Raw genomic sequence first — 128,141 nt, forward strand, 5'->3', positions numbered from 1 at the left:
ATATATCATAAAATTTTCTTATGAAATTCAATATTACTACAACATAACATTATTTTATAATTGTATAGTATTCCACTGTGTGACCATATCATAATTTGTTTAAAGGAGGATTCTCTTTTTGGCTATTTGTTTCCAATTTCTCACAATGATAAATATTGTTGCAACAAATAACCTTCTACAAATTTCTTTTTCATTTTGCACATCTTGGATTATCTTTTTCCCTTCCTGAAGGCTGGAGTAAATGACTTGAGAGATAACTTTCAAATGCCAATTTTCTTCAAGCTCAGGCTCTCCCAGGAATGTTGACCTTCTGGTTCACAGTGGTATCAATTGCCAGAAGGCTTGATGTTAGTAGTAAGATGGTGCATCATTCTTAATGGACAGGCTCATGGTTAGTAAACTCTTCATTTCCATCTTGAAACCCTAGATTTGTTTTTGCCATTCTATTCAAACCAATTTAAAAAATCAAAAACAAGTCCTGAACTAACACACAGGCCAAATTTTTGAAGCAGCTGAAATTAATTTTCATGTGTTTAATATGAGGTTGGGAACTGTTCTCTGAGAATTGTTATTTTTAGAGTTTTTGTAACTGTTCCTATGCCTTCCCAATGCCAATTCATTGTTAAGTGTATCAGATCTGTAATGTACATTTTAATTAACTCTGTGGTTGAGCCAAATAGAATTCTGCAAAATGTGATTGAAATTTTGGAGACGCTTGATGGGCATCTTAACACATAGTTCAGTCCTATTTAACATGAGTCAGAAAAAAGGCATCTTTGGCTCACGAATCTGCCGCCCTTACACTAGCAGTCACTCAAATCCCAGCAGGCAGAAAATGAAGTCACTTTGGACCAAAGCCTAAGAACACAATGACTCAGAACACAAAATCTTCACTTAGGGAGGAGTTTGAACATAAACAGTTCCACTAATGTCCAGGGAGTTTAAATTCTACTTCTAGTTAGGAGGACTATTACAAATACCCAAAAAAGTAGGGGAGGGAGGAAGGGGGATAGAATTTTCTCCTATTTATCTGTTTCATTTGATTATTTCTCCTTTATTGGTGCTTTTTGATAGTATAATATCTAAATACATAATCATGAAATACTATAGTTCTCATAATTTCATCATCAGTAAAAAAGAGGAAGAAAATGTAAGTTTATTCAAGCTGACCTAATTACTATAAAGTAACCTTGATAGATTAAAATAAAATCTTTTTTTTCTGAATATAAATAATATTCTGAGTATCTTGGGTTTCCAAGGTGCAGCAGCTGAAAATTAAGTTTATGGCCTATGGCAAAAGCAACATATCTTAAGATATGTCAGATTTTCTGGCTGAAAACAAATAACTAGGGAAAGTGGGGATAATGAAAGCATAGAATTTCCAAGTTAATTCCTAATATTTTTAGCAGTCCTGACCCCAGAAGAATTATAATTGGTTTTTAATAAAGGCCAATTCAATAGCATCAGTGTAGAACGTGATGTTCATGGCACCTTCCATAATCAAGGCTTGTTTTCTTATAAACCTCTATCCTTCAAGTTGTAAAAATCGGGTAACGCTGCCTGGCTCATTAATAGTTTACATGAGTTCAGACTAAAAGGATGCCAGAGAAAGAAAGACAAGCCTTCAGAAGGGTTGGGAGAGGAACCCAGAGGAGAAACAGAGCCTATGCTGAGAGCCTGGGGGCATGTGGGGCATGATTTCAACCATACCCTCCACCCACACAACTGAGCCAGAGGAACATGTGGGGAGCACAGAGTGAGTGCAAGAATAAGAGCTCCTTCATGTTCCCTCTTTATAATCGAAATGAAGGAAACCATGTGATCTTCCATCATCCATTTGTAGCTCAAGGTGAATTAGAGTTGGGAAATTAACAAAAATGCCTAGGGTCAATGTGCTATGACTATGGAGAGAAAGAGCAGAATCAGGATGTAATAAGATGAGTCTGGGCTTATTGCCAAGCTGGCCAGGCTACAAGGATGGGATTGGACTTCTCCCTGAGGAATATGAGCATAGAAGTCACCAGATGACAGGGCCCCATTCCCTGACTCAGTACGTAGAAAATAGGAACCACTGGGGAAGGTTTCAAGGGGTGTTATATACCAATAAGAATAAACAACACCGGCACTCTAGAGTTTACAAAGCACTTTCAGCTTCTTTTTCTCATATCTATTCCATGGACTCCTCACATTTCCAACAATGGGTAAACTCTTAAGAGAAATGATACCTGAAATAGTGTGTAATTCCCATGTTACCAGGGAAAGATTCAGTAAAGCGTTCCAAATAAAATCATGAGAGAGCCAGGTTCTGAGGGAGTAGTTAGCACACAACAGAGTGTAGCACTCTGGACTTGCTGCACTCTTGGGCTCACTTAACAGGCTCGGTTTTGTTCTGCTCTCCCAGGGTGTTCAGAGAGATAGAATGTTCCACTACTTGTGGAGAAGAACCTGTACGGGCCAGTCCTACCCAGACTGTGGTAAAGAGATACCAGACGGGGCTGGGAAGACCTTGCTGCCTACAAGCCTTCACTCTCCTCCTAGGTGGCCACATGATATTTCCAGAGGAAATATATCAGATATTTCCATCTGACACTATTTCCACTATTCATCCACTTTCCAATCAAGTGAGGCTGGCATCCTCAAGTGGGTAAGTCAGTGACCAAGACTGAACTCTCTCCCATACTTCAGATTCCCAGTGCATGGTTTAGCCCTGGGAAAGAGGGTCCTGCATTGATACAATAACCCTCATGAAGTAGGGTTACAAGCAATATCTAATTTTGCCTTCAATATCATAGCTCTGTGTTTTACTAACACAAATCCACACCATCTATAGGGGGCATTAAATCCTGGAGAACCAACTGAGCCGAAGCCAACAGCTCTTAAGTGTTATATTCATGGCAAGGCTCTAGAATTTTACAGCCAGGTTTGGCCTTGCCCCATTGTGAAAGCCTATGACCCTAAAGGGCCCTGGACCAGGCGTGCAGCAGCACCAACTGTGGGTCCAGCAGTCTGAGCTCTTTCAAGCATTAACTCATTCATGGAGAGGAGTTCTTAGTTTCAGAGAATGAGGGAAGCATTCAGTGGAGGTATCTCGCATCTCTCCCTGCTCAAGCTTAAGTCCTCATTCAGCCCTAAAGCCCTGGAGGTAAGTGGTGAAGTCCCTGGGGCTGCTGGAGATGGCTCTGGAGTTCTCCAGGCCTTGGGGTTGGGCCTGCAAGTGAGTCAGTAGAATGTTAACCTGAGGTTTGGTGGTAAGGGAGCAACAACCCTTGGGGACCCTATGAAGCCAAATGGGTGGCAAGCAGGGCTCAGAAGGCTCCCTCTGAGGTCCTCCTAAGCAGCTGTGTTACAGGATGGAATTTCTCTGGGCCTTTCACTGTTCTAGCTGCCACCTCAGTCTTCCGTGAGCATTCGCAAAAAGAAGACCCAGTGAGGGTGTTTCAGCAAGAGAGAAGCAATGACAGAGAAGAAAAAAGGCAAAGAGAAAGTTGGAGAATGAGCAGTTTAAGGGAATGCAGGAAAGAATGGAGGGAGGACTGAGAAAGAGCGGTTACTGTAGCTGTACCCCCTCTGTGGCCCTCAGCATCTGATACTATTTACATCCCACATTTTGACCAAACCTCTTAACAAAGATTTTTGCATTAACAGGTAGGTGTCCTTATTTGTGTTTCATAGATGGAGACATGAAGGGTGAAGACTGGAGTGTCCTTCCTCAAGAACACACAGTGTCAGAGATTTTCCCAGCTCCTCGTTTGTCCTCTGGCCTCTGGAGACTAAAATACCTATTGATTACCCTTAACCACTTTATGTCCTGTGAAACCTCTCCCTTCAGTGGGTTCCAAGACATAATCTGCCATAGCTGTTCTGTGCACTTCTTAATTAGAGAGCATTGTAGCATTGTTTTTCCAGAATTGTACCAAAGCATCAGAATAATGAAAATAAATGACAGAATCTGAGAGATAGAAGCAGCTCTTGAGATCATTGAGTTCAGTCTCCTCACTTTCTAGATTAGGAGCCTGAGTGCAGTCCAGAGAGGTGAAGAGGTTCACCAGAATCACCTGGCTGCACACGGAAAGCTGGAACTGCAATTTAGATATCTTGATTTCTAGGAAGCTATCTACCCAAGAGTCTTACCAGACACAGATTTGTTTCTTTTTTTATACCCAATCCCAAGTATTTAGCATTCCCAGAACATTCCAAATAGGTGAACCATAGCAAAGAACTCAGTGTGATCCAGAGCACTGATTTCTGGTGTTTCTTCAAGGGTGTTTTTGGCTTTCAATCTGTTAACCATAAGGAATATTGAATTTAGCAAAATACATCGAAGTTTTCTACGCAACATGTTAAGAACAGCTGAAACCAATTAAATGCTAATCAATTTTACCCTGTCTGATGCAGAATGGAAAAAATGTTCCAGAGGTCTCTCCACCCTGAGATGTTCTTGGCAATGGGTCTCTGTGCTGTGGGCCCCCTCCCATCTCTCTTAGTCATGTACACTCAGAAGAGGAGACCTGGCCAACTCCCTTCATTACTGGGAGGAGAGTAGAACCCAGCACAGACTTTCCCTTGAAATGAAAGTTCATCTTGGGAAAAGAAGTCTGCAGACTCTGGGACAATGCACATCACAACTGTGAGAATAGAAGGGACTGAGGAAGGCAGTGAAGTCCAACCACATCTATCAATCCTCTGTGACCACCTCGTGGAGTTTACTGAGGTCTCTATTACCTTATCTCCTGATGCTGCTTTCCCCAGACCCCACCTTCCTCTATGAGAAATAGGCAGCAAAGCAGACGATGTCCAAATATGACAAACTGGGGTTTGAATTTTGGCTCTGCAATTAATAGATGTGATGTTAGGCAAGTTATTTAACCTCTCCTGGCCTCAGTTATTTACTTATTGGTTAAAATTGAGTAGTAATACCAACTTTTAAAAATTAAATGAGTAATGTTTATAGAGTATCTGATACATAGAGGATGAGCAACAGGTCTTCTAATTAATTATTCATAAACTCTCCTATATTCAATCCTTTCAGTCACTTTTCTATCAGCCTAGTTCAATGTCTCACAGTGTGTATGTGTATCTGTCTGCCTGTCTGTTGACTATCCTGCTCTATCTGTCCTGGGGACAGCTAGATGAGAATATGTGTATTAGGAAGCCACAAGCCAAAGGGTCCTGATCCACTGCTTGTGTGCAGAATTGGGAACATATCACCCTCGACTTTGCCGAGGGTTCTGTGTCCAGGGTAACTATCATCTTCTATCCCCAAGGTCTGAAATTCAGGGCCTCTAGAAGATACCCAACATTCTCCAATTCACAGCATCAGTCTAAACATATATATTTTTGAATCTGTTAACTTTCATGTTCCTATGTCTATAAAAATATCTACATGGGTAGATAAACATATGTATCAAATTATATCTTTATTTTATTTACTTAACTTTTTATTTAAATAAACTCACCTCTTGATTAATTAAATATATTTATATTATTAATTAATCTAAAATATTTTACTAACTTGGTGCTTTTACTCTTTTGTATTTGTGTAAAGGGTAGGAGTGAGAAGGGGGGAAATGATGTGCCTGAGTCAAATCACCAAGTGTTTATTAAGACTTCAAATAGACCCAGTGACTTCTGCTTGCAAGAAGATGGAGGAAATGTAATTTTCCCCATTGCTCCCACTAAGCACAACTGAAAACCCTGGACATAAAATATAAAACAAATATAAGAAACCTCAGAAAGGTGGAGAGAGGACAAGACTTCTGGACCCGAGGAATGGCATGGTGGCAGATTCCCTGGGTTTTCTCTTTGCCTCACACAGACTGTTATGATCCCACAGTCTGAGGTTCTGTTCTCTTTTTTTTTAAGTCTATTTTTTTCTCTATTGTTCAGATTGGGTAATTTTTATGGTTCTTTTATTTCACTTTTTCTTTCCTTTGAAAAAAAAACGAACAGAATCTCAGACTGTGGGATCATAACAAAAGATCTAACATTTGTGTCATCAACGTCACAGAAGAGGAGAAAGAGGATGGGGCTGAACAATTATTGAGAGAAATAATAACTGAAAACTTCCCAAATTTGACAAGAGACATATATTTCCAGGTTCAAGAAGCTGAGCAAACTCCAAACAGGATAAACCTAAGAAACCCATGCCAAAAACACATTATAATTAACCTTCTGAAAACTAAAGACAAGGAAAACTTGAAAGAAGGCAGAGAAAAATGACACCTTATCTATTGTAGAAGAATGACTTGTATGACAGCAGATTTCTCGTTAGAAATCATGAAGGCCAAGGGGAAGTGGCATAATATTTTTCAGGTGCTGAAAGAAAAGAACCTTCAACCCAGAATCCTATACCCAGTGAAAATATCCTTCAGGAATGAAGGGGAAATCAAGACATCGCAAGTGAAGGAAAACTAAGAGAATTTGTCACCAGACCCATGTTAAAAGAACGGCTAACTGAAGTTCCCTAAACAGAAAGGAAACAATAAAAGAAGGAAACTTGAAATATCAGCAAAGAAGAACATAATAAGCGAAATTATGGTAAATACAATAGAATTTTCTTCTCCTCTTGAGTTTTCAAAATTATCTTTGACAAAGCAAAAAAATTATAACACTGTCTGATTTGGTTCTAAATGTAAGATATTTAAGACAATTATATTATAAATGGGGGAGGGTAAAGTACACAAAGGGAGGTAACACTTCTCTAACATTACTCAAACTGGTAAAATGATGACACCAAAAGACCAGTAAGTTAGGTAGATATAATATTTAGAGCAACTATTTAAAAGCTATGCAAAGAGATACACTCAGAATCACCACAGATAAATCAAAATGGAATTCTAAGAAATGTTTAAGTAACCTACAGGAAGGCAAGAAACGAACAAACAAACCAGAGAAACAAAAACAGAGAGAAAACAAAAATAAAATGGAAATAATAAAAAGTGTTCAGGAGCTCAGTGGGTGCACAACTGTACAAACCAGCACACAAATGCCGGGCTTGCTAAGCCACCACTACTACCTGCCAGTAGGCCCAGCTTCACCACTGTCACACTCACAGGCCTGCCCCTGGCTGCAACCAAGTGCCATCCATCACTGATGGGGGGAGGGGAGGCATGTTTTCCAAACTAAACTTGACTGCACAGGCCCGTGGTCTCACTCAACAAGGTTGGAAACGTCCACTCACCTTTTACCTTCATGGTAATGTCCTTACAGTACTATCAGTGGCTGAGTGACTACAGGCCACCATCCCTAGGCTACACCCAGGGAACTGGGAGAAGCCAAGTACCTCAGAGCAAATATGCAGAGTGGCTGACCATCATAAAGGGTTGGGGAAAGTGATCAGACCCACCTACACTGAGGCATCATCCACCCTAGAGGACTGGTTAGGGAGTGCTTGGTTGAAACAGAACACAATGCCAGACCCTAGTCACCTTGTTAGTTTTGAAAGGTTTTCCTTTTTTTTTTACAAGATGGGAGGTTACAGTTGTCTCTTCTGTCCAGAAGAAACATGTTTTCAAAATAGTAACAGTTTGAATTTTTCTCCCCTTTTCCCTCTCATGGTTAATTAGGCTCTGAACCTATAGAAAAGATTTTGCAGTTAATTAGAATTTGCATTTTAAGTAGTTAGGAACTATTCGGGTTTTTTAAAAGCATCGATTAAAAAGACGCACATAAAAGTTGTTATCTACTCTTCTGGCAAACTATAGCTTGCCTCCAAGATACCAGTATCTCACTTTAATCTTCTCTGTTGAATTCATTTATGTAGCCCAAATTCTTCCTTGTTCCTTTTCATAAGCCAACACAACTCTAAGGATTTTGTTTTTAATGAATACTGACAGCTCACTTCATTTTTTTTTTTTTAATTTTTATTTATTATTTATTTATTATGTTTATTTTTGGCTGTGTTGGGTCTTCGTTTCTGTGTGAGGGCTTTCTCCATTTGCGGCGAGTGGGGGCCACTCTTCATCGCGGTGCGCGGGCCTGTCACCATCGCGGCCTCTCTTGTTGCGGAGCAGAGGCTCCAGACGCTCAGGCTCAGCAGTTGTGGCTCACGGGCCCAGTTGCTCCGCGGCATGTGGGATCTTCCCAGACCAGGGCTCGAACCTGTGTCCCCTGCACTGGCAGGCAGACTCCCAACCACTGCGCCACCAGGGAAGCCCCTCACTTTATTTTTTTAATTTTTATTTTACTGACAGATGTACAGTATAGATTCTACATAATAGAACTTCTTTTTTGCTTAAGCACTTGCATGGCTATTAGTGCTTTGAAGTCAGTTTAAAAAGTCACAATTTATAAATACAGAAAAAAGAGCAACCCAACAGCAATTTTTGTACCAAGACTGTCTGTAGATTTCAGTACTGTCTTTACTGTAAGCTGATCAAAACATCTGGAAAAAAAGACTAAAACTGCTTTCATCTTCATGTGTATTTATTATTTGACATAAAAAACTTATTTTCATTAACAAAAAATTGAAATAAATAAAATTAAATGGAAGATTGAGGCCCCTAACATATTAATAATTACTAAACACAAATGGTCTAAATACACCAATTAGAAGACAGAGATTGGCAGACCAGATTTAAAAACATGACCCAGCTTATATGCTGTCTATAAAAGACTCACTTCAATTATGATGATATTGACAGGTTGAAAGTAGAAGTATGGAAAAAGATATACTATGCAAACATTAATTAAAGGAAAGAAGGAATATTAGTAACAAATAAAGTAGACATCAAGCAAAGAAACTTACTAGAGACAGAGAGGGACATTGTATAATAATGAGTCAACCCATCAGGAAGATAGAGTAATCTTAAATATGTTTGCACCAAGCAACAGTGCTGCAAAAACCAATAGAACTGAAAGGAGAAATAGAGGAATTCTGAAGGAAGAGCAGATTTGAATCACTAGATATTTAGAAACCAGAAAACATGACAGGACTGGAAATCGGTAAAGATGGACTTTGTGCAGATGGGCCAGGCTGGGACCCGTGAGAGACAGAGTCAGCTACATATGATGGCGCCTGAGAATTCTGGCAGAGTGTGGTATGCAAGATGATTTCAGAAGGCATACCACTGAAGGTTTTTTTTTAACTTTATACCTAAGTATTTACTTTAATGTTATTAGGGAAAACAATACTTGGGCACAGAAGGTAGAAACATGTTTACACAGACCACCTAGATTAACATTTTGCCATGAATTTTTCAGACCCTCATGTACTAAACATTTCACCATGACTTTTTGGAAGTAGGGATAGTAAGAATAACTGCTCCTATCGTCTTTCCCATAGTGGTCTTGGTAGGTTATCATTCCCACATTGAGATTGCGTCCAAATTGGCATGGGCTGTCAAGGTGTCCCAACTGTGTCATACCACCAAGCAGGGGTCAGACCCTCATGTACTAAACATTTCACCATGACTTTTTGGAAGTAGGGATAGTAAGAATAACTGCTCCTATCGTCTTTCCCATAGTGGTCTTGGTAGGTTATCATTCCCACATTGAGATTGCATCCAAATTGGCATGGGCTGTCAAGGTGTCCCAACTGCGTCATACCACCAAGCAGGGGCACCACCCACTCTGAACCAAGGAAGCATCTAGGCTTAGTGGCAACATCAGTCACCAACTGGCCAGTCTTGAACCTAGATCTAGGAGTTTTTCACATGTTTAAAATAAACTCTTTTCTTGTATGCATTTGAAAACAAAATTATATTTACTACTTGATTGTCATTTTTTTTATTTTAATTTTTTAAAATATAACTTTTGTTTTTGCAGTGTGTGTGTCAGCAGTATATTGAACAAGTATGACTGAGACACAATCAAAATTCAACTTAATGTTTTGTTTCCCAGGTCTCCTTTAAACTTGATCCAGTGGGAAAGCTTTTTTTTTTTTAACTACCACTGGATAACATCCCAGCAGGCCCAGTGTCTTTTTTTCCACTAGCTCTTAGGTAAAAGACAGTCTTACAGTCTTTTATGTTCTAACTCAGTTTTAATTTGGTAATTTGAATGTCAAGTCCTAGATATTAGCCAGCTCTTCCACCTCCTCCCCATCCCCTGGGCAAGGCCTCTACTTGACAGCTGTCTGCCTTCCAGGAAGGCAGTGTGGTTGGCTTCTGCTCTTTCCACTCGCTTCCTCCTTCATTTGTTAGCTGCTATTTTACTTCTTCCCAGGTTAGAAAAGGGGAGGTCAGAGAGAAGAGAGGTAAAGGCGCTAGGACAGTATTTTCTGGCTGGTGGCTGAGGGCTCTCTTGGCCAAGTAGGTCACACCTGAGTTCTTCTTGCCTGGGCACTTTCACGTAGATTTCTCTCTCTCCCTGTGGCAGGGCACTTAAGTATTTCTAGTCCTTTCACAACCCCTAAAAAGACAGCATTCCCCTCTAGCTTCTTTTTGCTGGAGTTCCTCCAGGACCCTAGATGATCTGACGCAACTTCTCTTTATTCCAAGTGGCCCACATCTGGTCCATGGGAAACAGTAATACCTTCCTTGTCCCCAAAACACTGGGAATGCAGCCCATTCCTAACATAGCCACTCCTACCCTTTCTTAGGCAGGAGTTGGTTGCAATTACTCCATCTCCCCTAACTGTGGGGAACATATTCCATAGCTCTCTGTGTCGTCCCAAGGAAACTTGTCACTCGAAGTCTGAAGAAAAGGCAGTACCCCCTTTCTGCTATAGCACCAGACCCCACCTGAAAGGTCCTCCACAAATCCTCCTCTCCCTCCACACTTTGACTCATTTTAAATATCATTGATCTGGCTAAGGGGTACAAAAATCATGGAACCAGTTCTCCGCAATTTCCTATGTAAACTTGCATATGAGGAGTCCATCTTACACTAACTTTGGCAATATATGCTGTATATTACATTGGAGCCTCAGTCAAAAACCATGGTTGGAAACCACATTCTAACATCCTGCTATATTTATTTGCATGATTACTTTCTATTTAAGGAAAGTGATATCAGTTTTCATTTATGATAGAGTTTATTTTTTAAATTAATGTATTTAATTATAGCGTGAGTTGATATTTTTAAATATTAAGTGATAAAATACAGGAGGTAACATAGATAAAGCTAAAACACAGAGACAGTATATCAGTAATAGTCATCATAGATTATAAATCTAAGGTATTTTATAGGGATTAATTTAGTAGTAGTGAGAAGAATACATTGGAGGAAGGAGAAAATGTAGTTTTCCCATAAATCCCAAAAATACAAATACACAATCATGAAGAAGACAATAGATAGCACAGGGAGCATTTGGGAATAGAATGCCTTCTAAGAGTTAAGGTATAACACGGGCTGCAGTGTATGATTATGTCCTTTGTTTGCCATATTCTCTGACTTTTGAGGAAACTGCCCTATCCCTCCCAAATGCATATAAAATAAAAGCAGTACATTCAAAGGGACCTCAGTCCTTAGCCACAGTTGATTGTTCCAGGGCAGGAAATTGACTAGAGTTTGGCTAATTATACTCCTTCCTTAGGAATTTGGAATTAGGACCAACAGATTACAACTCAGTTTAACTATCCTGCAGGAATGGATTAACCATTAGTGTACTGGCAAATTGTATTTCTGAACTTGTGAAATGGACAGCCCTCATCTCAGAGCCTGATGATATGTGTTACCCAAACTCGTGAAAACTAATGAGTGAAAAAACCAGAACTCTAATTTTTACATTTATAATGAGAAATATAATGATCCAACAAACTAGGTACTTTGGCATACAGATCAGCATATCCTGTCACTGCTTAATCTACATAAGCAGCCAAATTATTGGAAAGTTCTTTGAAATCAGAACAAGGGATGCTAGCTCAGTGAGCATAGTGGCTGGTGTCTGGACCACAATAACATGATGCATCCATCCCATCTCCTCCAGGGGGATATGCAACCTTGGGGGTGGGTTACATCCTGTGTTCTTTGTATCTGGGGGCCTTTTATTCCACCCCTTGCGGAAAATACTTTGTCATTCCATTGCCAGCTAACACCATTTTAAATTGGCATTTTGTTTTTTAAATATGCCAAATGTGGTAGGCTATATAATGGCTCCCGAAAAGATATCCACATCCTAATCCCTCGAATCTGTGAATATTACCTTATATGGCAAAAGAGGTCTTTGCAGATGTGATTACATTAAATATCTGGATTATCTAGGTGGGCCTAAATGCAATCACAGTGTCCTTTTAACAGTAGGGAGATTTGATGCATAGACAGAAGATGGGGAGGCAACATGACCCAAGAGGCAGAGTTTGAAGTGACTGATGTGGGCACAAGTCAAGGAACTGTGACAGCCAGTAAAAGCTGGAAGAGGTAAGAAGCAGATTCTCTCCTAGAGTTTCTGGAAGGAGCACAGCCCTGGAGTGAGCATGGCCCTGCTGACACCTTGATTTTATCCCAGTGATACTGATTTTGGACTTCTGGCCTCTAGAACTGTAAGAAAATAAATTTCTGATTTATTTTATTTTATTTTATTTATTTATTTATTTATTTTTATGTCTGTGTTGGGTCTTCGTTGCTGTACGAGGGCTTTCTCCAGTTGTGGCAAGCGGGGGCCACTCACTATCGCGGCCTCTCTTGTTGCAGAACACAGGCTCCAGACGCGTAGACTCAGTAGTTGTGGCTTACGGGCCCAGTTGCTCCGCGGCATGTGGGATCTTCCCAGACCAGGGCTCGAACCCTTGTCCCCTGCATTAGCAGGCAGATTCTCAACCACTGCGCCACCAGGGAAGCCCTTCTGATTTTTTTAAGCCACCAAGTTTGTGGTAATTTTTTACAGTAGCCACAAGAATCTAATACACCAATACTTAACAGTTTCAGCTTGAGAGTCACCCTTTCTCATACAGATGACTTTACATGACTGAATTCTGATTCATTATGTGTGTGAAGTAAAAGAAACTGACCTTAGTGACCATAAGCAGAAAAGGCAATTTGTAATAAGGGTTTGCGGGAGTCTCATGAAGCCTGAAGGCAGGAGTGCAGCTGGACCTCAAGAACAGATAGAACTAGGCAGCCTGGGAATTCTCTTTCACAGCCTCTCATCTCTGCTCCTTTCTGAGCATCTCTCTGCTTCGCCATCTCTCTTGCACCAGTCAGGCTTTCTCTGTTGCTCAGCCTGCATAGCAGGTAATGGCTTCTTCCTCCAAAAGCTCTCAGCCGTAAATTTTGTTTTCTCAGCTGTTAAATGAAAAAGTCGGATAATATGCTCTGCAAGCTCCCTCTGGCTCTAAAATTTGATGGAATTCTATTGAGTCCTGTGTGGTAAGTGATGGAAGGAATGGAAAGTCAACTATGGTGGGTGTGAGGGAGCAGAAGTGCCACAGAGAAGGTAGCTACAGGGTGAGGCTCAGATACGGAGTTGGAATCTCTTAGGGCCCAGTGAGCTCACGGGCTTGGCCAACTGGAGAAGAGATTCTGACAGGCGGCTTGAGGGGCTTCACTCTGATACCGTAGTTTTAAGCAGGCACTATCCACTAATACCTAATGGCTGACAGAAACTCTAGCTAGGTCGTTGCTTACCTCTAATTAGCATTGACTATTTATGAATTCCTTCCCCTCATTTTATAGGAGGACACTTTCATTTTTTAATAGAAATGAGTCATACTGCCCCAGTCTATATGTGTGTTCCCTCAGAGCACTTCCTATGGCTTTGGAGGAAAGTTCAGTCTGGCCTTGGAACCACAGTGTGACAACTAGACACATCTTTGCCCATGCCCTTCACCTAGATACTCACACCTGCTCACGTGACACCTCCTCTGGGACCCTTTCACTGACTCTGTCTTATTAGGACCACCCCTTATGTATATCCAGAGCCCCCTTACTTGTTATTAAGCTTATCACCCTGGCTGGCAGTCAGCTATTTACTTCACAACACTATGGTTCCAAACTGTGCCTTTTCCACGTACATCTCCCATGCCTAGCACAGAGCATGGAACATGGTAGAGACCCCACAAACATTGAATGATGAGAAGGTCAAGTGTCCATTTACCCACCTTAATTATGTTGCTCTTCTGACAGAAATCACTGGCCCCTTCCACGTTTCCTGCTTTGAAATTGTGGCCCCTTTTATATTATAATGAACATTTCATCATGAGGTATAGTGGAAAATGAGATGCTTACTACCCTAAACAGGGAAGAGTCGATGTTTTCTTAGATTAGCCTGATTTTTTGTCCACAAATATCTAAATGAGGTTTTTTTTTAAACATGGCAAATGTTCTGGGAAACATAGGAAGGGATATAGGGAGGAAAACCAGCCCTTCCTGCTCTCAGCTTCGACCCTGAAGGGAAGCCTTCTAAGCATCCTCCCAGTATTGTTATAGGATGACATACACTGACCCACTCCGAGTTCCCCTTGTGGCTTTATTTCTCACGTTCCTATAGTTTGGAAAGCAGAGTGAATTCATTTTGAGAATTCAGCTTATGTGCAACATTCTAATGATTAAATCCATCTACAGAAACATCACTCATTGCCTGACTGAGGTTATTGTTGTGTGGTTAGCACATATTTTCTGAGCATGAAAGGAAAGGGTTGATGTGTGGAGCCTCAGAAGAAATATTTTACTTGGCACCTGCTCCAACTACTTCCTCAGGACCACTCCACCCCCAGGCAACCTACCTTCTCTCAGAGGTCTCAGTTCCTATCCAGAGCCTCAGGAGTTTAAAGGAGCCATGAAGCACCCCAGGGAGGGGCTCCCACTCAGGAAGGAGGCATTCTTCGCCCATGAAATTAGGCGAAGGAAAGAGACTCCGTTTTACACGACTGGGAGTATGACTTCCTTTTTTTTTTTAAAATACTAAGCAGCATAGACATAACTACTGCATCTGTCAAGGCTGCACTGCTACTTCCAATACCAAAGTGAGTGTCTGGGTTGGAGGAAGAGGATGGAAGTGTAGGCGAGGTCGTGAGGCAATGAGGAAGAACCCCTCGCTTGACTCTACAGAGCCAGGCCTTTGCCGATGTGCACACGTTGACGTGCTGACCTTCCAATGCTTCTTGTCACTCTAGACCAGTGGTTCTCAACTGGGAGCAACTTTGCTCTCCAGGCAACATCTGACAAAGTCTGTGGACATTTTTGTTTGTCACATCTTGGGAGGTGTTACTGGAGCCTAGTGAGTAGAGTTTAGGGATGCTGCTAAACATCCTATAGTGCACAGGACAGCCCCCTACAACAAAGAATTATCCAGCCCCAAATGTCGATAATGCCCTGCTCTAGACACTTCGACTTAGTCACCTTATTCCTGTCCACGGCAGCAACCATTTTTCCGAACTCCAGCCCAGAACAGCCTCTCGAGCTTCTGCCTTACACAACTGACTGCTTAGCGGGTGTCTTTACCTGGAGGTCTCAAAGGCTCCTCAAACGCAACAGGCCAAAAACTCATCTTTATTCTCATGCAACAAACATAAAGAAGCACTTGCTACATGACAGGCACTAAACTCAGGGTGGAAATATAGCAGTAAAGAAGATAGGCTCTCTGCCACCTTAAAAATTCTGGTTTGGTGGAATGTCTAAGCAGTCAAATAGGCAATTATAATACTGAGTGAAAAGTGATCATTAATTCAACAGAAGACTAGGCTTTAGGATTGGTGAGAACTAGCACTCAAATATATAGATTGTATGCAAATTCCACTCTACTGTTGTAGGTTTAAAGGATACAACTGTCAGCAAAAGGATAAGTGATATCAACTAGAGATGCTTGATAAGTACAAATTCTTGGATCTCCTCTGGACCCTCCTGACACACACTTTGTGTTGGTGACCAACAGTGGCCAATCTGGGATGGGTATTGGGAGATGGAGTCCTCTCAGGGAATAGAAAGCTATGAACTCAGGGCACGTTACCCTGAATGTGCTTAATAACCTGCATTGGTTATAATTTCTGTTTTATTTTTTCCTCTGCACATCAAGGTTCAAGATATAATTTCTTACTCTGCCACAAGTGCCATGTTTCTGCCTTATCCAGAGGCTATATAATAATAAATAGACTCTACACATGGGCCATGGCACTGTTTTTACATAAATCACATTTAGCTTGAGGACACGGAGGATCATTTAACTACTATAACATAGGCTTAGAAGGATTAAATGTGGCAGACTATTAAAATGGTGCTTTAAAAGGGAGAATCTAACTCACGCTTGGAGGTTAGGGAAGGACTCCTGGAAGAAGTATCTCTAAGATATGACCTAAAATACCAGGGAAAGTTATACAGATGAAGGTTATGGTGGTTTGTGCATTCCTGGAGACTTTCACTTTTCTCAGTGTAGGTAAGTGTGTGGATTCCCCCAATTTCTCTGGATGCCATGATTTAGATACCTACCCTCACTCTCGGCCCTGGCCCTCAATAGTCCCAGCCTTCTTCTCTTCCCCAACGCCCTGCCCTGCTGCTGAGGTCCCCACTGCCTTGCAGTTGGACCTGCCTACGTGCAACCTGGTTGAGACCACATTGTTTTTTTTGTTTTTAAGTGTATGGGTTTGTTTCTGGGCTCTATATTCTTTTTTTTTTTTTTTGCTGCATTGAGTCTTTGTTGCTGCGCGCAGGCTTTCTCTAGTTGCAGTGAGCAGGGGCTATCCTTCGTTGCAGTGCACAGGCTTCTCATTGCAGTGGCTTCTCTTGTTGCAGAGCACAGGCTCTAGGCGCGCAGGCTTCAGTAGTTGTGGCATGCAGGCTCAGTAGTTGTGGCTCATGGGCTCTAGAGCGCAGGCTCAGTAGTTGTGACACATGGGCTTAGTTGCTCCGTGGCATGTGGGATCTTCCCAGACCGGGGCTCAAACCCAGGTCCTCTGCATTGGCAGGTGGATTCTTAACCACTGAGCCACCAGGGAAGTCCCGAGACCACATCTTTACTCCCCAAATTACCAGCTGTGGGACATCAGGTAGTACCAGGCTTCTCACCTGCATCATTCCCCTCAAGAACGTAGCACCTCAAATTACCAAAGGACTGTTGTTCCAGAAACAAGTTGATTAGAGTTCATTGCATTTATTGGTCTGTCCCTCACCTGTTTCCCCTTCTAAAGTAGTTCTCAAGTGTGCCTTCATATTTGAATAACATGAAGTTTTAAAAACTACTAATGTCCCCAGAGATTCTTACTTAATGAGTATAGGATACAGCCTGAGGAGCAGGATTTTTAAAATCTTCCCAGGTGATTTTAATATGCAGCAAATTCTGAGGACCTCAAAGCCACATCCACGCCTGCTGGGCCCACAGCACAGAAGCAGTGATCTGATTTCTATGACGCCACACCTGCACTCTGCCCAAATCTGCCAGGTGTGCGCCTTGTCCATCTGTTTCCAGTAGTCCTGCCTGGGCTCACGCAGAATTGTCCATTCATAATGCTCGACTTGGAACAGTGTTATTGATTTCCCCCCCAAAACAGGGTCTCTTCAGTTTCCTCAGCAGCCTTCCCATTCACTCCATTCTACCCAAGTGCAACCTTACTTCTGCTTCTCCCACAGCAAAGGACTGTTTATCTGCTTATCGTGTTTCCCTGTGTATTAGTTTATGACTGCTGTAGCAATTTACCACAAACTTATTGGCTTAAAACAACACAAATTTATTCTCTTACAGTTCTGAAGTTCAGAATCTGAAATGGGTTTCACTGGGCTATCATCAAGGTGTAGGCAAGGGTGCATGCCTTCTGGAGGCTCCAGGGGAGAATTCATTCCCTGGCCTTTTCCAGCTTCAAGAAGCTACCCACATTCCTTGGCTTGTGGCCTCTTCCTTCATCTTCAAAGCCAACAGCATAGCGTCTTCTAATCTCTCTCTCTATCTGACATTGCTTTCATCATCACATCTCCTATTCCCTAGTGATTACATTGAGCCAACCTGGATAACCCAGAATAATCCTTTATCTCAAGGTCCTTAATTATAACTGCAAAGCCTCTTCTACCATGTAAAGTAACATATTCACAGGTTTCAAGAATGAGGACTTGAACATCTTTGCAAGGCCATTATTCTACCTACCATTCTATGTTTGAGGCAGTCATCATTTTGTAATCTGTCAGCTTTCATTATCTAGAGGTTCTGAGAGCCTAGAAGATGTGGACATTGTAACAGGACTTCAGTTTGCAATAAAATGAGAAGGTTGGATTACACCAACACGGTGGGCGGTGGTGGTAGCAGTGGTGGTTTTGCCCCTCAGGGGATACTTGACAGTGTCTGAAGACATTTTTAGTTGTCACAGGTGTGTGTGGGTGTGCTACTGGCATCTAGTAGGTAGAGGCCAAGAATGCTGCTAAACATCTTACAATGCCCAGGATAGTCTCCTAAAACAGAGAATTATCTTGGCCCAAAATGTCAGTAGTGCCAAAGTTGAGGAACACTGAATTAGACCATTCCTACTCAAAGTGTGTTCAGTGGACCAGCAGCCTTGATGTGACCTAGAAGCTCTTTAGAATGCAGAATCTCAGGCACCAGGCTGAGAATCTGCATTTTAACAAGATTCCCAGGTGATTCCTGTACCTATTTTGAGCAGCCCCGACCAGAGCAGTGATTCTCAACCCTAGCTGCACATCAGCATCACCTGGGATGTTTTGAAAAAAGACACTGATGCCTGAGTCCAAACACATACCAGTTAAATCAGAAACTTTGGGGCTTCCCTGGTGGCGCAGTGGTTAAGAATCCGCCTGCCAATGCAGGGGACACGGGTTCGAGCCCCGGTCCGGGAAGATCCCACATGCCTCAGCACAAGTAAGCCCACGTGTCACAACTACTGAGCCTGCGCTCTAGAGCCCATGAGCCACAACTACTGAGACTGCGTGCCACAACTACTGAAGCCTGTGCGCCTCGAGCCTGTGCTCCGCAACAAGAGAAGCCACCGCAATGAGAAGCCCACACACAGCAATGAAGAGCTGCAACTAGAGAAAGCCTGCGTGCAGCAACAAAGACCCAACTCAGCCAAAAATTAATTAATTAATTAATTAATTAATTTAAAAAACGGAACTCTGGGCGTGGGCGTGGGCGGGGGCGGGGGGCGAGGGGCGAGAGGCGGTGGTGAACCAGGAACTAGTGTTTGTTAGAAGCACTCCAAATAATTGTAATGTGCAACCAAGATTGAGAACCTCTGTTTTATGATCACTAAAGCTTTGCTATTCAAAGTGTGGTTGCTAGACAAACAGTATTAGCATCACCGATGAACTTCTCAGAACTGCAGAATCTTAGACCCCACCCCAGACCTCTCGAATCAGAATCTGCATTTAAACAAGATCCCAGGTGATTCGTATTCATATTAAAGTTTAAGATGCACTGCTAAAATTCCTTCCAGCCTGAATTTGTCAGTGTTCTCCAGAAAAACAGAACCAATCGGAAGTACAATATATAGAGAGAAAGAGATTTATTATAAGGAATTGGTTCACATGATTACGGAGACTGACAAGTCCCAAGATCTATGGGGTGAGTCCACAAGCTGGAGACCTGCAGAGCCGATGGTGTAGTTCCAGTCTGAAGGCCAGCAGGCCCAAGACCCAGGAAGAACCAGTGTTTTAGTTCTAGTCCAAAAGCAGGAAAAAGCTGATGTCCCAGTTCAAAGGCTGTCAGGCAGGAGGAATTCTCTCAGGAAGAAGTCAGCATTTTTGGTCTATTCAAGCCTTCAACTGATTTGGATGAGGCCAGCCCACGTTAGGGAAAGCGCGCTCTTCTTTACTCTATCTACAGATTCAAATGCTAATCGCATCCAAAAACAGCCTCACAGAAACACCCAGAATAATGCTTGACCAAGTGTTTGGGCACCCATGGCCCAGTCAAGTTGATAGACAAAATTAACTTTCATACCACTTTAAAAATTCCATTTGCTTTCAAAGTGTATAATTCAGGCTTCACTAAGTCCTCTCACTGTATCCCTACATGGAAGAAACTATTCAAAAATCCTGTTTAAACAATGCTCTTCTTTTTCAAAATACTGCATTTTTTGTGACTATATTTAGCTGTGCTGCTCGTAGGTAACCATTACATTTTAAGCAACTCACAGCTTGTTAGCTTCCAGGGACAAGGATTTCTAAACAAAGTAGTGTGTGGAAAAGCACTTTCCCCTGAGAGGCAGGGGTGTGGTTAGCTGCCAGAAACTTGGCGAAAACTTGTTTGGGAAAGTGGGGTCTCTAACAGAGACGCGCCCAGATGGTGCCAAAGGGAGCAGAGAAATGAGTTACAGAGCAAAGGAAGGCTGGGAGGCAGCCCTGGTGACACCACTTGAGTTAGAATGAAGGACTTCAGAGAGCTGTTGGTGGAGGTCTGAATTTCCAGTGGTCAGTATAGCCTGTCAATCAAGTCTCAAAGTCGGTTGTGAGCAGCAAAACTTCATCTTTTCGGACTTCCTTGGTGGCGCAGTGGTTAAGAATCTACCTGCCAATGCAGGGGACACAGGTTCGAGCCCTGGTCTGGGAAGATCCCACATGCCACAGAGCAACTAAGCCTGTGCACCACAACTACTGAGCCTGCTCTCTAGAGCCCACGAGCCACAACTACTGAGCCTGCATGCCACAACCACTGAAGCCCGCACAACAAAAGCCCGTGCTCCACAACAAGAGAAGCCACCGTAATGAGAAGCCCACGCACCACAACAAAGAGTAGCCCCCGCTCGTCACCAACTAGAGAAAGCCCGCACGCAGTATCGAAGACCCAATGCAGCCAAAAATTAATTAATTAATTAATTAATTTTTTTAAAAACTTCATCTTTCCATCTAAACAGGATGAGAATAATGGAGTGAGTGGGGGGAAAACACATTTATCTTCTACAAAATGTAAAAAAGAAAGGAGAATTGGGATATCTTTATATTATCTAATTTAATCTTTGAAGTAGGAATTACTATATCCATTTTATAGAAGACAAAAATTGAGGCTTTGAGAGATTAAGCTACTTGTGTAAGGATATAGAGCTAAAAGTGGGCTAAGCAAAACTTAAACACGCAGTTTTCTCTAATTGCTGTTCATTATGCTGAAGGCAACAGTTATGGGTTGAATTCTGTGGCCCTCCATATGTTGAAGTCCTAACCGCTGGTACCTCAGAATGTAACCTTATTTGGAGATAGGGTCTTTATAGAGGTAATCAAGTTAAAGTGAGGTCATTAGGATGAGTTCTAATCCAGTGTGACTGGTGTTCTTCTAAAAAGGGGAAATTTGGAAACAGATGCACATAGAGGGAAGATGGTGTGAAGAGATATAGGGAGAAGATGGCCATTTGAAGCAAGGATAGAGGCATGGAACAGATCCTTCCCTCATGACCCTCAGAAGGAACCAACCCTGCCAACACCTTGCTTGCAGACTTCCAGCCTCCAGATCTGCAAGATAATAAATGTCTGTTGCTGAAGCCACCCAGTTTTTGGTAGTTTATAACAGCAACCCTAGCAAACTAATATGGTGACTCTATGGTAAGGATTTAATCAAGAAAAGAAAATCCACATCAGTTATTTTTACAGAAAGAATTTAACTAAAGAAACTGATTAAGCAGGTATTGGAGACTGAAAAGTAAAAGAGAATTCAGGAAGCAGCTACCATCCTAGGGCAAGGGGAAAAGAGAAGAACAGGTCAGGGTTATCAGAATCTAGAAGCTTAGAAGAGTGGCCCTGCTGAGCTGGGGTTCAGACACGGGGGCTGACTGTTAGTGCTGGTGCCTCTGGAGCTCAGAGGAAGGACCCGCCAAGCTGGAACTCATCTCTGAGGAGATGGGGCCAGTGGCTGGGGCTGGTATATCCAGGGGGATGGTTCAAAAGTGTGAAAAAAATGGAAACCAGAACCCATTGTCATCGACATGGTGAACAATATTTCCTGGGGTGACACTGACAGGAACAGAAAGCAAAACAGTTCCAAGCATCTCCTCCAGCCTTCCAGTCTCCCTTTAGTATCCCCTATTGTCAGAGTGTCACAGGGAGCCAGCCAGTCAAGGAGAAATGTGGCTTGAAGACATCTGTCTTATTATAAAGGTCTAGGTGGTTTTCCTTCAAGAAGACCCTGCTCACCGTCCCTCCTTCAGTCCCATTACTAGTCAGCCTAGAACTTGGCAAAGCTTACCTGCACCATCTGGTATACCAGCACTTTATAAAATCCCTGAAACACATTTGTCATCACATTGCTCCTCTCCTCGAAAACTTTTAGTAACTCACTGTTGTCTCTATAACCCTATTTTCTCTCAACCTTGACCAGGCCCTCAACCCTGACCAGCAATGATTTCACTTGTCTCTACTAAATGCCCTTTCTCATTCTCCGTGTTGGCAACTCCACACACCTTCCACAGCTCTTTCTCCAGCCTATCCTCGTCAATCTCAGCAGTTGAGATCATTTGTCACAAAGAAAAAGGGCCATCAGATCGGAACCCCTCAATTTCTCTTTCCTCTTCTTCTAAACTCACCTATCATGGCCACAACTTTCCTCCTTCCTGCCTGGCCCAGAGGAAGAGATTTCAGTCCTCCTGTCTCAGGCTAACCTCCTCACCTCCCTGAGTCTCAACCCAATCCCTCCTGCCTCTCCCCAGGCCTTGCTCTTTTGTCTATATTTTTATAATCTCACCCTCTCCAAGAGCTACTTCCTATCCAAGTCTTCTCCCATCTGAAAAAAGGGTTCCCCACATCCAGCTAGCTTTTCACGCTCTCATCCACACATATCTTCACTTCATCACTTTTCAGTCACTCCTCCACCTATGCATACTGACATCTGTCACTATCACTCACCTAAACACCTTCCACTAAGGTCAGCAATGACCAAATAATCAAATTTATTTTGTACTCTCTTACCTGATCTCTTGGTAGGTTTTATGATGGTTTTTGTCTTGGTTTAAAATTAATATGCAGTCATTATAGACATTTGGGGGAATACAGAAAAGAATAAAATATAGTAAAAAAAAAAAAGTTCTGAGGGGGTTCTGAGAAGCCATGGGGCATTTATGAGACAACTGGGATTCTTGGAGTAAAAAATTAAAAAGGAGAATAGGAATTAACTGTTCAGAGGTCACAAAATATTTACACTGAAGTCTCAACTATTGACGTCTTTGGAGAATAGTTCTGGATAATCCAGCATTCTGAATACCTAACGCTCATCCCTTTAACCATCAAGACATTTGAATCTTATCACATAAGCCTAAAAATCTGTTTTAAAAATATCATACCCCCCCCTTCTTCAACAGAAAATAACATACATAGTTTAATCTTTTATTGACGACTTAAGGTTATCATATGGTGAGTAGAAATAATAATAGAACTATACTTGTTTTCTGCCTATTATGTGCCAGGCCTGTGCTAGGTGTTTTGCACATATAACCTGAATGTAATCTCATATAATTTGCACACCTCATCTGTGTTTTGTAAATGGGCAAACTGAGGCTCAGAGAAGTGAAGGAGATTGTAAACTGCAGCCCACCTTCTAAGTGGCAGGGCCCTGTATTTGAACCTAAAGCCTTAGGTTCTTTCTGCTACACCAAGCTGCTGCCTGGTGGGCAGGAGGTTGGGTTGGGGAGCACTGGGTTCAATTCTGTACCTTCCTGGAGACCTTGGAAAAACCCATGGTCTGCTCTGTGACTAAACCACAAAACCTTAGGTAGACTTTTTTCAGTAGAATGCAGATAACAGATAAGTCAGTTCTTGGCTTTTGTGTTTCAAAATAGTCTTCATATTATTTTGCTAGGGCTGCCATAGCAGAATACTACAGACTGGGTGACTTAAACCACAGAAAGTTATTTTCTCACAGTTTTGGAGCCTGGAAATCCAAGATCAAAGTGTTGGCAGGTTTGGTTTCATCTGAGGTCTCTCTCCTTTGCTTGCAGATGGCTGCCTTCTCTCCATGGCCTCATGTGGCCTTTTCTCCGTGTGTGTGCATCACTGGGTGTCTCTGTGTGTCCTCATCTCCTCTTCTTATAAGGACACCAGTCAGATTGGACTAGGGCGCACCCTAATAGCCTAATTTTAGCTTAATCACCTCTTTAAAGGCCCTTTCTCAGAAGACAGGTACATTCTAAGGTACTGGATGTTGAGGCTTCAACATATGAGTTTGGGGGAGACACAATTCAGCCCATAATAGCCTTTGCAAAAGAGAAAAAAAAAAACTTTTGAGATCTAAAATCTTGGCTTTTACTTATCAAATGCTAATGCGCCAAAAGATTTAGGGCATAAAATCATTTCACACTATTATTATTATGTCATATTATTAAATTATGAATCCCATATTTCATACTTGGATTAGATTCCTCTGACTTTCCACTGAGCTCTAAGACACTGATCAATTACAGTTCTGGTTACAGAAACAAAAGAGAAATTTAAGACATGCTCTCTTTACACTGATGTCCCTAGACAGCACTGATGTTTTAAATGTTTATATCTGATTTTTGTTGTATTTCTGACTCTTCTGTTGCTATCATGCTAACAGCACTTTTTCTTACTGTTTGCAATATACAGCTAGATCCTCCTGTCACTTACCAACCCCAATCTAGCCTAGAAACTTGATAACTTGGGTGTGTTTGAATATGTAACAAGAACAAATAAGCTTTATTGGAGACTTTAAAGGGTTTGCCTATGAACGAACTCTTTGGTGTATGTCTTCTATGAAATCTGTTTTCGTGACTCTGAGACTTTGTTTGCTACTTCCTATCCCTAGCTGTGTTTCGATTAAGTCCAATCCAAGTTTCAGGTAAAAGAGATGTCACCATATAGTAGAACCTTTGCAAGGGAAAATCTTCTCCTCTTTCCACAGAGGAAAACCTTGAGCTTGGCAAGGGGAACACAGGGGTCTATTTAAATCCCCCAATTCATGAATACTCCATTGGCGTATAGAGTGGATACTATGACCCAATGTCTTCTCCTCCTACCCACCTGCACACTTTCTGCTATCCTCTGTCCAATCTGCGTTTGACCTAGACCTGAAGTTGTCATTGTCTCAGGGTAGATTTGTTACAACAAAATGCAAATAACAAGTCAGTTCTTAGCTTTGGGGTTTCAAATAGGCTTTGCAAGAAACAAGGGTTTTGAGATCCAAAAGCTTGGCCTTTAGATATCAAAAGCTAATAACAAAAAAAATTCAGGGCGTAAAATCATGTCAAATTATATATTATTAGATTGTGAATCCCATGTTTCTAGAAGAGCAATATAGAAAGACTCTCTTTGTTAGTTCCGGTTATTTTGTAATTAAAGAAAACAACCAAATAGGCTATTTCTGTATAGGTACTCTAGTAAGAATAAAACACTATGTTTTAAAAGAAAATGTGCCATAAACAAGAGGCTGAGAAGACTTCCAGGGGAGGCTCTATGATCCAGTCCACCATCCCAGGGTTGCACAAGAGGAAAGAGAAAGAATGTCAGCTAGTAACTTGAGAGAGGCGCTTGTGCCCTTCCACAAGCTAAGCCAGGGAGGAAAATGAACAGACCACTCAGAATCCTGCTGGGGAAATCTGAGCCCAGGGAGGGGCAAGACTCTACCCCCGTGGGCAGTGGAGCAGTTGCAGGGTCTGGCCCTAGAGAAGGCGTGGGCTGAGAGGCCAGAAGCTACCTCAGAGAGTCCCTGTGCACTGAGGCAGCAGGTATGGACCCGAAGAGCAGGAGGGCCAGGAGGACCAGAGGGTGAGGGAGATCACTGGAGATGCCAGGCGTGCATCGGTGGTGATGACCCAGGGTTATAGCCCGTCCTCACCAACGCACTCCCCCAGGGGAAAAGAGGAAAAACACTGAACCCAGGGAGCAAACTCAGACTCTGCTACCAGGTAGGAGGAAGGCTGAAGATAGGACTTAAATTCAGCATCGAAAAGGCACAAATGTTACTCCCCTACGCCCTAGCCCACACCTGAGTTTGTGGCCTGAAGAATATGTTCCCACTGCACATGTGGTTTACCCTCCCAAAAGCTGTAAAGTACAATTGAAAATTATGCTTCCAGTTAATAAGACTTTTATTCCACCTCGACTCCATTGAGATGCAGAAGCTAGCAGTCTGCAAGGCACGTTCTCCAGTTAAGCCACTCTTCCCGATCTCAGCTCAGAGGAGGAGGATCATACACGCGCCACTGCACCGGTTACCACAAACTGGCCAAGGGGCTTGATTGGAGCCCATTTTTTCAAAAGGGCCAGAACAGCTCAAGATAGCTTAAGCAAAAAAAAAAAAAAAAAAAAAAATTAAGAATTTATTGGAAGGCTACCAGGGTATTCCATGAACCTCAGAGACAGAAAGAAGAGGTAGACCTTACACTAGAACCAGGCCTCTGGACCCAGAACCAAGAGATCAGGAATGCACCCCATGCTCCCCATTTCCCAGGGATCTCAGGCTCTCTCCCCTCTGCATGTTTCTGTACCTTTGCTTCTCTTGTCTCTCTCTGAAGTACAGCTTTCTCTTCTGTGTATGCTTGGCCCCTCCAGCCAAGATTAACCTGCAGAGCCTGGGAGAGACGCCTAGAGGCTCAGGAGCTCATTGTAACTCAAGGAGTTTTGTTTCGTTTTAATCTTTTTAAAGGGGCTTTTCATTTTCCATTAAAATCTTTTCCAGTGTTTAAAATTTTAAACCAAAGAAAAACTGAATTAATAGTACAATGAACATTTGTATACCCTTCATTTAGATTTATTAATTGCTATAACTCTGTGATATTTGCTTTCTCTCTCTGTATAATATATACACATATATACACGTTTTTCCTGAACCATTTGAAAATAAATTATGTCTATCATGAGATGTGATCCCCAATTTCTTCTTCATGTATCTCCAGAAAATAAGAACAATCCGGGAGAGAAAATTAGGTTGACTCAAACACCAGATCAGCTCTCCCTGGGTCAGGTGTCCCATCAGCTGTGGTGAGGGGTCACAAGCCAGCTCTGGGGGTCCATCTGTTTTGTTGGAGGGAAGTTCTCAGAGAAGAGCATGACTAGGTGGGTACTCAAAATGATTCTACTTCATCCTCACTACTTCTTATCCCTTTTAGAGTAAGGTGATATATATCATATATATACATATATATATATATATATGATATATATATATGTATATATAAAATATATACCACGTCATGAACCCTTGAGATTGTCTATGAATAGCTGAAACCACAAAACTGAAATCCACGAATGACAAAGGTCTACTTCATTTTAAAAATGGCTCAAATCTGTCCCTGCTAACTGTCTATAAAACATTCTGCTCTAGACCACTTCCAGCAATGGAATTCTGATATTGGAAGGTTCTGGAATAAAGTACTTGTATGCAGGTTCAGTACCTATGAAAAAATAAAATAGTTAAATAAATAGCTAAGTAGTAATTAAGAACTCACTCTGTGCTAGGCACTAAGTGTTTTACATACATTATCCAGTTCCATCCTCACAAAAACCCTGTGTGATATTATTATTCTTCACGTTTTACAGATGAAACTGAAGAGCAAAGAGCTTAGGTAACTGGCCCAATCAGCTAGTAAGCTGCAGGTCTCTCATACACTGGAATCTGTAGGCTTAACCACTTCTCTGTATTCAAAAGCATAACTGTGCCCTGAATGCCTAAGGAAACTATTAATTTTCCCCTCCCCCTGTAGAGAAAGAAAACTTGAACCCATTTTTAATAACAAAGGATGGAAATGGCCCCAATACTAAAACTGGATAGTCTCAGACAACCCTTATCATTTTTACTGCAGGAAGCTCACCAGGGAACAATCATCACAGAGTAAGTATTCTTGTGCCGTTTAGCACTATCTCTGAACAGCCCCAAATACTCCAAGTTCAACTAAAAGGTCACATGCCAGTTAAAGAGAGGTTATCCTTTTCTTAAGAACGCGATGGTGTTGGAATGAAACCATCCTTTCTAATCACAGTCCTGCCTCAGCCCACAACATGTCAATGGGAGTCTCTGAAGCACTTACTTAGCCAGGTGGCAGGCACTGTGTCTCCCGCACTAACTGTATGTTCTGAGGGCCTTTCACAAGAACATGCTGGGCTAGGCAGTGTGTCCACGGAGTATACTTCTAATTACCCTCATCCTTGCAGAGACCCAAAATGTTGACTCTTGATATATTTAGTCCACAGACAAATTGATAAATAAATACACTATATTCCTGCCTCTGAGCCTGATTTGGATGCAGGGGTTGAATGTTGCCTCCCACTGAGCCCATCACAATGCTTCAGCTCACTGTTCAGGTCTGGTTTAGGGCTTCTGGGGCTCATGTCCTCAGAGGCCATTCTCAACTTCACAGCCCCTGCTGGCAGCCTCATCAAGAGGAACCCTTGCTTCAGGCCATCCTGGGTTGGTCCTGCCCGGGACACCACAGTTATGCCATAGGAGATCATCACTCTCTTTCCCGACATCCATCTCATAGAAGAGGAAATAGTCCCAACATATTGAGCTTTTCCCGATAATTCCTTATGACTCAACCACACAGATAAGTTTTAAAGATTTTCTTAAGCCTACTTATGTTTTCTAATTTTAAGGGAGTGGAATGTGTTCTGAAACTTCCTTTTTACAGTGTAAGGTACTACTTCCTGTTATTGACCTAAACTGTACTCTTTCAAGTTTCCTTGGATGCTCTCTAGTACAACTCTTTTAATTTTAGTTGCCAAATCTCTTTGTAAAGGGAAAATTTACCCCTGTGTCTGCTAGGCTCTTTCAGGCTGCTTGGAAAAGACACACCCTCCTTAGTAAAGGAATTCATTGCAAGGATACATGAGAATGTGAGCCAGGAGGCATCCTCTCCATCTTGACCGTAGACTTCCAAAACTGGGGAGCACACCAGGCTTCACGAAGACCTGGAACAACAACTCAACATTGCTCTCACTCAGTCTGAGCTCTAGTCACCCACTTTCCCTTTCTCCATCTAGCATTTATTCTTCCAAAGACAACGGATGGGATCCGTTTGTCATGCCCCACCCTAGTGCTCCCCTTATTGGTCACATTCTGTGACTCTTGGTCTACATCCTGTCCAACTGCACTTCTCAGCTTTTGGCTCAAGGAGAAATCTCTTGTTTCATCGTTTATGGCCAGGATAGCAGGATAAACACATGATATATAAATCCAATTTGAAAGAAAGGTGGGAGCATGACAGACATTTGAGGCTTCATGGTGTATCTCCCAATATATGTTTAATAAGTTCTGTTTTATAACTTCAAGTTTTCCTTAAAGCAGGAAAAGCTACAGACACTGGCAAATTGTGGAGATTATAGAGTTAACATAGCAGGCCTGAGACTGCTATCCTTAGAAAGTCCTGATTGCAAGTTTGGTCCATGGCTGGCATCAGGAAACTTGGATTTCAGGAGGGTTCCCACCATTCCCAGAAATGATGAGAGTGGTTCATTGTGCCTAATCTGTGCAAACAGTATGGTTTGTGCTGAACACTTGCTTTCCTTTTAAAACTCTGGAATTCTAGTAGGACCAAGCAGAGTGTGCCTATATGACCAGCTCCCAATAAAAGCCCCGGTCACGAGTTTAATGAGCTTCCCTGATAGACAATATTTCACACTTGTCCCAATTTGGGGCTGGAAGAATTCCGTGCATTCTGAGTGACTCCAATGGCAATAGACTCTTGGAAGCCTGCACCTGGTTTCTTCTGGTTTTTGTCCCACATGCTTTTTCCCTTTGCTGATTTTGCTTTGTATCCTTTCACTATAATAAATCGTAGCTGTGAACACAACTATGTGCCCAGTCCTGTTAGTCCTAGCGAATCATGGAACTGGGAGTGATCTTGGGAATCCCCCAACACACAGTCAATCTGGTCCACAGATTTCCATTCATACTGAAGTAGCACCATTTCCTCACATTAAAAAATAAACTGTACGTCTATCTGCAAGGAAGAGATATTACATTCCCCTCCTTCCCCTCCCCCATACACCCATTACAGCTATTTAAGTCAGTAACTTGAAAGAGTCAGCTTTCTTTGGAAGAAGCCATAAGTGCCTAAAAATTTAATGAGGGCAAAGAAGAAACATCAAGGGGGCAGACCCAGCTGGAGGGGGCTTCCCGGCAGCATCTCTGGTAGGTTCACTCTGAGTCGTATTCAGCAGGTTAATGGCAGCATTTCTATTTACCATGAAAAGCCAGTAAAAATGAACATTTTCTGCCACGTTCACACATCCTAAATGAACCAAGTTCTTCTACTGCATGACCTTCATGTGCAGGTCAGTTCCTTTAACTAGCTGCATTTATTCACTTCCATTTTTAGGTTTTGCTGTTGCATTAAAAATAATACCTAAAGGTCTGAAAGAAGCCCTGCCATTGCTCAAAATACCTGATTTACTCCCAGGGAGTAGCCCAGACCCTGGAAGAATCTCAGTCTGTGAGGTTTTATGATAAATGTCAGTGATTGTGCTGATAATAGACTGTTCCACCAAAACTAGGCAGGGGAAGGCATTGCTTTTCAGTGGGGAAAAAAAATCATAAACTGCTTTCTACAAAGCCCATGGCTGGTGCGTTAGCATCCTGCTTCTTATCCCAAGGGGGGGAGTTAAGAGAGAAGAAGAGAGAAAAAAGAGAGAGGGAGGGTAGTAGAGGGAGGGAGATTAAAAGGGGGAAAAGAGAGAGAAATGAAATTGCCAGAGAATGAGGAAGGGCTCTCTTCAGCCTTGAGCTCTGGCCATGAAGAAGTCCTATCCCCAGGGGTCCTCTCAGGAGAGTCCTAACCTATCCATAACCTGCAACTGCCAATTAACTTCATGCACCACTGAGGCCACCCTCTCATCCAGCCCAGACCAGTCCCACTCTGACTGGAACATATAGGAGGGTAGGCCCATCATTTTGATCAAACACGCAGCTTTTCCAGTCTCCACATAAATTTCAAAGGCAGTTGTTTACTCCTTCATCTGTATTAGGGGAGGGAATATCCAATGTCCCATGTCCCAGAGACAAGTCTGTTGTTCCTCTGCCCATAACCCTACACGTCCTCATGGTGTCCCAAGCTGGGAAAGAGCCCAGGAATCTGGCCGACTGCCTTGTGGTGGATATTTGTTGTTTTAGTCTGCTCAGTGTCCTTTCTTGGGAAAAACCTCCTGCCCCATACCATGTGTTTTTGGGAAGCTGTTAATCAGAATGCGCTGCCTGCTATAGGGATGGTATCATGACCCAAATACAGCCTAGCACAGGACCACTCCCTTGACAATATGCTTTGTCCAAGCACATGGTAGCGGTGGGGGGAACATGACACAAACGGGACCAATCAGAATCCTTCCCTGGGTTGGATGTACACGACCTTGGGAAAATACACGCTCTCTTCTTGCTGTGGTACCAAAGCTGGGAGGATGCAATTTGGGGACTTGCACTAGCCATCTTGTCAGCCATATGGAGAAACTAAAACTGCAGAATAAGCTGAGAGTCTGATGAGAGAAAGAGAGAGAGCGAGCATATAGCATTGAATATTGTATTCATTTCCTGGGGCTACCATAAAAAATTACCACAACCTTGGTGGCTCACAACAACAGAAATTTCTTTTCTCCCAGTTCTGGAGACTGGAAGACTGAAATCAAGGTGTGGGCAGGGCAGTGCTCCCTCTGCAAGCTCTGTGGGGAGAATCTGTTCCTTGCCTCTTCCAGCTTCTGGTAGCTGCCAGCATTCCCTGGTGTTCCTTGGCCTGTGACTGTACCATCTCCCATCTTCACTTCCCATGGCCTTCTATGTGTGTCTCTTCTCCTTTGTCTGTGTTGAATATCCCTCTGCCTATCTCTTATAAGAATGCACACGGGGCTTCCCTGGTGGCGCAGTGGTTGGGAGTCTGCCTGCCAGTGCAGGGGACACGGGTTCGAGCCCTGGTCTGGGAGGATCCCACATGCCGCGGAGCAGCTGGGCCCGTGAGCCACAATTACTGAGCCTGCGCGTCTGGAGCCTGTGCTCCGCAACAAGAGAGGTCGCGATAGTGAGAGGCCCGCGCACCGCTATGAAGAGTGGCCCCCGCTTGCCACAACTAGAGAAAGCCCTCGCACAGAAACGAAGACCCAACACAGCCATAAATAAATACATAAATAAATTTAAAGAGAACATTAAAAAAAAAAAAATGCACACGATTGCATTTTGGGCCCACCTGGAAAATCAAGGATAAGATCCTCCTCTCAAGATCTTCAACTTAATCACATCTTTGCCATATAAGTAATATTCACTTTTTTGCCTAAAAGGTAACATTTGCAGGTTCCAGAGATTAGGAAGTAAATAAATCTTTGTGGGAGTCGGGGTGGGGGGGGGAGCATTTTTTTAGCCTACCACAAGTCCCATTCAAGTCTCTGAGATGTTATTTCTTGCCAATAAGTTCCTTCTTGTCTTAGGCTAGTATAAGTTGAGTTTAATCACTTGTGTTAAAGGTATCTTAAATAATACACATCCCCATGTCTGCAGCAAGCTGGGAAACGGAGGAAGCAGCCTAGTGCAGTGGACAGAACATCTGCTCTTCTGCAAGTGTTTGAGAAAACCATTTCCTTTTCCCAGCTTTGATACTTCACACCTCTTACAAAGATTAGGCTTAAAGGACTGTTGCATTTGCATATGCTAACTATTTTGTTGTTTTAAACACTCTGTAATTATATTTATGGCCTGATGATCAGTTGGGACTTTTTTCAATTATGATCAAAAAACTCAACCTAAGAGGCTTGAGCAAAACCAAGCAGACAACAAAGCTAAAAAATCTGGGGCTAATCAGGTACAGCTCAGTTTGAGGCTCTGATGATATTATTGGGCTCCATCTCTTGGCTCTGTCTCTTTACGATTGGCAGTATCTCAGGTCCCAGGAAGCGGCCCCTTGCAGCTTCAAACACATCATCTTGTCCCCTGGCCAGTGGAAGAGAAAGTAGCCTTCCCTGATGGGTAGAACAGAAATCTTGAAATTGGATCTCATTGGCCCTATTGGTCTGACTTCTGTCAGATGTCTACTGCTGAACTGTGTCCAAGGGAATGAAAGGCATTAGCTTACCCTAGAGATCATTGCTTTCGCTCTAGAGTGGACTAGAACACAAGGATGAAGAGTGGAATAGGAATGGTATTCTAGAGGGATGTGCAATATGGTTACCTGAAGTGGGGTGAAATCATGCTGGCTGCAAAAGGAATAGATGTGTACTTAATATCAGAGATTTCATGATATAAATTCCTTTAGTTTTTCAAATGAATAGGCCTGTCAAGCTCATGATAAATAGATTGATTATCATAAATCATAGTTTTGTGAACACAATAGGATAATTTATACTACCAATTCACAGAATTTTCAGAAACTAACTTGGAGAAGATTGTGTGAATCTAGCACCTTTAGACAGGGTAGAATAGGCATACATATAAATTATACATTGTTCTGTGTATGTAAATAAACACATAAATATGTAATAAATATTTCCCTAAGTTGCTGATGAAAGCATCTTGTCACAGGTGCTCTCAATGATTAAACAAAATGTCACAATGAATTTGATTAATGTCACAATGAACGTGATTAACAATAATAAATATTGCATTCAATTCTAGAAATGTTCTTTGGGCCTGAGTGTGAGATTTAGTTTTCTGTAGCAGTGGTCTTCAAACTTTATGGTGACATACCTCCAGCAATAACAATGGACTAAATATATACATTATAAAACATACACAAAATATAAAACAAGAAGATGAGTTAAAGACAAAATAATCAACATTTAAAAAACACATCATTTTACTTATTAATGGTTGAAAAACCTTTATGCTCTCACTGGAAAAATAATAATAATAAATTTAGTGAGAGTGGTGTTTTTATTTTATTTAGAAAATATTTGCTTAACGTTTTGTGACAGAGACAGTTGAAGGTCTGATCCTAAGTCCAGTTTATTTTGATATTTGTTTTGATGACTGTGAGAGGTGAAAAAGATAACTTTTTTTTTAAATTTATTTATTTATTTTTGGCTGTGTTGTGTCTTCGTTTCTGTGCAAGGGCTTTCTCTAGTTGCGGTGAGCAGGGGCCACTCTTCATCGTGGTGCGCGGTCCTCTCACTATCGCAGCCTCTCTTGTTGCGGAGCACAGGCTCCAGACGTGCAGGCTCAGTAGTTGTGGCTCACAGGCCCAGTTGCTCCGTGGTATGTGGGATCTTCCCAGACCAGGGCTCGAACCCGTGTCCCCCGCATTGGCAGGCAGCTTCTCAACCACTGCGCCACCAGAGAGCCCGATAACTCATTTTTATAGACAGAATTGTGTTTTCCCAAAACTTACATGTTGAACCCCAATGTGGCTGTATTTGGAAATAGAGCCTTTAAGGAAGTAATTAAGGTTAAAAGAGGTAAGAAGGGTGGAGTCCTAATCCAATAGGACTGGTGTCCCAATAAGATGTGTCATGTGAGGACACATCAAGGAGGTGACCATCTGTAAGCCAAGGAGAGAGACCTCACCAGAAACCAACCCTGCCAGCACCTTGATCTTGCACTTCCAGCCTCCAGAACTGTGAGAAAATAAATTTTTATTCGGTAAGCCACCCAGTTTGTGGTATTCTGTTACAGCAGCCCTAGCAGACTCATACACTCCAAATGTTCATAGATCAAATGGGAGATGTGCATCAGTGGCCCACTCGTAAAATTATGACAGTGTTATAAATCAATCATGCAAAAGTTTTGTCTAAATTTGGCTAGTAAATTTCCATCTGCTCCAGAAATCATTTGTTCTTCAAATTAATTGAAAGTTGTTACATATTTAAACTTTTCACAAGTGAGTAGATAAACTACTAAAACTCTTTGCTGGAAGATTTTTTAAACAGGTTAGAAAACTTTGTTAAAATTATTTATTTATTTATTTATTTTTAAACATCTTTATTGGAGTATAATTGCTTTACAATGTTGTGTTAGTTTCTGCTGTACAACAAAGTGAATCAGCTATATGTGTACATATATCCCCATATCCCCTCCCTCTTGTGTCTCCCTCCCACCCTCTCTAACCCAACCTTCTAGGTGGTCACAAAGCACTGAGCTGATCTCCCTGTGCTATGTAGCTGCTTCCCACTATCTATCTATTTTACATTTGGTAGTGTATATATGTCCATGCTTAAAGTTTTTTAAATGTGCATACATGAGAGTTTTTTGTGGTGCCACACCTTTTTTGTTTGGGACAACAAAATCACCTAACAATGAAACGTTTCCAAATATCCGATTTCAAAATATTTTCTCCATAGCACAAGTTTGTTTTTAAGAGCAATTACTTTCTCACTCATTATTAGCATCACAAATTTTCCACGAAATGGTAGATTGTGTGTGGATTCTTTTTTTAACATGATTAACATAATAGGTAGCCTTGTTATCACATAAAAAGACAACAAATTTGGAACAGCTGTCTTTATATCAGACAAAGGTTTGAGTTTTCAAGTTCGAGAACATTTATGGTCTCTGCCCCAAGGTGATCTGTGAGCCTCAATGTAGTATAAAATGTTTTCATAGTCACTTCTCATATCATTACTAAATATTAAAATATTCTGCTCTATGTTAATTTATAAAATAAACCATATCAGTGACTTTCTACAGCATGCTATGCAGTGCTGGCCTCAGTCTCTGCTGCAGTAGCTCATCTGTGAATCGTGCAGCACAGGATTCCACCTGTGAGGGTAGCTGCGGAACCTTACCCTGAATCCTTCTTCTACTCTGTTCAAAGCAGCCACTATTCTGTGGCTTCACATACACAGTTCTTCCAGAAGACGTTGCTTTCATTAAAGAAGTCATTTATTATTAAGAATGTATCTTTTCCAGCACTATAGCTTTCTGTAGTTGCTCACACACAAAAAGCAGTTCTTTGTTGATTTCATTATTGAAACAGAATCTAGCCAATCTTTATAAATTTATTTATTTATTTATTTATGGCTGTGTTGGGTCTTCGTTTCTGTGCGAGGGCTTTCTCTAGTTGCGGCAAGCAGGGGCCACTCTTCATCGCGGTGCACGGGCCTCTCACTATCGCGGCCTCTCTTGTTGCGGAGCACAGGCTCCAGACGCGCAGGCTCAGTAGTTGTGGCTCACGGGCCCAGTTGCTCCGCGGCATGTGGGATCTTCCCAGACCAGGGCTCGAACCCGTGTCCCCTGCATTGGCAGGCAGAGTCTTAACCACTGCGCCACCAGGGAAGCCCTAGCCAATCTTTAATAAGCAATGAAACATTTGAGGCATCCATATTTTCATCACTATATAGCAACTATGGATGGTGTAATTTGCTCTAATACTTGTTTTTCCTGCTAATCCTCAGGGGTGTGTGTGTGTGTGGCTTTTTGAATTTTTTTTGCCAATTCCAGTGGTGTGTGCTGACCAAAAAATGCATTTTAGCTTGTCATTATATTGTTTTCCATGTACTATTTCTACTATTCCTTATTAGATCAGGAAGATAATTGTTCCCCCTCAAGGTATGTCTTTTGCTGTTATGTAAGAAATCTAAAAGAGTGTCTCTAAATATTTAATATCAAATTGAGTGAAATTTTCTAAAGTACTGAATTGAGTACTGCATATCTTCGAACATCACCCCACCCCCCCAGAAAAATGATAGGTACCTGTCTCAATGTCTTTATGTTCCAGATACCTGGTTTCTAAAGTTCTTGGTAATCCTAAGTACAATATTCCTAACAAATAACTCAAAGCATACTAGGGATGAGGATATCACTAATAATAATGAATGTGAATCCATATTTCACATAGTCTTATTGTTACTTTTGTGTTTGACTCATTGTCAGATCTAATTAAGTCATTTGTTTTTATCTTGTTAATGTGTCAGTCAGCGAGCTCTTTTCAGAAGTAGGAAACATGTCAGCTCTGCCCTTTTCTTATTAATAGGAAGAAGGTTTATCCTCAATTTATGGTTCTGTTCCTAAAATGTTTTTAATCTAGTTTAGTTAAAACTAGATCATATAATATGTAAATCCATTTAAGTGGGCACATTGCAGTATAACACAATATGTTAAAGGAAACGATGCCGTCAGTCCCTTTGTGGAGAGAAGGCCCACTCTCTCCTCACGGTGTTTGGCAACAGGACATAACTCATGACTGTCTGACATAGGGACTAAATATGGGCAACAGAGTCTATCTACATATTTGCAAAGTTAATTTCTATTTTTAGATTGGAAATAAGTAAAAATAGACATTGTAATATTTTTTTCTCATGCACTCTGGGGACCCTGCACCCCAACTTTGGAGAGTGCTGGTTTCACAGTGTAGGTTGGTGATTCGTTGTTGCAGCGGACATTCTTGGCTTGGTCCCAGCATTCATTCCTGCTTTTCCTGTCAACATTACCCTTATTTTCTCTGGGGTGGGTCCTCATTGGCTTAACTTAGCCCAGCCCAGCCTCCAATCAAAGTGACTGGTATGGAGATGTCAAGAAATTCAATTCAGGCTTTCTTTTTTAAAAAGTGAACCCTAAGATTTTGTAGCAGCTCCCAAAAGAGGCTCTCTCCCTCACCCAGATGGGGTAGTCCAAGGGCATGATGAGGCTGGCACTGTGGCCAGTTTACCACCCTGAGAGCATAAACTGGAACTCCCAGAAGCCACCATATGGAACCCAGGGATGAAATAAGATTGCTGAAGGTAAAGATGAGAGATGGCAAGAAGCAGGATCCTTGCTGACCTTATTTGCGGTCCGGATGAAGGCTTTTCTGAAGCCAGACTTACCCTTGGATCTCTCAGCTACTAGGTGAATAAATTCTGTTTAACTGCATAAGCAATTTAAGTTGGCCTCTCTGTCATCTGCAACCAAAAAATTCCTCACTGATACAGCTATCAACTCCTTTGTTTTGTTGTTATCGTTGTCGGTTCATTTTGTTTTGTTTTGTGTTTATTATAGAGAGTCAAGTTAACCATACTCTGTAGCACAGAATTATCATCAGTATCTGCAAGGTCCGTCCATTGAATTATTCCCCTAGCAGCACACATTAATTATAAGCTTATGTACCAGGCACTGTTCTAAGTAATTTACATATATTAACACATATAATCTGCAGAACAACCCTACGGAATTTGTATTATTATTATCCCCATTTTACAAATGAGGAAACTGAGACCAGAGGTAAGTAACTTGCCCAAGGTTACTCAGTAAGTAATAAAGCCAAGATTTACTACCAAGGCAAATTTGAACCAAGGTAACCTGGCTCCTAAACCCATGCTCTTAATCACACAGTATACCAGAAAGGCTACACTATGCACATACTAACATTTGTCATTGTCCAACTCTCTAATTTTTGCCACTGTAATGAGTGTAAAGTAATATTTACCATTTCTTATGTAACTTTGGACAAGTTACTTAAACTCTCTGTGTCTAAGTTTCCTTACCTGTAAAATGGAGGTAATAAAATAATACTGATTTTATAGGGTTGTTGTGTAGTTTAAATAATGCCAGTGACTGTGAGCATCTTTTCTCTACTTGTTGGCCATTCAGGATTCCTTTTTTTGAGAAACTGCTTGTTCATACCCTTTGACCATTTTTCTACTGAGTTTCCTGTCTTTTTCTTATTGATTTGCAGGGGTCACATATATATTGCAGTTATGTCCATTTTAGATATTACACATCTCCTTCTAATCTATCACTTTTCTGTGGTGCCCTTGTTTAACAGGAATCTTTAATTTTGATATAATCAAATTGATCAATTGTGCTCCAAATGTGGAGAGAATGAAGACATGAAAAACAATGTTTATGCCCTCAGCAACTTAAAATCTGGCTGAAGAATCAAGACTAACAACTATATGAACAAGTGTCAGACACCGTATAACAATATGCAATAAGATGCCAAGTTGCAAGTCTATGTAATCAACTATTCACCTCGGAAAAGTACCCCAATTTTTCTGAGCTTCAGTTTCCTTACTTGGAAAGTGGACACAATAAAAAAATACTTTTCAGTTTGTTGTGATAATAATAAAATAAGACCTGGCTCTTGCGGTTAGTACCTGGCATATAATACCAACTGCAATTCAGATGCAAAGCAGATTAATGAAATAATAATGGCTACCATTTACAGAGGACTGCTACCTGCCTGGCACTTTCTATAAGATACCGTATTTAAATTTCACAACCCCCTGCAAGGCATTATTGTCAGATGCAGAAACCTAGGTTCAGAGAGCTTAAGTAATCTGACAAAGTCACACAGCCAGTAAAAGGTGGCAACAAGACTGAAAGCCAGGTTCATTTGACCTCAAACCTCATGTGCTTTCCACTATGCCATGTTATTGCCAGAAAAGGTACTAGAAAAGCAGTGAAACTTTACTTGGATCCTGAAATTTATTTTAAAAAGACAGAATTTTAAAAGAAAAAAAAAGACAGAATTTGAATAGACAAAAGGAAGAAGGAGGAGAGGAGACCATGCCAGATTCTGAGAGGGTGCAGTTCATGTGCCAGGGATGAAAAGTATTGTGAGTTCTTACAGGGCAGAAGCAAAACTTGTGCAACATAGTGCCCTTCAGTCCCAGCACAGAGATTGGGACAGGGTAGCTGGTGGGGGAATGCCTATTCCCTACTTCTCTTACTTCCATAACGAGGAAGCAGGAGTGCATTTTCTGACTGGGAAGCTTGAAGGAGGAACTAGGGATGTGTCCCTCTGACCCCTCAAGTTTGGGAAGCAGACCTGCCCCAGGAAGCATGTATTTTCTGCTTTTCCAGAAACTGTAAAACTGCAGTCAGTTTTTTTTTTTTTTTTAATTTTATTTATTTATTTATTTATGGCTGTGTTGGGTCTTTGTTTCTGTGCGAGGGCTTTGTCCAGTTGCGGCAAGCAGGGGCCACTCTTCATCGCGGTGCGCGGGCCTCTCACTATCGTGGCCTCTCTTGTTGCGGAGCACAGGCTCCAGATGCGCAGGCTCAGTAATTGTGGCTCACGGGCCCAGCTGCTCCGCGGCATGTGGGATCTTCCCAGACCAGGGCTCGAACCCGTGTCCCCTGCATTGGCAGGCAGATTCTCAACCACTGCGCCACCAGGGAAGCCCTGCAGTCAGTTTTATACAAGCAGACTTTCCAACCCTGTTTGTGACTGGTGGGGTATGTTCCATTCTGGGGTGAAGTACAAGCAGGCCCTTGTCCCTGCAGATCTAAAGCCACTGCCACCATTCCAGTTTTTACCAGGGACAAGGCTGACATTTTGCTTTCCACCAGTCTGACTCCTGCAGCTATCTCAATGGATTCTGAACTTGCATGGGCAATATGGGTGTTATTTGAAGCCCCCTAAGGCCACAACCGTCGGCACTCAACAAACCATGGTAAAAGAGTGAATGTGGTAAGTTCAGAGGACAATGAGAAGATGGCCTGATTTGAGCAGAGGACATATAAGTAGCTTAAGTAAGGTTAGATGGATGACTTACAAGAAAGGCTTTTGGATTTGACGTGGGAAGAGTGCTTAAGTTTCTGAGCAGGGGAAGAGCATGAGGAAGACAGTGTTTATGTAGAGAGAATACGGCAGTGCGCTGCAGTGGCGACTGGGGGGGAGAACTTGGAGCTGGAGGGAACCAGAGGTGGTTTCTATAATTCCTAAGTGAGGGAGGGTGAAGGTCTGGCCTAGGGAAGTGGAAATGTGAACGGGGGTGAAAGGATGAAAAGGAGATCTCAAAGGAAAAACTGCCAGGATATGGCCACAACTGGGGTCTGAGAAGTAGAGATAACGTTTTTGAGGGAGCACTCTGAAAGAGGTAGATGAGCAGGCCCAGAGCTGGTGGGCACGTTAAATCTGAGGTGTCAAGTTGGTTTGCTCTCCGCACCAGGGACACCGGGCGCACGGTAGGAAAAAAGCTACAGTGGGAGCAGTTTGCGGAGTCAACACTTGTCAAAGACGCAGCTCACATTTGAGGACCTCTGGGAAGAAGTTGGTGGAGATGTGAAGTATGAACATAGAGGGTGCCCGGGATGACCGGGGTGGGAGTAGGGACACAGGTGAAGCTGGGAGGAGGAGAGCAGGGGGACACCGGTCGCTCCTGGGCTTGAGTGAAGGACGGGATGAGGCTGCAGGCAAAAGCTGGAATCAGGATCTTCTCAGCAGAGGAGGATGGCCTCCACCTCCTCCCCCCTCCCCCCAGGAGATCCACAGTTGAACCCAAAGCAGCTTTCCTCAGGCTGGCTGGTCTTCTGGGCCCTGCGCACCCTTCCTCGCGCTCTGGCGACAGTGATGCCCTGGACCCGGAGCTGCAGGGGTCCCTCTGCACCTCTGGCCCTCTCTCTATCAGCCGTAGGGGGCGACTTCGGCTCCCCACGCCGCAGGGCCTTTCCTCCCAGGTTCCCGCCCCAGGGCGAGCCAGGGCCCCCAGCATTACCGCCCCACCTGGCCACCGCCGCAGCCCGCACTCGCAGCCTGCCCGAGCTGCAGCAAGCCAGCGGCCCCTCCCGGGGGTGGGGTTTCGGCTCCCCACACCCACACCCCCTCCGCCTTTGTTGCAGTGTCTCCCAGGACCACCCCCTCTGTGCCTTGGCCTCCACGTCCTGGGGGCTAAACTAGGGGCCTGGGTTTTGGGAAAGGGGTTCGGCGGCGCCAGGACGCCCGCGGGCTCCAGGACGTAGCGAGGGGCTGGGAGGAGGGAGCGGAACCCTGAGCCGCGGGGGCCGCTGCTGCAGAAGGGGGAGGAGAATGGGGAGGAGCTGGGGGGCAGGCTGTCGGGGAAGGAGGGGTCTTAAGGGGCGGCGAGGGCAGGTCGGATTTCCTCTGAGGCTGGCGATCCGCGAAGCTCCCACCTTCCCTTAGAGCTCGCTGCAGCCGCCTGCCCCCGCGCCCTCCGGACACCGGAACGGGACCATGGTGAGAGTGGGGTGCGCTGCGCGGAGCCGAGCGCACTGGCCCGACCCCTCTGGGCTGCCGAGGGTGGCCGGGCGGAGGGAGCGAGCCTCCGAGGCACGAGGAAGTTTCCGGGGTCGACACGGGGCCCGGTGCCTTCACTCTCGCTCTTGTCTTTTCCGCAGATGTGGACACGCTGGCTCGCGCTCGCGCTGGTGGCGGTCGCCTGGGTCCACGCCGAGGTAGGTGAGCCTCTGAGGAGGTCCGAACTCAGGCGCCGGGGCCACTGGGGTCTGCGCGTCGCGCCGGCGGTGCGTGCGTCCCGGGGATGCTCTCCCCGGGTAGGACTGGGAGTTTCCATCTGCCGGGTGAGGGGGGCGCTCGGAGCAGAAATGCTGCTTACGAAACTTAAACCTTAAAATCAGGAAAAGTAGTTTGGGCCGTGAGCGGGAGCCCCCCCCGCGGCTAATATGGAGAGAGAGTGGGGAGGGGGAGAGAGGACGAGCAGGGCCGATTGGGATGCAGGCGGCAACAAGAGCAGGAGCCGAGTTCAAAAAGGCGCCTGAGTTCTTTCCTTCACTTAAGAGGAAATTGAGAATAGTTGGAGACTTTTCCCTTCCGAGCCTGTCTCCTGGGGGAGGGGGGGGAGGGGGATGTCGGGAGATTCTTCTTTTAGGGCGGGATAATTTTTTTCTCTTTTATAAAGTAAAATGATGATTCTCTGGGTTTGTTTGTTTGTTTTTCTTTTTTTGTAAAGTGCCCTCGGATTTTGCGTTATTATCAGAGCCAAATAACGGCCTTTTAAAATCTCAATTTTTTTCTTAAACTGGCGTTGCGCAAGTATGAGTGATCCATTGCTCTGCTCCTTGAGGGTTCTGCGTTTCCAGTCAAAGTATTTCAGCGCCTTTTGGGTAATGTTTTCTTTTCAACTCCAGTGACCTTCCTGAGACACTACAAACAAACCAACAAACCCTTCGCTCACAAGCCCCTCCATTAACTCAAAGGTTTATGGACAGAAAATAAACAATTCTAAATTCCCTGGGCTCTAGTCTCCAGAAAAGTGAGGTCAGAAACCAAACATTTGATAATTATGGCAGGAAATGTGGAAGGAATTAAAAAGCATGAGGGAGAAGAAATGGAATGTACATTACAAAAGAAATAGCTCCCTGGTGGGTGGTTATTCTCCCTCTTTGAATTTTTTTTCTTCATATTACAGTTTAGCCCCACCCTTAGCATCACAGCTTGACTGCCCAGAAAAGTCATAAAAGCCTGCAAGGTCTTCACGATTACAAAAAAAAATACACATTATACTGAACTCTCATTTAATTCACTACCACACTTTTGGTTGATCTGGAAACACGTGCTGTTTTTACTCACAATGAAATAAAAATAGCTAACATTTTTTGGATATCTACTTTGTGTTGTAATAAAACTCCATTTGAGTGATGGGGAAACTAAGTCAGAAAGGTCACGTAATTTATCTAGTGTCCTAAGTTGTTAAATGGTAGAAGTGGGATTTGAACACAGTCAGGCATCGCACCCCAGGCTCTTAACCACTGTCTCACACAAGGACTTCATATTTGCCATGTACTTCTTATATAGCAGACATTGGTTGGGCTGCATGCCTCATTTCTTTTAAAGCTTCCCAGAACCTTGTAGGGTCAGTTTTGTTATCCACAATTTACAGAGGAAGAAACAGGTTCCGGAGACTAGGTAACCTGCCCAAGGTCTCACAGCTAGTTCTCAGGAAGGATCTGAACCCAGCTCCTTCCACTGGTGGAGCTCATCTTGAACTCCAGATCTGCTTCTAATGCATTTTGTTCTCCAGGGTTTGAGTTTGAGGGAGGATCCTTCACTGGCTGATTTAGTCCTGGCTGAGAAACAGCCTTCCATCCTTGCTGTTGCCCTCAAAAGGCAGCTGTAGTCCATTGATGGATGAGGTGAATCCCTGGTTTGTTTTACTTCAGGTTTAGGAATTGCCAGCTAGTGTGTGAAATCGCTCTGTGAACTGGAATGCACATTTGAGGAGTGAGGATGCCATAGGTTCACTCGCCACAAGGCTCTGTAGCCCAAGGTCTGGGATCTATTCTCCCAAGCTGTTTGTACTACACGCCCTCCCCGCCGCCAACCCCCCAGTGCATTGCAGGGAAAAGCTTAGCCCTCATAGGAAGTTCCCCCAGCAGCAATTTCCTGCTTGAGGTGGAAGAGCAGAAAGTACTCTCACAGAATTCCCAAGGCAAAATCGTGGGGAAGGAGGCAAAATCAAGAAGTGCTGAGGCATGAAAACGGAGGAAGTGGTGCAGAAAGAAGGCTGTGAACTCAGGGTATGTGAGGAGTAGGTATGATGTAGCTTTCATTTCATGACTCCAGATTATTAAGGATTATTTTTTTTATCAGTACAATCTCTTGGTATCTGGCCCTGGTAACATTTGGCAAGTTTTTAATCAATGTTTTAATAATAATAAATGAAAAGGTAAATTAGCCCTAGCAATTTGGATATTACTTTAAGCATTTTATCGTGTAGTTAATGGTGCTTTTGCAGTGGAATATTTTTCCTTGTTAGCTGCAACAACATATAGCAAACAAAGCGAAGTAATGGTATTTACTGTTTTTATTGACATGAATCCACTTTAGTAGACTTTAGGGCTGAAATCGTACAAATATTGTTGAACTTTTAAAATGAAATTTGAAAAACAGAGTTTTCTTGGTGCTTTTTGATTTAATACAAGCACAAGGATTCAATTCGGCATATTTTTAAAGTATGTGATTGCACAACAAATTATGTTGATAGTTGAAGAAGCCAAGACTTTGGAATAGTAGTAGACCTCTAGAATCAGGTGTCCCTAGCTTGAGAAAAGGTGGTTGTCATCATTATTAGTGCCAGTCTGTAAATTCTGTTTGGTTAGATTCAAGAAACTATTAACAAATCTCATTAAGGAAAGTGTTATATTTTTAATGTTTTCCATGGTCTCTTGGCACCTCAGGGTTGATTTTTTGACTGCTTCCTCTCTTTCTTTCTTTTTGTCTTAATACTTCAGGCAGTCTCCATCAAAATTCCATCCCATCCACTTGAGCTCACAGCCATGTACTCTTTAGAGTCTGCTTGAAAGGGGGTGTTGGCATGTCTCTTGATGAGCATATATTAGTATCTGCAATGGACGAGGAATGGGGGCTTGCAGCGGCAGAGCAAGCTACCTTGTTTCAGAATCTTTTGGGAGGGGGCTGTGTGGGCCTGCTCACTCTTCCCTCACCCATCCCCCTCCCGTTGAGAATTACTGCAGTTCACTGAGAGGTGTGGATAGTGGAGGCTGGGAAAGGTTGACATGTGCCCTTGAGTCTCAGGAGGTGTGTATGAGTCTACTCTAACACCACAGGCTGGAGGGGACCCTGTGGCCCAACTGCCTGCTTCCAAAAGGCAGCGTTGGCAAGTGCCCAAGCACACTCCACTCTCCGTTGGTGGTTATCTCTGCTGGCACTCTGATTTCCAACATTCCAGGTCTATAAATTCATCATGATAAGTCACAAGTACAGGAGACTGATTCACAAATCAGAACACTCATTCCAGTAAGGGAATACTTAACCTATGAACTGTGAGTGCATCACTTAAGATAATAGCAGCAAGAACAATAACAATTATACAGATAGGCAAGAAGATTATTAGGGCATTGTCCCTCTGAAGCCAGGTTTCATAACCTCATTTATACCCTATTATCAACATACAGTTAAGCAACCACTAGGGGTATTACTGGCAGATGTGGGATCTCCTCTTTATTCTTTACAATTATTCTAATAGCGGATTCAGGAAGGTCTAGAGTGTGACTTTCCCATTTTCCCTTGATTTTCTCCACATCCTCTGACTGCTTCTTGAAGCTACAGCAAAAACTAGGATTTTAATATCCATCTTGTACATTAACCACTAAAATAATCTCTTGTTTGTTTATCCTTTGGCAAATAAACCCCTTGCTGTGATTCTGGAGACCATTGTTAGAAACTGGGATGTTAAAACATGGCAGTGACTCCGCTGAATAGCCAGAACAGATGGACAGGCACCCTGCACATTGAGGCCCTGGAAACTGAAAATGTCTTTAGCAAGGACATGTCACAATTCCCGTAGACGTCTCTGGATTGGGTAATGGAAAGCAGGAGTCCATTCTCAGGCTCAGAGGAATGAGTTTGGGAAGAGCTGTGAGGTGGGGGCATGGGCTGCATGAATGTAATGTCCCAAAGAAGAAGATAAAGTCTTCAAAGTCAGTGAGGCAGGAAGACACATGTTTCCAGGAGAACAGGGAAAGGGTGAGCTGTAAATGCCAGTGGTCACACATAGAGAATTGAAAATGTCATGGTGTCTTTTTCCTGCTCCTTTTCAAATAAATGGACATCCAGACAGAAATTTCTAGTAGCCACAAATACTATTAGCTTAAGGACACCAGATATTATAGGACTGAAAAACAACTTATACTTAGATGGATTCATTTTGTAAGCTACGTGACTGATGTCCTGCAGGTCAAATGCATACTTTTCTCTAAGGTTCCATCTTCTGTCACTTGTGACTTTGGCCTGAGGTGCTTTCTCCAAGAGTGAGTCATTAACAGCACAGGCCTTCCCTTCACGGTGCCCATCAGTCAGTATTCCCTGATGTAGGCTGAGCGTGCCTTACACAGGGCAGAGTCATGGATGAAGTGCAAGACATGGTCTCTGCCCTCAGGTTGCTTACAATCTAATGGTGGGCCGTTAGATTTAAACTGTGGCAGCTGTAATGTATAATATTATAACTGCATGATGAACAACTATCTTTATTATTATTATTGCTTTTTTTTTACATTAACAGAGGACTTCCCCTGATTTTTAAAGTTATTTTACATTAGTACAATGCACAAATCTTTAATGTATAGTTTGATGAACTTTTGCATATGAATATACCCATGTAGCCACCACCCAATCAAGACTGAGGGAGTTGGTACCGTAAGGATGCTATGAACTCAGGGTGTGTGGAAACAGTTAAAATGAAAAAAAGTGAGGTATAGATATGATCAAGGTTACATTTCATCACTTGATGATCATTATCATTAGTCCAGTCTCTTAATGTCTGTCCCTACTAACATTTGGCAAGCTTTTAATTCATGTTTTAACAATAATGAACCTTTAATAATTCATGAAAAGGTAAATGAACCCTCTCCATATGAGACTTGCACTTTGGATATTATTTTAAGCATTTTTAACTTGTAGTTAACAGTGCTTGCAGTAGAAAATTGTTTTCCTTGTTAGCTACAAAAACATAGCAAACACAGTTAAATACAGTCTTTATTGACATGAATTCATTTTAGCAAACTTTGTATAGCTGACTTGACTGTTTTGCTGATGGATATTTCAGGGCTCCATATAATCTACACTGAGAAACCAAATCAAGGAAAGAAACTCAATTCTATTTGACCACTTTACCCTGGTCATTATTACTTTTAAAGGGACTCTACATAAGATGCCTATCACATTATTTATGAAAGCTAAAAACTTAAAACCTACTACATACCTAACAAGAGGAGAAGAGTTAAGAGTTAACAGCAATGTATGCCACTAAAAGTTATGTTTACAAAAAATTTAAGGCTCTGGCAAATGATTATCATTTAAATAAAAAAGCAGAACACCCCCCCACTCCAATGCCTATCCTCACAACTATGTAAAAATTTATAGAGAAGTATGACAAAATGTCTTAAAATCCATCATGAGGATTCTTGTGACATCTCACCTTTTTCGAGAGGAATTTATCCTTCTAATATATGCTATTTTATTTAAATAAAAAAGTGTTATTTTCTGATAAAATATGGAAATTAAATATGTTCATAAAAAGCTCAGAGAATATAGAAAAAACTAGAGCAATGAATAAAGTTGCCCATAATTCTACCACCTAAAGATAAACTAGCCTTTCATCCCTCCTTTCAGAGAAATTATCAAAGTCAATTAAAAGATGTATGTGATATGCCTACTAGACACTGTAAGCAATGAAAATTAGTGCCTCCCAACACTATGATAAATCACCTGCAGAGATGGAACAAACATGGTGTGCATGTCACCACTACCCTCTCCCTTACCCATGGCAGACCTTACTAATCAATCATAGAATTCTTCCTTCTGAGCCTGGAGGAGGTTAGAAAATCCTTCTCAGCAATGCTCTAGACAGCCACTAGCAGTTACTCTGTGTGTGTAACTGTGTGAGATAAAAGACATTTGCCTTTTCTGCTGGAAAAGTCAATCCAATTTGACAGACATTGGTATATCTTCAGCCAGAATTAAGATGATTAGAAGACAGAGATTGGGACTATGAAACAACAACAACATGGGGTAATAGGTGCTGGAGCTAGGGTAGCAAATGGATGAAAATGTCGAGAAAACAGCAGTTTGTTCCTGGCTCAAGCTTCTGAGTTCTTTAGATGAGTTCGAACACCTTAAACACGTAAGCCAAACTCTCTAATATTGGCCATCAACAAAAATATGAGAATTTTCTTGGCTCTTCTGCTGGAGTAAATAGTTGTTCTTGCTAAGGCTCTAAGAGCTGCTGCTGTCCTAGATAACAGCTTCTGCATTAGCAGCCGCCTGGCAAGAAACTGCTAATGGAAAGCTCTTTGGGTAGTTGGAGTACAGAATATATCCTGTAAATCTGCATCTTCTGCTGTGGTTGGAGGATTTCCATGTAATCTCTTTGCAGACTTTTTATATGCTCATTTGGAAGCCATCACTAGTAAGCTCTTCCCAGGATTGTCTGAATTTATGACCTTTAAAATGTTTCCTGTATAACCCCAGACACTTTGTGACCAACTAAGCTGTTGCCAAAACAAGTCATGTGACACATGGCAAAAGCATGATATGTTGCAGGCCCGGTTTATACATATGTGTGGCATGGGAGATTGGCTTGAATTGGCTTGAGGTAGGGAAAATGTCTTACTACTTTTTATCGTAGTCAAGATTTAAAATCCTGTGTCTGAGGCAAAATTTGTCTTATTCCACAGTCTGTCATTCTGTCCCTCAGTGATAGTAAATGAATGTAATTTATTGATCTACAGCAGTGCTAGTTACACCAGTCACTCTGCACATATACTGCTATTAAGAATAGTGTGGGCTTCCCTGGTGGCGCAGTGGTTGAGAATCTGCCTGCCAATGCAGGGGACACAGTTTCGAGCCCTGGTCTGGGAAGATCTCACATGCCGCGGAGCAACTAGGCCCGTGAGCCACAACTACTGAGCCTGCGCGTCTGGAGCCTGTGCTCCGCAACAAGAGAGGCCACGATAGTGAGAGGCCCGCGCACCGCAATGAAGAGTGGCCCCCGCTTGCCACAACTAGAGAAAGCCCTCGCACAGAAACGAAGACCCAACACAGCCCAGAAAGTTAAATAAATAATAATTAAAGGTGCTAATAGTTAAAAAAAAAAAAGAATAGTGTGGAACTAAAAGCAGTACCATATTGGTCCCTATCCTGAAGTAGCTGCTACCACCATAGCTACTGTACAGCTCAAATGGACCTGGCCATTAGGGGGCCAAATCTATGGCATTCACAGAAATTACCACCCCCTTCCTCACCTCTTGCTGCTGGTGCAGAAATCCCTGACATGCAGCTGTGGGATGGATGCCTTCTCAGAATTTGAGAGGCTCCGTGGGAGCTGCTGGGGCCATTTTCAGGCTGTTCACCATGACCACTTCACCAGTCTGTCCAGTAGGTGGCAGCTTTTTGTGTGGAACTTCATCTGAAATTGTGTCTGTTCCTGGAGTGTTAGCGCTTTTCTCTTATTTCGTGTTTTCATGTCACTCAGGCCTTCTACTGAGTTCCTTTCTTCATTCTCTTCTCTTGTTCTCATATCTGGGTGTTTCCAAGTCTTATCTTTTACGTGGACCGCGTTACAGAACTTTCTTATTATTAAGAAGAACATAATGAAAGAGTCCTTGATTTAGAAGTCCTGCTCTTCCCCTTTCTTGCTAATGTTACCTTTTTAAAGCCACCTAATTAATATGTCTTGCAGCTTCAGTTAAGAGCAAGGGCTTTGGGGTAATGAATAGGTTTGAATTCTGGCCATGTCGAGCTGTGAAACCATGAGCAAGTTACTTTACCTCCCTGAGCTTACTTTCTTCATTTGTAAAATGAATAATGGCTAGACGTCTCTCTTGCCTATCAATCAAATTAGATAATAGAAAAGCCTCTTCTCCTCATAGCACACAGTCAACACCAAACACTTGCAAAAAAGAAGTGCATCTTAAGAGTCCCTACTGGGCACTGATAAAGAATGTTTTTAACTCTAATAATTTCAACAAGAGAATTCTCAATTTACACATTAACATTCACTAGGCATTGTCTGTATTTGTACAACCTGTGCACTGGCTCAGGTTGTTGTTCTGTTCACTGATTTATTGTTGAGAGGAAGTATAGCATAATGGTTTAGCACTCAGGCCTTGAAGCTACATTACCTGAGTTTAAATCCTAGCGTAGCCCTTATTAGCCCTGTGAACTTGGGGAACTTACTTAACCTCTCTGGGTCTGTTTCCTCATCTATAAAATGGGCTTAATATGGAGTATTTACCCCGTAAGTTAGTTGTGAGAATCAAGTAAGCTATTCCATGTAAAGCAATTAGAAGAGTGGTTTGGCACACAGAGTACAGTAAATGTTAGCTATTATTATCAAGCTTGTGGCATCTCTACTTATTGGAAGAGCTCCAAAAGCTATGGTTTGTGTGTGTGTGTGTGTGTGTGTGTGTGTTTGCACACTCGCATGTGCTCATGGCTGGCAGAACTCCCCTTGCTTCCTTTATTCTCTCCAGAGATTAAGGATCACCTTTTAAAAGACAACTAGAATATTTATTTCAGTGGATGCTTTGACGCCCAGAATTCATATCAGAACCCTTGCCTCTACTGAGCCAATCTTGCCTTCAAACTTCCAGCATTTCCTCTGTGAAGCCACAGCCCTGTCATTCCTCCGGGAAAAGAGTTAAGGACTCACTGAGCACCTTCCATGCACAGGCAGTGCATGTTGTAAGCCAGCATAGGTTTTCCCTGAAGACTGAGTGAACAAGGCAGAGAACTGGAAAGGGAAGAAGAGTGAGAAAAGGCAAAAAAGAGAGGGGATAAAACTCCTCTGGAATTTTTCCAGATTCAGTTTTTCTCCTGTGCCCACCCTTCTTACACATGGAGGTGGCCGCCAGATATCTTGGATTTTTTGTGGGCTTTTTCATTTGCATATATTCTTGCTGTAGTCCCCGTAGCACGGCCTGTTCCCGTACCACAAATTCTCAGTTTGGGGTTTAGAAAATATGATCAGGCAAAGGAATAGAACGCTTTGCTTTCACTGTTTGAAAAATAAATACCTTCTCTCAAAGACAGGGTAGGAAGTATTCCTGGAGCAGGCTGATTTGTCCGTTTGGGAACCAAGGCAGTGCTTTGGGTGTTTTGCACACAAACTTGAGTCCTCTGCTGGGCGCTGCTGTGTCTGGCAGCCAGCCCTGACTACAGCCTCACGTGGCCACCAATTCCCAGGCCCCGGAGCCTGGTCTCTTTATTGCTCCCTGTGTTGCTCTCTTCATCTTTTCCCTCTACCTTCTTGTCTTTCCTTTTCTTTCTCATCGCCTTCCTCCACCATAACAGAGAGGTCATCGTGGAGTGTTTGGGCTGCATTTTCAGAGCTGCCAAAACATGCACAGAGCACCAGGTTCACATTTCATGCAGAGAGAAAGCTGCACAAAATCTTGATGCCATTATTTTGCTTCACCCATCTGGGACAAAGTAACAGTTCTCCAGGTAAACTCAAGGAAGGAAAGGTTTCCTGTTGTCTGTCAGGCACTGAGTTAATGCTGGTGACTAAGACACAGACCTGTCCCCAAAGGGCTTGCAGTCCACTGGGGGAGGCAGACAGGGCGGAGTGACCCAGCATTGTAAGTGCTAGGACAGGGCTGACAACCTAACCCAGCACTGGGGGTTGTGGGAAGGCCTCAGAGAGGGTGTGCCCCCAAGCTGAGCCCCAAATATGAGTGGTGTTAGCCAGACAACAGCAGGGAGAGGGAAAGAGCCTTATCTAACTCTCACAACATGATGCTGTTACTATAATCTTCATTTATCAGTGAAGAAACCATGGCTCAGAAGATTCAGTTAGTTACCCCAAATCAGTCACCTAGTAAATTGTAAAGCCAGGATACAAACCCAGGACTTCCAACTCTCAAGGAAGGCAAATACTCTGTGTTCAAGTGTGCTTAAGGTCCAATGAGTCTTATTTCTGAAAGTGACTTTGAAAACAAAGCAAAGACCTTTTCTCTAGGTTATAGGGACTCAAAAACAGCTGCACAGGCTTTGTCATTTAACTCTTCATGCTCTATCAGCTGCAAGTGCCTGGATCAATACTTGAGGCCTGGTCATGGTCATTCTGGCCACATCGACATGGGCATGGCCTCAACTTGGTTCGGGTCCAGGTGCTTCTTTGACCCACATTGAAGTACAGTATAGTTGTTCCATCAGAGCACTTGCCTCATAATGGTCAGTGACTCAGGAGCTGCTTTAAAACAGTTTCTTTGTCCTTCAGATGTATTCACAACAATTCCACATTGAATAAGACCAAACTGCAAGACAGCTCTAAGACTCCAGCTGAGTGTCTGGGTATGGTTGTTCAGACTGTCGACTGCACAAAAGTGGCTGGCCAAGGGGGCCAGCTGGGCTGACTCCATCCTGCACCCTGCTTACCAGTCTCTGTGCCCTATCCTGGGTCTTGTCTGCCCACCCAGAGGGAGAACCACCTTTTTTCTAACTGATGTGCAGAGCTTCCCAGACCCCACATTTTCTCTCAGATATAAGATGCTTATTCGACTATGGTGGCCATTTCTCCTCTGTACATTTTGTAAATTGATATCATTCAGAGTCTTAGAAAGCTTTCATAACAGGCCTCCATCAAAAGCCAGTTCTGTATTTTTGTGGATTTTCCTCATGGATTACCTAAGATGATACAAATGGAAATTTTTTAAAATCTGTCCTTTTACAACCAAAAATGTGCTACTTTTGGCTCTTGCCCAACTCAATCTAGTTTGGGAACTATGATTCCCCAGGAATTGAGAAAAGCATTCCTAGCTTCCCCCGGATTGCTGGATTAGCACAGCTTCCCTCAGCCCACAGCTGAATTCCAGCCCCGAGGAAGAAACGTCTTAGACAGAGTGAACTCCCAGCCTGGAGCCTGTCAGAGGTTGTGTCATGTGTTTGCATTAGCTGAATAAAAAGCAAGCAGGCTTTCCGGCCTTACTCCCCCTCCTCCCCACACCCCCCTCTGGAGAGGCCGGTTAAAGTCTAGACAGTGTCTGCTTGGCAGTGAGCCTTTTCAGCACAGTCTGCACAGTTGTGCAGCTCTGACTTGGGTTGCCTCTCTTCACTCATTCCCTCCCCCCTCGCCCCCGTTTTCTTAGTTAGCCTTAAACTGTCTCAGGGGACTGGCATGAGCCACACATGTAAGAAGCAGGTGAATGAATTTATGAGACCGTCAGCATTCAGCTGTCCTGAGAGGTTCAGAGTTGAGAAAATATCAGCAGTGCTGGCTGCAGCTGTGGCTGAGTTTACAGAGATTCCCTGATGTGAGTCAGCTTCCAACAAGCCTCCATTTATTGGCCAGAGATGGGCTGGAGGGAACCCAGGACAGACAGTGGCACCCAGGTAATGAGCCTCGTGCCGTCCTTGGTGGAGTGAACTTGGGCAAGTCACTGGGCCCCTCATCTGCAAAATATGGGGGTTAGAGTAGGGGAGCTCTCAAACCCAGCTCTGAAATCCTATCCATATAAAAGGAGGCAGACATTGTAGGTTGGATTCTCAAAGTATTCTACTTAATGGAGTTAGGATATTTGATTAGCTCTTGTCTTAATTGACGGCCCAAGGAGGAGCAGTTTGAAAGAGAAGCTGGCCCAGGAATGGGAAAAGAGAATGCGTAAAAGCAGGAGGCATTTTGTGTCCCTTGCTTTCTCCTGTGTGCATTGAATGAAATAGAAACGGTACATCGCGTGGCACCCGAACAGTCTTCATGCCCAGAAATCCCAGTTGCTGTCTATTCTACAGAAAGGAATCCCTTGATTTTTCCACTTTAGAAAGCAGCTAATCCACAACACCGGGCAAGAAATGAAGGATGCTGGGTCTTCTTGGGGTTGAGCAAGGAATCTTTTTTTTTTAAAAAGAAGACAGCCCAAGATTCCAAAACGTGCAACTGGAGCTTTTACTGAACTTACAAAAAAACAAAAACAAAACTTTCTTCTGACCTTTGTAAATGTTCACATTTTCTTTTCAAAATAATGATGCAATATTGAAACAGCTTACAAAAATCATTGTCTGAAAGCATTGCATGGACCCTATTTTGTTTTCCAGAACTCTTCTTGCCTTCTCACCATGTTGCCTGGCCCATGAGCAGGATCCTGGGTTTCCTCAACAGGAATTGATGAAGTCCCTGCCCTGGTCCTCATGCCTTCTCTCTAAATCTGTTCAGGGCTCTTGTTACAGCTGAGGGCACTGCTCTTTGGCCTTGACCTCAGTGGTTAAATCAAGTGACTTGAGAGGGTGAATGCAGTAAGGAAGCAGAGGCCAATGCAGATGTTTTAGTCCTGTTTAATGCTTGGTACCTTAACTGCACTCTAGTTCCCGAATCCCACTAGACAATCCCAGTATGCTAAATTGTGCTGACTTTTGGTTCTGAATGGGGGGCCAGCCCAGTGCTGTCTGTGGCTTTCCTAATAAGGCCACTTGTACAGTGTCAGAATAGAATTCAAATTGGCTGTGCTCCAGGGTAGACTATATACACAGACACACCCATAAATTTTACTACTTAATTGACTTAAGTTTCACTACTTGGAGAATGTGACCATCTACTTATAGCTCAAATACACTCCCCTCACAAAAACAAATTCCTGTGGAAACTAAAGAAGAGAAGCATATATGTTATTAAATTTCCCTTAATTTGATTGTTGTGTTTAATCTAGTTTGGTACTTCCGTTATAATGTCCTGATTTCTTTCTGAGCCTAGTGATATAGATCAGAGCTTATTTTTGTGGTTGTGAAGTTTGCTTGTTAACTTAATCAGTATATGTCATTCATTCATTCATTCATTCATTCCCTACCTCATTCCAAGAATAAGAAGTATGTTTTTCTTCTCAAATTCTATGGCTAGCATGTCCTACTAGTTTTTGTTAGGGTCACGCTAAATAGACATATTTTCCATTTTGGAGAAGGGCTCAAGTTTATGGCATAACAGTTGCAACAGAGAAAAATAAAATGGATGGAGAACTTAAAATTCCTGATGACTCACCAGAATACCTGGCTCATCTAGATTTTAATGTGAAATTGACACACTAGTGTGGAATTTCTATTAGAGCAGCTAAAACTTTTGAAGCAGAATTCCAGATGCTCGCACTGAGCCCAGACTCAGACATACCAGAGTTCCCGTCATTGTCAGGGTCCCTATCAGGAGGACCCAGGTGTGGCTGCTGGGGGGCCCAACCCAGCTCACAAAACCTGCTTGGGAATGGTGGCAGAATTCACAAATGCTCAGAACGTTCAGCTTCACTTTTCCAAGGGCATTCCCATCCTTGGGTCTTCACCGTATGCTATGATTACAATGCTACAATTAATTGGGGCAGGCTGAGGTCTACATCAGAAGCAGGAAATTCACCTGGCTTCTCCTTAGCGTCCTTAGGATCTTTCAGGAATCTGTTCATTTGTGCTTTGTCCCCCCTACCCCTCCTCTAGCCTTCTGTCCTTGGCATTTTCTATTTTCTTTCGTTTCTTAGCCTGTGTGGCCTTGGCCTTGCCAGCAGCCCCATGCAGAGAAGCAGACTTCCTAGTTTAGCTCTTTATTTTAAGGGTAAAGCCTTTCACTTTATGCATTAATTGGTGTCTGTATCATTTTCAACAAAAGAGTAATTTTCTGCGTGGCATCAAGGGCTGGCTAATAATCAAAGAAAACCCCAGCACAAGGATATCCACTTCAGGTATGAGTTTGTTTGGGATTTCTCAATTTCCTTTCCTGGGGGATGGGACTAGAAGGGAGAATGGCATTTGGGAAGTGTTTTGAGCAGAGGCCAGACATTCAAGTCTTTGCTAAATGTTGGGTAAAATAAATTCAGTACTCACTGCAGACTTATTTCTTAATAAAATTTTCTAAGCTGTCTGTGGACCGTATTGTTTAAAGGGCAGTTGAAAAGTTAACGGTTTTCTCTCTGAGAAATACAACTGGAAAAGAGTCTTTGTGTTTTTTTTTATTTTCTATAAAAGAACGGGTATAATATAACCTGGATGATAATAAGAAACTGTATTTTTTTTGTTTGTTGTATGCCCTATCTAGGCTTTCTCTTTTTTTACATAAAAATAAAGAAACCATGAAGGTGATATGAAATCCTGTAAGAACAACCAATGCTTGAGGAATATTAACCCTTCTGTGTTGGTCATTTGACAGCTTAGGTGATTGCATTTTCCCTCTAAATTCCCTTTACACATCTGATCAAACAGAAGGCTCTTCACTTCTTGCCTAAGTTGCTTCACCGAATTGCTGTGTGAATTAGAGAGCAAACTGGGTTCCTCCCCGGGGGCTATAGTTCAGTTGGTGATTGGGTTATTTTTCTAAGTAATGCTACCATTATTTGGCCTAGGGTAAATGACATTGTCATTTAGTGACCATAATTACTCACGTTACAGTGGCCTGGAGTGCAAAGAACTCCTCATTCCCCAATGATCTGTTTAACTCCAGGAAAGTCTTCTCTCTAACCAGGTTGGGGAAGCGAGCATGTGTGTGTGTGCGTGTGTGCGTGTGTGTGTGTGTGTGTGTGTGTGTGTGTGTGTGTGGCTTCCATGCAGCTGAGGACTATTATGGTCTCTACATTACCAGTCTGGGGATTTACATGTGACAACAGCCATATTCAGAAAGTCATGACATTCTCTTTGAGGGAGAGACAAAGGATTCTAAGGCCAGGGGTGTTCAAAGCATGGAACTGTCCTAAAACAGTTTCTTGTTTAGAAATGGGTGGAGTAAATAAGAAGAAGGAAAGTAGTGTTGGGGAAGACTACAGGCAGAGGGGGGAGGCTGTGGTGGGAGTGGGAGACTCTCACCGTTAGCTGTAGTTGGGTAAGTAAAGGAAGAAGGGGTGATAAAGTGAAGAATATCTGTTTTTTTATCTTAAATGCTTTGTGAGGAAATACTGTGAGTGAACTCTGCTGATACATATGATCAGAAAAGAAAGGTGACTGTTTTTACCAAATGAATGTATGGACCATAAGCAAAACTCACAACAGCAAATGATAATGCACAAGCTGTAAATTAAAACAGCACCTGTGTATAGTGTGTATAGCAAGGGAGATAATGATACAAAGTACCTTACGTAAGGTGAGTGCTCAATAAATAGTAGCTGCTATTCTCTTGTTGTTGCTTGAATTCCAGGGGAGAGTAGAACTACAGGGAGAGACATACAGAGCCTAAACCCATGTTTCTCAAACTGAGTACTGAGTGATGTTAATATATGTGCTAGGTTAAATGGTTTTTTAGTTGCAAGACCTCAGAGCCTTATAATGTTCATGTGCATTATTTATCTTCCTCTCTAAAAGAAAGTACTATAAGCAATGTTTTCCAGACATTTCACCACAGAAAACCATTTCGAAAAATACCATAAATATTTAAAGACTGGTGGAACAGTTTGGAAATATGGGTCAATTCTAGACAGATTTCCATAAGCAGAGTCTGTTTACCCCAGGTCTTAGTGAGCTTGCTGAACTCACTTCCTAAATTCAATTTCATGAAGAAGGCATGGGACTCATCGGGATCCCAGGGCCAGGCTGACAGAAGATTCTTCTGAGCCTGGCTCTAGACTGGACCATTGGCATGTCCATGTCTATACCTACCTAGAACTGGCTGGGGTTTTTTATTACCAGCTTGAAGTATCCAGGAATCTTCTTTTTGATTTTTCACTTGCCCCATCCAGACCCAGTCAGTCCATCAGCAAATTCTGTCGGCTCTGCTGTCAGAGTATATCACCTCTCAATTGACTGTTCTGTCTCCATCACCACCACCTTAGTCCATGCCACCATCATTTTGTACTTGGACTACTGCAGTAGCATCCTAGCTGCTCTACGCCTTTGCCCTTTAGCTTTCTCCATCTACTTCTCTGCACAGCAACCCGAGTAATCTTCATAAAGCACTTATATAATCACATCACTCTTCTATGTAAAACCCTCCACTAGCCCTCATCTCATTAAGAATAAAATATAAACTTCTTACCCGTGCCTACAGGGCCCTACATGCTCCAGCCCTTGCTTGCTTTTTCCAGCTCACCTCTCATTGCTCTCCCTGTTGGGCCCTGTGTCACAGCCACAGTGGCCTTTCTCCTGGTCCAGGAACATGACAAATTCCACCCTGCTTCAGAACCTTCACACTTTCCTTCTGTCTGAACTGCTCCATTCATCCCTCAGGTCTCAGCTCAAAAGAGTGTTTCCTAACTATTCGATCTAAGTGGTGACCTCTCTCCCAGATTTCTCTGTCAGACATGCTCTATATTCTTCTAAACATTCATCACAATCTGAAATGATCTTGTTATTTGTGTTTACTCACTGTCCTTCCTCTAGAATATGTACTCCTTCAGGACAGAGCCCTTCTTTCTCCTTTACCAATGAATCCCCAGCACCTAGAACTGAGCTTAGCATATAGTAGGTGCTCAGTAAGTAATCTGTGGAATTAATCCACTGGCCAAATGTATTGATCAATGCACTCAAATATCTCATCTGCAGTATGAGAAGATGCATAGTATCCTGCCCACCTCAATCATTTCTGTGCCAGATTCTGCAAGTATATTGTGCACCTGGGAAGGTGGTTAATAGCACGTGTCCATCAACACTTTGCTTAACCTTGGACATGGTAGTAATGCTGGACTTGCTTAGTCTGAAACCTGGATTCTGATTCTCTCAGCTCCAGGTAAAGTTGGAATTTATACAGACACCAGCTGAATAGTAAATATTTTTATTCTTTCTTTCCATGATCAGCAATTCTGATTTAACTGGGCCTCATTCCCAGAGTAAGCAAATGTCCCAAGAAATGTAAAATAAAGCACTAAATTTTGTTATCGGTGATTCTTTGTCCCAAGGCCTCTGGTCAGTTTGTCTTCTGACCTCACCATTTGCTGAGACCTTTACTTTTGGGGATGCTTTCTGCTTTTGTTCTTTCTTCTGTTTTATTTGGATGGGACCTGTGATGTCCCCAGTATGGGTAAAACAATGTCTCTGGATTTCCACATTAGATCTCAGAGAGGTCTTCTCTCCTGGGGAAAGCTCCACCAGAGGCACAGTGACCAGTAGTGAGTGGAGTCCCAGGGAACAGACCACCCCCTTATCTGCAGTTTTACTCTCTAAGCTCTCCTGCCGTTGACCCACAGACCACGTACCCGACTTCTGCCACATCTTGCTCCGCTTTTCAGTGAAGTCAGTTCAGTGTGTGGCATTTCTCTCGTGTTCAGTCAGTTAAAAATGAAGGAGAACAGAGCTTTAAGAACTATATACCGCCACATAATACTTGGGAATGTTTTTACCACAAATGATAATCTGTGTGTAGTTACTAAGCTAGTGAGTTTGGGGTAGAGTTTTCCAATGCAGTCCTTAGGGAAAACAAAATGAACAGAAAAGGAGGTCTTTGTGCATTGTTGGTATAGTTTAAGGGTCTCACAGGATTTTAATCTCTGCAAAGATAGGGAGTTTGCTACAATGGAGCAGGACACCTGGCACATTCTCACTAGTGGGCCTCCTGTCAGCTAAGGCCTGATTGGCCAGCACAAGTAGGTTTTGCCGCTCCTTCCCCCCAAGCGGTGGCTTCTCAACTGCTCCAAGGAAAGAACGCGAGGCAGGAATATCTCAAGAAGAATAGAATGTGCATGTTTTCATTGACTTTAATCTCAAGGTACTAAAAGTGTGTGTGTGTGTGTGTGTGATATTATTGAAAGCTGACGGCAACAGAGCAAGTATATCAGTAGAGCGGAAAAATGAAAAAAAGAGTTTTGAGAAATATCCACCTCATTGTGAAAGTTGTCTGTGGACTTCTATGCAAAAAAAAAAAAAAAAAAGCGGATTTAAGTAGTTAAGGCTCAAAATATGTAGTTTAATTAGCCTTTTAACACTGTTTCATGAGATAAGCCATACAGTCCTAAAATAGGAGGTAGCAAACATTTTATCTTCCTTATAGAGGAGACCCGAAGGGTGCAGTGCCTTGTCCACAGGCATTGAAAGCTGAGTCAGAATTAGGCTTAAGTGCCCACGATGCCTGTCCATTTTCAAAGGACTAGGTATTCTTTCAGTTTCCTGGTCTCAGACGCAGGCCAGCATGCTGCCTTCCCCATGTGATCAGATAATATCTGTTGACTTCTATAATACACACCACTTCTGAAACATTCCCAGTTAAAGTCTTAATCTTTCTATCTAAACTCTCCTCCTTGACTCAGCTCTCAGTAATGTGTCAGAACTCAGAACTTACTGTTTAGAACTGTGCTGTTCAGTAGGAAAAGCCACTCGCCACAGGTGGCTCTTGAGCACTTGAGATGTGGCCAGTCCCATTAAGATGTGCTGTAAGTATAAAATATATGCCAGATTTCAAAGACTTAGTATGAATAAAAGAGTGTAAAATGTCTCATTAATAATTATTACATGCTGAAATGGTAATCTTTTGGCTATGTTGGCTTCATAAAACAAATTATTAAAATAATTTTATCTGTTTCATTTGGCTTTTTAAAATATGGCTACTAGAAAATTTTAACTCATTTATGAGCCTGGTGTTATATTTCTATTGGACAGCACTGCTCTCGACAATTGTCACCTAATCATATGTTGCATTTAGCCACACGTTGTCTTGAGTTAGCTCTTATTAGATTGTGTTGTTCTGTTATTTAAAATTCCACCTTCTCATCTAAACTGTCACCAGCTTAGGGACATGGACTAGGCTTTATTGTTCCTTGAGTCCCTAGCATCTAGCATGATGTTTGGTATTTTGTTGCTTGATTATTCCATATTTTGCTGACTTTCTCCAAAATAGGTTTTGTCCAATTCCACTCTGGACAATGATAAGGAAGTGCAGGTTAAATTGTGTTTGGAGGTGTAGCATTTTTCAAAAGGATTGATTGTATGTAATTCTTAATTTGTTCCAGAAAGATTAACATTCCTCTAAACTGGACTTTTAAAACGCAGGAAACATGCAGTGGGTGCTGGAATTTCCTGACACTCCTGCCCAGCAGAGAGCAGCAGTGTTAATTGATGATTAAGGGTCGTAATTGCCACCCAAAAATCTTGGGGAAGCTCTACATTAAGCTCAGAGGTTTTGAGCCCCATTTTCCGGAACCTGTCGGGGTATAGGTCCAGGTAAATAAGGCACATTGGCCCCAGTGGCTGCCAACCTTGAACCAGGGTTGAGAGGAGAGGGCTACGACCAGCCATGATTGCTAAGTAACTGCCGGGAACTCTGACCGGATGGCTGTGATTCCCAGAGTCCCTGAGACAATACAAGGGGATGCACCCTGGGTGGCCTTACCCTTTAAACATCCTACAATTTTGTAACTGAGGTTGTGGCTGGACCACATGCTCATAATTTCTAGGCTGGCTGTATTATACCTAAAATACAGCCATTTCTGCTGGTTCCCTGGGAGAGTCTGACCTTTCCCTGGGTTTTGTGACCAGAGGATCCCTGAGCCACTGCTTTTGGGTCTGTTGTTAAGGAATATTTAAGAATGCAGCTTTGGAAACCTCCCCTCTTCAGGGGGAGATTTATTAGGTCTCACTGCTGTGGAATGATCCCACTCCATTGACCACATTATTGCCATAAATTCATTGAGAACCATCTCCCTTTGGCAACGATGCATGAAATGAATGATTGTCTCTTTAGAGAAGTCGTTAGAAGGATTTGTAATGACAAAGATTTTGAAGGAACAGTGGTCTCATCTGCCCAGGTTCCCCAGCTTTGCAGCAGCAGAACCCCATGAATATCCTCATGTGACAGTTGAATCAAGGGAGATTAAAGCTACAAGAGGCAGCTCAGGCCCAAAATAGTACTTTCTTTGGGTTTTTCATCTTTCCTAGGTTATGCCCTAGGAAAACTGAGTCCCAAAATCTATAGCTGGGTTTCTAGAGTCTCATAGACAACAGGTAAGAATTCCCACGTTATAAAATGAAAATAAGCATTTTCCACTTGGGCAGCCTAATAGTTAAGGTGACCATGTGTCACAGTTTATGCCTGTTGTCCAAGTAATCTATTTGAAAGTTCCCCCTTTTACTCTCAAAAATGTCCCAGTTTGGCTGATAAAATGTATCATTGTCCTACTATGAGCACATGTTCCCCCACTCAAGCTCACATACCCCTACTTGCCCTCAGCATTCATCCAGCATCCCCCTCATAGAGGAGCTAGGCTCCATAGTGATATATAAATTAAGCCTGCAGCTTCCTTCACTGGTCCTCAGACTCAGGTCCAGAAAGCTCCTGGGGCCAGAGACTGCCCAGAGAACAGTATCACCTGCACAAACTCTTCTCCAAGGATCAACTTCCTTTGGATGCCATCTGAATGTAGCCCTTCATTTGCATTTGGAATTGCTCTGGTTATGTACCCGGGCAGTGGGAAGTGAGGAGGAACTGGGTAGGGAGAGTCCTCAAGAGTCTGGGAGGGGGTAGAGAAACAGACCCTGCTTGTGGAGCCTGAGGGTGATGACCACCACCTGCCTCTGGCATTTCGTTGGAAGATTGTATTCCTCAGACTCCAGGTTTTCCCCCTACTTCCCCCCAGTGCCCCCCCTCCCCCTGCCCCTGTCTGGCAGTTGCCATGACAACACAATGTCTGAGCACTTCTAATTACATCTGTCCATTTCTCCTAGAACCATACCGAGCCACACGTATGGAGACTTCATTTAGTCCAGAGTTTCTTGCTGGGTTTTAACCCCTTTTGTATACCCTGGGCTGGAGAATAATTGCCAGGATGCTGCAAACTTGACAGATGCTTTTCAGCTACGCTACCCCAAAAGAGTCCCAGGGCTTTGTCTATGTCTTTAAAGAGGAGACTTAGGCTGCTCTGCTATGCTGGGTCTCTGGGTCTCTCTGTTCTATTTTGTTCCAATCAATCCTGCCTTCTTGGCTTTTCCCCCACTCTCTTGCCCTCTCCATCCTGTCAAGTGGTCTCAGCTCTTGGTTGGACATCACAATTCCTTTTCCCCAAGCACCAGGGGAAATAAATCACTTGGGCACAGCTAAGTCTTTGCCCTGCCCTGGCAACTCACATTTCAATGTATTCCAGCCCACTGCAAGGTCAGCCCAGTGGATGAGCCAGAGGAGAGTGGCTAGAGATATTCTCAGACTGGAGGAGGGGTAGAACAAGGCAAGAAGCCTCTTTTTCTCATCTAGGAAGACTGACGATCTTGCCTTCCTTCTACCTCATAGCGCAATGTCGGGTGGGGTTCCTGAGAAGAGGTAACACAAAACAGCTGCCTTGATAACAAGCCCATTTTCACAGTTTCTCTTGGCCTCTTCTCACATGCTTCTCTTCATCTCCACTTCTCCCTTTTATAGGCCACCTTGTTGGGCTGCTCTTGGGTGGCCTGTACGCTACACTCTCAAGTCCCACCCAATTTTGGCCTCCCTGAGGGACCTCATATTCCCGCATCACCTCATCTTCCACCCTCCCTCCCTCCACCAAATTCTCATTCCCTCAGCGTATCAGCTAGGTTATACATTAATTGTGAACAAGGACATGACTGAAAGTCATTGCAGTCCCCCATTGTTCTCCTGCCCACTTCATCAAAACACACACACACGCACACCCCAATGTCTTTCTGTGGGTCTAAGACAATCTCTAATTAGTGAAATTCCAAGCTAAATATTTATGGCCTGGTGGAAAAGAGTGGGGTCTTGAGGCTGTTTCCCCAGAAAGACTGGTCCTGGAAGGGGGCAGCCCCAGGAGGGAAGCTGGCACAGGGGCTGGCTTTCTGCCCCTGCTCCAAGTCCTTAGGGCAGTGGGGTTCAGTCCCCCTTTCATACTTTCAACAAAGGTTGACTGAGTGTCACAGGGTGCTATGCCAGGACCTGTGACAGAACTCTAAAACATCATCCTTGTCCTTTAGGAACTTATAGTTCAGCTGGGAAGACAAAATCTGCACAATCAATTAAACATTTTTAAAAGTGATCAAAAGGAGTTCATACAGAGAGGAATGAAAGTTCAGAGAAGGAAGGAGGAATTCATACCAATCAAAAGGAAAAAGTCATTGAGGATGGAGTGGTGTAACTTGAGCTAAGCTTTGAAGGACAGGAAGAATTGGGGCAATCCAGATGATAAATCAGACTTCCCAGATGGTGACATTATTTTTTTAGCTGGTCCTGTGGGACATTCTTTGCCCATCTGAAGGTTAAAGAAGCAGATAACAATACCTCATGGTGTTGACATTTTCAAAGGGTAATGAGTTCTCTTTTCAAACGTAGAACCTTAGGTGCCCCATACCCTTTATTTTAGTCTGCTGTGGGCACCTGCTCTACTCGCAGACACCTCCTGAAGTGCCTATAGCCAGAGGACCTGAGAAATGAGGATTCCTGGAGGTGAGAAGGCCAAGTAAACAATGAAGTCACCCAGAAGAGAGGAAGAAGACTGAGCCACGTGCCAAAGACCTGGTTAAATGTGGCCAAGTAGATGACAGTGTTGGCATTGGTGCCAGGTCATGTGAACCACCTTGGAGAGTAGTGGATTGCCTTTCAGTTTTAGGGAGAGCCATGTGCAAACTGGGGTGATGGAAAGGAGCCACAAATGGTTATTCCCCAGATCAGGGAAGGTACCCAAGTTCTCTGCCACTTTGGATTCCTTCCTTAGGAGTTATGTGATATCAGGAGCTACCTAAATTGAGAAGAGCCCAGGCCAAAAGGGCTGGTGAGGAGAACTTGTAGGTCTTAGCCTGTATTCCTATCTCTTCTGCCTTCCACCAAAGCAGGGGAATAAATCCTATATTCTACTCAGAAGTCCAAAGAATGTGAATTCTCTTTTGTTCAGGGCTTGGGAAGCCTGGGGAGGTGGAGGGTTGGCTTGCTCGGGAAGGAGTGCCGGGAATGTGTGGGGATGTTGGTCCAGATGTGGCCAGCACTGCAGGGGACACTTCTAAAACTGGCTCTCAGAACTCTTCCACAGCTGCCCTAGAGCTGTCTCCCCTCTTTAGTTGAGGGAATTGGGACTTAGGTGTGTGGATTTTTTTTTTTTTAACCTTTAATCAACCATTTTCCTTGAACTACATGTGGAAATAATTAGAGCATGAATGCTGAGTAAATGTAAGTCCTGGCAGTCCCAGACATACTTCAGTGACAGGTTCTTGGCAGGAATGAAGAATTGTGAATCTCATGTGAATTTCCTTTAGCCATTCTCTCCCTTCTTTTCTTCCTTTTTTTTTCTTGCAAGGCAAACACAAATAGAATAAAAATGTTATTAATGGCATTCTAGGGGAGTAGAGGGTTCCAACCAGTTAACTAAGAGTGAAATCAGGCCACTCAGTTGGGGTCCCATTACTGCTCCCCTGATTTCCTCTGCCATGATCCAGGAGGGAATGAAAAAGCATTGCTTAAGAAAATCCTTTGACAATGAAATCCAACTTTAATTCCCCCACCAAAGCCCAGCAAAAACCCTGAAACACCCTCAAGAGGGTCTATACATAAGCAATATCTTTAGTTTAGTTTAGGTTAGTTTCCTTGGGAGATTAAAGTTTGATATTCAGGAACATCTGAAATGGTAAATTCCTGTGCTTACTAGGTAAGAGAATTCTAACAGTTTAAGGGACTTCGGCATCATCAACAACACTTGCGTTTTATAGGTGGGGAATCTGAGGCCCAGAGAGGTCAAGCACCTTGCCCTAAGTCACACAGTGTGTTAGAAGCAGAGATATGTCCAATGCCTCTCTCCAGGCTCTTGCACCAATTCTCTACATAGGACCTCACTGTCTCTGCCTGGTCTGACCCCTGGGTTACTGATTCAGGTTTTAGCAGAGGTTTAAAAGGTTTTTTTGTGGGGTTTTTTTTTGCCTACTTCCCAATGTTTGCCAAAGCATTTCTCAGGCAGTGCCATTCATCATCCATTTCTAGGAGCTCTCTAGACTTCCTGGTTTTGCTCCCAGTTTTCTGAATGTGCCTACTCTGCTTTCTTGGCTGGTCTGCCTTCAGAGCCCTCATACAGTTGTGCAGGCTCTTCACCACACAAGGAGGTGAGGGGGGCTGAAATCCAACCTGCACTCTGCTTGCCAAGCCCTGTAACCTGGCCCGGTGTTACATCTGCCCAAAGGGGACGATATCTTTTCTGATTTGCACAGGGACCCCATGGGCAACCTACCTTCCTTCCTGCTCCTCTCTGTGCTCATCTTGTCCCTTTCTCTCAGTTTCCCTCAGCCCTCCATTCCCACCCTTTCCTCCTGAGCTCATTTGTTCTCACCATCTACACAGATGATGTCCAGATGTGCACCTCCAAGCCTTTATTTTCAACTTCGTGGGATGTTTTACTGTCCCTTTAGACTAATGTCCATAACTGGCTCATCATTGCCTGCCCCTCTTTCATTCAGCCCCTTCCCAGGGCTCCACTCTGACAGACACACCAGCAGCCTTCCAGGCCCTCAAAGCCAAAGATCTTGGCAGCTCCCTGGATTTTCTCCTTCCTCTCTTCTGTCTGGTATGTTGCCAGATCCCCTTGTTCTTTAGAGATTGCTCTTGGATTTCTTCCTTTCTCTGAATCCATGTCACTACCTTCCATGAGACTCATCACCCCAGACTCTTTCTAGCTGGTTTCCTTGTGCCCCCAATTCCTCCTGACCTATTTCTTCCCATATACCACCACCCAACTGTTCTTGAAACCCTCCTGCTCAGAAACTTACAGATTTTCTGTCCAGATCCTACCATTCTTCAGGACGAGTCCCACCTCGTCCATGAAGCCCATCTCCTAAGGTCAGCCCCATTTACTTCAGGACTGCATTGGTCTGTGTGTGTTAGTTTCATCTCCCGGACTAGGTCAGAAACTTCTGTGAAGGCAGAGGCCACATCCTGTACTCTTTTCGAGTATATGCCACAGGGCTTGTACCATGCTGGTCACAGGCTGTTATCCTTTTTTTTTTTTTTTAAAATAAATTTATTTATTTAATTTATTTATTTTTGGCTGCGTTGGGTCTTCGTTGCTGTGCGCAGGCTTTCTCTAGTTGCGGCGAGCAGGGGCTACTCTTCGTTGCGGTGCGCGGGCTTCTCATTGTGGTGGCTTCTCTTATTGCAGAGCACGGGCTCTAGGCATGCAGGCTTCAGTAGTTGTAGCACGCGGGCTCAGTAGTCGTGGCTCACGGGCTCTAGAGCGCAGGCTCAGTAGTTATGGTGCACGGGCTTAGTTGCTCCACGGCATGTGGGATCTTCCCGGACCAGGGCTCAAACCCGTGTGCCCTGCATTGGCAGGCAGAATCTTAACCACTGCGCCACCAGGGAAGCCCCTGTTATCCTTCTTGTTTGTTGTTATAGGCATTATCAAATATGCTTTCTGAGAGGTTTAAACTCCTTGCTTTGGCTTTCACTGAAGAAGACTAGAGGAGTATCCATACCCTCTACTTTGTCCTTTAAAATGGACAAGTCTCAGGCAGATGGTTGGAAAACAGAAAATGAATACCTTGCTCAAACCTAACAGACTAATTCAGGGTGGAGAGTGGTCTGGCTTAAAAGCTTCCATTCAGGGTTCTGATGAAACTGAAGGGTGAAATTGTGAAACCAGGGAACTTACAAAAAGCACCCTTTAGGAAGACTGCCACGCTATCTTGGGAATTCCCAGGGGTCACTCTGAGGACTATTGACAGATAGTGGGGAGCCCAGTAGCCCCTGTCAGAGTGGCGTCACTGCATGTGCCTGAGTTGGGGAGAGAGCATGGCACTCCACAGGAAGACACCCAGCTCACTGCTGTGGACCGTGACCTGAAGGCATGAGAGCAGAAATGCCTACCTACCTCAGTCACAGCACAGCTCAGTTACAGCCTCCTTACTGCCAACGGGGATGAATACTCCACCCTCATAGACCCTGGTGAGATTATTTTCAGTCCATGTGAAAGGGCCTAACATATTTCTAACTCTGTGCTTCCTAAATGCCACTATTTGCTTATGCTATGACTGGACAAGACCATTGCAGAAAACTGAACTTACCATTATATAGAAACCAAGCCTCCAGTCTGCCATGCTGTATCTGGGCCACCTCAAAAAAGTCCTGACATATGGAGGGGGAGGCATTCTAGAGATGGCAGATGAACAGCTGGGAAGGTGAAAAGGCTTCCATATGAAGAAGGCAGTGTAGATCCTTGTGTGACAGGGCCAGCACTTAAGACAATGTGACAGAATCTGTAAAATAACAAAGACAGTGGTTAAGGTAAACAGCTTTGTCCCATTTGAAATTTGAAAGTAGGCATTTCCAGGCACACAATACATTATCACATAATGAGTAGAAAATGTGCTATCCTGTGAGCTATGATAGAGGCTGAACATAGAAATTAATACAATGAAAAATTAGATAATTCTTGAATGACAGATCCATAATAGAGGTTTTTTGTTTTTTTTTTTAATCTTAAGGCTAATCCTCTTGGGAGTGATACAGCCCTTATTTTGATATCATAAAGCTTAGCCATGCCTTACCCCAAACATCCTGAGTGCATTGTCACTGGCCACTGACACTGACAGCAACCTGAAGAACCCCAAATTACATTTAATGTAAAAAACGTTTACTGAGCATTTTTCTCTGGCAAGACAATGTGGTGAGTCTGTGGGAAGCCAAAATGTGCAGGCGTTTAGTCTACTTGAGATACGCTTTGTGTGCATAAAATATTAAATAGGGCTCTGACTAATAGACTAAAGACCTCAAAGCCTTCTTGTTTATGGTGAGTCAGATTGACTGAGAAGCTAATTAAGATTCAGTTTCGGTCCTTTTACTTGTAAGGCCCACTTCCAAAGCCCTGTGCCCAATTTTGCAGTCATAGTTGTGTATTCTTTTTCTTAAGGGGGGGCCCCTCAACTTGTTTAAGCTTCAGGCCCCACAAAACCTGGGTCTGGCCCTGGTGCCTAAACCTTAAGATGAGGGATTGGTTGTGAGCACCCACAAGGGAGGGACAAACACAGTGCCTATTGCCAAGCGCATCAGAGCAACCGCTAGAAGTCACTCCTTCCTCCTCTTTCCTGGAATATGTAGGACGCAGCAACACACTCTTCAGAGAAAAAGAATCAGAGAATTGAGCAAGGTCACATGATGCTCCAGCCATATTTCAAGGTCCTGAAGTGGCCCTGCTTTCTTCCTGGCTTTCTCAGGCCTGTGCTACTGGGTTCCATTCCAGAACGGCCGTCCCAGCCTGTGCCCCACCCAGGTCTCCTGCTCTCCCCAGTTCTGTGAATTCCTTTGTCCCCAGCTCTGGTGCTCAGCGTATCTGAGGGGCCCTGGTGTTCCTGTGAAGTTTCCATGACTAATTCTGGCAAAGCAAGGAGAGCCTTTCTCATGTCAGCAAAGCCGCTCTGTCACAGAATAGTGGCAAGGGGAGCCAAAATTCCACCTTGGCATACGTAGGGCTGTTTTTTTCAAAAAGAAAGTTGGGAAGGAGAAAAGGGATGGAGGGGACAGAGCCAACCCAGTTCACATTAGTGAAATGATGGTATATTAAGCTGACAGTTTTATGGCTTTGCTTATAAGCTTCCTCCCCTGCCAAAGCACACTGTTCTTCCAGAAATTGTTTTACTTCAGAAGACTTCTTTTAAACATTCAAAGCATATTTTATGTTCAGGCTTAGTGCTGGTCAGCCCAGAGACTCAGACACCCTATCACCTCTACTGGTGGTTTTGCAAATAACTGGTTTTCCCATGGCTTGCAGAGGATCTTTTTCAAGTGCAAAAATAATTTCTGGGTTTTTTTTGTTTTGTTTTAGACCTTGGATCCAAGACAATATCTTTTCTAGCTTTGATTTGTAGAGAGGCAAAGTGGTTTAGTGGAAAGAGGGCTGGAATTAAAGTCTGGAGACCTTGGGCCAGGACCCAGGTCTGTACCCATGAGGTCTTGGACCAGTCAATACAGCTGTGAGCCTCCATTTCTTCTTTATCATAGGATGTTACATCTGGAGGGGCCTTAGAAGTAACCCCTGCCTGCCTATCCTAAAAGGTTTTGAAAATAAAAGTAATGGTAAAAATTACAGACTCGTCAAAATTGCTATTCAAACAGCAATTATCACCATGCAGTGGCTCAGAGAGGACGTTTTTCCCTGGTAAAAGTCAGCAATGTTCCCGGTCATCTTTTACCAAGGGAAATTTGAATTGTGCAGATTAACATGAGACCAAACCCCCAGAGCATGGCTTGCGACACATAATGAAAACAACATAAAAGCAAGTCAGGGAGAGGATGTAGAAGGATAAAGCTAGAAACTTGATGTTTCTCCATAGGGAGCAATTATTTTGTTGATTTTTCTCCATATATCATGGTGGCCTCACTTCCAGAATACACTCCCTCTCTCCACTCAGTCACACTCTCACAGGTATATTCAGACTACCAGTTCATATACCTGCGACCTCACACTCCCAGAGAATATTCAGATGCCATACCTACGACCTCACACTCCCAGAGAATATTCAGATGCCAATGTCGTTATCTCTACGTAGATGAAATTCTCATACAGCTTTGGGACCTAATTCCTAAAATTGTTATGGTAGTAAAGCAAACAATTTTCTTTCCGTTGTGAGAACTGCACTGCGCCTGTGACCTCGCCCTGTGCCAGCCCTTGTAGCTGTACCCTCTCCCTGCAGCTCATTTGACTGTTCCCCATAAGGGATTATCAAGTCTCTGGAGTCAGGCTGACCTGTGTTCCAGTTCTGACTCAGCTCTCGCTAGTTATGTGGACTCTGCACATCACAGAGCTTTTCTGAATCTTATAATTCCTCCCTGTCTGTTACATGGAACTAAAAATATGGAAACCTACACAGACATTGTGAGGACAAAGAGATCTGTGAAGAGCCTCACTCAGTTGTAGGTGCTCCGATTAATACTAGCCCTAGGTCCTGGTCACCCCCCCCCACAAGATTGCGGCCTTACACCTGGCAGGTTTTTTGTCTCCAGCCTCTCTCCAGGCTGCCTTGCACTTTGAGTCGGTATTTCCAAGCTGGAAAGGACCAGACGCAATATTCGAAAGCACCACCTTCATCATGTCACCTGCCCCGTCCCAAACTTCCCAGGGTCTTCACTGTGCATCATATCCATGGAGAGCCCCTTGGATCACCTGGCCTGACCCGCCCCCTGCCACTCTGCGAGCCCCACCTCATCTCTCTCTTCCTCCACTCACACACCAGGCAGCCATTGTCCTGTGCCTTGAGCATGTTCCTGCCATGTTTATCCCCTCTCGAGATGTTCTCCCCCACTCAGAATCAGTCACTCAGCAGACGGGTAAGACCACCTACCACTCTGAGGAACTTTTCAGGAGCCTCAAGGATGCTTCTGACATCCCTGCTCCCGGAGAACATGGGGCTTGGAGAAGGGCTTTCAATGACACAAACAAAATTTTCTTCCTTACTGATTTCTACATGATAGCATGCCTGTGAATGGGCAGAATAGGGGGCTGGGGTGCCGTGAGGGCTTCAGGTCAGATGTTTTTTCCCAAGTCAGCAAATCCCTGGTTCTTGGTGTCCTGATGCCCGCAGGGCCCCCGCCCATTCTCCCACCCCACTTTGTCACATCTCGACTGGGAGGACAGAGCTGGGAGGAGCTGCTGAAGCCAAAGCTGCGCTTCTGCATTGCGGCTCCAAGCTCCGTAAGACAAAGAGGGAGATTGCCCCCTATTGACAGACGTGCCACCTGCAAAGAGGAAAGCTGTTTAGCTAGCATTTCTCTGTGGCCTTCAGACACAGTAACAGGGTTGTTAGGCCCTTGGTTTTTTCCATTCGGTCAGTGCTGCTCTCAGTGTTATCATTCAGTGTAAGGAAGGATGGTTGGGGACTTGACAGCCCAAGGTGATGACAGCATCTCGGTGGGAAAATTGTATGAAAATCAGTTGCCCACTGTAATAACGGCCGCTTCCTGTTGTGTGGCAGGCACTCTGCCGCATGCAGTACATCTCATATAACCCTCCCACAGTCCTCATAGGGATTAGTGTTCCCAGTTTACACACTAGAAACTGAGGTTTAAAGAGAGTACCTTGCCCACAACCATGGTAAGTAAGGAGCAGAGGTGGGAGGCGGACATCAAATCTAACTCTGTCATGCCCTTAAGCACTTTCTCCTGACATTTGCTAATTACGCAAATCAAATCCCCATCGTAATTTCCTTAATCTTCAATCTTATACATATGAAAATAAATCAAATATAAAAGAATAGTTTTCCCTTTGGTTGGGTAGAATCCTAGCTCTGCCACTTTCTACTTATGTAACCTCTTAAGGCTCAGTTCCCTCATCTATAAAATGGGGATAGTTATGATGTCTGATTTAATGGTGTTGTCGTAGAGCTTAAATAAGATCCTGTAAAATGAAAATCACTTAGCAGGGCGCCAGGCATTTATGAATAGGAGCTTAGTCATCTGTTGTCTGAAGATCTGGGTTGGAATCCTAGCTCCTCATTTTTAGCTGTGGGACCTTGGGCAAGTTACTTGACCTTCCCATTTTCAGTTGCCTCATCTATAAAATGTGGTTAATAATACGCATGTTTTTGCAGGGCTGTCCACAGTAAGATGAAATTGTATGTATAAAAACGCTTTGTAAATTTTAATAGTACTATTCAAATATTAGTCGTTATATTTTATGTAAAGGGTATCTGTTTCTTTAAATGGATTTTTGAGAATTATTTCTGAAAAATGACTTGGGTTGAGTTCGACCTATCAGTAAAAGCTTTTATTTTTAATACTCACTAAAAGCATAAGATGAAAAGAGGCTCTGTAAATGCCACAGGTTATTCTGCAGGAAACTCTATAATCATTAAAATGAATAATACTTAACAAGCAGCTTGCTTTACAGTTTATGATGCAGTTCCAAATATATTATCTCATTTCATCTTCACAAGGTAGGGCAGGTATTTACCCCTATTTTACAGATGAAGAATGCAAGGCTCAGAGAATTGAAGTGACTAATTATGGACATACAGCTAGTAAGTGGTAAAGGCTTGTGGGACTGTCTGCTGGTGTGTCTTTGAGCGTAGGCATATGTCTGAGCATGCTTTTTTATGCAGTAGTGTGTCTTTAACTCACGTGACACACTCACTGGGGGTATATATTTGTCTGTAGCCCTCAGCATGTTGTTTCATGAAGGGGGAGAGGAGAAGGTAGTCTTATCTGAGATTTTTTTTTTTACACTGGTCAGCAATAGCCTTTTCCTCTTCATTTTTAGAGCTGCTTGCCATTCCTAGGGAGTTTCCAAGAGGGCCCTTCCTGGAGAATATACTCGATTTTATCTCCACTCCTGGTTTAGGAAACAACAGCTCTCCAGTACCCCCAGCCTGCTGGGAATTACTTCCTCTTTCTTTGCTCCCTGCCAGCTTTATTGAATTCGCCTTAGCAACATCCAAAAGAGAATGGGTTTAGCAACAGCCTGTGAACCAATGAAATGTGAGCATGGCAAGGGTTTCTAGACCAATGGGAGCCCTGCATGACCGGCAAGCTGGCTCAGAGAGAAAATAACCTAGAGTTTGCAAAGCAGCCTCCGGGTGGCAGCAGACCAACTTGTATTGGACATACCCTCTCAGCTCTCAACATCCACTTTGTTTATTGCTTTCTTTGACCTTTTCTTGGATGTAAAACATTTACCGAGTATAAGAATTTTACAGTTACAAGCTTTGTGGGTGTGAGTTCTCTGCATGACACGGCAGACATGGCCTGAAGGATGGAATCTTAGGTTCCATCCCCCATCTTTACTATAGGCAGTCCCACGACCCCATCCCAGCCTCTGCCATCTTTGCTGGTTCTTCCACGGCCAATGCTGCCCCAGTGGGCAGGAGCCTGGAGGCACTGGTGACTGCCTGCCCAACCAGTCAAGAAAAGGGCTCAAGAAATCATTCTCCTTCGTTCAAGCTCCACTACTGCTGACCTGAGTGGTAGATGAGGTGGGGCTAGCTTTCTGCCACCAGTTAATAGGAGGGAAGGACTGTGTCACTGACAGATTAGTGCCTGTGAACACCCACATTGTCAGTGGCACAGATTGGGACCATTCCCTGCCTTGTCAGTTTTGCTGCATATGTCTGAACACGAATGTCTGACCACAAGTGGTTTGAGAACAGTTCTGTCTGTCAAGTGATTCTTCGGCCCTCTTGGTCTTGAAGCCAGAGGCAGATATGGACAGGGGCTGCATAAGACCACGTCGAATAATAGCAGATCCATGTTTCCAATGGTTTAGCCATCCTTCTTTTGCCTTTTGAGATGGCAGTGCCTTGAACACTGCTCAGTGAGATTTTGGTCCTTCAGATATCCGTATTTCTCTCAAGCATTTCCGCTTCTGCCTGGCTTGCTTTTCTCATCCTTTAGGAGTCAGTTAAGGCATCCTATCTTCAGAAAGTCTTGTTTGAGTCTCACCTTCCTGTTGTTAACACTTCCTCATTGCTTTCTAGAGGTCTCTTTATTCTGTTTCCTTGGATAGCCATGGAGCTTCTTGAGGACGGAGACTGTGCCTTTTTATCTCCAGTCCTTAGCCTAGTATTGGCATTTCATGGGTGCTCAATAAACGTTTTAGAAGAAAGGAAACATGCAAGAAAGAAGCTCTTGCTCTTTGAGAAACAATCTTAGAGATTCCTAGGTAGCTGGGCCTGAGAAGGAGCAGTGCCAGCAAGACTGATGCTGGCTGTTGGGCAGAACTTCTGGCTGTTCAGGACCCTTCAGCACCATGAGCCTCGACTCTAGGCCACGGCCCGAGCCTGAGAGATAATCACCACCATTGGCTCATCCGGAGATGGGCTCATCTCACTGACAGGGTTTCCTTGATGATTTTGTATTTTAGGAGGAACTAAGGAGCAAATCCAAGATCTGTGCCAATGTGTTTTGTGGAGCCGGCCGGGAATGTGCAGTCACAGAGAAGGGAGAGCCCACCTGCCTCTGCATCGAGGTAAGTCCTGAGGGTGGGAGCCAGAGGACGGTGGCCAAGGCCAGGGTGGTTACCTCGCTGGAGCTACCAGTCTGCAGAGCAGTGCCAACGATTTCATCATCTTTATAAAAGCACACCTTGTCTCTCTGAGAGAAGTGAAATTTTTATCTCAGAAGTTAAAAATCAGATGTGAATGTAGGGATATTTTTCCTTTTAAAAAATGTTTAGCTTTATAAGAGTTTTAAATTACAAAATTAACAATTGCTTTTTATAAGTCAAGTAGTACAGACATTTATGCAAACATAAAATTAATAATCTTCCCCATAACCCTCAAATCCCATTAGTCTGAAATAACCAGTGTAAACAGTTTGGTGTATATTTGTTCCACAGGGGTTTTTTTTCTATGCAACTGTAAACATATAGGGTTTCCCCCTATTTTATACAAAAATGGGATCATAATATAGACAGATCTAGATATATACAACTTGTATCTTATACTCATTAATATATAACAACAACCCTCTAGGTCAGCATGTATAGTTCTAACTCATTTTTTTTTTTTTTCTAACTCATTTTTTAATAGCTCAATATTTAGTGATATACAGGAACCAGATTTATGTAATCATTTTCCTATAGATGGACATTTAGGTTGTTTCATGGGTTGTTTACCACTACAAACAATGACATCTTTCTACAAATATTCTTACATGCTGCTGGCTTTATCTCTGTAGGATTGAGTCCCACTGGGGCATGCTAGGTCAAAGGATATGCATATTTTAAAATACTAGATGGAATGCAGATTTCTCAAGTTTGGTTTTGTTTTTAATGAAGTTTAAAAAAGAAAGTGACCTTTTAAGAAATACTTCTTTTGTAGGCAGGATTCTCACTCTTGGCAAACATAAATAGCCTGGATGTGTGCCCTTTTTTCCCCTTTCTGTCAAATGAACCCAAGACTGGAAATTCATCTGTAATTCTACAAGTAAATACACCCACCTTAGTCCCCTGTTGAAGGATCTTGACCCATTGTCCCAGAAAGGAAGTCCCTTAACTTAGAAACTTGCAAACCAAATCTTCTGGGGACTCTGGGAGGTCCTCACTAGTGGTGTTCCTGGCCACTACGTGGCCATTTAGGGTCCAGAAACCTGTTGTGTAGCCTCAGCTCGACCACATATCATTGTGTGATTTTAAACAAATTAGTTGCCACTGGATGCCATAAAGACAGACCATGTTTGGCTTTGCTCAGGGCCAGCACATGGTAAGAACCCAGTGATAAGTATTGGTTAAAAAAAGTTGTCTTTCTGGGCTTTGGTTTTCTGGTCTATAAGTTGGAAAGGTTGGGCTACTTTCCAGTTCCAGGGTTCTGTGTTCTTTTACCACAGCTACTCTTTTTTGCTTTAGTGCCTTTATTAGGTCTGAGCAGAACTTGCTTCCCCCTTCCCCCTTTCAAAAACCATGGAAGTCTCGGGCTTCCCTGGTGGCGCAGTGGTTAAGAATCCTCCTGCCAATGCAGGGGACACGTGTTCGAGCCCTGGTCCGGGAAGATCCCACATGCCGCAGAGCAACTAAGCTCGTGTACGACAGATCCTGAGCCTGCACTCTAGAGCCCACGAATCACAACTACTGAGCCCACATGCCGCAACTACTGAAGCCCACCCGCCTAGAGCCCGTGCTCCGCAACAAGAGAAGCCACCGCAATGAGAAGCCCGCGCACCGCAATGAAGAGTAGCCCGCGCTCACTGCAACTAGAGAAAGCCCGCGCACAGCCAAAAATAATAAATAAATTAATTAATTAAATAAATTTAAAAGAAACAAAAAAAAAATCATGGAAGTCTAAAGAAATTGAGCTTGCCTGTCACAATGGCACTTTATATAGTATAGCCAAAGTAGAATCAGGTTGCCAAGTGAACCTCAGTTCATTTACTATCTAGTACTTCACAAAGACCCAGGCACCCTCTGCCCCTGCCTCACAGCAACTGTTGTGAGATTAGGAGAAAAGCAAAATATTAAATAAAGCAAGAGAGCAAAGATTCTTGTAGCTAGACCCTGGAATAAGTGAAGAATTGGGGTGATGGGGGTAGGGAGCTGTATGTGCCTGCCTTTCAGTCTCTCCATATTCCCAGCTCTGGCTGTTTTGTGTCGTAGAATGTTGGAATTTTAAGGGATCTTATATCATCCAGAGACATTGATTGACTTTCTACAAAGTGATAAAGTGATAGATAATCCAGATTCCTGACTTCGAATAAAATGCCCTTCCTGCTAATTTGATAGGGTTGGAGTAGGGGGGATTTATTTCTTTTCATTGAGTAGAAGAGGTGACCCTGGGCCAGGATCAGCACAGAGCACCACGAGGGGCTGCAAGGTGATGTCCCTCCAGCAACGAGTGGGGTAGGGTCACTGATGCCAGAGCTGAGGCTCCCTGTTGCCCTGGCAGCATAGAAGGCATCTCTGCTGGTGGGGACTCCCGTCACAAGATGGCTCTGTGTGCGTGCGTGTGCGTGTGTGTGTGTGTGTGTGTGTGCACGTGCACACACACACTCAGCCCTAACTGCACCAACGTCCTCCGCGGTCTGTTTCAGCAATGCAAACCTCACAAGAGGCCTGTGTGTGGCAGCAACAGCAAGACCTACCTCAACCACTGCGAGCTGCATAGAGATGCCTGCCTCACTGGATCCAAAATCCAGGTCGATTACGATGGACACTGCAAAGGTAAAGAGTGCTCTCATCACCACATCACAGCTCCAGCCAGGGAGCCAGGGGACGGAGCAGTGTGGCCTGGCTTCCTGGAGTCCTTTCCACCCTGAGCGTAGTGCCCAAAGCTGTGGAGACCACCCAGTGGCTTGGAGAGGAATCTCCTTGGTGCTCAAGAGCCTGCTGGGTTTGCCCTGGGTGGCCCAGGCCTCTACCCTGTGCTTCCTGCATCAGATTCCCAACGTGGCTTCCAGTGCTGTCTGGAGATGGATAGTGGATAGACAACCACATCAACAGTCGATAATATGGTCGTATTTAACTGAATTCTGTACCTTTTTAGAAAGCAGATAAATTTCACATATCCTATGCTTTTTAAATTTGGGCACCTCTCAGCCCTGATAATATTATATTTCCTCTAATTCACACTCAAACCATTGCTATTATGGTAAGAGGGAAGGGGTCCCAAGCTTGTTGCTAATTAGACACCAGCCGCCTGGCCAGCCTTGAACTTCCTTGGAGAAATAAGAAGCTGTTTCCCACATGTTGGTCTCCATTTCTTTGTCCATAATGATTCTGTATGAATTCTCAAACTCCCAGCAGCACCGCCCCCCCCCACAAGCTAACAGTAGGAGGTGTGAGATCAGGAGGGTAACTCAGTGGCCTCAAAATGTCAAACAAAGCAGGGAAGCAAAGATCCCCAAACGTGGGACCTGGAAGGAGAGGATACAAGGACTCAAGACGAAGTGATGGAAAGATATAAGTGGCCCCCTTAATGTGGGCAGTTTTAATCCTAGCAATACACAGAAATTTATTTTTTCTTCACTTTGCATTATGCATTTTCTCCTTTTGTCTTGCAGAGAAGAAATCTGTAAGTCCATCTGCCAGCCCAGGTGAGTGCCTGTTTTTTCTACAGTGTGCATCTTAGGGAGGAAATTCCATGTTCCACAATCCCTGCCAAAGCTCACAAGATCTTCAGTGTGTCAGAACTTGTGACCCAGAACTGGTCGCTCCTCAACATAGCTCACAAAAGCTGCAAAACTGCATTTTTTTGTGCGTGTCACGGGAAGCAGCTGGTTGGGTCAGAATGTTGGCTGTGTTTTCCATTTTTGCTGAGTAATGATTGAACTGCAAGGATGGGAAAGCCACCAAGTCCCTCCGTCAGTGCTCTGTGAGACCTGTGGGTGTCACAGGACAAGGAGAATCAGACAGGACAACTCTTTTTGATAGAGGTGATTGGAAATGACAGTGAGACTCTTTCCATGGTTTTCTATGAATACAAATTTAAAATTTCCTCATGATTTATAGATACCAGACTCCTTTAGCATACACTTTTCCTTAGATCCTCACAATAACCTTGTGAAGTAGCTTTTACTATAATTACCTTATAGATGAGGAAATCTAGGCTCAGAGAAGTTAAGTGAATTACCCTGAGTCACACAGCTAGGAAGTGGCAGAGTGGGGGAAAGTGCCCATAGTTTCATTTCCCTGGCTCAGTGCCCTTTTCACATCCCAACATGTGTTGCCTCCAGGAATTCCCTTTTGCCAAGGCTTTCCCTTCTCTGCTTCCCCATCCACTGGACTCTCAGCCCCACCTGTTGTTGCCATGTGGCTTACAATGAACTGCTGTCCAGAGCAGGGCTTCAACATGCCCTTCCTTGGCCTCATTTTCTGTTGTTCATAATAACGGATAAAATTTTAAGTGGGATAAGCTTTTAAGTGGGAGAGAGAAAGAGCTATATAGAAAGAATCAGAAATCCAGTGCATAAAGAATTGTAATGTTCTCACTTATTCCTTTATTATTTCAGCTCATCTTTGAGCCAAGAGAGCTGTTCTATTGATTGATTGATTTTTTTTTCCCCTCAGCTTCCTAAAGTTAATGAAAATGTCCTTTATTTTTCTTTCTTTTTTCTCACCTTAGCAACATAATCTCTGTTTCAGCATTCTCGAACTTTATATTTTTAGACATGAGCTTGAATCCTGGGTTAGATACTTTCTAGTGTGTACCCTGGGCTGACTCCTCTGTAAATGTGTGTGATAATCCTGTTTCCCTGGATTGCTGTGAGAATTCAGTGAGATGACACATGCAGACTCCTGGGCACTGAGTCCCCACGTACGGGGTGCTGGGTGACATTGGGGTCCTCACTGCTCGGCTGGCCTCCCTCCCCTTTCCTGCAGTCGTTTGCTATCAGTCCAACCGCGATGAACTCCGGCATCGCATCATCCAGTGGCTGGAAGCGGAGATCATCCCAGACGGCTGGTTCTCTAAAGGCAGCAACTACAGTGAAATCCTAGACAAGTACTTTAAGGTAATCCAGAGTTGGAGTCAAAGACCGTTCAGCCTGGAGAAAGGGAGACTTCCTCTCCCATTACCTGATCACATCTTCCCAGACCACAAGGAAATATAAACCTGCATAGAGTCCCTGAGTTTCTTCATAGATCATTCCATGAAGCTGTGACAGACAGTGGGACTCCAGGAGTCCAGCCTTTGGGATCTAACACACATGGGCTGCTCCCTTTGGGCAATTAAAGCCACAAAGGTCTTGGAGAGCCTGTCTGTGAAAAATATGGCCAGGCTGTATCCCCATCCTCCATATGACACCTTGTAGAGCTGCCTGCCAATACCCAGACCCAGGCCACTTCAGCCTCTTTCCCGCCCAGTTTGGCTTTTCTCTAAGTCTTCAACTTGACCATCCATGGCCTGCAGAGTTTCTCTTCATCTGAGGAGAGTCAATGGACTGGTATTTCATGGGTCCAGAATTCTTCATGAACCTAGATATTGCTGTTCCCATTGTGTTTAGTTGAAGAGACAGATCGTTCCAGTTGGAGGGAGGAGAGGTGCTGCTTTCAAAGAGGAAAACGAGGGAGGAAGTAGTATTTAGCAATGAGTAGGGCTGCCATGATGTGGAGATCTTTCGGAGAGCTTGAGACAGTTGTTGGAAGAAGCAGTTAAGGGCGCTCTTCCTGCTGACTGATAAGGACATAGTCGCACACATAGGTACATCACACTCAGATAAACATACCACACACAGAAACACAGACATACACACACCACGTACAGAGATGTGCATGCCACACAGAGACACATCCTACACACACGTTCAGGTGCCTGCATTCCCGCACCTGCGCAAAAGCCCCCCGCACTTACAGACACACACATCTCTGGGTAGATGCCCTTGGAGGCTCATCCCCAGACGGACGCCCTCACATGCCCCCAGGGTGTGTCGCAGGCCTAGCCAGCCCGGACTCAGGGACAAGGCACACACACAACGGACTTCTTGGCACCTCTGTGGCCACTGAATGTGGTCAACACCTGCCTAGTCTGTGGCTTCCTCTTTCTAACTGGCATCATGGACCCCACAGATGGAAACATACCAGGTTGGGTTGAAATAGGATATTGGTCATTTAGGACTTCATTTGCGTTACCGTCTTTAGGTAGAAGTTTCTCTCTGTGACAGAAAGTAAATCTCTCTGGATTCTAAGTGTTTGAGAAGAGAAAGCACAGCCCTCTCACTCTGTCTTCTCTCTCAACCACTCCCACAGTAGGGAGCCCTGGGGGCAGGGGTGTTTCCTTGTCTACAGAAAGGGGCCAGGAGAGTCGGACAGGAGCAGAAGGTAACTTAAAAGAAAATGATTTTTCGAAAGCCAAGTGAGCAGCGCCTGCTGGGTCGGTCGTGAGCAGTGACTTTGCCGTGGTCATTACAGCCCGGGAGCCATGGGGCCCAGGACGCTCTTTCCAGGAGACCTCCTGGGACCTTGTAACCGTTCGTGGTGGCCCCTTGATGGCACCCTGCCTTGGGCATCGCTGGCAGCTGCTGTTAATTTGATTTTCAAGGACCAGGGCCACACACCCCCTCCACACATCTCCACCTCCTCTGGCAGTAACTCTCTCTAATAGGCTCCCATCTAAACACTGCAAGTCCCCTTGAGAAAGTAGCTTTTCTCTAGGGCATTCTCATGCTAACCAAGAAAGCTTACTCCTGACTGACAAACAAATGCTCGCTCTTCCCTGTCTTCCGAGAAAACAGGGTTTTCACTATCTACTTGTTGATGATTATCGAAGAACCATATGGTGCAATCTTCAAAGGGAGGCTTCTTCCCACTAGGCAGACAGCTGCCTGTTGCTGAGAGATCAGTATCTCACAGAGACTGTTTCTGAACCAGTGAATTGCCCTCCAGCCCAGTTGGCATTCCTTACATCAAGATCAGTTGCAAAACAAATCTAATCGGAATTTGGATAAGAGCAGAATCAGACTCTCATCTCAACTGGTGATTCAGTCACAATTTTTAGACAAAAGCATAACAGAGTGAAGAGGGGAAGACCGGGTAGAAAGAGCCTTTTATGACCGTGTCACACACACACACCCTGAATTCTTGGTGGCCAGGGCTGAAATTGGAGCCAGGGTATAAGTATAGTGACCAGAGATCTGAGACCTTTTCCTAGGAATTAGGATGAGAATGATAACTAGGGATTAAGCAAGGGCCTACAGAGTTGTTTTATACATACCTGTCATACATACCACGGAAAGATTTACAACCTTAGAGTGGAATGCACATGACACATGACAGTCATGCAAGGAGAGTCAGTAGCTGTATCTTTCCCTTCTACCTGGAAACCTAGTCAGACTTTTCTTCCAGAATCCCTTCCACAGTTGGGAGCCACTTTGAAAGTAACATGGGGGTGCTGATTATTTCCCAGGGTAGCAATATGAGGCAGCCTAGGGAAAGAATTTTGAAAAAAAAATTTTTTCCACTAGAACTATTTAGGAGAGCAGCAGTATCCAACTTGGACTTTGATCAGAGCCTTGAAATTGCCACCCTCTTCCTGCAGCTAGGGCCTGGGCATCCTGAATTGTCCCAGATGGCTACGGTCTCAGTTTAGCATCTTGCCAAAGGGAGGACAGTACTGAGCTCACTACACCCTTGCCTTGTGCTCACGGGGTGTGAGCTGGGTCATGAGGACAGGCTGCACCATCTACAGTGTAGCCTGCAGCACAGTGGGGAGGGGTACGGGGCTTGCACCACCTCCACGGGCAGGTTATCGATGCAGATAACATGCAGGGGCCTTTGCCTTTGACTTCTCACTGATGAGGTCAGCTAGACGTACCAGTGGAGAAGTAAGCACTGAAAGCAGGCCAGGGAGTCTGGAAATCAAGCAACAAGAAATGGTCCTGTGATTCCCGAAGTGAGCTCTGAGGGTCACCTGCATCATTGTTCCCAAGCAGCTTGTTAGAAATACACATCCTGGGCTCCGACACAGTTTCTGATTCACAAGTTTGTTCCATGATCATTAGGGTTTGAGAAAATGGAGTGGTGGAGTGAATTCAAGAATGTCTGGAACAGGGTCAGGGATGGGGCTACAGAGACCTCTTAAGCACCCCCAGGCTCCTTGGACAGTGCAGGCCTAGGTGCAGGCTGCCATCCTGAGCAGGGTCTAGGATTGAAAGGCCCTCAGTGACCTCTGCCCAGACACTTTGACTCTCTCATCTTGGGGCACAGGTGCCTTCCTTCTCTGGGTGCCCCAGGGCTTCGAACCTTTTTTGCTCGAAGGGCAGAGCAGGGTTGGACCGTGTCAAGAACAAGATGAACCAGAGATGGGTCAAGCTGAATGGGGGAATGATAGAACTGGGGTTTTACAAAATGTTCCTGAAAGATCACTTCGTCCCCTTTCTAGAACTTTGATAATGGTGACTCTCGCTTGGACTCCAGCGAATTTTTGAAATTTGTGGAGCAAAATGAAACCGCCATCAACATCACCACCTATGCAGACCAGGGGAACAACAAGCTGCTTAGGTGAGTGGAGTGAGGGGGTAAGGGAGAGGTCCACGAGGGAAGGCTGAATAAGAGAAGGGATTTGAACCCCTTCCTACATGCAAAGGAGCCACCAGTGTCAAAGTCAATGTGAAGTAAAAAGCAAAATAGGGATTCTGTCCTGGTCTCTTCTGTGAACGTTATGATATCTGATCAAGTAGTTACTGTTTTTGGCCAGAAATTGCAAGGAATGGAAGAATGTAATTTTAAAATAAATGATCACATCAGACCAAAGTTGTTTCTGAGTGTCGTGGGTGATGTTTTAATGGTTAATTTTCTTAAGGAATTACTTTAATGTTCTATTTAACGATAGGTCTAAAATAGCTTTAGTTTTGATTTTAAGATAATCAGTGCTATTTCATGTAGAGAACTCTAATTGTTACAAATGTAAGCACGTTCCTCTCCTTTTCTGGTATTATTCCAGAGTAAATGTTAATAAAAATTAACCCCTAAGAAACTCCTGGTGTGGTTCCAGTATACTGGTAAGAATTAAAAATAGGAAAAGCACCTATTTGTTCAAAAGACTTCAAACCATGAAGCCCAGATTCTAGGATTCTTTCCTAATAATAGCCCATGACCTTAAAGTATAATATCTGTAAACCCTTCTTATTTTGATAACCTGAAATGAGGTAATATTTTACAAGTTCAACATCTGATCCTCATAATATCCCAGTGAAGGAGGGCTCCTCGTTCCCATTTTACAGATGAGAAAACAGGTGCGGGAAGATTGAATAACTATCCCAAGGCCATTTGGGTTGTAAGTGGTTGAGCCAGGACTCAAATCCAGGCCAAGGGGAGAGGGAGGGAGCTGGAGTTCTAGAAAACTTTTCTGAAAGATCTCTTTGCAGAAGGGTGATAGTGGTGATGCTGGCTTCAACTCATGTTCTTTCAAATCACACATGCATTTCATAGCATCTGTTTCTACCACTTCTGTTTGATTTTTCTAGTTGGGTTGACTTGACACGTACAGCATGGGGAAAGGCAACTGCTAGTGGAAGGTATGCAGGTGGTGAAACATTTGCCAATCCAAGTGGACAAAACCATCCAGGAAACTTTAGTCATCTTGGGCGTATCATTTGAACAGCTTGAGTGATCTGACATCCCATATAATAAACTAAAGGTTGGATGCTTACAGGAGTCGGGACACATAATGGTTGTAGGAGGTCAGTGTAGAAACGTTCTCTTTAAATAGTCCCCTTGGCAGCCTGCGGAGGCCTAGGTCTGTGTAATCCTGATGCTTAATTCCTTTCTTTGGGGCTGAAGCTGAGGTCTTGCTGACACGTTTCTCCTGTGTTTCGTTTCAGAGGACTCTGTGTCGATGCCCTCATTGAACTGTCTGATGAAAATGCTGACTGGAAACTCAGCTTCCAAGAGTTCCTCAAGTGTCTCAATCCAGCCTTCAACCCTCCAGAGAAGAGTATGCCTAACCTAAGAAATAGGGAGGGGGTTGTAGGGAGTGGGGGCATTTAGAGGGGGCCAAGATAGAGGGGATCGTGGAACTCTCCAGAGCTTACTAAGAAAACTCCCTTGCACGATTCTAGACTGGGCCCCAGCCCAGCATCTCCGAGCTGAGATTCAGGTCCAAAAATCTTCGGGTTGATGGTGGCGTTTGCTCAGATATGGTGCCTCTGGGGGACAAGCAGGTCTTGTCTGGGAAAGGGGTAACATGCACAGACTATAGCCAAGACGTCCTGTTCCACCCTCGCCCTAAACTCTTTGCCTCTTATTTCTGGTCCCACAGAGTGTGCTCTGGAGGACGAGACATATGCCGATGGAGCTGAGACCGAGGTGGACTGTAATCGCTGTGTGTGTGCCTGTGGAAACTGGGTCTGCACAGCCATGACCTGTGACGGTGAGCTGTGTGCCTCACGCAGAAGGAAGGGACGGCACGGAGACAGCTTCCTTCGTGAAATCACCATGAGAGAAGTCAGGGTGGGGATGGTGGGGAAGAGTGCAGTGGCTGGGTCCCAGCAGGGAAACTGGGGAGCGAGAGACTGGCTCATACTTGTAATGTCAGAGCTCTCAGGGGGCAGCATTGAGGGCAAAGCACTTATGCCAGATGCATTATGCTGGAAAGTCACTCCAGAGGTTTGGAACAAGAGAGGTCCGAGACCCAGGACAAGATCAAATGTTGATAAGAGATTAGAATGGTAATAATAATAATAAAGAAAGCAAATGCGTAAGAGTGAGAACTACATGCATTTCTTCTAAGCACTTCACATATTAACCCACTTAATCCTTATGACAGCTTAGGAAATCCTATATGTCAAAGACTTAGGTGGTTGGAAGACAAAATGACTCTTGCTTGCCATCCATGCCAAGCAGGAAAGGGAGGCATGTTCATAGACATGTTTGAATTAACAGCACTGGGTCCCCCAAAAAAAGAGAAAGTTGAGATAGTTGAGACATGGGCAGGGTAGGTTGGGAGACAGAGATGTCAGGGAGAGTTTGGGGAGGAGGGGGCTGTGCACAAGCCAGCATCACCACTATCACCCTTCTACAAAGAGGTGTTTCAGAAAAGTCTTCTAGAACCCCAGCTCCATCCCTCTCCCCTTGGCCTGGATTTGAGCCCTGGCCCAGTCACTTACTACCCACACACATTACTTTGGAGGTGTCCATTGCACTGGGACACTTTATAGTTAGAGAAATGTGGGTAATTCACCTCGCCTTCCATATGTTAAATGGGAAATGAAATTGAGAGCCTAAAAGGTAGATATTAGTGGGATCCCTAACTGGCCTCCCTCAGCCACCACTGCTCTGAGCCTTGGTTCTTCTTACAGGAAAGAATCAGAAGGGGGCGCAGACCCATACAGAGGAGGAAATGACCAGATATGTTGAGGAGCTCCAAAAGCACCAGGTGAGTTGCAGCCTCCATGCTGGTTCAGGTATCCCTGTTGCCACCAGGCCCTTCCACCACTCAGACACTGCCTAACTCCCCAGGTGACCAAGGAGATGTGCTCTGTCCCATACAATAGGTCCCGAACGATATACCTGTACACCTGTATACCTTGTGGGGCCAGTATGCCCCAACAGATGTAGGTAACAACTTGGTAAATTGCTTTATAAGTTAGAATCAGCTGAGTGGTGGGTTGCAAATGAGTTGGGAGTGGTTTGCAAATGAGCATAGTCTAAAAACGCCTCCTGTTTGTTTTCACAACCAGTGCCCAGACCCAAAGGCTATGAGGCCATTGAGGGCAGGCTCTATGACTTGCTCACCATTGTACCCCTGCATTTAGCACAGGGTCTGGTGTATAGTTGGCTCTCAGTGAGCATGAAATTCGTGGATTTGGACCGCAGCAGAAAGGATTTAAGTTAAATGCCAAGCTAGCTAGAACATAGCCTGGAAACTTAGAGATTCTGCTTCCTAGAGACTTGAGAAGATAATAAATCAGAATTCTGTTCGGGTTCTATGTCATTAAGTTGAAGGCCTTCTTGGGGAAAAGGTTCTTAGCAGAATAGTGATCCACTGACATATTTTTCTGAGGGCCTAGGGAGAAAACATGGATATACTGGACTTCTAGGCCTGTCTTTCCACTGGTTTACCTGTAGTTTTAACAGAGGATGTTGCTCCTTGAATCATCTGTCTGTAAACTGGGTCTGGTAATACAGGCCTTCTCTCTGACATACAAGTTTTTAAGGAATATAATGGTCACAAGAACTATTGAGATGAAATATTTGACTTGAAAATCAAGAATTATTAGTATTGAATTGGGTGACTGGGATTGACATGTATGCAGTGATGTGTATAAAATTGATGACTGATTAAAAAAAAGTGAAAAAAAAAGAATTATTAGTATTAACAATAAATGCTCATATTTATTGATGGTTTTTCATATGCATTGTCATTATTGTCACTGATAGTGTAGAAACCTCATTTCATTTTTTTAAACAAATGCAGAAGCTCCTAGCCCTTTGTTTTTCCATATTTCAGCAGCCTTGAGCCTCCAGCTGAGTATAAACCCTTAAAAGCAAAAAGAACTTAATAGGAATTCCTTTCATCTAGGGTGGAGAAATGATCAGAGCAGACAGTGGGGAGTGAATTATAATAGCTAACATTTTTTAGCGTCTCTGTTTTATGTGAGTTGCCTCGGAAGCAGACGCTAAGGCAAGGACTCAAGTACAAATAGTTTATTTGGGAGGCAGTCCCAAGAAACGGCAGAAGGGGAGTTGGGAAGAGAGCCCAGGAAGGGAAGGAAACAATAAAGAGTGTGTATCCAGGCATATTACCACTGGGAGCAAGTGGAGCTTAGTCCTGTTGCAGAACTCCAGAATAGTTACTGTGCACAAGGGAGCGGGGAGCTGGGCTATGCCTGTATGAACTCCCATCAGCCATTGGCTGAGAGCAGCCACCAGCAAACGTGAATTCCCTGGCACTTCTGCCCTGTCAGCATGTGTGGGCAGAGCAGGCTCCAGCAGCCAGAGAAAGCCTCAGGCAAAGAGATGCAGCTGCTGGCAGTAAGAAGCCAGGCCAGTGTACTGAAACGTTAAAGGCACAGGCTATGGATGGGGCACCGACAGTGTGTACTAGATGCCAGACACTGTTGTTTTTTATTCCCTATTTAATTTTTTTATTGAGATGTAATTCACATACCATAAAACTCACCCTTTTAAAGTATACAATCCAATGGTTTTTAATATATTCACAAGATTGTCAACCATCACCACTGTTTAATTCCAGAGCATTTTCATCTTCCTGAAAAGAAACCCCATACCCATTTGAAGTCACTTACATTCTCTCCTCCCCCAGCCCCTGGCAGCCACTAATCTACTTTCTATTTCTATAGATTTGCCTATTATGGACACATATAAATGGAATCATATGATATATGGCATTTTCTGTCTGACTTTTTTCATTTAGTGTAACGTTTTCAAGGTTTATTGTTGTAGCATGAATCAGGACTTTGTTCCTTTTTATGGCGAAATAACATTTCATGGTGTGGATATACTACATTTTGTATATCCGTTCATCAGTTGATGTATATTTAGGCTGTTTCTACTTTTTGGCTATGATAAACAATACTGCTATGAACATTCTTCTACAAGTTTCTGTGTGAACTTATGTTTTCAGTTCTCTTGGGTATATACCTAGGAGTGAGATTTGCTGGATCATATGGAAACTTTGTGTTTAACTTTTGAGGAACTTCCAGACCGTTTTCCAAAGTGACTGTACCATTTTATATCCTCACCAGCAGTATTCCAATTTCTCCACAAACTCACCAACATTTGTCATTGTCGTTATTTTTTATTAGCCATCCTAGAGGGTGTGAAGTGGCATCTCATTGTAGTTTTGATTTTCATTTCCCTAATGACTAAAGATATTGATCATCTTCTCATGTGCTTTTTGGCTATAAGTAAGAATGTCTTCTTTGGAGAAATGGGCCACTGTTACAAGAGGTAGTACTAATTTTGTAGTTGAAGACGTTGAGACACAGAAGATTTCATAACATGCCCAAAGTCCCCCAGAAAGTCACACGCCCATGATTCACGCTCAGGCAATCTGCCTCCAGAGCCTGTTGTTTTTTATTATTATTATTTATTTGTTTGTGTGTTTGTTTTTTGGGCTGCATTAGGTTTTCGTTGCTGCCCGCGGGCTTTCTCTAGTTGCAGTGAGCGAGGGCTACTCTTCGTTGCGGTGCACAGGCTTCTCAGGGCTTCTCATTGCAGTGGCTTCTCTTGTTGCAGAGCATGGGCTTCAGTAGTTGTGGCATGTGGGCTCAGTAGTGGCTCATGGGCTTAGTTGCTCCGCAGCATGTGGGATCTTCCCGGACCAGGGCTCAAACCCGTGTCCTCTGGGTTGGCAGATGGATTCTTAACCACTGCGCCACCAGGGAAGCCCCGAGCCTATTGCTCTTAATGCTTCTCCCAACTTGGCTTCAGAACATTTTGTAGCACCTCCATTCAGCATCCTTTTCTTCATTTTTAAAATGAATATAATAATGTCTGACGTTATTGTTTCATAGGAGTTTAAATGGAGTCAGCTTTTAATTTAGCAACAGTCCCTATACAGCCGTGTCACGAGTAAGACATGATCCTTGTCCTCAAGTTGTTCATCATCCACAGAGGAGATAAACAAGTAAACAGAACTCAGCATAAGCATGTACCTGTCAATGCTATGTAAAGTTTTGAAGACTAGATAAATGCCAATAATTTTTTTTTAATTTCATAATGCTTATTTTCTCTTGCTTCTCAAAGGAAACAGCTGAAAAGACCAAGAGAGTGAGCACCAAAGAGATCTAATGAGGAGGCATCTGGGAAGGGTGTCCAGAGCCTGGCACCTTCTCTTCCACTTCAGCGCTGAGTCCAGTATACGCAAGTGTCTGCTACAATCGCCAAATCACCAGTATTTGCTTGTATAGCAATGAGTTTTATTTTGTCTATTTGTTTTGCAATAAAGGAAATGGGGGTGGCTGGCTAGGAGGGCAAGGGCCATAGCCTTCATTTCTAGGAGTACTTTGAGAGAAACTGTAAATGGTGCTCGGGGGCTGGAGGCAAGCTAGGAAACTGCATCGGTGTTGGGAGAGTGTACCCAGATCTGGAACACTTCTGAGCCTACCACAGCTGTGAACATGCTACAGGGGGTGCAGGCAGTGAGAAAGAGCTTAGCAGGCTGTCCCCAGAGGGGGGATTTGGGAAGCTCAGTGGAGAAGACTGCATTCGGCTTCCAGCCCTTCCTGCTGCCATCAGCATAACAGACCTCTAGCATCTGTGCTTCTCCTCATGGCCCCAGCCACTGGCTCTAGATACACGGCCATCCTGCTAGTTACCCAGTGTCTGGGAGGGTGCACCCAAATGATGCAGATACTTGTAGACTTTGAGCCCCTTAGAGACCTAACCAAATTTTTAAAATACTTTTTACCAAAGGTGCTATTTTTCTGTAAACTTTTTTGGCAAGTTGATTTCATTCTTCAGTTATTATCACTATATTATTGTTGTTGTTGTTTAATATTTTATTTTCTTGACTAGAAATTAAGCTTTTGTAATTATTTTTCATTAGTCCTGCCATTTCAGAGGTGGGAGAGTTTGGGGTTCTTCCTTGTGCAGGGACTGCTATCACCCGGACTCCCCCCAACCCTGCCACATACTAGATGCAGCCCAGAGTTTGCCCCCTGGCTTCCAGTGGGTCAGCAGTCTGCCAGAGGAGCAGGGAGTACCTCAGATAGAAGCCAGGAGAAGTGTCTCCATACAAAGCTTGTAAGATCCAAAAAGCTAATTTGTTTTCATTCATTCTGATAGATCCATGCAAATCAGTATTCCAAAGGATTGAGACCAGTGCAGCTAAGCAAGGCTTCGATGTCCCAGCCTATCAATATGCTCGTTGATCCTCCACTAACTAGGAGAGTGACTCTGTCCCTGTCTCTTCCTATTTCTGGGCCTCAGTTTCCTCAGCAGGTACGAATGCATTAAACTTTTGACTTGAGAAATTGTAAATTCTGTGGTTCTGATCATTGGTCCAGAAGGAGACAATGTGATTTTCCTCCTTCTCCTTAAGATAAATGAAACCTTGTTGTTATATAAGAGTCAGACAGCCAAAAACAAGCTGACCAAATCTGACCTCGGTCTGAATGGCCCCACGGGTTGTGCTGTGATATAGAGCCTTCTGGTAAAGCCTGCCCAGGAAGAGAGTGGGAAAGAGAACCACTTCACTTTGTCTTCACTTTTGCATTTCACCTTTAACCTTCTTGGGAACAGAAATGGCTTTCCCTTTAGAGATGAGGATGAAAGAAGGTTTCACATTTCGAGAGGGAAAAAAATGGACATTGAATCTTAAAACTGTGATTGGGGAGAAGTCAGTCATTCCTGTGTCTTTTGGCCTCTGTGATAACTAACCCCACTCAATACCATGTTTAGGATGCGTTTGGAATAACAAAATTAAAAACTTGACATAAGATCTCATTTTCAGAAAGCAGATTACAGACCACCAAAGGGAAATGATGTAGGCTATACTGCACAGGCAACTCTGAGACAGTTGTGCTGAAAATGGAATTCCTTCTAAACAGGTTTCCTTTTTCTCCTTTGAAAACATTCCACTTTGTTTAGAATTCTGAGCTTTTGTAAATCATCCCACTTAAAAGCTGTCTTCCAACCCAACTTGTGTGGTCTGAAATGCACCTCCCTGTCAAAGTGCCTTGGAGAACCCCCAACAGCATGCCTTGATCAAGATTTGCCAGCCCTTGGACACTATGGAAGAGAGGGCAGGAGTACCAGTCTGTTTAAAGCAAGAAGGCAGAATGTCTCCTCACCAGTTACATTTAGGTCAGTGGTTGCTATCCAAGACGACCCTACCCTGCAACACTGAATTCCCAAGAGCAAAATCTGCATTCCTCCTGTAAGTAGGGAAGTTACTGTCTGCACCATAGGATCATGTGATCTGACAATCATTCACGGAAAGCTGCTAAATAGCCTAGTCTGGGGAGTCTTGCATGAAGCTTTGCATGGAGCAAATAAACAGGATTAAATCAGGTTCAGTTCCTCCAGCTCTCTACAAGCACAGGGCTTAGACTGCAAGCTTCCTTGGGCTTTCTCTGTGTGTGTATGGTTTTTATAAACATATTACAGCATCTGTTAAGATTCAGTGTCCATGGAAACCTTCTTACATGCCATGACTCTGGACTCCATCACTGCTTTTGGAAAGCAGGGCTCCTCCACCTGCTAATAAGCCCATGTGGACCAGTCTGAATGTCTTCCCTTTATACTTGTGTTTTTAAACAGTCAAATTCCAAGAAGCAATTTGGACAGGTTTCTGTTGCCTGTATTTGTGAAATGTATTTGTATTTAGTAGGCTTCCTTATTGCATTTAACTTGTTTTTTGTTAACTCTTGATTCTTTTTTTTTTTTTTTTTGGATACTATTGATAAATAAAGAAATTAAAATAATAGTTGTATTGTTTTCTTTCCCCCCAATTAAGGCCAAATAAAGTTGCAAGAACATTAACCATTTACCTCATAAAAGTAGATTTGAGTTTCAGGAGGCTTAAAAGAGGCCTGAAAAGTTTCTCCTAATCTTGGGACTACAGCTGCAGGGGAAAAGGTTTACTCAAGGACTGATAGAACAAGTTTATTTAAAAGAATCACCAGTGGTGGGTCTGGGTAGGAAGTAATGAGAAGTCAGGGAACAGTATTGGGTAGAGGTTAAACTAAATGACTCCTAAAACTGCCATGGATCTTATGAGACTGAATGGCATCGGGTGAGGCTGGCTGTGGGTAAACCTGTATGAGAAGCCAAACAAACCTGGGAAGGTGGACAGGGAGCATACGAAGATCTGGTAGGATAATCTTAGTGGCTGTTTACCAGATACACGTGTATACCATAGGGATAAACATTTCCAAGTGGACTGAATGTTGGCTAGTTAAGACCCTCTGTTTTGCTCTATCTTGGAGACACATGACCAATACTAGTTCTCCATCTCCCTTTCCAAGTGATTCTTACAGATATCATGTACTCCCCACCAGCAATAATTAATTCTGTCTTCCAAGAGAGCTCATTACAGTTGGTTTAAGCTTTCTTAATTTTAGTCATAATGTGTAGAAGTCTTGCTTCTCTAAAATTATAGCCAGGTCACCCTAATTGGATTTGGAGTATTATTCAAATGCTAATCAGATATTAAAATGTCATCTCTGGTTGTGTTATTGCTACAAATTACTGATCTCATTAATCACCGTTTGATTCTTTAAACTTTCATTCTCAGAATTCTTAAACCCAATTTGAAGGGTACCTTGTCCACAACCACTTTTAAATGCTGGCTGGCCTCTCCCAACCTTCTACCATGCCCTGGGAGCACTTCTCCTGCTATTACAGTATGCATGTGTTCAGGAAATGAAAATGAATTGAAATAGCCTGAAAGAAGCATAATTTAGAAGGTAAGTTTCCTATAATCAAAATGTAACATTATGAGCTCTGTAAGTTAGAACAAATTACTGTGATTAACTTTAGTTTTGGAGTGCCTGTGTCAAGTCCCCATCAGTCCTCTTAAATTACTTCTGAAATAAGGGGGAGGAGGGAGTAAAAAAAGTCTATTGAATGAGTAGATCTAAGCAGATGCCCTCAGAGCCCTGGGGTAAATGTAGCATAGGTGGAAGACATGAAGAACGTAAACCCTGGGCTACTGCTGCTGAAGGCTGATTCATGAAGTAACTAGGAAGTTTCATGTTGCTGTCTGAATGAGAGGTCTTCCTGCCAATAGGAGTTCACTTGTAAAAATTACTTAACACATTTCTTATTGATAAACTAATACATGCACATGGTAAAATAAAAAATTCAAATTGTATCAAAGAGAATACAGTGAAAAAAATTCATCCTCTTAGAGGGTGTGTACACTTATAAATTCGCTTATAATTGCCACTTGTCCTTCAAAGGGGTTGCATGCATTTACTTAGAATTGCACCAAAAATACATACACTGAGCATGTCTATTTTCCCAAATGTTTGCAAGCACTGTGTCTTCAAACTTTGGGGTTTCTAACAGAGGAAAAATGATAACTCATTGCCTTATTTTTAATTAATTTATTTTATTATTCCTTATGTGAGATTGAGCATCTTTCCATGAATTATTGGTCCTTGTTCTTTTCTTTCATTCCCTTTGTTCACTTTCTGTTGGTTGTTGGCCTTTTCTTACTGGTTTATAATAGTTCTTCATATATTATTATTAGCCCTTTGTCATGAGGGTGGCAAGATCTGGCAGTAGTTGACCAGATAGAAGGCTACTTCAGGAATGAGGTGAGAAATAATGGTGACTTGAATTTTCAGATAGTGGTAGTGGGGATTAATAGAAGGTTAATGAAATAACATTGACAAGAGCTGGCTAATGACTAGCTATGGGAGTTAAGGAGGAGGTAATGGTCATGAATGACCCTAAGGTTCCAGCTTGGATGACTTGGTAGATAATGGTGCCATTTTCTAGGGTTGGTAAGAGCAGGAGAAACCAGTTGGCTGGGGAAAGGAGGAAGGAATGGGAGATGATGAATTCAGTTTTTCACAGGTTGAATCTGAGTTTGGAGATGTCTTATGAGTAGTAGTTGGATAGGAAGGTTTTGGAAGAGATCTGGGCTAGAGATAAAGATCTTGGAATAGACAGTATGGAGATAGTGTTCCTTTGTGTGGACAAGATGGCCTATGGAGAATATATCAAGTGAGGAAAAAAAAGAAAAGAAAATGTTGAGTTGGGAAGGTCCATAATACAGACAGAGAACCCTCTGAGAAACTCTAGTATGTGTATTTCTCCTGCTTCCTCATGGCATCGTTAACAAAAAGTGTACACAGTTAGAAAAATGGTACAGTGGGTTGGATTCATAGATGAAAACATAGGATGTAGAGAGTTCAGATGGGAAATGGTACCATGGATTCTATAGAGAGGTCAAAACTGAGAAGGAAGCACCATGAATGTATGGAATGGAGTAACACAACTTGCTGGAAAACAGGTTAAATGAATTTAGAAAAGAACAGGAAGTGCACCCTGATCGTGATCACTGGAATGCACAGGTCTTAACTGACCTGATGTGGTCAGATAAGAAACTTAGGAAACGTGACAGTGTTAGGGTCTGTAAAAAGACTGCATTGCCAGGAAAATAAGAGACAAGATTGTTAATAGATAAGAATAAAATATTTAACCAGGAAACCTGTATAAAATTGTCAAGAGGATGAAACATAATTGAAAGGAAATTTCTGCTGCCAAAAGAGAAGGGACTTTATCCTTCTAGTGCCTTGCCTCATTTTAAATTATATAAGTTAGCAGAATTTGTCATTTTCCAAGGAGCAGTGACAACTCAAAACAAAATGCTTGCTCCAAAATCCTTCCACTAGACTCCATAGTTAAAGCTGGCAGCCAGTAATATTTATAACTTTATATATTCTTTGTCTTTCATAAATGCCATTCTTAGTTTCATGTTTCAACTTCTTTCTAATTTATCTGTATCATAACATTGTTCTTATTGTGACTGATAACTTACTGAGAGACGATATAATGTAATGTTTAACAACCAGGCTTCCTCAGTTTATATCCTGGTTCTGCCCCTGCCCTTTATATTCCAGGAGTTATTTAATCTCTCTGTGTCTCAGTTTCCTATTTATTTATTTATTTTTTAAAAAATTTTTTTGGCTGCATCGGGTCTTAGTTGCGGCACGTGGGATATTCGTTGAGGCATGCGGGATCTTTTGTTGCGGCACACAGGTTCTTCATTGCGTCACACACTCTTCTCTCGAGTTGTGGCGTGCGGGTTTTCTCTCTCTAGTTGTGGCGCGCGGGCTTCAGGGTCCGTGGGCTCTGTAGCTGTGGAGCGTGGGCTCTGTAGTTTGCAGCACGCAGGCTCTCTAGTTGAGGAGCGTGGGCTCAGTAGTTGTGGCGCACGGGCTTAGTTGCTCCGTGGCATATGGGATCTTAGTTCCCTGACCAGGGATCGAACCCACCTCCCCTGCATCGGAAGGCAGATTCTTTACCACTGGACCACCAGGGAAGTCCCTCAGTTTCCTCTTTAAAGTGGCATAACAATAGTACCTACCTCATTTTGTTCTTTTTTCAAGGATTCAATGAGCTAATGTATATAATTTTTTTCAAATAGTCTCTGGCACATAGAAAGTGCTGTGTAAATGTCAAATTATCACCAATTATTTTCATCTATTATACATTCTTATAATTGTCACAATGACTTTGTGAAAAAGATATTTTACAGATAAGGAACAGACAGTTTGTAAAGTTTAAGGAGTTTATGTAATACCACACAATTCGTAAAGAACAGAGTCAGGATTCAAACCCGGGTCCCTCTCATACTCATTCTACTTTGCCACCGTCTTTCCCTTTGTTTTTAAAATTATTACATCCACATGAGCCATTAATTCCTCATTCGTGTTCTCTAATTATGTAACTGCTGAGCACGTCTAAGCAATTAATAAGTTTTTTCATTTAGTTCTAATAACTGTCTGCACGTCTTCTCACTCTTAAGTGAGTGTGGATCAGGTCGGGCCTCTGAAGTTCCCCGAGGCGTGATCCACAATCCAATTTGGTTTCCCCAGAAACGATGCATCCAGGAGTCATGCCAGCCAGTGTGGGACCCCAGCAACCTCCAGCACACACCTCAGAGGTTTGGCCCAGTAAACCTCTCTGAGGTGCCTTCTTTTTGTGACATTCTATGTGGACGTTTTAGAAGCAGATATATATCTTATCTCCATCAAAATTATTTTATCACCTGAATCCAGTAATTCAAAAAATTTGGGTTTTAAGCCAATTAAAATCTCTGATTCCTGGATGATTTTCTGAATTCCCTTTTCTCTTACATGCCTTTTTCTCCTCTCTCCCATAACCTAAGTTTGATTCCTACAAGGCCCAGGACAGATATCACCCCCACCCCCTTCCAAAAGGAACAAAGGAGGAGATTCTGTACAAAAAGCATAGAGATAGGAGAGATTTGGAAGGTGAGTTTTAGGAATAATAAAGACTCTGAAATCAGTTGGGCAAATCAGAAACGTTCAAGAGTTAGTCTCACCTTCTTTGACTTTCCAAGATTTCCATAGCCTTTGCTCAGTTATGCTATGTAAAAGAAGGCTTTTACAGATATAGTGATTCCCATTCATAATCAGTTTTAGGAAGATGTCTCTCTCTCTCAACTTTGTATCAGCAAAGTGCCCATGTAATAACATCGATACCAAAACCCAAAAAATCTGGCTTAGAGAAATACTGCTCTGCCCTGAAGTCTCCAACAAATCGTCTGTCACTGCAGCACCACATCAATGAAACATACACAGAGTAGAAAGTGCATCAGGTTTTTGGTCACCTTTCATCTCACAGTAAAGATTTTAAAATTTTATTCAGAGAACTTGACATGTGAGAGGCATGAGGTCAAATAAAAGTAAATCTTATAAATAAGAGAATTAGAGATAAAGAAACAAGACTTTATCAATCTACAGACCTAAGAGAGACAAAATAGGGGAGCTCCTATAGTTTTAGTCAACATCCCGTACACTGGACCTGTTACCTCCTTATTTTTTTATGTTTATGACAGGTAGGTGCCTAGGACAAAGAGAATATAGTCCACAAGAGAAAACCAGGAGCTCCAGTGGCTAAAGGCAAGACAGTTTGGTCCTCGGGCAGATGTTATTCAAATCTCTTAATAGTAGTCATATGTACGGGGATACTTTCTCTCTGTAAAAAAGAAAGAAAGCATGGAAGGCTGGAGTTTTATATTAGAGGCAAACCCTGCATTCAGCCACAGTGCATTCCTGAAAGTCACACAGGAAGGAACAGTCGTGAAAAATGAGTTCTCTCTGTTCCTCCTAAGAGCAGTAGCCCTCAAATAATTCATTCACCATTAGCAACTCTCCTTCATTTTTAAGGCAAAATCCTGGTTTACTCATTCATTAATTCAACACTATTGTTAGGGGAACAATGAGAGAAGCAAAAAGAGAAAAGGGAAGTGAATGGGATATTTCCCACCAAGTTTCAGAGAGAGGGGGGATACAGAAGCAAAATAGGCCCAGGGCTTCGGAATATACTATACTACTGTGTCTGTTAGGTTTGTGGAACTGGGACACATGTCAGAGGAACTGATACCATCAGTCACCAGATCCCTCCACATTCCAGTATACACCGGAAGGAATACATCCCAGGCCAAGGAATGACTGCAGAGTCTGCTTATTAGATCTGAGCCTGCAGGGGGAGGAAGGAGGAAGATGCTCCTGATGTGTCCTGAGAAAAGGAACAACAGAGTTGGGCATTTCCGTTTCAAGATTCAAGGTTATTTTGCATCTCTGGGGCCATGACGATGAGACTCAAAAACTAAGAGCTAACAACAGCTATTCCAAGAGCCTACTATGTATCAGGAGCCAGAGAAGAGGGACAGAGGAACACGGTTCCTGCTTGTGAGGGATTCGCAGTCTTGGGACAAGATGAATAATAATGAATTTCAGCAGTGCAGTAAGTTTGCTCACACAATGTGTTTGAGGTGCTATGAAGAGCGTGTTTTTCCAGGGCAGTCACGCTGCCCTTCTCCAGGGGTGCCAGGCACTCAGAGGCTATGTCAGTGGAGCACTCCTGAGTTGTAACATGCACAACTTGAGCCACCTTGCTTCTCCTCCAGCTTCCACGTCATCACCCGCAAGAATCAAAAGGGAGTCCCTGAGTGCCACGTGCTCCAGGTAAGGCTGCTCCGCCCTGGCCTCCACACCTCTGTCATGGAGAATGAAGAGGGGACCTCAGAACTCTCTGTGCTCCTGACAATACCCTCACCCTCTTTCCCCCCCACGACATTTACAGTTTTGCTGTCAGAGTCTGCCTTGAGACCACCATATCCAATCTCATCAGGTCTGTTTCCCAATTCACGTTTACCACCACAAGAAGCCCAAGACCCTCAGTGCATCCTTCACCACCCGGACTCTGAGCCCCATATGGCTCTGTACTCTCCCTTTATTGATCCCCTTTGCAACCTATTCCCAACTTCTGAAACCCTTCTACTGTGCCCTCTGGACTTGCTACCAGTCATCAGCAAACCCCTTCTATTCTCAACTTCTTCTAGTAACATTTCCCTCACCTCCTGAAATTTGACTCTCCACTGAGGACATTTCTTCCCATATAGTCCTTTCAAGTGGTGCTGGTTTTCTTTCCACCATTCGCCGTACTTGGGTAAGTGAATTCCTTTATTCTCATTATGGCTTCCTCATCATTCTGCTGTCCTCCTCTCAGCTTAAAGTCTCGTCCCCACCCTTCCTTGTTACAGTCTTCTATTGCTCCCCACCACCATTCCTTGATTTTAGCTTCTGGCTTTGTCAAGCTGCCAACATTACTTCTGTCATAATTCTTGGTGTCACTATCTCATGTATGATACCTCCATTGACCTCCTGTGGACCGGAACCTCCTTTCCTCCAAGGACCCGTTTTTTCCATCTTATCTTAGCCCACCTTCCCCATGGTTAGAACTTAGATTTTGTTACTAGCAATAACCAAAACCACTTCATTACCTCAGTTTCAAGCACTGAAACTCTCCAGCCACTGCCTCTATCCTTCCAGCTCACTCACTATCTGTAGCACCCAAGTCTAAAATTCTTTGGCAGCCATCAAGACCTAAAACCCAATTTTCCTACCACATTTTCACTGTCCTTCCCATGCTTCACATTCTTCATGCTCTAATCCAGCTTAGATCCCATAATTGATTTTTATCCTCACTTTCTAGCACTCATCTGTCTTCCTTTGTCATATTCGCATGGCCAAATCCCAACATCTGGTTAACCTGACTCTCCTCCCATTCTGCGTCCACACACAAGCAACTGAATGTGGCTGGAGAAAAATACACAACCATGCTGGGTGTTCTCACTTTAAACTTACAACCACAAACTTCAAAAGTGCTTTTAGTACTGCCCAGGAAGCCTGTTATGTTTCTTCAGTTATTCTCTCCTGCTCCCCATTCTTTCTCCTTAAACCTTCAACAACACCACTTCCAGCCTCACACTCAGCTGATGATTTGCCCCCTGTTTCACTGAGAAAATTAGAAGCAAGCAGAAGATAAGCTCCCACTACCTCTTCACTTACCTTTCGGCATCTTGCCCACATACTCTGTTTACCCTTTTACATAAATCCTACCTAAGGCAAACCCTTCTACCTGTGCATTAGACCCCGTCCCCACTGCCTACTGAGAGGCATTATTCAGTAATTCTTCCCCCTCTCCTGCATCATCAACTTTACCCTCCCCATTTGTTCATTATCAGCATACAAACACACTGTTACTTCTCTCATCTAAAAAAAGAAAAATAAGACCCTATAAATTTCTCAGTTAATACGCATTTCTCTGCTGCTCCCCTTTGAAGCAAACTGCCCTCCAGGTTACCTCTCCAGTGATCTATTCTCAGTCCCCCAAAGTTGCCCATGCTCCTTCTCTCAAACAATCTATTCTCAGTCCCCATCTTACTTGACCCATCAGCAGCTTTTGATACAGGTGATCACTCCTTCCTCCCTGAAACATTTTCTTCATTTGGCTTCCAGGCCATGAAACTTTTGTAGTTTCCCTTCTACTTTACTGTCCACTTTTTCTCATTTTCCTTTGTTGGTCTCTCTTCACCTTCTTGACCTATAAATGCTGGAGGGTCCCAAGATTCAGTCCCTGGACCTCTACTCATCTCTATGACTACTCCCTTGGTGAGCCCATCTAATCTCATAATTTGAAATACCATCTATATGTTGACAGCTCCCAGGTTTATGTTTCAAGCCTGGACTTCTCTCCTAAATCCAAATTTCATATCCAATCACCTACACAACCTCGCACCTCAAATGTCTGAAATGGGCATCTCTAACTTAACACATCCCAAACCAAACTCCAGACTTCCTGATTATCATAAATGGCAACACCACTCTTCCAATTGCTCAGGGCAAAAACCTTAGTCATCACTGACTCCCCTCTTTCCCTCACACCCATCATCTAACCTGTCAACAAATCCTATCTGCTCTAACTTCAAAAATATATACTTAATTCACTCTCTTCTCTCACCACTTCCACTACTGTCACCTTGGACCAAGCCATCATCTTCCCTCACATGGATTATTACAACAATCTCCCAACTGGTCACCCTGCTCCCATGCTTGCCTCTCTTGGGTCTTTTCTCAAAAGCAGCCAGAAAGATACTTTTAAAATATAAGACAGACCACTTCACTCCTCTGCTCAAAACCCTCCAATAGCTTTCCATCTAGTCCCATAGTATGAGCAAAAGCTAAAACCCTTACAATGGCCTATAAAGCACCACACAATCCAGCCTCCTGTTAACTTTCTGATATTATCTCTTACACTTTCCCATGCATTCTCTGTATTCCAACCACTGGCCTCCTTGCTGCCCCTCAAATCCACCAGCCCTCACCCACCGCAAGACCTGGCTCCCTCACCTCCTAAAATCTTTGTTAAAATTTAACCTGTCAGTGAGACTTTCTCTGGATTGCCTATTTTATTTTTTTATAAATTTATGTATTTATTTTTGGCTGCATTGGGTCTCTGTTGCTGTGCGCGGGCTTTCTCTAGTTGAGGCGAGCGGCGACTACTCTTCATTGCGGTGCGCGGGCTTCTCATTGCGGTGGCTTCTCTTGTTGCGGAGCACGGGCTCTAGGCATGTGGGCTTCAGTAGTTGTGGCTCGCGAGCTCTAGAGCGCAGGCTCAGTAGTTGTGGCTCACGGGCTTAGTTGCTCCGCAGCATGTGGGATCTTCCCGGACCAGGGCTCAAACCCGTGTCCCCTGCATTGGCCGGCGGATTCTTAACCACTGTGCCACCAGGGAAGCCCCTGGATTGCCTATTTTAAATTGCAACCCTCCTTCCCCCCCTTACTACCCTCTTCCCAATCTTCCTTCCCTGCTTTATTTTTCTCTATATGACTCTTCACTGTCTGATATACTACACAAATATTTACTTTATATTGAAATATAATATGCACACAGAAAAGAGCATGTAAGCATCCAGCTCAATTAATTTTCACAAACTGAATACAATCATGTAACCAGCACCCAAATCAAGAAACAGAACATGACTAACACCTCCAGATTCTCCCATGCTCTCTTCTAGCTACCATCCCCCTTTCACACTCCAAGGGTAACCATTATGCTGACTTCTAACAGGATAGATTTTAATTTTGCTTGCTTTTGTATTTCATATAAATGGACTCATATAGCGACATACTACATATTTTAATGATCTGTTTATTTACTGCCTATTTTGCCCCACTACTAGCATGTAAGCTCCATGAGGGCGGGGATTTGTTTCCTTCATTGCTGCATCCCCAAAGCCTAAAAGAGTATCTGACACAGAGTTGTAGCCCAGCACATATTAGATAAATGAATGAAATATTGAACAAATGGAAATGGGAGTAGGAGAGTTAAGAAGGGCTTAAAATCTAAACGAAGTCTTAAAGGATGAGTAGAGTCCATGAGGCAGTCCAAGAAAGGCATTCCAAGCACAGGCAGAGTCTCTATAAAGGCTTGGCAGAATGAAAAAATAAACAGAAGTAGAAACCACAAGGAGTCAGTAAGCTGAGAGCAATGAGCAATAGCCGTGTGTTGAAAAACAGAGACCTAGGAGACTGGAAAAATAGGCAGACACCAGATCTCTGAGGGCTGTATACAAATAAGTCCATGAAAGGAGATGAAGAGAAGTAAACTATAGGGGTCTCTTAGGCATTTCCAGGACCTTTTTTAAGTGTTGAAATTTAAGGGGACATAAAACAAGGATTTCCTTAAAGTCAGCTCATTAATAACTTATCCTAGTGTCTCAGAAGAGCATCTGTGGCCACTGTAATGGTCAAAGACCTCTAACTACTCCTGAACATGTGCGAAAGGCTTAATAGTCTGGGGAATAAGCAACTGCAGCTTTTCTTTCCTTTAAAGGAAAGAACAGCTCAAAACAGGACATTTAAATCACTGCATCTGTCTAGTTAGTCTTGTTTTACTGGAATGGGGCAAGGATCTGGGAGCCCTGGCTTTGAGGAGATGGCATCCCATCCTCACAGGGGAAGATAGGCCAGAGATGCTCTGGGCATCTTCACCTCCCCTAATGGCCAATGCTCTACATCTGTGGTTCCTGAGTGAGTTAAAATCACCTGGAGGCCTTATTAAAACACAAATTGTTAGGCCCCAGATCAGGAGGTCATGAGTGGGGCCTGAAAATTTGCATTTCCAGCAAGCTCCCAGGTGGTGCCAGTGTTGCTGGGTGTGGGGCGCTGCTTGGAGAACCACTACCCTACCCAACACTAGCCCCCTAAGCCAGGAGAGGAGGCCGTCTGCATGTCCCTGCTGCCCCCAATTGCCCTCCATCACAACTCCCCTCACTCTGCAGTGTACACTCATTTAACCTGTGTCTTCTCCACTACCCTGTCCACTGCATGAGGGCAGGAGCTACATCTATCTTGTTTAGGTTCATGGTGCAGTTCCAATGTCTGGACCTGACTAAGCATTCTACCGATATTTGTTGAATTAATAGATGAATGACTCCAACTGGCTTCCCAAAGACAAAGAACAGTAATGAAGATGGGGCCTCCAAAAACCATGGTTCCAGCCCCCCCTGTCTTCTACAGAGAAGCACAGAGAGCGTGAAAGAGTGGAAGTTCTGCAGTTTCTTCTTTCTGTTCTTCCAGTGAGGTTTGGATGCTCCCTTCCCACCATGTCTGAGTTTCAGCTTCCCCATCTATTAAACGTAGGGCTGGCAGACAAAATATAGGACACCCAGTTAAATTTGAATTTCAGGTAAATAATGAATCTCTTTCTGGCATATGTATGTGGCAATATTTATTGTTTATCTGAAATTCAAATTTAACTGGGCATCCTCTATTTTTATTTACTAAATCTGGCAAACCTACTTATACGTGGATAAAAATATTTCTTACCCCATAGGATTCCCATGAGGATAAATAAGTAATTAAAATAAAAAAAAAACCCACCTGTAAAGCCTTAGAACAGCAACTGAAGACAAGTAAGAGCTCTATTTAAGTATTTGCTGTTATTTTTATTGTACCCATACAACACAGACACACACACACACACACACACACACACACACTTGGCTATACAGTAACACTCTTCTTCAGTTGCCTAGTTCAGCTTTGACAAACTTTTAAATGATATTTTGAAATCTTCATGTTTTAATTTATAACTTCCATTTTATTGTCTCCTCCACAAATCTCATAAACGGCAAATCAGCAGTTTTATAAAGGTCCTATAAATATTTAAGGCCAAAATAACAATCTCCTAATACTTTCTTCTTAAGATTAGGTTCTAATTATTTGATCTTTTACTATATGAACCTGTTCCTCTTCTCTAAAGCCTGTGTAGTTCCTCCACATTTTATTTTTTCTTTAGTTAGAAAAATATGTTTGTTATAATAAACTTATAGGGAGGAAAAAGATTATTCTTTCCTCTTGCAATATTGTCTGAATGTTCCATAATCTGTACATACATAAAGTAAAATAAGCATCTGGTTTTTTTTAATTTGGAGTTTCCTTTTCTTATTTTTGTCTTTTTATACTCAGACAATTATGCCTGGTCCGCTTATTTAAATGAACTTCATGATTTTTATTTTAAATTTTGCCCACTATTAGTCAGTGATTTTATGACTCAGAAGCAATGCATAAAGGGCACAATCTATAATCCTATTCTCTTAAAGACAAGCACTTTAAATAATAACTAATATTGAATAATATTATTCAATAAATAATAATATTGAAATAATAAAAATAATAACAAGAACATTCTTAATAACACCTAACATTTATTGTTAGTGTATGATGTTCCAGCAACTATGCTAGGAACTTTTAACTTCATTAAATCTTTTCATTCTCATAGTAATGCCGTGAGAAAAATACTATCATTATCAATCCTCAATCTTTTCTGCTCTGGTTGCTGAACAGTTGCTCCACTGAGCAACTCTTGCTAAGGTCACAAAAGACCTGCAAGGCACTAAATGAAATAAACATTTTCTGCCTTTACCTAACTTGCCAGTACATGTTGCATTCTCTCCCTCCCTCTATACCTTTGTCTCTCTCTCGCCTTCCCTCCTTTCCTTTTTCTCTCTTCCTCATTTTTCCCCTTCTCTTTATTTTTTTGCAGTAGGATGGATTTGAGTCGTTATACCCTTCAACAATGTAACAGTAGCAAAATTAATATTAAAGTTGATTTCACTTCTCTAGCGTGTCACATACCAATCTTTTTTCTCTCCAAATTCACTTAACCTCAGGGCTTCCACATTTTATTTTATATTTTTTAAAATGTATACCTTAAAATAAATGGAAAGATATCACATATTCATGGGTCAAAATACAATATTGTTAAGATAGCAATGCTATCCAAATTGATCTACAGATCCAACACTATCCCTATCAAAAACCCAGCTTCCTTTTTGTCAGAAGTTGACATGCTGATCATAAAATTTTAATGGAAATGCAAGGGATACAGGACAGCCAAAACAATTTTGAAAAAGAAGAATAAAGTTGGAGAACACACACTTTACATTTTCAAAGCTTATTAAAATGGGATGAAATTAGAACACAGTAACAGAATTAAATTTAGGAAATAAAAAAATGTAGAAATTAAACAACACAATCCTAAATAACCAATGGGGTCAGAGAAGAAATCTCAAGGGAAATTAGAAAATACTTTGAGATGAATGAAAATAAAAACATAACATACCAAAACTTATGGGATGCAGCTAAATCAGTGCTCAGAGGGAAATTTACTGCTGTAAATGTCTATATTTGAAAAGAAGAAAGATCTCAAACCAATACTCTAACCTTCTACCTTAAGTTACTAGAAAGAGAAAATCAGACTAAACCCAAAGCAAGCAGACGGAAGGAGATAATAAAGACTAAAGTGGAAGTAAATGAATTAGAGAATAGACAAAAAATAGAGAAAATAAACAAAACTAAAAGTTGAAGAATTAACACCAATCCTTCACAAACCCTTCCAAAAAAACAGAAGATAAGGGAACACATTTCAGCTTATTCTATGACACCAGTATTATCCTGATACCAAAAACAAAGAAATCATGAGAAGAGAAGACTACAGGCCAACATCTCTTAAGAATATAGATGCAAAAATCTTCAACAAAATACCGGTAAATGGTATCCAGCAACATATAAAAAGGATTATATGCCATGACCAAGTGTGATATATCCCAGGAATACAAGGTCAGTTCAATGCACAAAAATTAATCAGTGTAATATACCATATTAATAGAATAAAGGACAAAGACCACAGGATCATCTCAACAGATACAGAAAAAGCATTTGACAAAATCTTAAATTCATTCATGATGAAAAACATTCAGCAAATTAGCAATAGAAGACAACATTCTCAACCTGATAAAGTCCATGTATAGTAAACCCACAGCTAACACTATACTTTAAAATGAAAGACTGGGGACTTCCCTGGTGGCACAGTGGTTAAGAATCCGCCTGCCAATGCAGGGGACATGGGTTCGAGCCCTGGTCTGGGAAGATCCCACATGCCTCAGAGCAACTAAGCCCGTGTGCCACAACTACTGAGCTCATGTGCCACAACTACTGAAGCCCACATGCCTAGAGCCTGTGCTCCACAACAAGAGAAGCCACTGCAATGAGAAGCCAGCACACCACAACAAAGAGTAGCCCCTGCTCAATGCAACTAGAGAAAGCCCACGCACAGAAACGAAGACCCAATGCAGCCAATAAATAAATAAATAAATAAATAAATTTATTTAAAAAAAAGAAAGACTGAATGCTTTTTGTTCTTAAGATCAGGAACAAAACAAGAATGTTTACTTTCACTTGTACTATTCAGCATTGTACTGGGGGTTCTAGTCAGTGCAGTAAGGCAAGAAAATGAAATATAAGTAATCAAGATTGGAAAGGAAGAAATAAAACTATCTCTATTTATAGATAATATGATCTTGTAAACAGAATATACTAAGGAATCCACAAATAAACACTGTTACAACTAACAAACAGATACAGCAAGGTTGCAAGATACAAAATCAATATATAAAAATCAACTGTATTTCTTTATACTACCAATGAACATTCCAAAAATAAAATTAAGAAAACAATTGCATTTACAAAACATTAAAAGGTATAACATATTTAGGAATAAATTTAACAAAAGTACAAGATTTATACATTGAAAACTATAATACATCACTGAAAGAAATTAAAGAAGAACAAAATAAATGGAATGATATCTCCACATTCATATACTGGAAGACAATATTGTTAAGATGGCAGTACTCCCAAAGCTGATCTATAGATTCAACACATTCCCTATCAAACTCCCAAGTGCTGGGAATTCCCTGGCAGTCCAGTGGTTAAGACTCCACGCTTTTACTGCTGAGGGCCTGGGGTTAAATCCCTGGTCAGGCAACTAAAATCCCAGAGGCTGCAAGGCCAAAAAAAAAAAAAAAAAAATCCCAGGTTCCTTTTTGCAGAAATTGACAAATTGATCATAAAATTCATTTGGAAATGTCAAAACAATCTTGTAAAAGAACAAGGTTGGAGGACTCACACTTCCCTGTGTTAAAACTTAATAAGATGGCTTCCCTGGTGGCACAGTGGTTGAGAGTCTGCCTGCCAATGCAGGGGACACGGGTTCGAGCCCTGGTCTGGGAAGATCCCACATACCACGGAGCAACTGGGCCTGTGAGCCACAACTACTGAGCCTGCACGTCTGGAGCCTGTGCTCCGCAACAAGAGAGGCTGCGATAGTGAGAGGCCCGCGCACCGCGATGAAGAGTGGCCCCTGCTTGCCGCAACTAGAGAAAGCCCTCGCACAGAAACGAAGACCCAACACAGCCAATAAATAAATAAATAAATTTACAATGTATTAAAAAAAAACTTAATAAGAATCTATAGAAATCAGGACAGGATGGGCATACGAATAGATACATAGTTCAATAAAACAGAATTGAGAATCCAGAAATAAACCCTAATTTATGGTCAATTCATTTTTGACAAGGATGTCAAGACAATGCAATGGGGGTGTCGATGAAAAAAATTAATAGTCGATCCCCAAAACATGGAATTGTAAATCAAATATACTTGTTTTTTTAAAAAAGTGGAAAATTTTATTCAAGCCAAACTGAGGATTACAACCCAAAAATCAACCTTACAGAAAGCTCTGAGGACTCTTCTGCCCATGAGAGGTCAAAGCACAGTTATACAAGTTTTTGAGACAGAGAGCTGTACATTAAATGACATATTATTGACAGTTTACGTAATCCAGATCTACAAATACCAAGCAAATAGTGGATTACGGTTCATTGTAGCCCCTTACAAAATTAAGAAAGAAGGTTATCTCCTAAGGAGGTGTGACCCTTTATGAGATTAAGAAAGAATGTTACCTCCTAAGGAGGTCTGCAGACACACAACACACATTAAAGGGGAGGGAGGAGGCCCAAACTGGCAAAGAAAAATTTTATGTTTAAATTTTTCTTGTTTTGCCATAAAATATGAATTTTATTTCATCAAGGGAAAGAATAGTCTTTTCAATAAATAGCCCTGGGAAGACTGATTATCTATACACAAAAGAATGATTTTGGACTCCTATCTCACATCATATACAAAAATTAACTTAAAATGGATCATAAACCTGAATGCAGGAGCTAAAATTATAAAACTCTTAGAAGAAAACATAGGAGTAAATTTTTGTGATCTTGGATTAGGCAATGATTTCTTAGATATGACATCAAAAGCACAGTGAAAATAAAAATAGATACATTGGACTTCATGAAAATCAGAAATTTTCTGCTTCAAAGGACATAATCAAGAAGTGAAAAGATAACTCACAAAAGGGGAAAACTTTTGCAAATCATACATTTGATAAGGGACAAGTATTCAAAATACATAAAGAACTTTTCCAACTCAATAATAAAAAGATAAATAACCCATTTTTTAAATGGGCAAAGGATTTGAATGGATATTTCCCCAAAGAAGATATACAAATCACCAATAAGCACATGAAAAGATGCTCAGCATCATTAGTCATCAAGAAAATGCAAATCAAAACCACAGCGGTATATCACTCACACCAACTAGGAAGACTGAAATCAAAAAGACAGATAATAATGAGTGCTGACAAGGATGCCGAGAAATTGGAACCCTCATAGACTGCTGGTGGGAATGTAAAATGGTGCAGCCACTTTGGGAAACAGTCTGGCAATTCCTCAAGGAGTTAAAAAACATTTACCATATGATCCAGCAATTCCACTCCCAGTATGTATCAAGATAAATGAAAACATATATCCACACAAAAACCTGTACACAAATGTTCACAGCAGCATCATTCACTGTAACCAAAAAGTGGAAACAACCCAACTTCCGTGAACTGATGAATGAATAAATAAAATGTGGTATATCCATACAAAGGAATATCATTCAGCAATAAAAATAAATGAAGTGCTGAGACATGCTACAACATGTTGCACCTTGAAAACACTATCCTGAGTGAAAGAATCCAGTGACCACACATTGTATGATTCCATTTATATGAAAGGTTCAAATAGGCAAACTATGTAATCAGAAAGTAGATTAATGTTTTCCTAGTACTAGAGGACACAGCGGAAGGAATGAAGAGTGACTGCAAAGAGGTCTGAGGTTTCTTTTCAGGGTAATAAAAATGTCCTAAAATTAGATAGTGGTGATGGTTGCACAACTCTGTGAATATACTAAAACAACTGAATTGTACACTTCAAATGGATGGATTTTATGGCATGCGAATTATGTTTCACAAAGATGTTAAGAAAGATTTTTTAAAGTATAGCTTTTGGGGATTATAAAAATAATACATGTTCATTGTAGAATGTTGCATAAGACAGAGAAGTACAAAGAAGAAAACAAAAATCACCTATAACCCCATCATGCAGAGGTAACCAGTAATTGTTGTTAATAATAATAATTATTATTATACTTCCTATCTTTTTAATCTGTATACAGCTAAACAACTTGGGCTCATGCTTCACATGCAAGCTTACATCTTGTTTTTTTTAGATTTAACAGTATATTGTGAACCCTTCTCCATGTCATGAAAATTTTTAGTGAATAATTTTAACAGTTGTATAATAGTCACAGCTAGTTACTGTTAGATCCAGGATTACAAGTGTCTTGAATGCTTTGATTAATTGCTAGGCCCATACAGACTAGACCTGAAGGGTGACCGACCAATCTTTGCATGAAGCCAGATTCCCTTATTACTTCTTGTATAGAGGCTGTACACCCTTGGACAAGTACCCCAACTCTTTGGACTGCTGTTTCCTTGCTCCCACATGCTGTGGTTAGTAGAAGAGGATGGCTAAAGTCCCTGGCAGATCTAACCCTCCAAAGAAGACTAAGTCAGAGACACAGGAAAGTAGAAAGAATTAGCTTATGTGCAAGTGTCCTCATCACCATAACCTTCCTTCTTAAAAGAGGCAGGTGGGGCCACACAAGGTAGCACAGATCAGTCACTCTGCCTGAGGCTCTGGATGTTATAACACAAAGAGCTTAATGGCCCTGAGTCAACCATGGTAGAGTGGAAAGTTCCTAGGCCTTGTTAATAGTTAAGCCTGTGTTCAAATCCTAGGTTCTAACACTTTCAGCTGTGTAGCCTTCAGTAATTTACCTTCTCTCAGCCTCAGTTTCCGCTTCTGCCAAATGGGGTAATATTAGTATCTACCTCAGAGGTCGCTGTGGTGTTAAATATGGTATGAGAAGGTACCTAGGTCCACCCTCACACACAGTACGTGTTTGATAAATACATGTTCCTTTTCTTATATGCGTTTTCAAGTCCTTGAACACTTCCTTGAAGAAGGCAGGCACAGTTTAGAAGTAATAGAACCGACACACAAAAAACTATCCGTCAAATTTTCTCTCAAGAAGCTGCAGGGTTCTGCAGAGCATAGTTAGAGAGCAATGTTAAGACTTTCCAGGATTCATGAGTGGAGCAGCGACTTCATTTCTAGTCTCATTACTTGTCGCGCAGGGGCTCCCCTTCTCCAGACTTAGATGATTTAAATCTGTTCATGGAGTGTATAATCTTAGATACATAAATGCTGAGTGGTGTAAGAAAATAAAGTATATGAGCTCTGGATTCAGAAAGAATGGATTTGAATTCTAACTCACGTGCTTATTAGCCATGTCCTTGGTCAAATTCTCTGCTGTCTTGCTTCCCTCACGCAGGCGGGAGACAGCAATAACAACTACCTTGCAGGGTTGAGGCAAGGACTTAAAATGATGTATGTAAAGTGCCAGGCACATGGTAAGAGACTGATAAAGGGCAGCTATGCTTATTCAGCCTGTCACACCATAAAGCTGATGCCCTCAGCAGAGGGAGAGAAGCCTTACCAATAGGAACAGACACATTGATCGGGATGAAAGCTGTAAGTTCCTGAAGTGTGGTCTTTTTTCAAACACAGAGAGACTCCCACCTCACCACCTTCTCTTGCCCCAAGCTACAACTTTCTCTTCCTGAGTTTCTTTAAATCTCCAAAGTGCCCAGAAGTGCCTGATACATTTGGCATTTGGTAAACATTACTGAATAATGACTTCTTTGTGGGGAAATACACCCTGCTTTAACTCACTTACTTGGGTCCTTGCAGATGATTCTGAAGGGCTGGTTGTTCACATCTGTCTCTGTTATGTGGCAGACATACTTCTCATTTAACTTGACCGGGTATTTCAGGACAGAGAACACCCGGTAGAAGCCATTCATCTGCTCCTCCAGGACCTCCACGGTACTGGGGGTGCTCAGATCCCTCTCTGCCCGGTCCAGCCAGGTCACACTGGGTACCAGCCCCTGGAGACGCACGTGGCTACATCCTCATCATTAATCTTCTCAAACCGCACCTGGGGCGTTACAGAGTCTGGTTGGAAAAAATAACAAAACAATTAGTTCCTTTTTTAATTTCAGCCCCAAGAGGACCAGGCTAGCAGAAATCTTGCCCTGAGTTTTTACATTAACCCTTATGTAGGCAACACATCTTGAGGTTCACCGTAGTTAAAATTTTGGTCCAGGCACAGAGAGAGAATATCAGGATACACACATGTGCCTGCCCTCCAGGTCTCATCTACCACTGCTGTCTTTATTTTTGGAACCTTCCTCTACGTGAGGGGGTTCATTTCAGACTCTCTGCTGCACTCGGATAGCCCTGCTGAGGATCATAGAAGATAAATGACTCTCAGCACCACCCTGGCATCTCTTCCAACTCCTACCCAGAGGAATTCTGCCATGCCTCCCTCCACCTTTGTGAGATCTCTGATGAGGAAAAGACCACTCTCCATGTAATCCTGAAAAGGGTGAGGATCCTTGGGGCACTATGGACATCCACTGGTCCAGTCCAATGTTACATTTTAATAGTGAGAAAATGAAGCCTGGAAAATCTAAATGATTTGGCCAGAGTCACACAATTAGAACCTGGGCCTCCTGACTCCCAGCACAGGGCTCTTCTCACCAAACCACACATCATATCTCAGAGTTTTCATGCAGGAGTCTTTTGCAACATTTTGGTTTTTCAGTGTTACAATTTGTTTAGTAAGTTTGGGATAGGACCAGGGTTTTGGGTTTGGGGGTTATTTTACGTTTTGTTTGCTTGTTTGAATGAATGAGTGATGTAGTCAGGTACAGATTAACACCTTTGGTTCAGAGCAATGTTTTTAGCTAAGATGAATTGACATTCCAAATACCTGACTCTCATAATGGCAATAAGAAGTACCTATAATGATTTGAGTAGAAGAGAAAAAGTGAGAACACCAGAAGAGAAAATGTGTAGTTTATCTTTGTGAACAGAAACAGAGCTTGAAACCAAGTTAATCCAATAAATTCCCTTACCTTCTCCTATTAGCTTAATTGTACTTTTGCCTCTTCCATTTGGTGTGATGGCTGAGCATTTGTAGATAGCTTCATCCATGAAATCCACATTTCTTAATAAGAGTGATAGAGTCCACTCAGAAATTTCCTCCCGATCCACAGAGACTCTTCACTCATTCAAAGAGTTTTGGTCCTCTAGTTGCTCTGTGTTACTGCTAAACTGGTAAACCAACTTCGAGAAAACTTCCAAAAAATCATAGTACCTAAAAAATCGGTAATATTCTTTATCATCCTCTACCTCATATTCCTGTCTGATGTCTTCTCTCTTCCAAGACTCAAGATTTTCTGTGCCCTCCACAAAGGAGAAATGACAGGAAAGGGCAACATCAGTGAAAGGATGGGCCCGTAACTCTTCTATAGACACTGAGGATGTCAAAGAAGAAATGAAGTCAGCAAAGTATTTGTAAAGACCAGTGAACACTGCATCAGGTAGGGTTTAATAACAGATAAAATAAATCACTCTAGCTATGTCAAACAGAAAGGGGTTTAGTACAACGAATTAGACATTTACAAAATCATTGGAAGGCTAGAGGAATGAGCCCAAAGAAGGTCACGGAAGGTAAGACATGCAAAGTATGTGTTAAGTCCTTCCCTGAATTATGCTAGGCTCAGAACAACTGGCTGAGCTGGTCTGCCAATGGAACTGCTGACTCTGCCATATCAGGAAGCTGGTAAATCAGGAAGTTGTCACTGCAGGTATTGGCTCCAGAGTCAAACTGCACCTGCTAGATTCACACTGGGAACAGAAAGGATGCTTCATGCACTATCACCATTCTCCTCACTTAAATCAGTTGCTAACTTGGTCCTTTAGCAAATGTATCTGATTGGCAGAGCCTACGTCATTTCCAGAACCCAAAATACAAAGGAATCTTGGAAATATAGTTTTTTACTCTGCAGTCTCAGCAGTTCACGAAGTCACGTTAAAAAGGCAAAAATGGAATTTCAGTAAGTCAGTCTATTCTACCTGCCACAAATATCTACTGGTCTGGGCAGAGTTATCAACAGAAGGGGCTGAGGGCTATGGGGAATATAGCCATGCACTATGTACCATTCATAGAATCATGACCTAGAATAGAATCCTGATATGTTAGAGCTGAAAGAAAGCTTAGAGATCATCTGATTCAATCTTTCCAAACTATTTTCCCCAAAGCCCACCTCATTGACAGCCAGGTGAAAGACTAAATCAGTGAGATCTGCATTCCTTTATCACTTCAATCAGAAAAATCCCTCTCTAATTTAATTTATAAATGGGGCTTCCAAGTAAGAATTCTTTCGTCAAGTGTCTCTGCTACTAAAAGACAAAACTGAAACCCAGGGAGCAAAGTTGCTTGGGGTCACAAAGTAAGATACTGTTAGCACAACAGAAAGAAACAAGACCTCTCAGAATTTAAAAAGAACCTTTTGGGTCATAGTTATCAAACTTTTGAGCCTAAAAGACTTATTAAATTCCCAACTTGAGTAAGACAGAATAATGAAACTTCTGCATTATGAAAGTAGGGACTCCATCTTTTTTTTCTCCTAGAGACACTATGCAAGTAAGAAGCATCATAAAGGAAGAACTTGTCATATGAGCCTAAGTAAGGATATTGTTTGATATAATGAAGTGAGATCAAATAGAAGAAAGAAATATGTGAGGCACCAAGGAAAACCCAAATGGTGAAAGTTAATAGGCAAGGAAGCTTCTAAGCCATCAGCCCAGCAAAGAGCAGTCAGAGAGACATCTGGTAGGGGACATTCCAGCTGAATAATAGATGCAATCTGCTCATTTCAGCAGTGGCAACCACATGGCTAATGATGGGGCTGGGCATAGACTGTACACAGAGGGCAGAGGCCATATCTTAACCACCCTGTTTCACCAGTGCCTAGCACAGGACTTGACACAGTAAAAAAACATCAGGTGTAATGGTAAATTTTATGTCAACTTGACTGGGTCACAGGGTACCCAGATATTTGGTCAAACATTATTCTGGGCATGTCTGTGAGGGTGTTTTTAGATGAGATTAGCATTTGAATCAGTAGACTGAGTAAAGTTGACTGTTCTCTCCAATGTGGGGGGCCCTCATCCAATCAGTTGAAGGTCTGAAAAGAACAAAAAGACCAGCCCTCCCTTGAGTAATAGGGAACTCTTCCTGCCCGGCTGTTTGAACTGAGACTTTGGTCCTTTCCTGCTCAGACTCGAACTGAAACATAGGCTCTTCTTGGGTCGTGAGCCTTCGGACTTGCACCGGAAATATACCATGGGCTTTCCTGGGTCTCCAGCTTGACCACTGTAGTTCTGGGGACTTCTCACCTCCATAATCACTTGATGTCTTTATATAGATTTTATTTGTTCTGTTTCTCTGGAGAACTCTAACTAATACATTGGGTAACATTTATTAAGTTTTACAATGTCCTAGGCGTATTCAAAGAGCTTTTCCTGAACTAATTCATTTAATCTGTATACTAACACCGAGGTAGGTACTGCTATTATCCTCAATGTACTACTGGGAAGACCAAGGCACAGTGAGTGAGGTGAAGTAAGTTGTTCAGGGACACATGGCTAGTGAGAAATAGGGCTATGATTCAAACCCAGGCAGTTTGGCTCCAGAGCCCTCCATCTGAACTGGGTTCTGTCTTCTAACAGTAGGCACTCGTTCTAAGTTTGATGAATGAAAAAATGACTGATGAAATAAATGACTGAATGAATATAAAGAAAGACAGATGACAGTGGAAAAAAAGGAGGCAGGGAGAAACAACTTCTCTAACCTTTGGAAGGATGGATTTGCATACCAAAAAAACTAGTGCTTTCCTGCTTAAGTTGTTATTTGTCTGATGTGGTTATAATCAAGAAGCAGTGGATTACAGGTACAAAAAAATCTTGGTAGATTTGTAAATCCAAGTTCTAGTTCTAAGTTTTCTTTATTAGTCATTTGGAATTGGGCAAGTCACTTAATCTCTCTTATGTTACAGTTTCCTTATGTAGAATTAGGGTAAGAACACCTGCCCCAGGTCCCCTTGGGATCTTAGGGCCTGTTTTTATATGATATGGTTCAGTCATTTTCCAGAGGGACAGAAGGAGTGGACCAGATGGGTGGATACCTTAGTAAGCTGCCCCTCTTCCCAAACTCTCTCATAAAAATATGAGAGGTCCTTGATTCTGGCTTTTCAGTTTATATCCAGGAGGTCTTGCTACAGCTGTACACTTTCTGGCCCCAAGGGAAAGGGTCTCAGACTCAGGAATCCAAAGGCTCTAGCCAATGAATCATGAAACAGGATCTGCCAGTGATGTAATTGGTAATATAAAAGCCAACTTCTGAGTGATGTGTCTGCAGATGGTCCTACTTGAATCTGAATAACTCTTTTGTCTATTTCAATCTGTATTATTTCTAGACGTTTGTCTCTTTAGCTTCCCAAGGCCTAAGAAGCTGAGGCAAAAGCTCAGCAAAAAGTTAATAATATGGGAAAACACTTTGAAAACTGTAGAAAGATACTACATCAAAAACACCTAATATAATACCTAGCACCTAGTATTAGGTTGTCACTATTGCTATAAAATATAAGATATTATTAGAACTAACACACCTTTCTCTTTCTCACTTACATATATACCTATTCCTTTAATCTGTTTGGTTGGGTTGTTCCTAACTATGAGTGGATTACCATCTCACTTTGCCTTACTGCTCCCTTCTACGCACACACACCCAGGAACCAAGCATCAAAAGAAAAGAGCCAGTAAATATAATCTGGATGGACCAGGCCTTGCACTAACTCCTAAGTAGATCTCTGGATGCATCTCCTGAGGATGCCTTCCAGCTTCTGCCAGCTTTAAGACTGGCAGAACTGCCATAGGTCCCTGAGACACTGCATATACCTAAAACCTATTAATGTGTTTGACCACTTTTTGAGTAGTTATATTGCAGGTTTTGGATATCTGTGTTTTTTTAAAGAAATTTTTACATATATATTTTTGGCTAGCTGAATTACATTAACATTATCAACATCTATATACTATTCATCTCAATATTTTTGAAGAAATGAGTATAAAAATTATACAAACTCTGTGTTGACTGCCCATCGAGATTTTTCAGGACAGACCTGATCTCAAATATTCTGTGATGCTATACTCTGAATCAGCACTTATCAGGCACTTGAAGTGGGGAGGACTGTCTAGATTTTTTTAATTGGGGGAGTTCAAATTATAGATGTGAATAGGTGTAATTATCCAGATATGGCCTCAAATGGGCAATTCAAATTGGCAGTGGGGGTGGGAAGGCTTTTCTCATTTAGAAACATGAAAATAGAATAAACAAGAATGCTTTACAATTTGGGTCTGTTATATTTGCCCATCTGTCTTCACCATTTCCGGTTAAACAAATATAACATTGTTACTCCCATCTAAAAAAAATGAAAAGGCTGAGGTTCAGAGAGATTAAGTAATTTGCTTATTTTCTTTTAATCTCCAAATCACTACTTCCCTCACTATCCCCAAAGTTTTCTCAGAAATACCCACAAAGATTTTTTGAAAAGTGACTCATCTACATTATGAATAAGCAGAAGTATGTTGACAGTCACCGAAAAGAAAGACATTCTGTAAGGAACAAAAAGAAAGGGAGAAAATTTGCTTCAGCTGAGAAACAGTGTGAACCAGCACAACCCTGCTGGGTCCAAGGAAGGCCCCCCAACAGCCACCACCGCCAGACTCCACGCCCACCAGCTGCACTCTTAGCAGACAGAGGCTTCCAGCACTTCAACATTCTGTGTGGGATTGTCCACTGAGTCAAGTTCACCCAGGCTGATTCTATGCAGATTTGTTTGATTTGCTATATGAACCTGGAACTCTATTTCTGTAATATGCAAATCTGTCTCTAGAGGTGAGTCACATTTGAATTCATCTGGATCAGAGTTACCTCTGAAATGATGTTTGAGGGATCAGTGACAGCTTCCCAAGCAATTGTCATTGGTCTTTCTGGATGTTGCTTGGGGAAAGTCAGCAGTGGGGGAGATATAACTAGTAGATATACAGGTGTATCTGGGAAGTTACGGAGCGATGCTTCCCCAAACAGAGAAAAATAACCAAGAGACAGTACTAAACACGTCTGCCCGGCCAGCGCTGCACATTGATGGGAATGGTACTAACAAGCCTGGGACATCTCTAGAGGCGGTGGGAGAAAGGTCTCGGGGAACACTCGGCCCCTTCAAGAAGCTCTGACATAAATGTACATCTAGAGCAGGTAAAGGCAATCTTACGGTCTGGATGCCGTCTCCCTCTCTGGTCTCATCTCTGACTACTCCCCCACACCTCAGGTTCCACCAGTGCCATCCCTGAGTCACGGTGCTGCCCAAAGCCTCCTCGCCTGGCACATCCCCCATCACCACCGCCCTCATCTGCCCTCCACTACCCACTTATCATTCAAAATTCTGCCTCTTCCTATAATCTGTTAAGGAGAAAAATAAAACTCCACAATCCCCCAGGTCTGTGATACATTATAATAATAGCTACTATATATCAAATGTTAACAAATGCCAAATTTAATCTTCAAAATAAGCCTATAAAATGGGTACTATTATTATCTCCATTTTTTCTCTTTTTTATTATCTCCATTTTATAAGTGAGGAAAATAAGGCATAGAGAGGGTAAATAATTCATCAGGGTCACACAGAACCAAGACGCTCATCTTTCAGGTTAGCTGAAGCCTGTCACGTCACCTAAATTCTGTCTTGACAAACCCCTGCCCTGTCGCCACATACCATGGGAAGTCCCATCACCCAGGGTGTCCACCAAAAGAACAGGAAGCTCATGGCCGATGAAGCAGATGGTTTGTGGAATATTATAGTAAGTCTCTTTCCTAGAGGCCTATTGGACCCTGGAGAATATGTGCTCTGTGGGTTGAATATTAACAGATACAGAAGTCTTGAGAAGAACAAGAGGATGAAGGAGGAGCCCCTGCCAGCAAATGTCCAAGTAAAGCATTTCTGGGGTCAGTGGGATAAGCGGAAAGATTCTTTGCCAAAAATATATGCTCTGACTAGGAATATGACTAGTGATTGACAACAACTACTAATTTAGAGAATATCTCTCTGTGGTATATGTAGGAAAAAATTTTAAAGACATATCTAAAATAATAAAAAATATAAAAGGTAATATGCCAGATAGCAGCTACTAGAGCTACAGATAGTCAATAGAGAGAGACTGTAGTCAAATGTCATAGATAAAAAGTTGTAGGAATATAAAATGCCTTTTCAACTCAATGAAATTTCATTATCTATTTCCAAGATTGAAAGTTTTGCATCATTATTAAAGACATAAATCCTAAAGCCTTCCCAATTCCCCCACCCCAGTGAGATATAATCTTTGCTCCTCCATAATTCCACCGTATTTTGTACTTTTATGCAGTACTCTCACACATTTAATAGAGCGCATTTTTTAATGATTCTAATAGTAACACATATTCATTGTTTTAAAATGTTAGAAAAATGGAAAAGAATAAAGAAGAATATTACAACCACTTTTAAGTCCATCCAGACAAACACTACTACCATTTTGGTAGAATGTACACATACTCAGTATGTGTACTTTTTAAGAGAACTAAATTTGTATACAGTTTAGTGTCCAGTTTAATTTTCCTCTTGACACTGTTTTGTGAGCATTTCTTCATCATTAAAAATATCCCTATAATCTGGTCTACTCTGTTTTATAGTTATGTGTGTGCATATCTTATCATGCCTACTAGACTGTAAGTTCCCTAAGGGCCTGCCTAGGTCCTCTTTGTCTTTCATATGTCCATCATTGTGTTCCATATGTCGTAGAGGCCCAATACGTGTTTATTGCATTAACTAAATTAAATTTAATTTGGTGTAACATTCTTACAAATTTCCACTCTATAACAGAAAAATGATTAAAAAAAAGAAGAAAAAAATAGAAGAAAGAAATTCATACGCTACTAAAGATGAGCATCAACTCTGCCAAAGCAGACAATTCCAGCAGTGCACCCCAGTATTGTCTCCAGGGCTTGTACCCTTTTCACCTCTCATCTACAGAAAAACTATGAGAAGACTATGAACTAGCTTGATATAGAGGCATATGTGTAAAGGGACCACATACAGTTGGAGTAGATACCTAAATACTTCAGTTACATTATCCATCATTTGACTCTCCAGTTCACAATCAAGGTCAACACTTTCTCCCAAATAAATAGTCTATTTATTGAAAGAGCGTACTTGTATCACAGCTGGTCCCTCTGATCAGCCAGGTGAGAAGCAAGTGAGGTGGAGTCAGCATGTCTTTCAGAGGGATGGTTGTGTGGCAGTCCCCATGGAGAAGGCTTGGTGATTCTGTTATTACCAAGCTGTTACAGCAAAAGCTCAGCAAAGAACTTTGTGAGATTTAACATTTCTAATGGCTATATTTGTTGGCAAAAAAGTGCTTGCAAGGCGTTATGGCTGAAGAGCGGAACTAGTAGAACACCATAATGTCCAATATTGGAGAATCATTCTACACGCAGTTTTTAAAAATCACATTTTTGAAGAATAATAACACGGAAAATGCTCACTATACAATTTTTAGTGAAAAATATCAAAATACAAAACTTAATATATGTTTATACACATGCATAATTTCAACTTTGTGGGAAAAAATATGTGCATATAGAAAAGGAAGGAAATACACCAAAATGTCAGCAGTGGCTACTTCTGAATGGTCAGATTATGTGTGATTTTAGTTGTTTTCATTACACAGCTCTGAATCTTCTGTAATGACCTTTTACATTTACATTACAATAAATACTTTATAACTGGAAAAATAATGAAATGGACAGACAGAACTTACACACATAATGTGGTTCAGAGAGTGAGGGTACAGGAAGGAGAGCAAATGAGATTTCTCTATTCTCTTCCTCTTAGGGATGAGTACGGCTTGTGTCTCCTGTTTAAAGCCTTTCTGATTAACCTTTAAACTCAAGTTCAGTGGTGGCCAGCTCTTTATTAGGGTGCCTTTCCCTCTCCCATCACCACAGCAAATGAATTACTGGGTCTGGGTCTGAACTGGATTGCCCTAGTTCTTACACTCAGCATGCAACCCAGGTGAACTACAGACAAGGGTTTGAGGGAACACTTGGCAAGTAAGATAAAGACATAAACAGGAGGTCTCCTGCTGGGGATCAGTGCCAGAGGCATCTTTACCCCGGATCCCTGGCCTCTCCTGACTGCTAATGAAGCAGTTAGTTCCTCCCTTTGCATCTCCAGAACCTCTCAGTTCTAATCATCTTTAGTGGTTGAGTGAAGGCAACACCCATGAAATGTCAAAGTGAACTTAAAGCTACACCCACAAACATGAACTGTTGAAGAATGTCATTTTTTTTTTTGAAAGCTCCTACAACATCTAACAGATTTTTTATGCAGTTGCTCAATAAAATAACTGTGGAATGGAACATAATGGAATGGAAATAATTGTGATCAGTTCATATCACTTCTCTAATTCCTGTTATGGGGCTTGAGGCTTGGTCTATTGGGTTGTCCAAAAAGTGCCTTCGGTTTTTAAGTAAAAATAAAAGACGCATTTTTCATTTTCACCAAGAACTTTATTGAACAACATATTCACCCTTTTGTTTCACTACCTTCTGCCATTTTTCAGGCAACTTCATAATTCCATCTTCCCAAAACTTTTTACCTTTTTGAGCAAAGAACTGTCCCAGGTGCCTTTTACAGTCTTCCAGGGAATTGAAAATTTTCCGTTAACAAAATTTTGTAAAGACTGCAATAAATGGAAATCCAAAGGTGCAGTGTCTGGTGAATACGGCGGATGAATCAGAACTTCCCAGCCAAGCTGTAACAGTTTTTGCCTGATCATCAAAGAAACATGCGGTCTTGTGTTATGCTGATGGAAGATCATGTGTTTTCTGTTGACTAATTCTGGATGCTTTTCGTTGAGTGCTGCTTTCAGTTGGTCTAATTGGGAGCAGTACTTGTTGGAATTAATCATTTGGTTTTCTGGAAGGAGCTCATAATAGAGGACTCCCTTCCAATCCCACCATTTACACAACATCACCTTCTTTGGATGAAGACTGGCCTTTGGTCTGGTTGGTAGTGGTTCATTTCTCTTGCCCCACGATCTCTTCCGTTCCACATTACTGTACAGTATCCACTTTTCATTGCCCATCACACATTTGTTTTAAAAATGGAACGTTTTCTTTACATTTCAGTAGAGAATCGCCCTCGGAAGTACAGTCAAGAAGGTTTTTTTCACTTAACTTATGTGGAACCCAAACATCAAAACGATGAACATAACCAAGCTGGTGCAAATGATTTTCAGCGCTTGATTTGGATAGGATATTTTGAGTATGTCAGCTATCTCCCAAATGGTATAACATTGATTGTTCTCAATTAATGTCTTGATTTGATCACTATCAACTTCAACTGGTCTACCCTAAATCTCCAGCATGAAACTTCAAAAACCACTTTTGACACATTCGATCAGTCACAGCACCTTCTCCATACACTAGACAAATCTTTTTTTGCATTTTGGTTTCATTTTTACCTTTGTTGAAATAATAAAGCATAATACGCTGAAATTGTTGCTTTTTATCTTCCATTTTCAAAATGAAAATGGCTACACAAAAATTCACCAATTTTGATGTCTTTTTTTAAACGCACGCTGATATGACAGCTGTCACATACATCTAACAAAATTGTTTTGAATGAAGTTAAAGACAACTAAGTGCTACTAGAGTCATCTTACGGAAAAAACGAACGAACTTTTCGGCCAACCCAATACATTTGATTTCCCCTCTGAGGCAGAGGAGAAACATCCTGATGTTACCACAGTCTTGAGAAATGGGGAAGAATACTTTGTCTTCATATATAAAGCTCTTTCTACAGGTGCCACACTCCATAGACTCCCCCAAGCCTGGGAGTTTTTCATGCATGCCTACACAAGCTAATAAGGAAATGGGATTTCGAGCTTCCAGTAAGGAAAGAATTAGAGATGCTCTCCTCACCTGGTATTCATACCTCTCCCACCATGATCTAGACCAGCTTATCATTTCAAGTGTTACCCTTCCTTTATACAAAATAATAACAGTACACCTTAGATTTGGGGGGCAAAGTTACAATTTAAAATATTTTCTCCCATTATTCTCCAAAGTGCACCAATACCAGGCTATTGTAACCACCAGCACCAAGCACATCAGCTATCAGACCCTTCACCGTTTCCCAGACATAAGCTTTCCTTCTTGTTTTTGCCACTCTTTCTCAAGAAATACCTTCTTCGTTTCTTTCTCTCCAATTTCGTATGCCTCATCCCATCTCTACCAAAACCCCACCACCCAATGAAGACTTTCCTAACTGCAGGAGCCTGAAGTGGTCTCTTTCCTCTGAATTTTCATAGTATTTGTTTATGCCTCTATTCGACAGTTACCAAATGCTACTTAATATTTTAATTGCTTTGGGTTTATAACAGCTTTATTGAGATAAAATCCACATACCATACAATTCATCTAGTTAAAGTGTATAATTCAATGGTTTTGGTATATTTAGAGTTGTACGACCACCATCACAATCAACTTTAGAACATTTTTATCACCCCAGAAAGAAACTCTGTACCAGTCACTCCCCATTCCCCCCTCTCTCCAGCCCCTGACAACCATTAATCTATTTTTTGTTTCTATAGATTTGCCTATTTTGGACGTTTCATTTAAATGGAATCATACATCATGTGGTCTTTTGTGACTGGTTTCTTCCAGTTATGTGTTCTCTCATAATGTTTTCAAGATTTACCCACGTTGTAATACATATCAGTACTTCATGTTTATTGCTAAATAATATTCTATTTTATGGATAAACACGTATTTTAATCCATTCATCAGTTGATAGAAATTTGGGTTGTTTCCACTTTTTGGCTATGATGAATAATGCTGCTATGAACATTTGTGCACAAGTTTTTGTTGGATATATTTTTTCAGTTCTCTTGGATACATCCCTAAGAGTGGGATCGCTGGGTCATACAGTAATTCTATTTTTTTAACCTTTTGAGGAACTATCAGACTGTTTTCCAAAGTGGCTGCACCATTTTACATCCCCACCAGCAGTGTATGAGGGTCCCAATTTCTCCACATCCTCGTGAACACTCATTATCTACCTTTTGGTTTTAGCCATCCTAATAGCTGTAAGTGGTATCTCTTTGTGGTTTTGAAACCATGCACCTCAGATTGGGACTTGAACCTATGCGGCCGGGACTTGAACCCGGCCAAAACCCACAGTCTTCCAACTGAGATCACACACCTGGTTTCAGGACTTAATGAAGCTCAGGTTCTTGATGTCTCATCGCAGAAAGAATTCGGTGAGAGACAAAGCGATAGGTAAGAAGTGGATTTATTTAGAGAGAAACACACTCCACAGAGTGTGGGCCACCTCAGAAGGTGAGAAAGGCACCGGGGTATGGGGTTGTCAGTTTTCATAGGGGTGGGTAATCTCATAGGCTAATGAGTGGGAAGAGTATTCCAGCTATTTTGGGAAGAGGCGGGCATTTCCAGGAATTGGGCCACCGCCCACTCTTTGATCAAGGTTGGTCCTGGAACTGTCATGGTGCCTGTGGGTGTGTCATTTAGTGTGCTGATGTGTTACAGTGAGGTATACTGAGGCTCAAGGTCTAGTGGAAGTTGACTTGTCTGCCATCTTGGACCCATTTGGTTCTAATCAGTTTATGTCATGTCCTTGGGCTATGTCATTCTTTCAATGCCCTGCCCCCTTACCTCCTGTTTCAGTTTTGATTTACATTTGCTAAAGATATTGAGCATCTTTTCATGTACTTATTGGCTATCCACAGATCTTCTTTGGAGAAATGTCTATAGAATTTTTGCCCAATTTTAAATTGGATTATTTGGGATTTTATGGGTTCATGTTTACTCTGTTACTATATTATAAATCCCTTGAAGGCAGTGATTGTATTTCAACAAAATCATAAACTTTGGAGTCATATTCTACTATGCTGGTATCCAGCCCCTTCATAAGTGTGACGTGGCACGTTACTTAATTTTTCCACACTTCAGTTTTCTTGTCTGTAAAATGGGGATAATACCTTACAGAATGAGTACGAGAATTAAATAAAATAATGACTACAAAGCCCCTAGGATAGTGCCTGGCACTGAGAAAACACTCAAAAATGTTAGCCATTATTTTTGGTTATACATCTCAAATGTATAGTTCAGCTTCTTACACACGAGGTGCTCAATAAGTATTTACAAATGAATAAATTGGGGACTAGAAGTATTTTAGCTTGTTTATAGTTGTTGTTATGACTAGCTATCTATGAAAAGGTAAAACAACCCAATTATGGAATGTAGGCTGAACAAGTGGATAAAATTTAAAAGATGTATATACACTACCAAATGTAAAATAGCTAGCTAGTGGGAAGCAGCTGCATAGCACAGGGAGATCAGCTCGGTGCTTTCTGACCACCTAGAGGGGTGGGATAGGGAGGATGGGAGGGATACACAAGAGGGAGGAGATATGGCGATATATGTATATGTATAGCTGATTCACTTTGTTATATAGCAGAAACTAACACACCATTGTAAAGCAATTATACTCCAATAAAGATGTTAAAAATAAATAAATAAATAAAAGATGCATAGCCACTCAAATTCCCAAAACAATCACCAAGGAAAACACCTCAACTGGTGTGAGAAAACCCCTACATGAAGTGAATTCAATGGAAGTAGTCATGAGGATGCTTTTATATCTCTCACTGAAAGACACCCAGATCCAAAAATGTCATGTCATTATTTGAATCTTCAAAATAAAGAGAGCCCATACTTTCAAATGAGCAAAGACTCATTTGGGGAAAGGTATTGAGGAAAGCTTAATCTACCAATTAATACTGATCTATCAATTCTACAGCAAGAATACACTGAGGCAGAGGAAAGAACCTGCTAATAACCAAATTGTAGACCTTAAATTACAAAACTGTCTGCAGATTCACTCTAGGCTCCTGTAAACACAGAGGCGGACTCCTCCTCATGATGGACTGAAAGACTACAGCTCCCTCTGCCTTCAATGCTGCCTGGAACAGAGAGTAACTGTTGTTTGATATTTGGACTACAGCTGGTAGGAAGATGGCAGAACTTTAAACCATCCCAGGCCGGATTGGATAAGCCACTCTGACAGTGACTCAGCAATGGAAATAATCCAAAACCCTGCATGCCAGGCTAAGCAATTGACCTTCATCTGATAATGAAGAGACATGGGGTTAGGAGAGGAAGGAGAGAGATAGCTTGAAATAATAAAAGCAGTGCTTCATCAGAGGTAGCTGGAATGGAGGTAGGAGTCCAGTTTAGGAGGGATGAGGTCTTGATATAACTTGGAGATAGACAGGGTAATAGGCATAAATCTTGGGTGTCAAGACCAAGGGCAAGGAGAGTTCACACCAACCTCTCAAATTCTAATCCCCCAAACATTGCGTGGCCCAGAACAGAAAACCACGGTTTATGCAGTAAATTGTGCCATCATAGTAAAGATTGTTCTCAACTTTGTTAACCTTCACCTTGATCATGATCTAAAAAGGGGGAGAGGGTAATAGTTATAACAATAACTGCGATTACTATTATTGCTAATAATAATAATTGTCACTACTTACGGATTATTTACTTCATGCTACATACATACTAAGCCAAACTCTTTAGATTTAACCCGTATAATGACCCCACAAAACAGACAATAATCAGATAATGAGATCAAGGCTTAAAGAGATTAAGTAACAAAATCAAGATTAAATAAGAGAAATTTGATTTCCAGAAGTGGGATTTGAAACCTGTATCTGATAAAAGCCAAAGCCCACACTTTATATACTTAGTACATTGCCTCCTGGCTAGTATGGTTTATGAAAGGATTCTTCACTCAGCTTATTCTTGTTTCTTCTGCAGTCAATTGGGCAATAGTGGCCATCCTAGTCAGGTATACCAAAACCTATTCATGCATTTATTTCCTTCACTTACTATTTACTGAGTGCCTACTATGCCTCAGGGGTGGTGCCAAGGTAAATAGACACAGTTCCTGCCCTCAGGAAACCTGGACAGGGGGGCTGAAGGAGGACCTGCTCTTCATTTGGTCTCCCTTTTTTTCAGTAACATTCTAGTCAGGAGACTTATCCTGAAACAGTCAATTTGCCGCAAAAGTAACTCAATGGTGAAGTTTTGATAAGTGGGCAACTGTGCCATGTTTTTTCCCAACTCCCTGTCATCCATCTCCCTTTCCCTAGATAACTCATCATGTCTCCTTTTCCCTTCACACTTTCTGGTGCCCCAACTGCATCCATCACTGTGAAGGTTCACAAGCCACCAAAGCTCCTTCACCTCCAAAGGAGTTTTCAAAACTCTCCAAGCTCACTGGACAGTTTCAAGGCCCACTGTAGTGTTGAGGGATGCTGCTTTATTTAGACCCACCTGGCTTCAACAAAGACATGCACCCATGGTAGCTGAGATAGAGAGGGTTCTTATAATGAGCAATCGGGGAGGGGGGGGAATCCTTCCATTACTCTCAACATATCTCCAAAACTTTCTACCAGGTAGCTTCATTCTCTAATATTGAGACTATTTCTATCTCTTCCCCCTTAATTTCACCGATTTGTGAACTTAACTCTATTTCTGAATCATATTTGAATTATGTTTTCTCATTTTACATTACATTCCCGTCAGTTTATTTTTATCACAGACACATACACATTTTTAAAAGCATAAAACTGTATTACTTTACACATTTGCAATTTTCACATATTAGGTTCCTGCCAGAATGTAATCTTGATCCAAAATAAGGAAGGTCTCATTTTTAAAAGGGCCCTTTCAAAACAGGCTTCAAATTCAGGACACTCCAGCGGTTTTAAAAACATTCCATCCCTGGTTTAAACTGACAATGTGTAACCTCCCACAGCTATAACTCAATCAGAAATTAAGGTGAAGTTTGGCGGGGGGTAAGAAGCATAAAGTTTCTCACACTAATAACTGGCAAGAAAAAAGTTACTTTATCCTCCTTTTTAGGAAGAAAGCAATGTAATGGCATCGGTTATACACAATCTTTTAACGTTTTTGTGCATGAGTTTGTAAAAAATACGCTGAATATTTTCATTTCTAGTAATGACTTTTCAAAATTATAAAAAGTAATTTCAGAAGAGACTGAATTTAGGGCAAGGAAGAAAATGTTAATTAGAAGTACTGAGTTAAAGCCAGAGTGTGGATTTTCCCAGTTAAATTGTAGTTTTAACCTGAACTAAAATCTCAAAGCTTTCTGCGTTTTTAAGCTGATCAATTAATCTGAGCTATCTCAAATTAACGAAAACTTCTCCATGGCTCCCAAATTCATTTCTAGCCACTAAAACTTAAACCAAAAAACCACAGAAGTGCTTCTACAGCTAAAATGGCGAAACGTCCTTATTTGACATACTCCTTTTAAAACGCTTCTTTTAAAAAAAATGCTGTAGGGCAAGCAGGGCAACGATTATCCATATTTTATGGATGGAGAAACTGAAATCAAATCCCACGTCCGAGGAAACAAGGCTATTTAACAGCTGAACCCGAGGTAAGATCCAAGAGTTCTGATTTCTAGTCCAGCTGCCTTCGCACTTCAAAGTCGGCTTGGTTAATCCCGGGACTTGAAATTCCTGGGTCTTGCTGTCATGGAGCTGAATCACCACTAAATTCCTGTGTTCTTGCTTAATCCCGCAGACCAGGGGTCCCACTCCTAAACTGGAAACCAAGAGGGCGGGGCACCGTGACACGCGAACCCTCAAAGCCAAATAACAAAACTGTCCTCGGGCTGTTTA

The 128,141-nt window shown here is 42.4% G+C and overlaps 1 protein-coding gene, 1 long non-coding RNA gene and 1 pseudogene across 2 annotated transcripts; all 3 read left to right on the forward strand.

Annotated features, from left to right (window-relative positions):
- Window positions 1-7,191: 7,191 nt before the first annotated feature.
- LOC114237889 (cyclin-dependent kinase 2-associated protein 1-like) lies at window positions 7,192-7,423 on the forward strand (annotated as a pseudogene).
- Window positions 7,424-41,408: 33,985 nt separating this feature from the next.
- On the forward strand, window positions 41,409-91,928 carry FSTL1 (follistatin like 1). Its single transcript, XM_007181863.3, has 11 exons — window positions 41,409-41,549; window positions 41,711-41,767; window positions 74,474-74,578; window positions 77,134-77,263; window positions 78,103-78,135; window positions 79,421-79,551; window positions 82,917-83,035; window positions 84,358-84,470; window positions 84,795-84,905; window positions 85,834-85,910; window positions 89,246-91,928. The coding sequence occupies exons 1-11, from the start codon at window positions 41,547-41,549 to the stop codon at window positions 89,288-89,290; spliced, it is 924 nt and encodes a 307-aa protein (XP_007181925.1). The 5' UTR covers window positions 41,409-41,546; the 3' UTR covers window positions 89,291-91,928.
- Window positions 91,929-92,743: 815 nt separating this feature from the next.
- LOC130708059 (uncharacterized) lies at window positions 92,744-104,638 on the forward strand. Its single transcript, XR_009008066.1, has 3 exons — window positions 92,744-92,910; window positions 98,115-98,172; window positions 102,978-104,638. It is a non-coding gene; the product is annotated as an uncharacterized LOC130708059 (long non-coding RNA).
- Window positions 104,639-128,141: the final 23,503 nt, after the last annotated feature.

This window comes from Balaenoptera acutorostrata, chromosome 4 (assembly GCF_949987535.1).
Source record: "Balaenoptera acutorostrata chromosome 4, mBalAcu1.1, whole genome shotgun sequence".
In the NCBI taxonomy this organism is placed as follows: domain Eukaryota; kingdom Metazoa; phylum Chordata; class Mammalia; order Artiodactyla; family Balaenopteridae; genus Balaenoptera; species Balaenoptera acutorostrata.

Coding starts and splice junctions, on each gene's coding strand:
- FSTL1 (XM_007181863.3), top strand. Junction 83,036..84,357: donor GGGAACAACAAGCTGCTTAG/GTGAGTGGAGTG, acceptor GTTTCGTTTCAG/AGGACTCTGTGTCGATGCCC. Junction 84,906..85,833: donor CACAGCCATGACCTGTGACG/GTGAGCTGTGTG, acceptor TTCTTCTTACAG/GAAAGAATCAGAAGGGGGCG.